We start from the raw sequence: 144,179 nt of genomic DNA, 5'->3' as shown, positions 1-144,179 counted from the left end.
TGATTTCATTGCTGCACCATGAAAAAAAAAAATCCTGGGAACATTAATAATATCTAGATCAGAAAACTGAATACAGAACTGTGGGCTCCATTCCCACCCCTGCCTGGATTCCCGGGGTCACCTGGAGCAGTAAATTAATTCCTCTGTGCCTTAATTCTCCTTGAAGGAGAAAGATAACAATCCTTGCCTGACAAGGACCAGAGAATAAATAGGAAGTGTTCAGATGCTTACAGCAGAAGGACTAACTAATGGCTTGGAAAAAAAAAAGAAGTGTTCACAGAACCTTAAAGAAGCAAGCTCAGCTGTAGCCCTCGGAAAGGCCATCTGCAGAGAATCCCATTATGATTCAAATACCTGCTTAAATACCACAGAAAGCTTCAATCTCTGGTTCACTCCCCTTCTTGTCTTGGAAGGAAAAGACAGGATTCTTATCTTTGATGACTCTGCCATGCATCTAGGTTATTGTCTAGATCTTTTCAACATATGTGCCTGTGATGCTATTTTCATCCACAGGCATTTTTTTTACCTGAAAGAAAAAATACTTTATAGTTGTACAAAAGCAAGCCACCTATGGCTGGAAGATACATGACAGGAATCACTTTATTAATATGAGAACCAGATATTTCACTAGGATTCTAATATTTCAGTCCCCAACAAGATATGTGCTGTCTTTAAGAGAGATTCTACAGAAAATTTGTTTTTCAGTCCTCACCCAGCATTGTGTCTAACCAGCTGCACATATGAAAATTCTTCAAAGGGCAACATATATTTTCTTTTGGTACCTGGGAAACATTTAGCTTCTTAGCATTAGAGGCATGGAGAAAAGATCACACAGCAATTAGCTTATTGCTGAAAACTCAACACCTCAATGTTTGATACAATTTCTTGCCCATCGCTGCGAAATTTTGGAAGTAGAAAAAAATAATTCCAGAATCACTACCTACTGTAAATGGGCACATAAAAAGTATTTCAGAAGCTTCTTATGTGTGTGGTGCTATATTTCCTGGATGAAGACTAAATGTACAGCACTGAAGATGATCTATAAGAAGAAACAGAGCCTGAAGAGATCTGAAGATACAACGCAGAAAGCTTTGGATGAACAGAAATGTATGTATCAAAGCAACTGGCTTGGAACAGAGTCCCATGCTGAACAACTCTTTTATCTGCTTGACTGGCCCTGGGGATGTAATCATGCCGTAGTTGTACTGACACTGGCAGCGAACAGAGAAAGGTTTTACATTCTTTTTCCTTTACTGGGAAGGGTTACCATGTAAAAATATGGTAAAGGATGAGACTGGAGGCAGAAAAGAACAAGACAAATCTTGAAATATTCAAAACATTTTCCTATTAAAATTAAGAAATGTGTCAGAATTTGAAAAAGAAAGAAGCGACCCTCAACTAGTCCAGTGACTGATTGAAAGGGGCAAAGAACTGCAAGGATACCTATGTCTTTCCTTCAATATTTTCAAAATACAACATAAAACTTCACCCATATCTTCAATATTTGTTAATGTAAGAGAACATACATACTGCTGAGAGCAATCTTGCTACTTTTATTCATATAGTTGAAGTTGGAAGGGAACTCTGGAGATCCTCCTGTCCTAATCCCTGTTCAAGCAGAGCTGTCCAGGATCACATCCAGTGGATCACGTCCACTTCAATTCCCATGTAAATAGCTACTCTGGGGATCAGCACTGGGAGACGGGTTTGCATCCTGTTTCTCACTTGTTCTCTGTGGTCCATTTGTATATGAACTTCACTGAGATAACCAGATGTTCTAGATCAGAAGGAACAATTATGACAGCACAAATGAATGAAGTTCTTGGGCAGGAAAGATAACACAAACCAGCGTGTAAAGCCATTACCTTTGAATTTTCAGCATGTAAAGCAGAGTACGCTAACCCTCAGATAATTTGTTAATTTGTTCTTATAAAAGCACACAGTACGTTTTATACTGCGTCAGCAAGCCCAGCATGCTCCATTTACAGCATCAAAGGGACGTGAACTTGAACCTCAGCTGAAAGAGAGACCATTTGAGATAGTGCCCCAAGATTAAGCTATGTTTTGAAATAGAGTTCAACGTAAGCCTTCTGTCCTCTGTGGAGTAAGTTATCACCAGTTCTGCAAACAGCAAAGAATATCATACATTTCTCAGAGTAAAAGGGATCCTGCATACTGAGAGTCCAGCCAAAATCAGAACAATCTCAGTGTATATCTTGTTTATTTTAGTTGCATATCTTGAGCTAATGAAGTAATCACTTTTGCAGTGGGCAAAAGGACAATGTTTATAAAGGTTCAGGCAACCAAGCATTTATGAGTTTAGTGTAGAGGCATACATATTTCTGAGACAATGAATATACAAGAGATTGAGTATTTTTTTTTTTTTTAATTTCAAACAGGAGAAAATCTGAAGGGGCTGAAGAGCAATTTCAGTTACTGTGAAAAGGATGGGTGTCTTTCATACCTGTTGCACGTGAAGGCACAAAATTTAGGATGTTGTATCTTCCACAGACCAGAAAAGGCAGATAACAACAATGTCTGTGTTCTACATGGGTGCAGATGAGGTGCTTCCTTAGATGTCTAAATTAATTGATGTTGAATATAAAGTCATACTGGCTGCACTGGCAGGTGTGGCCACTTGTTTTGCACCTGTGAAGTGGGCTACAAAAGATTGGACATACCTCCTGGCATTGTTGTCAAAACAAAGGAGCCAGTCTGACTAACAGCCTGAAGTAAAATATTTTACTAAATTTAAACACACACGTTATTCAGTATTCTGTCTCCTCTGCCTTTGTCCGTGTGCAGAGGTATGACCAATATGCCTGGTGACTCACACCAAGAGACAAGAATAGCATCAATGAATTACTTGAGTGTTTACAGCAGGACTTGCCAGAAAGGTGCCTTGCTCACAGCTTTAGATAAAGCTCTAACTGCAGTTTGTCATAGAAAGTTCAATTGCTCTGAAATATGAAAAACTGTGGCTTTGTTAAGCTCTTCTCAGCTAAAAGTTGCTATTGCTGTGTCTTATGTTAGCTGAACTTCCACACAGGTCTTATATTATTGTGAGGCTGTCAGAAATCTCTCAGCAGGAGCAATAAATGCCAGTGAACTGTAAAAGTGAACCATCCATCTCTAATAGCATTCTGAAGGAGGGCGATAACATGTTGAGTAGATAATCAGGAAACTTTCTTACATGATAAAACTCTTCAGCCATTCAAAAAAAAAAAAAAAAAATGGGGAGACTGAAAAAGATCTAGAGAAAACAACCTATGTAATGCATGTTCAGGTCTTCCCAGAACCATCAGATGTTTCCGTTTGTGTTTTTGTCATTGTTGCTGTTGCTTTTTCTGAATTTTAGTTCTTATTGCCTGCGAAGAGCACTGTGCATGCCAGATCTATGGATAGTGTAAATGTGAAACAAGGATACCAATTTAGATGTTTACTATTGCTCCAGGTACTGGAACAGCAAGGTTTCTGCAAAGAGTATTCTATTAAGGTGCAAAGGCACATTAGTATTAAAATTATTAAATTGTAATATATTTTAAAAGTATATGATTGTTTGGTGGTAATAATCTTCTAAAAAGACAAACATTTCATGCTTTTTCTTTGGGCTGTTTCTGAAGGAAGCAGCACCTGGCTCCCTCTTAGATGGGGAACTACATCCGTAGATGAAAAATAACTCCTGAGTTTCTCCAGAAATTTCCAGGAAAATAATAAAACATCTACCTGACATTTTCTAGTGGTTTTAAAATATATGATGTACCCTTCTCCTTCTTCTTCCTGTGGGCTATTATGAAAAATAATTCACTTTGAATCAACATTTATGTGACAGAAAATTCCAAGAACTGTGAAAAGGCTGCTTTGTGACTTGGGCTCCACAGACGTCTCCATTCAAGGATCTCCAAAGTCTCCATGCTCCCATGATCCGAATTGCTCTGCACAAATACACCTACAGATGGAAATTCTGTTAACTGTGCTGCCTTGTCTATGTCAGCAGTGCGTAGCTGTACCTTTCATTTTCCTTCACATTTTCTGGAAAGGCCATCGTGGAGTTGCTGTTCCTCATGACCATTACATGGCTCTTTTGAGGCCATAGCAAAGCCTACACATCTGCGTGTCTGCTATGGAACTTGTGGTTTCATAACTTAGCAACTTCAAACAAAAGCAGGAATGAGATTGCTCTTCTACCTCTAGCAAAGTAAATAGCAAGTGACTGAATGTGCTGTGACCTGGGTGACACAACCAGGTGTTGTGGAAAAAATGGTCTCGTCTTTGCAACCTCTCCCTTCATTCTTTTATTTCCCAGCCCTATCTTGTATGTTTGTCCAACAGCTGATCAGTTTGTTAAACAACATATTTTAGTTCTTGTGGGTAAACATCTTGGAGAACATGTTTTTTTTTGGTGCTGCTCAGAATAAGAGCATGGAGCAACGGGCTTGCTTTTCCTGATCGTCATGTAGTCCTTTGACGTTCTCATGTTCCTGGCTGAATTCTGTCTTTTCTGGTTGCTTTAACAAAGCTAAAACTGTGTATTTTTCCCTGTGTATTTTCTTGTACTTCACCATTCTTAAATGCACAATCTTTTTTCTCTTACCTTTCCTCCTTTACATCTCAGATGCACCCTGACCAGTTTGGTCATTACTAGATGGAGTCAAGATCAGAATCCACTGTAAGTGTGGGTACCACGCTTACTTCTAAACTAGCTCTTACATCTTGGGGTTCTTAGCATTTACATGTGCCAAACAGAAGGAAAAGAAGTGGACAAACAGGGGGCTCTGTAGTGATAATAGGTTCAGATATAAATCCAAGTCACTATTAGATCCTGTGTCTTCCTCTAAAATCTCTCTTTCTCTCTTTTTTCCTTTCATGAACAATGTATCTGGAAAGCCATTATTTAGCTCTGAAGTTTTCAGGTGACAGTAGCTCACTTTGAGTGTCTTTGTGGTAAAATCAGCTCAGTTGAGCAAGTGAAAAGACTTAGGTCGAGCTGAGAGAAAACTGTCACTAATGTCTGTGAATCACACAAATTTAATTTGCATTTCAAGCCAACCTCGTGCATCTAGCTGTTTCTTAATGAGAAATATACTGAAACTGTACTGTGTGTGTCCACACAGCCCCCATAGCAAGGCACTGATTGCACTGGGGATCAGCATGAGCAATTTTCTCTGCATTTTGAGGTACTTGCTAGTTAAAAATAGAAAAATACAATACCTTGGGTTTTTTAACTCAACTATTGTTCATCAGAGGAAAGGAGCAGCATTGCAGATCCTCAGAGAACATTTTGCCATGGTACTGCCCTGTTCCCCTCCTGTAAGCACTCTCCATGGCAGGCAGTTACAACAGATGAGTGAAGCCTGAGCTGACCATTGTGCCTAGCTCAGTCTGATAGCAAGGGGTTTGTGTCTCCATGATGCCTAATGCAACACTCTTCCACTAATTGGTGCCAACCAATTTCCTTCCTCACCCTACAGCCCGCTGGGGGTGTGAGACGCCGAATTTGCACTTCTGAGCCCTGGTAGCAAAGAGACATGCTAGGCAATGGCAGGTCCTTGCTCTGGGTCTGCATGTGCACTGCTTACAAAGGCTTATGAGAGGAGAAAGGAAAAGAAACAACATGCACATTGTGCTACAGACTGCCTTTGCTTTTGGCTTAAATTTGGGAAAAGTATCAAACAAGATAGATGGAAAATTTGAAGAGAAGGTGATTGAGGAATCAGGTAGTTGGCAACTATTTCTGGATGAGATGACTTTTAGGGGACTGTGAAGCTGAGCTCAATTCAGTTGTACCTTATGGCTAAAAAAAGCCGATCAGGGATTTTTTTCTAAATGTTAACAGATTTTCCTTTGACAGCTTCTTAAAGGGAATATTTCTTCTTGGAAACAGTCAAAAATTTCTTTTTTTTTTTTAATGTTTTCTAAATGAAATTTCACATTTTAGAAAGGCATTTCTTTTTCTAAAATTGCATTTAAAACTAAACTTCTAAAGAAGAACATTAAATGAACTAAATTCTTCAAAAAAAGTAGAGATTAAATGTGAATGAAGCACTGAGGCTTGACCCTAGAATGAAATGTTTGCTTTTTCCCCTGAAACATTCCTGCTTTATTTTGTCCAGAATTAAGTCACCTTCCTCTGACTATTTTTTTAAAGCTGGGGTAGGCTGAGTGACAAACCTCTGCTTTTTCCAACAGAGTAAAGGACGTCAGAAATACGTGCAGAACATGGGTGAAGGTTAAGCTATACAAAGGTTGAGCAGAGACAGACGGCAGCAATAAGCCTTTTCACCGACTACTTTAAAAATATGCCCTTGCCACTCTTAGATCTTTCTGTTTGAGGAAACCAAGGTAAAAAGGCTTGGAAAGATGATGCTCAGCAGGTCACTGGCAGCCGGAGCACACAGAGGAGATCCGCAGTGGGAAGTGTTCCCTCTAAAAATGCTGTGTATACCAGGGCTCTTTTCTCCCCACAAGCTAAGTATTGATCAACAACATCTCCTAAGCTAGACCAGCTCTTATGACTCTTAGAAGGCTGTCCCAGTCTCACGGAGCTTTTCTGCCCTGTCAGCTTAGGTACTGACACCACCCCTGGTTGTGCCATGTTGTGGAGTATGACTGTCCTGAGGCCTTTATGCAGAAAGTGATCAACTCAGTAATTTTTACTTACCTTTTCTGGGGATTTGGAAAATATATTTACTGATTTTAAATGGAATTTCAAATATCCTTTTCATTCATTGTGGGTTTGATATCATTTTTGAAAAGTGAACTATTGCTTTGGTTTTATTGTATAACAGTGGTTTCTCAATCTCATTCCAATTACCCAATAGCTAAAAGACCACAACATGACACTATCTATGAAAACAATATCTTTCTACCCATCATGAAGCAGAAAAGGTGCACAGCTCTGTCAGTCCTTCCTTTGCAGACTGGATATCTATAGTTTGCCTGGGTAACTTCTCATGCAGATGACAAACACAACACAGATGAGTAGTCACAACAGCTTACTTGGCAAATCGGTGTATTTGTATTTAATATAAATATAGGGGAAATCAACTCATGTGTAGAATACATGACATTTCAATTTTATTCAACAATGTAAAAACAATTCTAAAACAACATGAAAGTACCTCTGGAGAGTGTCAGGAGAATGGTGGTTTTAATATCAGCTTCATATAGCATTTTATAGGTTTTTAATTGAGGGCACCACAAATATTGTGTGTCTGTGTGTGGGAACATTTGCCTACTTCCCCAAACACCTAATAGACAATACTGCAGTAGGGTTTAGGAAACCAGCAGCTTTATTTTTTAGCGTTACCATTGAAGATAATGGCAAACTGATTTTGGCTTGACAGGTTGTTTTTTGCCAAATCAGTTTGCTTCCAGTCCACATCCATCAAGCACTTCGATTAGGTTTCTGCCTGATTAGGATTCAGATTACTGACAGCGTTGTTCAGTCAGTAAGAATGCCCGATCTGGCCAGCTTAGCATAAAAGCTGGAGGATGCTTATTTCTATGTTCTGGGTTCTGTGGCCAGCCCCATAATTTGACCCTAGATCAACACCCAGTCTCAGGTGTGGTCTACAGCAGAGCTTGGAGCTAGATCCCAAAACAGTTCAAGGCAGTGGAGAGGAGCAGGGCATGGGGCAATCCTCCAGAGCCAACCAGCCTGGCTGTGCCATAAAAGCTGGCTGGTTATGCATGCCATATTTTAATGAGAGCACTAAGTTCAGACCAGGAAATCTGGGATGGGTCTATAATTAGTAGCTCACATTTAAAATGAAAAATTAAGTATGGCCAATGTCCATCATTGTAGGAAAGTAGCTGGTTCTAAAATGTTTTTCTGAGTAAAGAAATAAGATCACAGTGAGTTGAACGGTTTGCGGTTTCTTGAGCGTGTGCCTTTCTCCAGCAGAAACCAAAGGAGTTTAATTTAATTGATGTCTTCTTTCCTGAGAGGAATGTGCTCGTTTTCACTGTTTGGATCACAGACAGGTCTGAACGAGACCACCAAGCGGCACGAACTTTGGCTGGTGGCTAAGGTAAAAGCAGACTCAAAGCCATGAGTGGGTCCCACTTCTGTCATTTGTCAAACTCAAGCAATTTGGGAGTACATGAGTGCCAAGGCTTGTGAAGTCCCACAATTTTCTCTAGAAGCCTTAACAAGAACCTGGAATTTAAACTCAGCTCAATGTATGCAAACTAACGCAGAAGCAATCTTAGATTTTAAGATCGTATCTCAAGTGGATCTTGATTTCTGAATACTTGTATTGATTTATTTTGCAACCTGCTTTCTGTAATGAAGGAGAAAATAAGACAAAACCTGCCTCTTCTGATCTGAGAAGCTCTTTGAAACATAAATGAGGATATAAATGGGGAAATGGTCATGGGTTCATTCTGACTTGGTTTCTGACATTAGTTTGTTCTGCCATGCTGTCTTCTGGAATACAGTGTCTTCTTTGTGCCCTAAATTTCTGTTTAGCAGTAGAAATGCAAGGTTTTGTATTAAATCAACAATGGTATCTTGTGGCCCCTGAGAAGTGCAATGGGTGGTATAGACAGTCATTTCCAGCTCCCTTTGAATACGTGGTAAAGACCAAGCAGGTTGAGTGCAGCTGCTGTCCCTGCTGTTTCATGAAATACTCTACCAAAAGGCTGTGAAAAGGAGACCTCTGTCTCTAGTTTCTAAGTTCCTGCTAGGACCCTGGAGACAAACTGTTCCCAGTCTTACTTTACATCCTGTCTCCAGCTTGAATATGGAAAAAAAAAATAAAACAACAACATAGTTTTTCACATACCTATTCCTAGGTTATTCCCTGGTTTAGATCAACATTGCATTACGTTAGAGGTTTAATATTAGCACGGCATTAAATCACAGATACAAGGCTGAACCCACAGAAAGCGTTTCCAGCTGAGGCAGTCAGGCCAGAGACTTTGCTGAGCCTCGAGTTTGCTGGAAGGCTCCTGGCAGTGTCCCCACACAGAGGGAGCCCGTGGGAGGCAGGTCAGGCTGGTGAGTAGCACCACAAATTCTAGAAGAAAAGAGCAAAGAGTGGGAGATAGGCAGCAGTAGAGGCAGTGAAGAAACTACCTTTCAAAATTCAGGCTGATTTCTTACATGAGGTTGAGCTTGAGCATCACTTTCATACACCCTTGTGCTGTAGAAATGTTCTTGCTGGTTATACAAAAGGTGTCAGACAAAACAGTAAAGAAAACACAGGTGGTAATCAGATTTTGTCCTATGCAGTGAATCAAAACCCAGACATTTCAGGTAATGGCAGTATGAGTGAGCAGAACGGGACCACAGAGTCCCTTTTGTGGACATGTACCTGTGAGGGACCAGGAGCCTGAGCTCTTCAGCTTTGATAATGCAGGTCTCCACCCTAAAGAGACCGCATGGGAGCAGGAGGTCCCACAAGTTGATGGCCAGCAACACAAGTGTGCAAAGATGAGTTTTATTCAGGCTTTTTAATCAATGCCCAACTGAGACGGCGCAGGACAGTTCATGCTTCTCAAACTTCGTTTCTTCCTGGCAGAACTTGAGAAATGCTATATCAGGTGCTCACTCTGGTGTTTCTGCTTAGCTAAGAGCTTGGGGAGAAAGAAGCCCCTCCACTAGCGCTCAGGTTTTCTTTACAACACAAAAGGATGTGAACAATTACTTAAATTAAACTCTTTGGAAACTGATTGAGTCACCAGAAGAAGGTTGGTAGGGAAGCATCACTTCAATCCGACAGGCACACACTGTGAATACAAATTGCCAAACAGAAGTTTAAACTCCATTTTAAGGGAAAGCACAGAGGGAACATGATAGGCGTCAACTTCCACAGCCACTGGAACAAACCGTCAGGTCGAATTGCACTGTCATGTGCCAGCGCTCCTGCTAATGCTCGTCATCGCCCACAGAGCAGACAGCGGGTGTGCTTCCTCTTCCACGCACCCCCTCACCTCCACTCTTCCCTGAATCCCTTGATGAAAGACAACAGATATTTTGAGATCTCGCTTCTTTACCACGATTTTCTTTGCTCGGGTTTTGGGGCTGCTGTAATTGGCTGCGGTGTTATTCCTGGGGAAGGAGGTGTGAAGAGGTTGGCCTCCTGGGACACCCTGTGTGTCTGCACTGCCTTCCTCAAAACAAAATCAGAACAGGAGATCGCAGATCTCTGGGCTAACTAACAAAGTATGTATGGCTTGTCAGGGGGCTTAGATGTAAGGAAGAGTAAAGGGGAATGAGACACGGCTTTTCAAAAGGGTTTAGCTCAGCTTGTAACAGTTTACAGACATATCCAGCAAATCTCCTGATAATTAGGCCCGTTTCTGGCATACCAAAGCAAATTGTTTAGATCTTTTTTCTCTTTAAAATCACATTATCTGGAATGCCCTTATTGATAGCAGATGGATGAGGCTCAGAAACATGAAAGCCTTTGTGCAAGAAGACGAGGGAGCTGTATTGGTCTTTTCTACTAATTTCCATGAACTTCAATCTCTTTCTTGGGGAGGCTGTCACAAGACATTCCAGGGCATCTATATTTCCTACCTCTGCTGAGCACGAAACCTGGAGCAAGAAGGGGCAGCAACATCTCAGATGGACTCCTGGAGAGCAGCTCAAATGCAAAAGAACTCCCAGACCTGCACTCTTTGCCTCTGCTTTCTCAAAGTCCTCTAATGTATCGTCATTTCCATTACTACTGAAACGGCCTCCCTGCCTATTGAAAATGAATGTACTCTCATCTAGTGCAGGCATGTGAAGCCAAGCCAAAATTAGTAAGAACTTGACTTTAATACCATGCTGGGAAGGTTTTATTCACTGAGTTTGCTTGCCTCAAGACACACTGCTGCCTTAGAGCAGAACTCCCACACATACTGGTTTATTACCAAAGCTCACATTTTATAGGCAATTCCTAATCCTCATGTTATTTTGTTACTCAGACAAATTTATCTAAATCTGAATTTTTGCAAGTATGGACTGTGCTGTCTGAGGATGAAGGAGTCTGGGACTAACTGCATAATGCAATACAAACACCACAGTTTTCCTTTGCTAAGAAGTTTCATGTTAGAAAGCTCCTCAAGCCCACTTGTAAACTCACAGAGGCAAAAGTCTAGCAAAACTGGGCTTACAAGCCCAACCTCAACAGTCCAACTCTTACAACAGAAAGTACTGTGAGCTTATAAAAAGAGACTCCTGGTCTCTGTTTCTGACTGTCACTTTTTAATTCTGTGGGGAAAACCTACAAATTCTTTATAGCTTAGTTTTAATGTTTCTAAAATGATGGTATCAACATGCACCTTCATCCTGTATATCAGGCTCCTCAAATCTGACAGTAGAGTGTAAGACTTAGATTTCCCTTTGATGTGAGTACTGACTTCTGATCAGTTTTCTCAGTTTACCTCAGCTTAGGATCCATCCAAATAAGCGTCAACATTTGTGTTTTATTTATTTACTTTTTTTTCAGAGTAGCTCTTGCTTCACCAGTAATGCATAATTTAAACGTGTCCTTCTGTTATCCCTTAAAAAAGTCAAAAACCCTATGCTACATTGATTCAGAAGGATGCAGCAAAAGAGGTTTCAAGAACAGATTTGATTTGTGAGCATACATTTAAAAATGTTCTGGAGTTTCCTTGGGGTCAATCAAGAATGTTGAAAACTATGTCAAAGCTTATACAAATATTTTCAGTGGAAGGCTTTCCAATGTAAAGCTAAATAAAATGAAATCAAATATGTAGTGCAGAAAAGAAAAAAAATATCATTATTTCACATCTTTTTTTTTTTCTTTTTTTTTTTTTTTTCTATTTATCTATTTGTAAAGTGTTTTCCAATGGATGCACAGATCTGTTTATGGCAAATTGAAGCTGGCCAACATTAGGCTTAATACTTTCAAAGAGCCTCACATGATATTCTACCAAGCCTTAGGGACTCACGGATCATTAGGAAGAAACAATTGAACTAGTTTTCCAAATATTTCCTTCTGTTGCTCACAGATACATCCATTGGTTCCCCAGACATCCCTCTACAACATAACAAAATGGACCTGTAATATCCCATGTTTTATATAGTATGTATGTTATAATTCAACGTGGCAGAGAAGAGGGTGATTGGTAGGACAGCTCAGGGCATGGGGTACTTACTTACTGCCGGCACCATCATTAAGCTAGTTTGCTTTAGATAGTTCTGTTCACCTGAAAGTTTCTGTAACCATGGAAAGAATAGAAAAGAAGAAAAAAAAAAAAAAAAGGAAAAGGATGGAGTCTTTGGAATATCAGGCACTTAACTTTACCCATCTTCTAATTATAATGTTGAACATAAACATCAGCTTTTCATTTTAGGTTTGTTCAATACTAAAGTTGTAGAACAGTGGTAGGTAGCAGTTATGACATATATAAAGCAGTAGAGACATATATAAAGGACATGCACTGTCTTACAAAAAAGGTAAAAATCAGTAAGACATGGGTTTTTGTATAAAATGTTAAAAACTGCCTAGAGGATTCTCAACACAAAGAAGATGACAGTGCTCTGGGCTCCCAAATGCTCTAAGAAGCATTGGCCAGCTTACGTGAAAATAAACATCCTTATCATTAGTTTTCAGATGTGAGACACTAAGATGTAGCTCAAAATGTTCCCCTTTTAAACCTCTGTACATTACCTGTGATTTGACATCTCATCTTTTACACTCTGCCAGCTGGGAACGCTGAGGTATAATGGGAAGTTGATTTCTTGTTTTCAAACTTTAGAATAACCAGACAAGGAAAATATACAACAAAGAAGCTGTGAACAGAGAAATAAATTAACTTGGTGCTGCATGAGGTTTCCAACTGAAAACTCTATGGAAATATAGCCAGAATAGAAATAGCATGTAATAGCTATCCCAGGCTTTTAATGGAAAGAAGGGAGAAAGACCATATGAGTATTTGTGCTTCTAATGCTTAGGCTGATCTGTAATAAAATAAAAACTATTTAACCAATTTTAGTTGGTCTGAAGAGGAGAGAGGGTGCTCCCCTTCCTCCTTTCAAGCTCTGCTTGTTGCTAGTGCATCTGTTTTGCTGTTGTAATTAGAGATGCATCTTACTCATCAAAATTGATCTTGAATAATCACCGTCTACAAACGCCATGAAGGTAGCTCTTTCCTCGTGGGGATTCATACTTCCTGTTAGGAAGACTGATAGAGCAAAAAGATGGAGTCAGGTCATTCCATCCTTAACTCTTTGATTTATGTAGAAAATGTCTCATGGCAAAAACAAAAAATTAAGCTTCTGTGTCTATGTGTTGTTCAAGGACAGCAAGAGAAGGCCTCCTCCTTTTGATGAGCCTGCCATCCACCTGCACACAGACGAAGGGGCGAGGAGCCCTGGAGTGGGCAGGTGCTGGATGCTCTTCCAGGGAAACATGAGCTAACTCTGGAAAGTTACAGACGGCTTTCAGATTGAAAACGGGAGGAGTGAGTCCGTCCCACTTCCAAAACAGAAGTTGATATTAGTCCTAATAAATGTTGATATTCTCAAAAGCCACTTTAACAGCCCACCTACACGGACCATCTGCCTGTTCTTGCTGCAGCCTTGGTGAGTGCTGGGCCACCACCAGGAGCTGGGTACAACCTCGCAGCCAGCCCCTGGCATGTACCAGCTCCAGGCAGTGAAGAGCAAGGGGGAGAAAGCATTCTTCTTAAGATAAAAGAATAAACATAGAGAAGGAATTCTGCATAAACAAGCAGGCTTCTAGATGCAGCTCCGTAAATGAGCAGATCAGAAGAGCAAACAACCCTTGACACTGCCAATGAGTCACTCCCACTGCACAAAGGACAGGGATTTTGTGGAGCTGCTATTTCATAGCTCCTCTACAGAAGATAAAATCTGCAATAGGTTATATTTCTTCTGTTCCATGCTTCAAGAAAAAAGAAGCTGTTACAATAATAGCATGGGCTGAGAATTCAGAATAAAACTCTGAATTCTGTTAGATTCTTTCTCTTTGAAAGCAAATTATTTTCTCTCTCTGTACATCAGTACCTGAGGCACGTCGTTCTGAGACAGCCATACCCATGCACATATCAAGTTTGATACATCGATGTTTGAAGGGCTATTTAAATAGGTACGAAAGATAGACCTGTATTTAAACTAAGATATATGCACATCATCATTACGGTGATTCCTATTCTTTGTGCACAAACTTCTAATAATCCCATGGTGTTTAGTGGATCTACTCTGGATTCTCACTGTCATAAGACTGAGATTCCACTTTAACTAAGAAATGACTGTAAGTATGAAAGGATTGGACAGTGTTCTGATTCACTTTGTAAAGGAGTATAGATAAAACTATGTCTATAAATTAATATCATTTGCAGGAAAGTTTTCAAATGCATGATGCTGGGAGATTCGAACTTCCTTTGTAACCATTTGAAAGAGTTTGATGGCATTCTCTACGGGGTTTATTAGGAACACAAGGAAGTCAGCAACAGGACACATACATAAAACATCTATGGAAATCTTGCTGGTATTCATATGACCTGTAGAACTTAAGGTCAAGCCTTAAAGCAAAATTTAATAAAGCCATCTTTTTTCAGCTCAGTTTCTCCTTATTTAGAAAGCTACCTGAGCTTATTTTAACTCCCAGTAAGCTTCTCAGTTTAGGTGGTTTTGTTTGTTTCTGCTTCTTTTACTCATATTGAAAGAAGTTTGGGAAGAAATCATGGTAAATTCAAGAAAAGAGGATAAATATCATTCTCAGTGCTGGAGAACTGTGGCTTCCTTAGAATTGCTAGCAACAAGACAGCAACTCTAGGATCCAGAAAAAGGGCAATAATTTTAAAATTTCTAAGCACCTCTGACAATTCCTGGCAATCTGCATTGCTCTCAATCAACTGGGGATGGAGAATAGGTTGACAATTCAAGCTGTCTTCTCCAGGGCAGCTTAGGCCCCTCTCAAGATGGTAATGACCTGCAAGTAAAGTAAGGATATAATATTTCAAAGGTTACAAGCAGGCAGAGAATAGCTTTTTTAAAGGGCTGATATCATCACAACAAGGTCCAGATGAGAAAGGAAAGGGAACAAACTGACTATATAAAAATTTCCTTGGTAATTCTAAACAATGCACTATTAACTTTCATGTGAAGTAACCCTTAAAGTGTGCAGTGATTAAAAATTAAATTTTCAAAATACACTGTTATTCAGTGTTTAAACTAAGATCTACCTGGAAAAACTAATTTCACAGGTCCTAGAATTACAGAACTGAGCAATGGAAATGAACTATGTGTCCCTGCATTGCTCAGGCTCATATGCTTTTGTACCTTTATTAATGCTTTGTTTAGCCTCGTTTGAGCAAAGTGAATTTCCACATTAAATTCATTTCTGTGCACCTCAGAAACAAAACAATCTATGTTTAAAAGCATGTTCCAATGACAGCAAGCAAGAAAGAAATCTGTAGTTTTAATAAAAAATGGCTCTAGTGTGTAGAATATTTAAGTAAAATGGTTACATTAGAGATGTAAGTAAGGTGGTGTTTTGCTGTACTCAACTATTGTAATGGAAAGTACATTTTAAATCAGAAAAGAAGAGGGAGGAATTAAAAAAAAGGCAGAGAGAGAAATAATAAGCCAAATAGTCATCAAAAAAAAATCTATAACTGAGCTGGCAAAGCTACATGCCAAGTTTCAGCTAAGGACATTGAATTTCAGCTGACAGGTTCATCTAATTTACTGCTTTGTTTTGGACATCAGGTTAAAACACTTTAAAGAAAAGCTGGACCAATGCTGCTATGTCCTGAGTTTTCCAAGCATGATGAGCTCAGCTTGGAGAAGGAATTGAGTATTTGACCTTACTGTGCAGAACTTGGGCTCTTAATTTTCTTGTTTTCTTTCTTATTATTTTTTAAAAGGCTATTAAATCATGTATGTTATCAAAAGAAAATATTCTAAAGGCAAGGATTTAAAAGCTCAAAATGGTCTTTGGACAACAGTGAAATGAGAGCACACAGTTAAGAGTGAAATTCAGTCTGCTTACTCAGGTGGTGTCTAGGTCTGGTCTTGGAGAGCAATTCGGATTGCTTGCACCCCAGCAACACCCAACCCCAGAAAAACTTTAACACCATCTCCACCTTTGCTGAAATTTCTACAGGCACACATATGTGTTGGAAGGGCTGAGGCACAGAGGTGCTAGTTCCTCCCTTCCTTCTAGGACAGCAGGGAAAGCCCAACAGCCCATCTTAGTGATAAGACAAAAGGAAATGGCCTTAAGTTGTACCAAGGGATGTTTAGGTTGAATATTAGGGAAAAAAAAAAATATTCACTGAAAGGGCTGTGAAGTATTGGAACAGGCTGCCCAGGGAAGTGGTTGAGTTACCATCCCCGGAGCACTTCAAAAAGCGTGTAGATGTGGTGCTTAGGGACATGGTATAATAGTGGACTGGGCAGTGCTAAGCTAAAGGTTGGACCAGATGATCTTAGAGGTCTTTTCCAACCTAAATGATTTTACAGTTGAATGATCTTGAGCACTCTTGTTCCACCACAGGGCTTATGGGTGGAAGTCCTGGCTGGATAAAGATGAGCCTTTGCTCAGTTACATGCCTGTCCTCTCAGCAAAACACATTCATGCTCTATAAACTCAAGTAGACAAATGAATGGTGAGAAGTCTTCACTGCTGCTCATGGCCAAGTGAAGAAAGGGAATTTACTTTCCCCACACAAGGCCTTTGTAAGCATTTAACTTTCCTGTACAGTCAACAAGGAGAGAAGAGTGTCCCCTTCTTTGTCTTTCATTGGTGTTTTCTACAATTGTATAGAGAAGTCTTAGAGAAGTTTTTTCTCTCTCTTTCCCCTTTAGATATTCTCAATAATTTACAGGGGTAGGTATCTGCTGTTACGGGGTTTGACATTCCTGCAGTTCAGGGATTATAGGTCCCCAAGGTGAGGTGCAGGACTTGGAAGAAATCATCTAAGTAGTTCTTAGAGTTTGATTTTAAGCACATGCCTAGCATTTAACCTAACACTGTTACACTAATTGTTTGTTGAAAACCTACTTCCACAGATCCTTCTCTCATTCAGCTCTGTTGACACTTTAGCTTGAATGCTTCACTCCTAATTGCCAGTATTAGTGTCATTCCTCCCTTTCCATACCCCGAGAGTTGGAGAGACACTTAGCATATGGACAAAAAATTCCTGTTCTACTCTGCAGTAGATTGGAAAAATATCATTCATTGTGTAATGTGTCTCAAAAAAAAATTAGAATCCCAGGTTGTTACCCACTCATTCCAAGTAGTGGAAGTCAACTTTTTCAGCTACAAATGGCACGCCTGAGTTATCATGAGCTGCAGAACCGTGCAGGTCTTGAGGAATTCTCTTTGTAATCGATAATGCAGATAGCACTGGCTTGTCATTGCCTCCTAGGTCCAACTTCAAGAATAGACCACAAAGGCAAGTATAGGTGGTCATCCAATCATGTTCTCCATGGGCAAATACCTAATACTTTTTTTTTTTTTTTTTTTTTAAATGGCAAATGCAAAACCAACTGAAACATTTTAGAATCCTGCAGCATGACCGAAGTGCTCAACCCCAGGAACATCTAGTAACCACACAGAAAGCGATGCTGCAGTTGACAACTTCAATGAGCTGGCAGAACAGCCTAAGGTCCGTACGCTGTGTTGCCTAGCCACATTGTTAAATCATTTTAATTACCGAAATAGTCTAGAAAGTCTGCTCTGTCTCTCACCTTCCCAACATAAATAAAGTCCTGAACATGTTGGCTGGATTATTTTGTGTATCTTTGCTTTCTGCACATTCTTTCTGGTTTGGGATAGAGAAGTATAGTCCTCGTATCCACAGAACAGGCCCAGTCCTGGCAGCAGCTATTCAAGATTAACCACACCTGCAAATGGAAAGCACTGCATAAAAATGGCTGATACTGTCTCTTCAGAATGGTGCTTCAAGTTAGTTCTGGAAGGACTCACTCAAAGACACTTCAGTTTCACGCTTTTCTCAGTATTTTACCTTTCTACAAAGTCAGTCTAAATATGTTAGCGATGATGGCATTTTCTTGGAGGGTGGCCACATGGCTGCTGAGAATAGATTGAGGCCACTAATAATAGATCTTAAATAGGTGTAAGGTATGCAATGCTTGTTTGCTTCCTATCTGGAAGTCTTCCAGCCAACAAAAGTTCTGGTTTCTCAGATGAATGAACTTAGTTTTGGTAGACGTAACCCAGCTGAAAATGTAGTCTATATGAATGAAACCTGCAATGTACTAAGAGTGCTTCAGTCCTCAACACCACAAGAAATTTCTCATTTCCTATGAGAAATCTTGTCTTTCCTTTTCATGCCCATTGTTGCATATCTGCTATATGCTCTTCTGCAAATTTAGTTTGTGTTTTTCCTCTCAAAATTTTGAATCAACTTTATGGTGAGGTAAGGTCTAAAGATCTGCAAATGTGGTGATTTAATCAATTCCAGAACCACATGCCCAAATATATATTTTTCTACAGTTTCAAAATAAGTTTTTCACTGCCGGATGATTCATTTTGCTTCTTACCCATTGCATAATTTTAGCAGTGTTACTTATTAAGGAAAGAAAAATACACACAAAAGGTCGAGCTTTAGATAGAAAGCGATATGCAGTTTTGAGGCACTCATCGTTGTCAGAGGAAGTAATGTCAAAATAGACAGGGAAATGAAAACCAGTTTTAGATTCCAAGGCTGTGGAAGTATTTAAGTATCTACATTGTGCAAGGGTCTTAGAAGTGATATTCTTCTAGCACTTTTTGTTCTCTGTTTTTGTAAAAAAGATAAGTCAATTTGCTTAAAATTTCTCAGTGAGTCTGTGGCCAGAGTTTTCCATAGCATACAGGTAACTTTGCTGCCACCTTGAAGCTGTGTGGAGTTCTAGTCCACAGCAATTGCAAAATAATTTAAGTTACTGTAGCTTTCAGTGAAGATAGGCTCTTCATATAACCTTGCTCGTGACAGGCCACAAATGTCCAAATGACCATCTTAAGTTGCTCTAACTTGGCTCAAGATACAGGAAAGTTTAAACTTTTTTCCAAATACCTTAGTTATTCTGCCTGTAGTCCCATTTCCAAAGATCTGAAGGGCTAGGAATTTGAACATAAAACAAAAAGACTTTGGGTCTGATGATGAAAATACTCTCAGACATCTACATTACAGCATGTTGAGGTGAATGTAGCCCATGAAAAGTTAATGCAACTGTAAAGCTAATGTAATGGAATATAAATATAATGGGAGTTTGTAATGTGTTAACAGCCACAAATCTAAAGTTGGGCATTTTACTATATCCACACTTAAACAGTTGACCTGATGTGGCAAAGGCTCAAAGTTAAAGCTCCCTTTTGAGAGCCAGGAGTGAGACCTGGATCCCTGTGATGCTGATGCTGTCAACACGCACAGAAGGTCCCACTGTCACCTCCACTGCCTCAGGAGTGACACCAAGGCTCTCCTTTGGGATGTGAGCTCCAACAGCCCCTGGCAGTTTGGAGCTCTCTGGAAGTGGTTTCGTTACTGTCACTTCTCATTAATCTGAGCTCTCCAGGGATCCGCTACAAATTGCTGATCTATGGAAGTGAAAACCTGCAGCCATATCTATCCTGGAAAATGTTGGCAGTGCTACGTTCAAGCAGATTTAAGAAAATCACTGATAATAAATCTTCCACTATTTCCTTTGTATATAAGTTTGTATCTCCGTTTCCCATTTTTCCTGATACATTTTATTCTGTGATTTATATCCCACGCAGAAGCAAAGCCTTTAAAGCATAGGAGAAAGCCTAATGTTTCACAGATGTTATAAGGAGTTTGCAGTTAAATTGAATATATTAAAAATGTGTTCTACACTTAAAAAATGATGAGTGATCTTTGTTGCTTCTGCTTATAGATACCAGAAGAAAAACAGCCCACTATTCAGGAAACATTAAACAGCCATTTTATGAAAATTTGATCCATTTGAGGGAACATTAAGTTGGGTGTCCCAAAACTGAGGTATCATTTAAGCCACTTAAAAATATTTAGAACAGAGAGGCCACCTGAAAACTAGAAAACTAGAGTGCTCCAGGACTTGGAAAGATAAAAGACTTTATGGTAGACTAGCACTGCATTGCCAGATTCCTGCCTGATACTTAATTTAATTCTCAACTTAATGCTGTTTAGGTTATTTGATTTTTTTTATTATGTTTATTGAAGGATGTGCTCTGTGGAAGTGCTTATAAATTTCAAAATTAAAGGAAAAGAAGGATTCCAGGAGATTAAAGATGAGAGTGAGCGTTAGCCCCTCAGATTTAGGATGACAGAACATTGTACAGTGAACAGTATCTTGCTTACAGGATGGAGAATGTTAACTACTGAACTGGCACGCACAAACAATTTGACAATAGATATTAACCACCTGGCCACACCATTGAAAGAATCTGTTTTAAGAAGTTGTGTAAACAAACTTTGATAGTTTGCATAATAACATGCTCTTATCAGCTCTGAGGCTGATGAGTTCAAACAGCAGGACACCGGAGATCAGCAACGTGAGCCTTCCTTTGGAAGTGGGATTCTAATTCATCCAGACTTTGAACTGGCTGGGGCATTTTTTGCCACCATGAGAAACTCCCATAGACATATATTATATATGTATATATATATATTACATTTTTACATATTTATTTTGTATGGTAAATGGTGACTACAGGCTTAATTCAGTGCTCTTAACTCCCTTTTCACACAGCAGATAGTTTTCTTTAAGAACATACAAAATGCAATGCAACCTTTCAAACACCAGGCAAAGAAAAAGAACAACCTAGGAAATGCTTTTTATGGCAGGGCTATTTAAATATAATCACATATCTGTCATCAGACAGACCTGCTTGTAACACTTTGTCAGTCCTCCTGGAGAGGAGGTGGTCTGCAGTCAGGGTTTTTGAATAAGTCAGAGTGTAGGATTTTTTTTAAAGGCATAATGAGCAGCTAAGAAATAATCTGCAATTTTCATCATTTCTTTCTATTAAAGCAGCACTCAGCTGTCCCAAGTTAGAGCTAAAGCCCCACTGTGCTAAGCACATGAAAAAATTAGTGTGTGCCTCTGCAGCTGAGTATTTATGTATGAGCAGACCTCTACTAGGGTGAACAAGCAGCAGTGCTCCTGGACAATGAAGCATGTACGTGTTTGCTGAAAAAAAAATTGAAAACAAGTAGACCCTACGAGGATCAAAGCCTTCCAAAACAAACAAATCTCCCAGTGCAGGTGCAGACTATGGTCATGTTGGGAATGAATTCAGATTCATCTACAGTGTCTGTGGCAGGGAGCGGGTGACAGGCCAGTGAGGTAGGCTGGGCTCTTGCTTCCCGTGCTCATCTGAAACATCTCGCTCAAACACTTTACTTATGTTCTCCTTACTGAGAAATTAAAATGCCATTAGAATTGTCAGTTTGGCACAGATTTTTTTAATTTAAGGATAAAATAAGCAGAAGAGTTTGCCTCAAACATTAGTAAGCCAATACCAGCAAAACCGGTACTTAATTTTGGTGTAGGGGATTAGGAAACCGATCTATAATCACAGAGAAGCAAGTACTCTCAGCTCCCATTGCCATAACAGAGAAGACCTCTCTCATGCTGTTTTTGTCTGACAATTTTGGTTATTCATCCTTACATTCTTGAGAAAATATTAGTTGCATTAACTATAGTGTTTTGTTTGTTTGTTTGTCATGTTTTTGTTTTGTTTTGTTTTGTTTTTTAATCTTAGAAGATTTCGTAGAATCATAAAATTTGGAAAAGACCCCCAAGAGACTGTAAAATAAATAAACCAAAGTTAGGGAATCTGAGGGGAAAAAATTCATAAAGTAACATCTTAAAACTTTCGATGAATGTATGGGTCTGAGATGCCTGTTTCCTAACACTAATGCTACATACTAGCTGCTTTACATTTCAAGTATCTTTATGGCTAAGAAAAACAGCATATTTTTCTTCCCAGTATTTTCCTCAGATACTGTAATGTCTTAAAAAAAGAAGCAATTTGGGGAAGGTGCGAAAGAGTTAAAAAGGCAGCTTTTAGGGAAAAGCTAAGCTCAGGATCCCACGCATACTGGAATGAGGCTCTGTAAATTGGTTCTAACAAAACATGAGACAACAGGGTTAGAACATCAGACAGGAATTCTTCAGGATTAAAGGTAAAAATAAACCAGGCCAGGCTAACAGATTTATGCATGATTGCAGAAGTTCCTCCAGAAAAAAGGCTTCCTGACTGTCTGTCTGGGTTTACCTTGCACCTGGAGCCCTCCTGGATTCCTTACTGACACCGAGGTCTCACACAACACCATCCCAGGGCCGTGCCTCCTGCCTTCTCCTTTTGATTCAGAGATTTCGGTGCTGGCTGCCTGCTGGTGTGTTAGAAATGCCTTTCATTATCTCTTGCCTGGACTGTAGCCGTGCAATATTGAAGATGAACTCATCACTGTTTGAAGAACTACAGCAAAGTCACAGGACAGGTCCCAATGAGTAAATGAGAGCTCATTACACGTCTCCCTCTTCTACCGAGACAGGCTTCCCACAGAAGAGTGCCATCCAACTGGCATCAACAGCACTTGGACTGCTGTCTTCCCTCAGAAGAAAAGACTGACAGTGCAAACAGCCAAAAGCCTCCCCCTGGCAGAGGGAGCTGAGTCTACTCCATCCCCTGTCTCTCTGCAGGACAGCAGTAGGATGTGAGCCCCGCAGGAAACAGGAGCGATGGGAAGTGGCTTCTGATGCTGAGTGGAGAACTGTGGATACAACAATTTATACAGAAGAATTGTGACAGAGGAAATTGAATCCTTCTGCTCAAAGTATCAAGTAAAATCTATGAAATTGTTCACAACCTTCTAGATGGTCAGTGCCAAACAAAAAAAAAAAAAGTCAGATGATGAGAAAGAACCACTGCCCAGTCACTCAGATTTCTATTATAAGGGTAACAGCCAGCAGTTCAGGAGACATCTCTGTGTCTTGTTCAAAGTAATAAAGTGAACTTCTGTGGGAACTACTTATCACCTCACCTCCCACAGGCACGCCAAACATGGCCTTGCCAAACCATTTCTTCCCCAGATGAGAGAAGAAGACAAAGAAAGAACCACAAATGGTGATTCCCACTTGTATGTCAATTAACAGACAAATGAAGATGCTCAGCCATTATGAGAAAATAAATAAATAAAAGGAAAAAAGCTGAAGAATGCAAGTGTCCTCTCTGAACATTGTACAAATTACATCTAACGCCATCCATAAATTGTCAGCTCACAGTCTCAGATCATCACCTGTAAACCTATGTCATGCAACATGGTTTGTGGAAGTGACACATGCTTCCACAGTGGCTTCTTCTAGTCCTCACCCTAATTATACACAGAGAGCCACAACAAGTAGTTTGATGGGTACTGTCTGGCAGTAACTCCAGCAGCAATCTTGTCTCACGCCGTATACACTACTGCATTTATCTGTCATGAACTCAATATGCAGGAGCTGGTTGGTGTGACGGGGCTGTTCCCTGCTGAGCAGTCTGAACCAAAATCTAGGGACCGCTGGTAAGAACTGAGCAGCTTTGCAATGACCTGCAATGGAAAGGCCTTCACTCACCTGTGTAGGATCTGTTGTATTTTGGAGAACAGATGTACCACAGCGTAAGGTCAAACCCTACGTTCAGTGCTGTTTTGTTTTTCATTCGTTCCAATCAATCATCTCTTTAGTAACCAGAACAAATGAAAAAACAAAACAAAACAAAAAAAACAATAAATATTGTGAGGACTGCTGCATCTCTGGCCAACTCCAACATTTTTTCAGCATGTGATCAAACGTCCACATAAAAAGCCTGATAAAACCTTGGACCCTTTAGGGCTTGAACCTGGAGAGACAATCAGCTGAAATGTTCAGTAGTTCAGCTGAACTCCACAGGCCCTTCTGGAATTCCTGGACTAAGGACTTAATCCTCCCAGGTCAGGAAGGTTTATGAATTTGTTTGCTTCTCCATTACTGAGGCTTCAGGAGGAAAAGCAACGGGAGATCTGTATGTGAACAAACAGGCATGAGCAAGCCACTGGCATGATGGAAGCAGAGCTGCAAATTTCATAGAAGTCATTTATTATTCTGGCTCCTGCATCTATTTTTAAAGCTGTTTTCCTAAGAATAAACACTGCTAGGGAAATGAACCTGCCCTACCAAGTTTTATCATCATTTATATTACCAGAGCGTCTAGGAGTCCTTCTCAGAAAAATGCTCCACTGCATTAGGCATTACGCAAACACGTGGGAAGAATAAAGGGGGCTTCCCACCGAGAGCTGGAGGCTGGGACGATGAGCAGTGTTCGGCCAAGGACATGATGAAGGAGCAGTTTCCACAGCAGGCAGAGAGCCTGAATAAAGTGACATACAGAAGCAAATAGAAATGGAGATTTCAGAAATAAAACACAGGTTGTGTATGTTGAAGGCAATATGTTGGCAGGTCAAGAAGACAGAAGAGATTTGGCTAGCAATAAATCATTAGAAACTGTGCTGAGAGCAATTTCAGTGGTCAGCATGGGGACACAGCCAAATTAGTGGGGATCTAATACAGAAGCGAAGCACAGGAAGCAGGAGATCTTGTTAATAGCACATTTTACGAGTGTAAAAAGAAAAGGGAAAGGGATGTACAGGTTAGGAACATTTTCTTCCAGTATAAGAGAAAATAAATTACTTTTCTTTTGTGAGTGAAAAGAGCTACAAGTGGGTAGTCACTGGGACTTTAGAGAAATGAAGGTAAAGTGAAAAGGATCAAGTGATGGTCATTAAGAAACTCAGCAGAGATTAGAGATGAGTGGAACAATATGGTAAAAAAATGCATCTATTTGCTGTCTGGGAGAAATACATGTATATAAGATCTACTGCCCAGCCAGAGACAGTCCAGTTTCTGACCCACATGAAACGCCTGCCTCCTCCTGAGTGGGACAGCTGAAGTGACATTGCAGGCTGACAGCAGACATGAGGGGAAAGAAAGGTTTAGCTGACAGGTCAGAGGCACTGGTGTGGTGCACATCCACCAAGACCTCTTGCTTTAGTGTGCTGCTGTCCTCCTGCCCCTCACTGCTGGTTTAGGCCAGAGCTGCAGTGACCCCTCTGAAGCAAGGAAGGTGTTTGGGACCCACCCTGATGTGACAAATGTGCTCCTAAAGGGAACAAGGGATTTATTCCAAAGGAGTTGGCCTTCACATTTTATATTGCTGAGTTAAACTTGCTACTGAATCTCTTCCTATTTTGAGGCAATATTAGTAGATATCAATGCTGAAATGTACCGTCAGAGTGCCATCCAGGAACATTAGCCTAGTGAATTACCCTCACTAATTTTCTTGGTTGACAAAAAAAATATGGATAGGACATTGGATGGCTTATGGTAGTTCCCAAAACACATTGTTAAGTGGAAAGGTCAGAATTGCCTCAGAATAACATTGACAATTTTTTCTTGAAAATTTATTCAGTTCACTGTAAACACTTTTCAGCTTAAAATATAAAAGTTGCCTAGGCTAGCAACATATATATATATATATATATTTTATCATATATACAAATTTCTTGCAAGATTGTGTGAAGCTTCAACACTGATTAAATCTAAAAGAACCATTTATTTATTTATTTATTTATTTATTTATTTTCTTGTTGCTGTAACAAGATGCTCCACAGGCTTTCTGCATATTAGAAGCTGGAAAAAAATTGCTGTGACCAGTTCATCTGAGCTAGACCATTCTCTGCAAACAAATGCATACCTGTTGTCAGGTGTCTATAATAATGTAGTCCATCCTACTGTCAGGGCCAAAACTGTGACATGCAGAGTCGCAGATGGCACAACAGCAATCAGACTACCATAGTGTATGAAAGGAGGAGAGACCCTATCCTGAGCATCTATGAAAACTATCCTCATGAGAGGGAACATACTTACACAGACCAGAAGTGGGTCACAAAGGTGCTGAGACTCCAGCCACTGATGTTTCAGAATCTTTATTTTTTAAAGCAATGGGTTTTATTCGTATTAGAAAAAGATGATTATACATCTCTCTAGAAAAACAAAAACAAAAACAAAACAAAAAAAAAAAAACACACAATCAGCATTCATCTTTCTTCTTGACTTCTCAGTGATTTTACCTGTATTTTATGCACCCTTTGTAATTTAAACCTACTGTAAAGAGAATTGCTTTGTTCAGCAGCCTCAAGTAAATAAAAAATGTTAACCCCCTGCTAAGTTTAATTTCATGACTACTCCTGTTATGATTCAGTAGGTGTTTCATTTTGCAATTCCAAGAGGCAAATTTTGTCACTCTTTACTAGGGATTCCATCTCTGAATGTCCCAGCATATCCTCTGCACCTTCCACGTAGTCTACCAAGTTCTGCCTCATATGCTTCCTTTGATTCAAGTCTGCAATAACAACAGCATTTTATAGCACTTACACTGCTAAGAGCACAGCAAAAATGCTAATTAAATCCATCTTCCTCACTCAACTGCATAAAGGAGAGAAAAATTTAAATGATGGGTTTCTCAGTAGCCCCCAGCAAATTTCCCTTGGATTTAGCTGCCATTTAGAAATCGATGCTCCTACACACTGTTTGGCACATTTCAATTTTGTACTCTCTTGTGTGATTCCATTTGCTTAATGGATCAAGGTTCGGGAAAACAGCTCCATCTCTCATTCTTAACAATCTCTGTATTTTAGTGTTAAACCCAGATAACCTGTAAAACATTATAACTTTAGTCATTAGCTTGTTAGCGTGCATAAGGAGAGGGAGGGAAAGTGCAGAGGCCTTGACTTAACTGCTACTTCCACTTGATTTAACTACTACTTCCACTGTTAGACTGGACTGTACTTTGCATGAAACACAGCAGGCTTATCTGCTGTCATCTCAGACGAAGGGCTCAGACCTGTGCTAGGGAAGCGATGTGCTTTCCAAACCCGGCTGCATAAAGAAGACATTAAAACTGATGTACTGCGTTCTCATTAGTATTTAGAGATGATGTTAGAACAACTTCTCAGTTCTCACTGACAATGATTGCAAACTTTAGCTTCAAAGCTCAAAAAAAAAAAACAACACAGTTCTGCAGTAGGAATTTGCACACAAATAAAAAACACAGAGGTAATTTTGACTAAATATTTGGTTTTACTAAAGCAACCTCTTCATTAATATCTAACTACTCCTTAATGTTGCAGTTTTGTTCAGCTTTTGGAAAGCATATCCATTATTTACAGCCTGTTGGTAGGCTCTCTGAGCATTGATAAGCCCACACGTTCTGCTTAAGGGAATGCCTGGCATTGGACAAATATAGAGATTTAACTGAGGGTTGCATGCTAATGCTTTTCCAGAAAAGAAAGCAACAATATGCATTGCTGTAGCAGTATGTTAGAAAGCTACTCTTTTACACTTCAAGTCTAAAATCCTTGCCTCTGCTTTCACATCTGTGCTTATGGAAGAGGGCAAAGGCAACCAAACCAGCTCTAGAAAGCCCAATTTCAGCTAAGGTAAAATTTTGCTACATACAGCAGCATGCAAAATCGCCGTCAAATACTGGTTTCAATTTCTTTTGGGGCCGCATGCACAAAATACCAAGGTGACAGGTGGAAAGGAAAAAAATCAGATGAGGAAGCAGGGTTGTGATTTTGAACACCCACAGGAAACCAGACTCCGTAGATTGGAAGGACAGGGAAGGGAGAGAAGCCTTTTAAAGCCTCATCTATCCCATCTCTGGGTAAGTTCTTCTTGGCAGGAGACTGCAGAATCCCTTGCAATAACAAGAAAATATTTTGGCCCCATCGTTAAATTTCATATGAAAGGCTCCCTTCCCCTGCCTTTAGGAAGAATGTAAGTAATTGCTTCTTAGAGCAGCCACTCTGAGGCCACGGAAAGGGGCAGTGCCTTCCTCAGTTCTGGCAAAATGCACAAATCCAGCTCAGTCAAGTATGTTGTTGGACACAATGGCACTTACTACCACGCAAGAAACTATAGGTTTATACATATAGGTTTTTAATTATTATTATTATTAAAATTAATACTTGGATTAAAAATTGGGGGTGAAGGTATCATTTCAGATGAGATGACGGAAAATAAGTGAACTTTCAGCTTTATCATCCAAAGTGAATGCTCACTAAGATGCTGAGATATCACACACCGCCTAAGCCGAGTTAGGTTTGGCAGGAGTTTTATATGCACTTTATATGAAAACATAGAAATGCAAATAAATTTGCTTGAATGTTTGTCAAATTCAGACTTCATGCATCAGGCTACAGTGAATATATTTCATCTGGATGGAAAATCAAAGAAAATTAGTTGAGTTTTATAGGTAATAATAGAAATTAACAATATTATTTAACAAGGGGAGAAAAACCAACTTAGCTCCACTACTAGGGCTCAGCTATTGCAGTAAACAAGCCAGATTTTTTTGCATACAATACTTTCATTAACAATTAATTACTGTATTGTTAAGAACATGATGCAAAGCATAAGAGATCATATTTGTAGGTATGCTGGTATTGCTCCTCAGTTGTATCACTGCACAAGAAGCCTGTATTAGTAGTCTGTATCCATATGTTCTTAGTCAAAGCTGTAAAACTGTTATCCAAGTGAAATAATTATAATAAAACAATTATATTCGGCACAAGCTGTTGGTAGAGTATGCTTCAACCATAATTATTACAATTAAACATTTTTACTATGATAGTTATTGTCAACAGAACAAAACGTTCACCTCTCTAGGCAAGTGAGGAAGAAATGGGGGAAGGTTGTACTCCCTCATTCCTCACATTAACGTCTGGGTGAAGTCAAACCAAGCATTTGCTTACAGCAACTCCCATCTTTCCAGGGGCCATGCAATGTCAAGCAGGAGAAGAATAGCTGTCTATAAGCACCCACACAGTGCAAACTGTGGCAGTTTACAGGCTACTATGGCTAACAGTGCTCCACAGCAGACCTCAATGCAGCAAGACCTGTTCCAGTAGCTAAGCTAGTTCTTAGCATCTCTGAAAAAAAAAACAAAAACAACTACAAGTCTGCAAACAGTCTGTGACTCATCCAGCACAACATTTTTCATCTCTTTTATGTGCACCAATGGAATAAAAACAGGTCTCTTGTGTCCAGATCACTGGGTAAACCTGAAGCTGGAAAGTCTTCATGACTGCACTCTGTTTTACCAAACCTCAGGTCCGTGAATGGTCAGTTGACACCCATGGCTGCAGAGCCCTGAAGGAAAGGGAGCGTGAAACAAATTGTACTTGTTGTGTACAAGATTTTAATCAAGTTGTAATGCCTTATGGCACACACGTTTTATTACTTCCACATCTATGTTCATGTAAAGATTGACAGACAAGCCAAGCTCTGAAAGAAAAGATAAAATTTTTAATGTTTATTTTTCCATGAAAAAGCTTTACAAGGAGAAATAGGCTTCATAGGGGAGAAAATACATTCTTCAATCACTGTTTGTTTGCTGAATTGAAATCTGAAGCTAGCAGTTCTTCCACAGCGTATTTATTTGTTCTCATAATATTACAGGACATTTACCTTTTACTTAAAAAGGATCATAACCCATGAATATTGTTAAGAACTCTATTAGGTGATGCTGTGTATGAAGAATCTCCACAATCTACATCAGCTGCAGATGATGTGCTTTCAGTTCTAATTCTTCCCATACTTTGTAGTAACAAATATAAAACATGTCTTTTAAACGTTCAGATATTTGAAAGGCTTTGCATCACATGCAATGGAAAAAAAAAAGAGGTTTAGTATCTCAAAGAGCAGACAAAAACATTCCCATGTCCTTAAAGCAACACTGTAGTACTCAAAGAAGAAAAAAAATCCCCATCTTTCCATCTAAACAATACAAGCCATGTACTAAGGTGTTAAGTGCTCAACTGTGACTTTCTTCACTAGTGCTATACTGCAGGGATTTTAAAGCATCCCAACAGCAGAACCTAAATGAAGCTATATGGTTTCATCACAGTGAGAACCAGACCCTTCAGAGCTCCCTCTCCACACAGCTCTCTGCCATTTAAATAATATTTGCTCATAGAATAGAAGAAACAAATGAAAACAACAACAACAAAAGCAGACCAACTCCCTGTCCTCAAATGTCAAGAAGAATCATCCTCGCCCTTCTAAATTAAAGTTTTAACCTCTGTCTCACTTGCATCCCAGCTTCTGCAAGACATTTGAAATCATCCTGCTAGGTTTGTTTTTAAGTGTACATAAGAGGTATGTTTGCAAGACAGAGAAAAAGCCTCTTGAAAGTAAAAGTACTTCACAGGAAGAGTAGCTTGAATAAAAAGCACTTTAATTTCAACTTAATTCTACAATGTAACAGTGAAAAAAACTTTACAGCTTCTGAATTAGTACAGAATTTTAAAAAACACAAAACTCACAAATCATGAAGGTCAAATAAATACCTTATTTCAATCAACACTCCAGCTTTTCTACAAAGACACACTTTCAAGTATTTTTATTCAAGGCACTGATTTCTTCCTTCAGTCATCATGATGTAATGAAAATGCAGAATTTCTGTCGCATTGGACTGAACTACTAAAGATACTTGCTGGTAACCTTGGAGAGCCTGAATGTCACCTAGTTGCAGTTTTTCAATTACCTTATTTTTCCTTATTAATATCTATATACAATCACACAAATCCATCATAATTTAACAGTACAATGATTTACATAAGAGAAAGCTTTAAGTGCACTAATTTTCTTTTAAAAGCAAGACTGGATATTTTTGAAGTTAAATACTGAAGATATAAACCATTTAGCATTTCTGTTACGGAATCACAGAACATCCCAGGTTGGAAGGGACCCACAAGGATCATCGAGTCCAACTCCTGGCTCCACACAGGACTACCACAAAATCAAACCCAATGTCTGAGAGGTTGCCCAAATGCTTCTTGAACTCCGGCAGGCTGTCCCAGAGAACAGAGCTCAGCGCCTGCCCCTCCGCTCCCTGTGAGGGAGCTGCAGGCTGCCATGAGGCCTCCCCTCAGCCTGCTCTGCTCGGGGCTGAGCAAACCCAGGGACCTCAGCTGCTCCTCACACGTCTTGCTCTCTAGGCCCTTCACTGTCTCTGTAACCCTCCTTTGGGCACTCTCTAACAGTTCTATGTCCTTTTTACACTGCTGTGCCCCAAAATGCACATAGTTCTTGAGGTGAGGCTACACCAGTGCAGAGCAGCCGGGGACCATCCCTGCCCTTGACCAGCTAGCAGCGTGGTGCTTGATGCCCAGCTGGCTCTTTGGGCTGCCAGGGCACACTCCTATTGACTCATATTCAGCTTGCCATCAACCAGAACCCCCAGATTCCTTTCTGCAGGGCTGCTCTCCAGCCTCTCATTCCCCAGTCTGTTCGTATACCCAGGATTGCCCCTTCCCAGCTGCAGAATCCAGCACTTGCTCCTGTTGAACTTAACTCGGTGATTGCCCAGACCTTTAATTTGTTGTGAGCTCTCTCCTTGCAGGCCTCTCTTCCCTTGAGGGAATCAACAACTCCTCCTAACCTGCAAACTTAGTATGCATTTGAGTCCTGCATCCAGATCATTTAAAAAATCAAGAGAACCTGTCCTAAAATTGAGCCCTAGGAAGCCCAACTAGTGACAGGCCACCAGCCATTTACTGTAGTTCAACTTACTAAAACCGTTTGGGCCCGATCTGTCAGCTAATTGTTCACACATTGTGTTGTGTACTTGCCAAGCTGTATGCTGGACACTGGAGAGAAACAATACTGTAAACTTTGCTAAAATCTCCCCAAAATCACACCTACTGGCTTCCATTGGTCAACTAGATGAGTAACTTTGTTATGAAAGGAAATTAGTTAAGCAGGACTTTCCCCTCATGAACCCGTGTTGGCTATGTTCCACCACTTAACTCTCAATTCCAAAAATTTAAAGCCTGGAAGTCATCTGAAATAGCCAACTCTCAGCACACATTTCTTGAATGGATGGTTTAAAACCAGGTATTTCAGCTTCATCAAAAGCTTGAAGAACTAGCTCTTATTTACTTATTTATTTTAAACACAAAACCAAATTGGGAATAGTTATCTCACTTACTATGAAGTCTGACAATGTCCAGATGGGTTGAGTTTCTAAATACACCATCAAGAGGGGAAAAATATATTGTGGAATATTGCTCTTCTGAGGCATGTTGAGTACAGAGCATTAAGTTAAGGTAGACTTATAAATAGATTTCTACAAGTGCGATTTCTTTAACTCAAAATTATCAACGTTACAAAGGAACTAAGCAAGGCTTGAAAAACACTTGTAATTCTTTTTCTTACCCCTAGAGCCTGCAGTTGGACAAAAAGTCCTCTTGTATACTTTGAAAGCACTGGACCAACAAGGCAGTACACTAAACAACAAGTAACTATAGCTGCACAAACACTCAACGTAAATCCAAGGTTTTAGTCTTTCAGCTGTATCAAAAGTACATTATCCTGTGATAATAATAAAGCACAATCTTCAACAACATAGCAAGCTGGGGTATCTTTCAAATCACCTAATATTCTTAAGTATTTAATCTGCAGTTTCCTGAAGCCAAGAGCCAAGAAAGTCCATGCATAGGCTACTCAAGTTTGAGATGCTTTAGGAGATCTAGAAACAACTTCAGAACTTAATTGAATAGGGCCAGAGATAAAGGTAAAAAAAAAAAAAATGATAGTAGCTGCATCGTTGTAGAGTTTGATGAAGTTGACTTGAGGACATAATCTTACTTTAATGTTACCTAGAACTGTATGGAAGGGTTTAGACAGGTCCTGGATTTCAGTAACTATTAGCAGGTTATCTTAAAATAAAGAGCACTAAATAATCGATTAAATATTTTTTTCAGTGAGAGTAAGGGCAAAATTCTCACCCTCCGTATGGAGTAAAATTTTACAGGCCATAAAGAGGAGTAGACCTAGGAAGCAGGTAACTCCAGAATGCCAGTACACACTAGGCCTATGCATTCTGAGGATCAGTGCTGTGCAACTCATCTTGAAACCCTCACCTCATTTGCACCCATTTGGAGTGAGCTGCCAGGTAACATTGTCCTTGAATGGAAGAGCCCTATTGCACTTTCTTTTTACACCCCAGCCCTAAAGCAGGGGAGAGGCGAGGGGCTGGTGGAGGAAATTATCCTACTTGGATCCCTCTATGGTAATAAGATACTGGCCATATTTCAGTCCTGGGGAAGCTACAAGAGGAAAAGGTAGACACAGAAACCTGACCAACTCCTCTCCTCACCCTAAACCCCCTCCAATATTATGACAAAAATCAAAATAAACCCAGAAATTCAAGTCATAGTTGTGTTGAATCCTTAATAAGAATGAAAGCTAATCTTTAACAAGAGAAAGTGATTTTACATACAACAGTTCAACATCTACAAAACTATCAGAACAGCCGGGTCTGATGGAAGACAGTAATCAAGCTTGGTTATATGAACACAATAGAATGTAAAATATTATTAGAAATATTTCTGAATTAATGATCTGCTGCAGAATGCAAAGCCAGAAGTGATGGTTCAATTAAAAAACAAAACAAAAAGGTCTCACTTTTGCAGTGACTGTCTGCAACTAACTCTCACTATTCTTATATCTTCCTGACGAGGGACAGAGAAGCTCATGCAACCCCTGACAAACTTTTTTTCAGTGAAAATGATTATAATTAATTTTAAATACTACCTCTTTGCTAACATAAATAGGTTATCTTAGCTGATTATACAAACAACTGAGCTGGCAGATTTGAGTGTGCAGTTACCATCAGGAAGGGTAGGTAATAAACTGCTACCTATGGTAAATTCTTCTGTTAGAAGAAGTACAGCTTGGAGTACACACACACAACCTGTTACAGCACCTCTCACACATCATACAGTGAAGAAAACTTACTTTTGACTTGCAACACAGTTTATGAACACACACTTCTGTGGAAATTTAGCTGCAATATGTCTTTGAGGTAAGTGTTAAGGAGGAACAGTAATTTTCAAAAAATACGTAAATCTTTGCTATTGTCTGCTAAATTGTAAGCCATTTTAAACTAGATATATCATTGATAAACTCTACAAAGTCAAACATTTAAGGCTGTCATGTACATAGCAAACCTTGTTAGGAATCAAAAACTCAAGAGAACTTGAAACTGTGGTCAGTAATGCAACTCTCTTTGCTAGAGTAATTAGTCAATAATTAAAGGAGGAAAAGGACATGCCCCTGTACAAGAAGGGAAGTCACTTCGTTCTGATCATCTCCCTCCTCTAAGCAAGAGATAAGGACCAAGTTTTTCTTGATGCTCTCACAAAAGATACTTTTACTTTGAACTACAAGACTTGCCCATTGGAATAAAAAAGTGCATAAAGAATATATATAATATACTGAAAGCCATATGCATTTTTACTCTGGCTAAATAATTTCAAAAAAAAAAAGTGCTGTTCCAGGAAAGGAAATACTAGAACTAAAAACTGCAAATGCCTCTGAATTTGTTTCCATTACACAAAGCAAGCATGACCAATATTCTTTAGAGATTTGCTATAGTAATTTATGACTTTATAGGTCTGATGCAAAACCTATTAAAGTCAGTGGGAAAGCATGATTTGAAAAGGCCTTGAATTACATACTGTTACTGTAAGATACAAATCTGGGAATGCTGAGCCATACCAATATGCTGGTAGTGGACTTTTTAGTTGATTTTTTTTTTTTTCATATCAGGAAACACTATAAACTACATTACCATACAAATAGATATCAGCCGTCTAATTTATCAGTATTTAGAGACAGTAGTAAAATTTCCCATTTTTCTGAATTGTATTTTGAAGATGGTTTCTGGTAACTTAACTAAAACTTCTGTAGCTTGTAGAAGCCATTGTTTTTGCCTGTCTGGTTACACTTACGGCACTTCTTGCTTTAGTGTAACAAAATCTTCTAAACCCTGGAGAAAGCAATGGAAACAGCATCCCTTTTGTAGAGTAAAAGTAAACATCATAAGCTTTTGAAAAGCATGTTATTCTAATTATAGAACATTCAAATGTCTGTATGCCACAACTGAAACATAAGGAGGGACTCAGTGATGTGTGTGCTACTCCTTGGACAAAAAAAAAACCACAGTTAGGCTATGTGATAAACACCAGTCATAGTGAACGCACAGACTGAGGATCAGAAGAACCCCAGTAACATCATCAGGAAGAACCAGAGCACACTGAGAATCAGCTACATCTAAAAAGATGGAGAATGATTACAGCAGTGTCCTTGCATGAAACCCGCTAGGACAAGTCAGGGAAAGAAGCTCTCCCTTGTAAACTGAAGGGGTTATTGCATAGAATGGTTTAGAACTTATGGGATGCAGGGGGAAAAGCATTCCAGGACATTCACCTTTTTCAGGTCAAGTTTTTGAGATAGTCTCACACTTTCTGTCTCTTTTTTAGGGTAAAGCTAAAGTTCAGATTCTAGAAATAGAATCATAGAATCATTTAGGTTGGAAAAGAACTCTAAGATCACCTGCTCCAAATTTTAACTTAGCTCTGCCAAGTTCACCATTAAACCCCCTGGTTAGTATACACCCCTCAGTTTATATAGGATTCAGTCAACTGCTGCAAGACATGGACTTAAGAGAAAGAAAAAAAAAGGTTCAAACACATTTTCCTACTCTCTGCTAGTAAAGCAGAAATTGTTTTCACTACTTAAAATACGGCTACAACTAAATCTTTAAAGGTCCTTTACAGTCTGATCCCAGACTTCAGCTTGATGCTTACGCAACAGTTTTCCTACTATCTACTATCACACCTTCCCAATAAGCTGCAGTAGTTCTGAATGCATTTACACACAGTAACTAGAAGTTGAATCTTGAAAACATAAAGGATATGACCCTTAAACATTTGTTTATATTTTCGATATAAACGTATGTATATGTCTACAACACTGTATTTAAACACTATACACTGTAGTTAAACAAAGTTAGGAATACATGGCCTTTCCCTACATTAATTAAAGCAATACTTCAATTAAAAAGTGTCATTAAGATAACAGATTTGTTGAGGCTTTTTTCTGTATGCCAAAATACAAGGTAGAATTTGATGGTCTTGTCCAATCAAAACAGACAAATATAATTTTAGTTGGAAATGAGAGGGGGAAAAAAAGACAACAACAACAAACCTATCTGCTCAGTTGTATACTAAAGATAACTGTAAGAATTTAATTTGTTATTCTGAACTTCTGAAACTAATGCTTGCTTTTTACAGTAAGCAACAGAAAAATTGCGAGTTAGCTGGAAGCTTATCTAAGGTTTCCTGGCTACCACCCAAAGTTAAATAAACAACAACAAAAACTCTTAAAGATTTGTAATAAAGTGTGAGAAGTGATTAATGCCCTATAATCGGTTTCTTTACCTTCATCCTTTCAACAGCATTTGCAATCTGTGAACAAAGTAGCAAAGCTTTATCCTTCTTCAAAATGGTATGTGAGATTGAGAGATTTACTCAAAGGAACTGAAACACTGAATTAGAAAAGTTGCTTAAAAAATAAACACAAGAAAATAATAGTTCAGTCCCTGCCTTGCTGACAGGTGAGATAACTACAATTTCTGGTACTGTAGAGAACTCACAGATATGCTGGCATTTCAATAGAAGGAAAAACCACACCAATCCACATGGTTCCCTTAAAACAAAAGCCTCTGGAGTTCATGACCAACATTTCAATCAGTTTTCAATTAGGAATGAGCAACAACAAATCATACCAGGGATTTACTGACAGGTGTCAGGAACAATGGTGACTGCTTTAGAAAACACAACATAACAATTCTTTCACTACTATACATCATACTATATGTAAAAATACCATCTTCAAATTTGAAACAAATTCATCTTCTCAGAACTGATCCTCATAATCAGAGCACCGGACCTAATCCAATTATACTTAAACACTGTGGAAATCCTTCCAATTCAATAAGAAAATTGCACACCCTCCCGTATTCCTGCTACTTCCTATGGCAAATTCATCAACTTTTACTCACAAAACATTTAACCACCAAAGGCAGAGTTTTGGGAATACAGCTTCAAATCAAAGCACTTTACTCAAAGACTGAATCACCAGTTTTCTAGCAAAAGCTCAGAACCTCTAGACACGAATGCAACCATCCATTATTAAACGTACGGTTCTGATTCAGAGGCCACCATAACAAATGGGTGGACAAACAGCAACTTCAAAAGACTTTGAATCACACATTAGGAGTGTAGCATCATTCTTAATATTGTATGCTTCCAAGACAGAAGTCTTCAGACTGGGTTTTACAAAGAAATCATAAAAGTGGAAAAGGAAAGTGATTCACCTGCTTGAAATGGTTGACATTTAATTTTTGCAGTTTAGATAATCAACCATTTTCTACCACTTACATAAAATGTAAATCAGTATATATCAGAAAGATTCCAGCATTTTCTTTTTCTTTACAAATATACACACACACTAGAGAGGCACATTCTTTGTTAGAAATCAGCATGATTTTTTTTTTTTGTAGGAACTCAAACATTTCCTTTCACAGAAATTTTTCCATGAAACCGTGCTCTTCATATAAGGCAGTCGTATCTAGTTAAACAAAACAATCAGTTTGCATAACATTAGAGCTGCACCTAGTTTAAGATGTATTTTCAAAATACATGTGTCATAAGTGCCACTACAGAGAAATAAGCAAGATGCTCCTTTTACAGCCTGGAGAAAAAAACTATTAGGTTTGACATTCTATTAAAATTTAAGGGCACAAAAGGAATCTCTAACTGTTAGTCTGAAATGATCTGATTATTCTAACAGCACATATAGTGCAAAGAATTTCTTACAGTGTAGTCACAAGGCAATACTAACTCTTTCAAAAGGATGTTAAAAATTTTTGCTCATTGCTTAGAATGGCGTATGTCCAACGTATTCACAACTGGCAATGGAGTCTGAAGTATTACAGTATCATTGTTTCTACTGTAATGAAAAGAAATCAGGTTGTGATTATAAATGTTCATGTTAAACTGTAAGGAATTCTATTGCATTTTACCAAGAATATTATTTCTTAGGTTTGTCATAAGCTCCAGGAAGATGGCCAATGGAGAAAAGTTATCTATCCATATTTTCTCCTACAGTGGAAAGCGAAATAAAGCACCACATTAGCTGGCTTTGGGTTAGTTAGTTAAAAATGTGTATGTTAGTTCAACTTGAGTCAAGCTGGCTTGGTTTTCACTTGCTATCTGTAAAGGCTGACTGAATGAGATTCCTTTCATCAAACAGGCACTGCTATCTTTGCTGCAATAGTAGAGGCACGCTTTGATAGCCAGGACAGCTTCAGCTGATAGACAGCTCCTTGGTAACTGAAAGGGAATGACAGTTTGACAGGAAACATCCTTAATTTCTCCAGACAGACTCTGTCCTTGAAGCAACCATGTATTATCTGCAAAAGAACAACAAATTTTATCATTAGGATATTTAATACCATGTCTGAAACCTATAGAAAACACTAATTTTGCTCATATGACAACATGACCTTTTTTCCATATAGAACATTAAGGGAAATTTCCCTTCTGATTTTTTCATCATGGGAAAAAAAAAATTAAAAATAAAAATAGTTTACAAGTGCTTCTTCAGTAGTCATTTAAAGGTAATCCACAGCTTTGCTTCAGAAGTGTGGGTGTATCTCCACAGTATACCTTAGCTAAATGCAATGAATCTGTAATTTGTCCTATACACTTTTAAGAGGATATTAAAATTTCTTCTGATACTTAAAACTCCTGAAATTAATTGGTTGTTATATGTTTGTATTAGAGGCCTAATACTCTAGGCAAGACATCTGCCATAAATGCACAGAAATGCAGGTACTTTATCATGTTTCCAAACAGAAATGTTGGCTTTATAAACAGGTTGCTGTAATTTAGCTATGTTCAGTCTGACTATTATAACAAAATTTGAGTTTTACATTTATTTAAATATTTAAGAGTATGTGAACTGCAAAATAAACTGCACAATGTATGTACCTACTTCATTGCATTGCACTCTGTATTTTATTCTAAAATGAGATGGATGATGTGCTCTTTCTGGCATTTTTAAGAAAATACCTTAAATTTGGCTCTAGAAGTTATGAGCTTGAAATGTCTTGTTGAGTTTAAATTACTTATCTTCTCCAGTTTTGCTAACCCTTGAAGATCTGACATGTATCTTCACCTCAACAATATTTGGAGATTTTTATAGGTCAAAAAGAGTGCTGGAAATAGTCTATTTGTACTCCGAAAGCATAAACTACAATAAGAAACTGCCTTAAATCATGAAGTGTATAACCAGATTGCAGGCCCTGTACAGTATTTGTTGATTGCTTTTAAAAACAACCCATTTAATTAAGCTACCACATGGATATATAGACACTTTGAAAGCTAGCCAACAAAGTATGAGTCAGAAGATGAGATGTTTAGCTTCAGATCATTTTAACTGCATCTACAAGCAGTAATGACTATTAACATGTATTTATTATTGTAAAAGACAATATGGCATGTAAATTCAGGCTGAGAACAATTACTCAGAATTTTAGAATCCTGCAGCATTTCAAAAAAAATGAATGTTTTCCAATGCAGTATAGTAAATGAGCAGAAGTAATTGAAATAAAAATGTTTCGTCCATTGCTTCTAAAAATCTATTGAATGTCCAAGCGGTGAAATCTCAACATCAAACACATGAAAACAAAACTAAATAAAACTATATTCTAGGTTTTTTTGCTTGTTTGTGGTTTTTTTTTTTTTTGGTGTGTTTGGCAAAGCTTTCCTCTGCTCTATAATTGCTTATTTTATTATTTTATTTGGTTCCTCTAAGAAGTAATAGATAGTTCTCTGTGCATCACCTACTTTTAGGGTGCATAAAGTCTGACAGCAAATGTGTTTACGATGTTCAGAAATTTCTCAGAGTCTGAATGAAAGGCATCCTCCCTTCACCCACAAAAGTCAAGTTCACAGTGACAGTCTTACTTAGGCACACAAGGTGAGGAATAGGATACTTTTTAGAAGCCTTGATTCCAGAGATGAGTAAATTATTCCTATAGCATGAGCATACTAGACTTAAAGCAAATGAGTCATACCTGAGTAACTCAATAACCAGACAAAACTGTTTTGACACAATGTGAAAAAAATAGGGGTTATTATGTATATCAGCTTCCATAGGGTACATCCATACCTAAGCCTCTTCTTTCAAATGGTACTTCCAAGGGCACTGACAGATACTCCCTTCTGAGCACAGCTGGAACACTGGAAAGCACTGTCTCCAAACACTTGCTAATGGTCACCCTGAGCAAGAAGGGGTTTCAGATAACCTTACTATTTTTGTACTGAAAAGAATTTTAAGGAACGCATTCACAGAGTTTATTCTACTGGTCATGCTTCGTGCATAGCAATATCTAGTGTAAGGATGGCAACGATGGCTAGAATTAAAGCACTCCAGTCACATGCTACGTGAACATGTTCCATGTGTTCTTTTAAAATACTTAAGAGTTGAAAGAGATTAATTAAGCCTTATGACGCTGCTCAAACATTAAATATTATTCCCATTTCATAGTAACCAAGGCATGCAGTGACTGTAAGTGTTGCCCAAGGCCAGAAAGGCAGAGCAAAAGTGGCCTGCAATAAATGTCAATTATTTCTGCTGCCTTGACATACCAAAATTTTCCTCCTATATTTGAACGCGTGCCTTGTTATAGAAATATTCAAGTGCAAATATATATATATATATGAATTACGACAAAGTAGGTTCAAAGTGGTTAGCTAGAAATTTACTTCAAATAATTTTTTGAAGAGACAGAAGGAAAAATGGGAATCTTTCTGGAATATGCTTCAGCTTCACAGTGACCTTTCTCCCAGAAGCAGACAGTAGGGCTGGGCTAAGCCCTTCATGGAGACAGTGTGGTGAGAGCAAAAATCTAAGGAGGAAAAAGCTCAACTGCTCTGGGAACAGTTTCTCTGCAAGCCCTCACCGGCAACTTGTTTAAAGGAAGTTTTAAAAAAAAAATTAATGCAGCATGCATTAATTCAAGCAAGAAGCTACAACGATCAAGTTCCTTTTTTTTTTTTTTTTTTTTTTTTTTAATTCTTCCCACTCCAGCTGTTCAATGTATTAACACTAAATAACATTTACCACATCACAGTGTTGTACAGGAACAGACTGGGAGGGACGTTTTGGTTCATCAGATTGAGATCCCTTGCACGGAAAACACATCCTGATATTATCTACTTTGTTTCTTATCTACTCCTGTTCAACTGATAAAACAACACAAGCACTTTACCTTCTGCTGTGATAAACCAGGTGTTGGGTGCTTCTTCATTCAGTGCTGAATCCGGAGGGAGGGTCAACTTCAATAAAAACTGAATTGTCTGGCCAGGAGCTACAGTCAGTGGATGAAGTTGAATGTTTGGTGCAGATTTAGGCAGTTTTGGAAGGTTTGCTCTTTTGTCCTTTTGCACAGGCAGATGATCTGGAACATCGCACATTTCTGGATTCAGGATAGGCAACTATCAGTAGAAAGCAAAGTATTAATTTTCATTTGTCCTGGTATAGCAAATAGACTTTCACAATACAATCACACTTTGATGGCTGACATGGACAAGGAAAACTAACACGTGACAATATGGTTGCTGTACTGAAACTTTCTGATGGAGCACAATAATACTGCAATGACACGAACACAAAGGAGATAACAAAATAACTTTTAAATGTAAGAGATAAAACTGATTGATACGGATAAAAATATTTACTATTAAAATCATAAAAATCTAGAGCTACTTTACAAAATCTACTACTTCAAGTATCCTATAACTTCATTATTTAACATTTGCATTACATTTTTATTTTAAATAAAGTTTATAAGCATTTTCTCCCAATGGGGTGGTAATTGTATCCTTTGGCAATAAAATCCAAGATTCTAACCATGCAGATTATGCAGCAAAGTAAAGGACAATTTCCCAGAAAAGGCTCCAAGATATTACATGGCATGGAAATTTAAATATACATTAAGATTGCATACTATTAAATGCAAGAAGCTTAAAAGAATACAGTAAGATTATTATCTCATATACATACACATGAAAACACCAAGACATGGTATCATTATAAGATAGACAGTACAAATTTGTTTTGCTTTCATGTTTACCAGCAAATTGAGCACTGCTGTATTTGAAAGTGGTTCCAATTTGACAACTTGAATGCCCCAAATAAAGAATATATAAAATTCTGCATGGCACTCATTAAAAGTTAAACACCATTTAAATGTAAATTTTAAAGTTCAGCAAAGAGTTCAGCACCATAACAGTAAAACAAAGACATTGCTGTATCAACATTTTTGTCAAATTTAGAAGAATTTGGATTTAGAAACTTGGGTTTGGAACTATAAAAGAGTGATGACAGCGCTTCTGCTTTCCCCACAGAAGTCATATTAAATAAACTGTTGTTGACTTTTCTCTCTAGATCACTGTTACAAGCTAACTTCGTTGTATTTTATATTCTCAGTATTCTGCATGGTTTTGGATATTTTTATGTGAGAAGTTTTACGTGCAAAAGTTGCTTTTCTGTGAATAAGGCTATCAACAAGCATGCTAGCAGGCAATGCTTGTTTGCTAGATCATCATAAAACATTAGGCGAATATAACTACTGCCCCCAGAAAGTTTATTAGCTATATGATTTTTCTACCACTTACTGCAATAGTAATTTACAAAGAAACACCACTATCAGCCTGTTTAATAAATATTACTTGCCATGGAAAGAATTTTTGTTTCCAAATCCAGCACTTTAATTTGATGATTATTTGTGTCTGCAACATACATCAGGCGTCCATTCTCTTCAACACACAAACCTCCCGGTTCATTAAAAGTTGACTGTGTAAAGCTGGAACCAATAACATTGCTTGCTTCTCCTGTGCCTGCCAGGGTAGCGCAGTTCTTCGTTTTGGGATCTACAACCTTAATCTAAAATAAAAACAAACAAACAAACAACCTCTCTGAAAAAACTACCAGAATGTGGAAGTTCTGCATTATCTTACATCCTGCATTTTCAGAAGCCAACATTAACTTTGATTATCTTAGGTAACAAGCATGTGTCCTGGAAGCTATGTTATCATACTTTATCAAAAGACATCTCCCAGCTTGCTTCCTGGTCTTCATTCAGTGTTGTCCTCCTAAGGCACCTACCTCTTTGGTATAAAAGTATGCTTGCTGATCAGCTTGGCTTTTTTTTTTTTTCCCCCTAATATTTGTTGCCTTCCTGAAAACATTTTCAAAATAGTAAGAGCATAATAAAACTGTCACGGTAACTTTTTTTTTTTTCCTAAAAATAGATTAATTTTTTCTTAACTTTTTTCTTAAACTAATAGCAAAAATGTTGATAATGTTTTATACTTTAAACAAAATTTCATATGGACCACAGATTTTAACAAATATTTAATGATATATATACCTTATTCTGTAAAACAAGACAAACTACTTATTTTTTCATATATTTAATCAACATACAGTTAGGAACCTTATAGACATTAAAGCTTGAGAACAGTAATACAGAACAACCTGTCTCATCTTTGAATTCCATGGGGGTAACCCACAACACTTCTTCTCGAAACATGAGTGGTTTTTTTTGAGGAAAGAACAAGTCCTCTTGCTCTCCTGGTTTTATCAAACCTGCAGTATTCCTCACTAACCATTCCTAGCTGTTTTGCCCCAGATCAGTTTCTTTGGAAAGATATAATAAAAGGGTCTTTAGTTGGATCTGTAAGTTGGTACAAATTCACCTTCCCCAAGGGGCTGTCATATCAACACAGCAGCATACAACACCAAAACAATGGGTAAAGAGAAGGACCCATAAGGGAAGGAAGGAAGGAAAAAGAACTCACAAAAGAATTCTTATCCTTTCTTTCTTCAGCTCAACCAAGTACAATCTTTGTATGCTCTGAAAATAAACTCTCATAGTAGTAAAAATTGTAAAGCCTGCATATGTCAAGCTACTATATATGCTTACCTTATGATTATAGGAATCTGCCACATACAGCAGTTTTCTTTTCTTGTCCCATGTTATTCCTAGGGGATGCTGCAGCTTCGCATTTATGCCTGCTCCATCCACATCACCAAAGGCAAACAAGTTCTGGAAAATAATATTATTAAATTAAAATATTTGATTAGTCAATGTTGACATGAATTTAAATGATTGTTATTAAATGGAAATTCACTGAGAAAAAAAAAAAACAAGACAACTTTATAACAAGGATACTGAGAACTAGGAAATACGGATGCTAGTGATGGAAATGGAAATTATCAGTATGAATGCAGCTGGCTTTAATAACACCACAGTATTGTTTCAGTTTGGCTATTTTATAAGTAGGTGAAGTAATTTTTTGTATCTGAGGAGCAACGCTCTGCACTACAACTTGAGCACCACGACTGGTACACATTTGCATTCCAAGCAGTGAAGTTAAGAAACTGATGGCCACGGAAACTAATTTACCCTCTCACCCCAACAGTGGTTCCTCCAGGTCAGGCTTGAGGAATATTAGTAGGGCAGTGTGGGGAAGTTTGAAGTGATTACCAATGGATCTCTCTCTCCTCCTACAAGGTGCTTCACTGCTCCGTCTTTCAGAGAGATTGTTCGCACGGTGCTGCTCTCACTGTCCGCTACAAAAAGGCAGTTCCACGGTTCCTCAGAAGCCAGAGAGAGACCTGAAGGTTGTGCAAAGCCTGCCTTATGAGGGTAGGTGTTGTTTCTGTTCTCTTCATTTCCACTCCCGGCAAATCGAAGACAGGTTCCTTTCTTTAAATCACTAAATGAAAATAATACTCATATTCAAGGACAAGTCTGAAATACTTGTGACATTATGCATGAACAGAAATCACGGGAAAAGCACTCGTGAATTATAAAACCAACTGTATTGCAGCACAAGAAATTATTCCATGCCTTTATGCTAACTTTTTTTCACCTTAGTTTATCATTTATCACTAGGTAATTCAGCAAGTGCAATGAAAAGTACCATTGAATTATATGATTGTACGTTACCAAGTCATAGCTTTATAGCTAAAGCAGAATATTTCATTTCATCTAACAGACGTGGGTAAAAGCAGGCAGGCTTTAAAGGACACAAGCCTTTTAAGTCTGAAGAGAAACAGCAAGCTTCAAGCTAAGTACAGGTTGAGAAAAATTACTTTTAGATTAATTGGATTATCTCTCACTGTGGGGTTTGAAGGCTGTTTATCCAGACAAACAGCAGTTTCACGTGTCTTGTATTAAAACCGCTTACCTTCCCTTTGGCAGTTTTCCACCTTCCAACATCAGTGCCCATATCTGATGCGTGCCTGCCATCGCTATCCATAAAACATCTTCCTGGGTCTCTGAAACTTTTAAAGAAATGGATATATAAGAACAGATGAAAAAACCTCTTTGGGAATGCTTCATAAAACAAGTCAAGAAATCAACCCTGCCATCCCCCTAACTCCGGCTCACCATTTGCCACAGGGAAAAACAAACAAACAAACCACTGAGCGAGAGAATGTCTTTCATTTCTGAAGAAACCCATTACCGCTCTTTCTCTTCCTAAGGATATTAAAAACACAATTTTTATATCTTTGCCTGGTAAAGACAATACTTCAAACAGAAATTGCTCTTTGCAAGATTTTGCTATTGGCTCCACATTTCACCTGTTATTTTGGCATCATACTGGTCAACAAATATGTACATGTTTTTCCTAAGCTATGTTTTTGGGGTGTTCTTTTAAAAACAAACAAAAAACCACCACACACTATGCTGGTGATAAAATTAGATGTTCCAAAACGCTAATAAGAACTGTTAACACATTTTAAGACAAATAACAATGGCAGTACCTTCCAGACCATACGCTCATGCTAGTTCCTGGTCATTTATCCTGCATATTCTGATGTTCTTACCATACCACACGTAACAGTCCCACTGAAATCAGAGGTACTACTAATGACAGTAAAGAGAACGTATGTGATGTTTTTAAGATAACAGAATTGATGCTTGGGCATCATGGAGATTTACGCTCTGTAGAGCAACAACCACTGTTCAATCAGAGACCTGTGATGTGTGCAGTTACTGATTTTCTTCTGCACTACCTGTCTGGTTTCCAAGTAGTACTCCTTATTCACATGTGCTATCACAAATGAAAGATGCAGGTCCACGGAACAGCGACTTTCTCAAGAAGGTTTCAAGTGTGTATCAAGCATCTAATTTTTTCAACTCGAAGTATAACATCAATATTCACCAATCCAAATCTATAGAATTAAACAAAGCTTTTCTAGGTAACACTTCACAAATACAAATGAAAAGAGAAGAACATAAGTGCTCTACAGCTTAAAATGTAGCATATTACAGCATAAGAATGCATGGAGACAAATTGTGAAAGGATGTTAAAAAAAAAAATTATCCGTTTCTGAAAAAGCTAAGGAACAAGAAAGTTAACATCTAAAAACTTCATTAAAATGTAGCCAGTGTTACCTAACATTTTAGTAGTTCATAAACATTGGATAGCTCTCTCTAATCTGGTTAAAAACAATATTAAAATCTTTTCCTAAATGAATGTATTGGAATAGCTATTAGCTAGTCAACAGAAAAACACTTAAATTGCTCACGCAAGCTTTTTATTCACACAAACTTATAAAAATATGCATCTCACGCTTGTTCCTGCAAACAACCTCACGGTCCAGCCCCTGCCACTCTCCCCATTCCTGATCGGGGGGTTCAGAATAAAAGCAGTTATATGTAAAATGCTCGCAAACATTTTAAATCTGTGAAGTTAGTGCAAATCAATCTTTCTAAAATGAAATTGCCACTATCCCCCCAACTGAGATCCTGCCGCTTTTCTTTCAATCCTAAATCTTTCTCACATTACAACTGCAAGCAGAAAAAAATAGTTTCCTATCTCCAGAATCAATTTCCTCATCCTGTGAGCCCTCCTCAGAGTACCATTGGTATGGTTTTAATGCAGTTTATCTTCTGCCTTTTCTGTTTCTTGGATCAAGATACAAGTTTCCAAGGCTGCGATCAAAGGAACTCGCTGACTCTCTCCTGCACTTCCACATGGCTCCATGTCTTTACACAAACTGGAGTTCCAAGAATAAAAGTCAGACTTCCAAAGCATGGAAAAGCTTTTTGTTGAGAGGGAAGGTTTTCAAAATGAGTTGGAAATCAATTGTTTTAAGTCTCCAGACACGTTTCCAAAGTATTGGCAATACCAAGACACACACCCCAGTCACCCTAACAAAACCCCAAAAGACAGAATCCCCTTTGGTTAGAGCTTGTTTCTATGAGATTTAAACCAAGAAAATTGCTTAGGAAAACATTTCACTACTTTCCATACAGCACACAATCCATTTCCAGGATTTTGCTTCCATACTGCAGAGCTTGCATTTTTCAGATGCTGCTGCTCTGAGTACCCCAAAAGATCTACGGTAGAATCCCTGGTAAGCTCAGAAAGGGAGCTCTTCATCGTGCTACGTGGTGCATTCTGACATCCCATTCTGAGGGATGTCAGAAAGAGCTTTGTTGATTATTTAATATTCACTTCATCCAACAATGAAACGAAGGAGTAAGACTAGAGCCGAGCACTTCAGAAAAACCTATTCCATAAAATCCAATTTCTGTAATTCCGCCTACTCGCACTCCCCTGTGACAGCTCCATGGCAAAAACATGAAAAGGTGTCTCACTCTAATCCCGCACACCAAATGCCTCTTCGAATAGGAGGAAAATCTATCAATATTCATTCAAATTTTACAGAATATGCAAGATCAATAGTGACAAGGTCCTTTCTTCAACTAGAGCACACGACGGGAAAAGTAAGTAGGAACTCTGCAATTGCAAATTTTAACACAAATATTTTCTTCTGGCTAGAAATTAGAACAAAGGGAATGGGTAGAGGCATGGGAACAGTATGAGCAGACTGAATTGCAGAAAATATGTCAAGAGCTTTCATCAAAAAAATTATACAAAACCAGAAAAGTAAAAACAATTCATATGGCTGCAGAGATAAGGTATTTTATCACACAATGGTCCTGACACTACAGAATTTAATGTTTTATCTTCTGAAACAAAAGATAGAAAACTTCTTTGAGGATAAAACAATCCGGAGACATGCCACCATTGTCATCCTTGTACTGTGCTTGCAGGAGAAGGGGGACAGGGAGAACCAACATGTTAAAGTTAAGATAATGCCATCATTACCATAACTCCTTATCGTCCCTGAATGGAAAGAAATTATTTTTAAAGAATTTATTTTAAAGCAACATAAAAGAACAAAGCATTTCTTTTACATTGATTCAATTAAGCGCCACATTCCAAACTATCTCGAGCTGTTTTAAAAATCCAGTTGAGTTTCTCCTTATTAGGGTATGGACTTTCTTATCTTTAGTGCTGCCTGTATCAAAGCAAAGTATGGCTTACAAATATGATATACTTATGTTATAAAGATTCGCTAATAATGAACTAGAGCTCTGAACGCTCTTGTGTGATGTAGGATGGTATTTCAGTGCTTTTCAAGTTCCTGAGCCCACCTCTGCTCTATATCCATGTTTTAAAAATTAACAATCCTGTTTGTACACACGCACAATTTTAAACTGTTCAATAACGACCTTTTTAAAGACTATTTCTGAGTAAATCTGAGCACACACAAAAGACTTTAACAGCAGGCAACAACACCTGTTTGGAGAGACCCCATTCCCAGGACTACTGCACACATCCAGCTCCCCAGTCTGGGGACTGCAGGCTAACTTCCAGACTGAGAATGCAAAGTCTGGGAATTAAAGTCACATTTGGTGGCTGGCACTACTGTTATTTTCTAAATAAACTGAAGTTTGAAAATATTATTCCTGTCTACTGCTTTTATCTTTTAAAGAAAGCAGTAACAAGGAAGAAGCCTGTTGCTACACTCATCCGCTGCAAAAACACAAGCAAAAAGGGCTGCTCAGCAGCCCCTCCTGCTCACAGACACATATGCTGCATACTTACGCATATGAATGCGAGTCTCGTCTTCACTTAAGTCAGTGGAAGTTTAGCAAATTAAATCCAAATCCAACTGACAAAACAACTAAAGAATCACTGGTCTTCAGTGAGACAGACGGCAAATCCCAAAAAGGAATGCTTTAGCACCAAGTCTGGACTGTTAAACGTACACGTCATCCTTTTTGAAGGAGTAAAAATTCATTTTCTCCTTCTTCCTTTTTCCCTGTGCTACCCAGCACACTCTTTCACTTACTCTCGTATCATGCAAAAAGCACAACCCTTTATGAAACCAAACGCTTTTAGAATTTTCCTCCTTAGTCCTACAGTCTCACCAAGGGAAATCTCTTGGACGTGGATATCGAGGGGATGTCATACAATGGGAGATAAAAGGGAGCTAAAAATATCTTTCTATCCCAAGTTTTCTCATTCAGGTCTTCCAACTGCAATGGCAATATATGCTTAAATAAATAAATAGAAATCCAAACTGCAAGCAATGGCATTTTTTAACGTGAAAGTGCTACTTTAGATTATGTAGTGTTGGGATACATTACTGTAACCAGTCTTCACTTTCCTGTAGTTAGGTGTGTTATTCATTCCTGTTTCAGAGCAAGCACATACACCTGAGGGTACCTCAGCACTGCACTCCCCCCATCCCCAACAGACCTTACACACTGGGAGCACTTTCAGCATCGGATTAGACCAGTTCAGAAGCGTGTCTCATTCTGACCCTAGCACGCCCAACAAAGCCTCTTTAAGACTTGTCAAAGATGTTTATTTTCAGCAGCTCTTTATCTAGAACTTTACATTGAAAACAGTATCTAGTACCTAAAACAACGTTTAGGAATCTGATCAGTAGTTTTAACTCCTGTATCACAAACATATATCTAATTCATGAAACAAAACATTCAGATTGTGGAAAAAAACAAGTAAGAAACCATCATTCCAGGTACAAATCTCATCGTTCTATACAGAGGGCACATAAAAGGCACAGACTTCCAAATGTTACTGACTTTGACATCTGTTAAGATGCTAACTTTGCTAATCCAAATGTTTCTTTTCCTGCAGAAAGCAATCATCATCATCATCTACTTTGTCAAGCTTTAGAGAAGCCCAATTTACTAGAAAATGAGCCTGTCAAACTAAATTGTGTGGGATTGCTGCTGGAAATTCAGTCAGAGCTCCCATCGCGTTCTTATGCTATGTATATGTCGAAGGCATGCTTATACTAAAATATTAATGCAAATATCTGATTTCTTGACCTACTTCTACAGGGAACATGTAAAAAATTAATAAAGCCTGTTGCTTTACAGCCTACTGCTGTAAATTCAGCAAATACCATCAACCCTTAATCTCTTTAGTTTGGTCTGGAATACAGGAATGGAGCATTCAGGCAACAGTTTAACCGGGTTACTGTACAGAAAGTTTGTTGGGGCGATCATATCAGCAGTTACTAGTTCTCTAAGTTTCTCTCGCCTCAATTTTCCTTCAAATACTTAAAGGTAAAAAAGGAAGAAAAAGGAAAAAGCCACACAAATGCCAGTTTAGGAGCAGGAATGAAAGCTGCTTAGGGATGACAGAAGCTGTGCATAGACTTAGGTGAAGTTTTCACATGTCCTAACTTAATGTATTTGTCCCTCTTTGGGATTCTGCCAGCAGTATGAAGCTGACTGACCCACTCAGACAAGGCATGTAAGAACACAGCGCGCTTCAAAAATCCTCCCCAAACATTCCTCTATAACCTTCTTCTTCTCTGCAGTCCTTTATTGCAACTACTTAATGTCACATTTCTCAAAAGATTTATTCTCCTCAAACAGTCATTACACGGGAATGAAACCCTATAACATCTTCCATTTTACTTTAGCCTTAACATTAATAGGTTTCTTTTTCTTTGAAATTTGTCATATTTTATAGAAAAAATAATGACCTTTTGCAAGTAGATTTAGAATCTAGTTCAAGAAGAGAAGACAAACAATGCTTTCTAATGTCAGTGATGTCTCTAACGTGGTTTTCTGTGCCATTAACTTTTATAAGGACAGATTCAGCCCAAAACTGGGCATGGGATCTCTGAGCTTCTACTTTTGCACTGGAAACTGCTGAGGAGATGAGAAAGCCTTTTGCATTTCTAGTTAGTCTACGCTGACACATCATGCAGTCATAGCACATATGCAACATACATTTAGAGCAATTCAAATTTTGAGTTGTCAAGAAAAATGGTTCCTAATTAAACCCTGATGATCTCAAAAGGAGCTCTTTTATTTTCAGCTCTAATCAAGGAAGATTCCTTTCATAAGGCAGTGAAGGCTAGAGCCTCAGAATGAGACCAGCCTAGAAGGGGAAAAAAAGTGACATGTAGAAAGCATGCTTTCAAGATATATAAAAAAAAAAAAAAAAAAAAGATTTCCAAAAAAAAAAAGAAAAAAAGAAGTATTTCCTCCGGAATGCAGTTGTACTAAACAATCCTCTAGCAGAAACACAAGAAAAAAATTGTACGTGCTTTTGCCTTTTAAGGGCTATAAAGATTGCACCAGTGTGATAAGGTACAGTACTTTCATTTCAATAATATCTACGTAAAACCTGTATTGACGTAAACATTTCCAACTAATTTGCTGAACACATGGGCAATACTGTGCTTGGGAGTTTCTATAAATAAAATACAACCATGCAATTTCAGGCTGGATTTTGGAATGTGAACCACAGAGTTATGTCACCAAGCACAGGTCATCGTCCTGTTCCTTCCAGCAAGAATGCAGCTATCAAGAACATTTCACACTCAGATCAACTTTGCATTTAAGTATCACTTGCTTTCAACACCCACTGAGTAAAAATAGAAAAGGACAACATAGAAAGCTAAAAAAGCACACAGTAAGTTAATAATGTATTTTTAAGCTGCTGGCCTCCCCCCTGCATTGTGTATTTCCTACACAATCTATGTCAATGCAAATTTCAGCACCACCTTCAACAGCAGAACTTAATCCATCGAGTTCACTCAAGACTGTTAAAGGGGGAGGGTAAAACACAAGTTCAGTAGCCACAATTAAAGAAATTAAAAAGATGATAAAGGAGAATACTGTCTGCATGAATGCCAGCAGTTTTTTGTCTTAACTCCCCTATCTTAGAGAGACATTTATCAGCTTTCTATTAAATTGTATTTCAGTCATTTAACCTCATGGAAGGTGGCTGGGAGGGGGGCTGGAATTAGATGGTCTTTAAGGTCCCTTCCAACCCAAACCATTCTACGGTTTTATGACCCACTTTGCCTCAAACTTCAGCAAAAATGGGGAAACAGAAGCTTATCATCTTGCAGAAATCCTGTGAGGACGGTTAGAAGTATGACAGCAGTATCTGTTCTAAAGATTAACTTGTCTACGCCTAACTTTTCTCCTCAGTATTTTCATATTTGAAATATACAGAAAGCAAATTCCTATCACGCAGAAGCCTCTATCAATGGGGATACAACTGTTCTTGTCAAAGATGGTATCATATCCTTTCAGGTCTTGGTTTTGCTTATCAGATTAAATTAAAACTTTATCTTTACAAATGCTGATTTCCAAAAATGTTTTCCAACGTGATCACAGTAAAAACAGATACCACAGTGCTGAACTGCACTGAAGTTAAGTCTGACTCTTAGCATACTGGAGGCAAACTAACACACACAAAAAAGTCATTCACTATTTCCTGCATTGTCAAGACAGATGTCAGCAACAGATTTGATGACTTCAGTGGGCTTTGAATCAGGCTTGATGTCATCTGGAATCCATGAAATACCAAAATGTTACAACTTAGCTTTGTATTTACTTCACACCTTTGACACCTTCTGCCTCAAAGTGATAATGACTTGTGAATACAGTGCTGGAGGATTACTGAGGGCTTTTCTTGGTTCTGTGAATGGCATCTTTCAGACGACGATTTGAATTAGTTTAACTTCACAATAAACAATACATTAAAAAATACAAGGAAACAATGAAGCCTTTTAACGTATATTCCTGGCTCCCTGGGCACAATCTGTTTGGTTTTGTGCTTCATCTCGAGACAGTGTCTCAGTGAGCACCATTCGTTCATCTGCTCAAACCTCCTCTGATTCTTCCAGTTTCCTTGCAAACAGAGACTTAATTGCATCCTGCAGTTTTGGCCCCGTAAAAACACCCTTATTAGATTAGTGTTACTGGGCTCTGGGACATTCTCTTGTTAACATTCTACTCAATATAACCTTCTGTTTTGACATCTCTCTCTGGTCATATTTTTCTAATGAGATCTATGTAGATATTACACTCATTTACATATGGCAGACAACCACCTTACCATACTCACACAAAAACATATCAAAACTCTAAAAAAAAAAACAAACAACAAAAAAAAAAAAAAAAAAAAAAAAACAACCTGAAAGCAGCCCCCCATTTTATCTATCTGACCTTTTACCCTCCCAAATAAGAAAATTAAATTGATTTGATCTCCTCTTAAGTGATGGGTTATATTATATTTTGTACAGATCTGAACAGCCAACTGACTGGTAGGATCTGACTGAGTATGAAAAAAAATCATACTGGTCTGAAAACAGTACATCTAGAAAGTTTGATTTTCATATAAACACTGATATAAATTCAGCAATGTTAAATAGCTCAGATGACTAATCCTTCACAGGTGACTAATTCAGTGATTACTATATTCATGTTGATAACAATCATATAATTTAACATTTCATTTAACAATCAGAGCTCTCAAAAATAAAAGTATCAGTGGATACTGGCAGAAGTAGAAGAAAGCATCATGAAAATGGTAAGCAAAATTAAAGGATATTTTGAATAGTTCTATTAGCCAGCTTAAATTTCTGATGCACTCGGACAATACTTTCTGAGTTAGTGCTCCCTTCTGTTACTGATCTGCAAAACAGCTCTGTGACAACATCCCACAGCGATCAGCTTGCTGGTTCAAGATGCAATGAAAACTACACCATCAAGTCCCACAGAAGTCTACTGGATCACAGAAGTGAAAACAGATTGGATAAAATTTATTAACAGCAACCTAGATTTGGTGAGATTCTTTTTCAAGTACTCCTATTAAGTAGAATTCCCTATTCCTTGACACCCTTAATTAGTAAGAATCATTGACAACCCTTTCAGTTTAGAGCGTTGTGTGTGTGTGTGTGTGTTGTCATGTTACTGAAAGTGTGAAATGTGAAATTGATGCCTGTGGCTTACTTTAGTAGCCAAGGCTTTTGGTAGTACACTGTCTAAACTGGCAATGTATTTCTGCCAGAAGACTTCCATACAATCAGCATTCATGAACTGGCTACATGTTTCCTTAAAGTAACTCTTGAGTGTTTTTCCTTCCCTGATATAAGGGTTTAAAGCTACACTAAATCATTTTACTGTCGTTAAGAAACTTGCATTTGCAACCTTTAAATCATATTGAGATGGAAACCTAAGAAACATGGCAGTTACGTGATATAAGTCTCAGGAGTGTGTTAAGTTGATCAGAAAAGAAAACCATTTAAATCCTCAGAAGCTGATTCTTACATCCTATTATGCAAAGATTTTATTTTTATGCCCTGATGCTCGAAAGGTGTTTTCTGAGGTGTTCTTCTTCTGTTTGCCCTCTATGATGGTCTTGAGTCTAATGATTTCACATTGTCTAAACAGGAATAAACAGAAGTGACCAGATAAAATTATTTTTATTTCCTGAACTCAAATATTTACAAGTGGTAAGACATATCTGTATAGTCAAGGAAAAGAACTTTAGACAATGTTCCCTTCCTGTAAAATGCATCTGCTGCTTAAGCAATCCTGACATAAAGCACTGGCACACCAAAGGTAATCACAATTCCCTTCTGCATTTGGATCTAATAACTACATATCTTGCTACAAAATAGTTATTCTTCAGGTCAGGTACCAGTTCACATTTTTTCAAGGACTTCAGAAACTTAGATGCAGCTGATAACTGCAGTGCAGTACTTGTACACAAGAAACCACTGTTTTTTAGACCCACTTGTAAAGTAAATATTTACTGAACTTCAAATTGTTACCAGAGCAGGAAAACATTTAACAAACACTTATGATGCATAAATGTGAGATGTTAAAAGTTCAACTGATACTATACCTGAATTACCAAAAACCACATCCCATGGAGAGCTGATAGGCTGCTCTTCTCCTTTTGCTCCACCTTCCTTGTCAACACCTTGTATCCCAATGCCTGCTACAGTAGTCACGATCTCTAAATCCAGGTCAATCTGCAAGAAGCAAAATGATGTACGCTAAATATACAACAGCACCTTGAGTTAATACAGAGGTAATACAGATAATCTGACCTAGCAATGTTTAAAATGGAGGATCTTTGCTTGCAACTAAAAACCAAATCCTAATACTCGTTTATGAAGGAGAATAATTATTTTTACCATAATGTTTGCTGCTGGTGGGGGACAGCAGGAAAAACAAGTGACTGAAATTTTCTTCCAGATGCACCAACAATGAACTGTCAAAATTTGGTCAGCAACTCTGGAAGAAAGTATCAACATTTTCTACAGAAGTATTCAGATGGACATTGGATGTGGATGTTTCACTTTAGACTTCTTCTAAAGGAATATGCTATAAAAAAAACAGATATTGTAGAAATACTTCCTATGTCTACATAAAGTAATCTATACAAAACATTTTTGCAATTAATTTCATGCATTGGAAGAAAATAAATGTTTAATTTCTGCAGCCTAAATCCATTTATCTTTCCTTCCCCCTTTGTTTATAATCTAAGAGTTCCAATACTTCTCATGAATTTATTGTAATGATTATATAAAAAAAGGAGTCTTTCACACGTGTAGCATGAAAACTAACTTTTGGAGCAGTTTGCAAGGCCTGTGTCCTGCACAAACATTTGAAAGGATGTCCTATAGCTGACAGATTATTTTAATTCTTGGATACCATGATGGCAAACTTAAATAAAAGGGAACAGCTACTTATCATGAGAGATGCTGAAGCAATATGACCCAGAACTTCAGCTGTTTCTGCACTCTGCTAACCGTAACACCTAATTATCTCTGGTCAACAGGCTAATGTAGTGAGTATTATGAAGATGAAGGCCTTGGACCAACAGGGCCACTTGGTCCTTTCCAGATTAAAAGCGGTAGCCAACGACAACGAATACAGCACAGAGGGCTTCTAGGGTAGTGCTCTGATTGAAACACTGAATGAATGTGAACATACTGAACAGTAAAAAAAGCTTTTCGAATTGAGTAAGCGTGTGCCTCTTCTGATCATGACTCAGACATCCTACTGGCTAGTAAATATGAGTAAATATCTTCTGAGATGCATAAAAACTTTTATTAATAAGGTAATATGATATTGCTTCAGCAAACTTCAGATTATTCCAAATTTTGCCTAACTGGGTTTAAGATTCAACTCCTGTTTATACTGAGCAACATTCATATGCACTAAAAACTTCAAGTATTTAGTTAAAAAAAAAATCAATACACAAATAATTCTGAAATTAAAGCAGGTATGCTTACAGGACCAAACAACTAGTTAACAAAAATTCAGATATCCACCAAACCATAAGAGTACAATAACCTTAGATAAGGATCTGAACTGTAAGTGAAATAGAAACAGCTTCTACTTCCAATACTAAGAATAGATGTTTCTCATAACAGGAAAGCAAGAGTCACAAGTTAAAAAAAAAAAAAAAAAGAAAAAAAGCTATCAGTTATGCTAGAACAAGAGGCACATTCTTCATTTCTAGATGATCTTAGAGGTCCTTTCCAACCTGAATGATTCTATGAACGGAAGTACAAAAGCATATGTAGCCCTTTAAAAATGGAAATGCACAACAATATTTATATTAGTCCAAATTTCCTTCCTGATGTTGAAGATATTTGTAGAATAATTAATTTGGTATAAATTTTCACCTGTTTAAGTAGGGGAAGTACAAGAGGTTGTTTCCTTATGGAAAATTTACCTTTCTAATTAGATGATTTTCTGTATCAGCTACATAAATAACATTATTTTTTATAGCAATTCCTTGTGGTGAGTTAAAAGATGCTTCTGAAAATCTTCCATCTTTTCTTCCACTGTTTGGACCTATAAATGAAACAAAGCAAAACTCAAAACTCATTTCAGAAAAATAAAACTTAAAAAAAAGTGTATGTTTTTAAACCTGTAAGATAATTACATATTCTAAAAGATGCTTTCATTGCACCTTGTATAGCCTTTTTTTTTTTTATTCCTAATTAACAGCCAAACCACTACCAAAAGCAGCCAGCAAAGATTTAAAATTCCAAAACTCAATTACATTTCAATGATTTAGATTTTGCTGTAATTACACTGAAACTAATATTTGATTAGCAGCACTTTCTTATTAATAATACAAGCTGACAAAAAGATGACACGCAACTAATTACACGGAAGAACAGTGAGAATGATGGAGTGACAGCCTTCTGTACAGCACAAAGAGGAAAGAGAGGGAGGAACATGACCTGAATAAAACAGTGTGAAGGTAAGCATCGCATTTATAGGGAGTAACATTTAAAGTGCATTAGCACTGTGTGTCAGCAAAAGACATTTAGATACATGAGTTATTATGTGTGCATCATGATTTGTGATGCAAATATAGTAATTTCAACCTTTGTGCATGCCCACATTTATTACAGTATTATCAACTTCGTTACACTATTTTCTGCCCACAGAATCACTTAACTGAGTCACTGAAACACGCAAACTTTTACAACTTACTCTCAGAAGACAATTTAGACGTTAACAGACATGAAACATTGAGGTGCTGCTGTTTCAGTTTCCGATAATTCCTCTTGGAACTACATCAGGATGCCCATTCATAGGGAACAGCACAGAGTGCCAAAGGAAGCAGGGGTACCCATTCAGAGATAACAAGACTTCCCTCCAAGTTGCTATTTAATGAATATCCCAGAATACTAAAGGGTGTTTTGTTGGCAGAGACTTCATCGCACATACCAAACAGAAAACAAATTGTCTGACTCTTGTCATAAGAAACCTTGTTTGTACTTCCCATAGAAGGGTATTAAGGTCTTTATCAGGTTAGCTTGGATAATTAGCCTGTCTATTCAATGCACTGTTCCATCAAATAATGAAATATTTCCTTCCTTTCTTAAAACAGTAGTGCCACTGGTATTTTTCTGAAGTTTGTGAATCCTATTGAGGGATGTTCTTCATTTAAAACAAACAAAGAAAAGCTCCCCCAAAACACACCATCAAAACCAAAATTCCATGTTTGTTTTTTCCTCTTGGAAAGGGAAGTATTTTTATCTCTTTTCCCTATCTTGATGCTGGATGTGAATGTATGTCACTGAAATCTAAACACATTTGAAACTCTTTCAGAAGATGGTTGGACCAGATGATCTTGGAGGTCTTTTTCAACCTTAATGATCCTATGACTCTATTCTTTTGTAATTCATATTGGCTATCACATGAAAATACAAAACTTAGTCAATGAAATAACGACAACAAATAAGGGACACCTCAACCAGTTGCATTAACAGAGCCTCCCACTGATGGTACTACGCTATATTCCCTCACCTCCTGCAAAAGTGATTTTATAAGAAAAAAATTTTATCAATGCTTATGAACTGCTAGGTCCTAGCAGCACCACCGAATATAGTCTACTCCTAAATAAAACTTATATAATCTTACCTCCAATAGTGTGCAGAATCTGCCCATTTTTCCGAGTAACCAAAATCCTGTGATGTCCAGTGTCTGCAATTACCAGCCTTTCTCCTGAATTATCTACTGTCACTTTGCCAGGAAACAGCAGGGGAGAAGGTGGGAGGGAGTCCCTGTATAGCTTTATTCCAATACTGTTGTCCTTGATTTGTCCTCTCTCCTTGTAGAATTTCAGTGCTACAGAAGTAAACAAAAACAGCTTCTCCTTGTGGCCTTCTCCAACAAGCGAAAAGAGCATGTTTCCACGAGGGCCAAGAATGACCAGAGTTGGCCAGCAGGACACTTCTAGCTCGTGCCACAACGTTGCATCTGCATCATTTACTACAGGGTGGACAATGTTGTATCTCAGAACTGCACTCTTGATGTTATCCAGGACTTTCTCATTCGGGAATTTCGCTGAGTGGACACCAATAATAACAAGGCCATCTGAAAGGAAAAATGAAGTATTGCACTGAAACATACCTGTAGTTCAATTAAAAAAGCATGTAAGAAGGAAGCACAGTTATCCCACAACATTGCTAACTGCTTCCCAGAAAAGAGGAAAGAGGATTTGAACAAATAAAGAGCATAATATGTTATATATTGTTCTTAAGCCCTGAATCTCTAAGGTAGAAAATTCTTTCAAAATGAACTGCTACAGCTTAGCCACGTTTAACTGATGCTTTGTTCTTTCAAGTGTTTAGGATACCTCTTTGACTTTTGCTTCCTTTACATAGCTATGTTATTTACAGAAAACTAATTATTTTCCACTGTAAAGTAGTGATCACGAGTCCAGAGTTATCCTGGCATATCTCACTCTAGATCAAGTTAAAAAAACAAACAAAAAGAGGCACCTAAAATCAAAATAGTATCCTATATTTAAAATTAAAAAAAGAGAATTAATTATCATTTTTTCCCCTCCCCTTACAGTTTTTAACCTAATTTCTATATTTAGTTAATAAAGACAATGAAAAGTTCAGGTTTTCTCACAACAGAGGTAACTGCACTTGAAATCCTAGCGTGAAGGTGCTGCACAAGGACCAAGTAATATAATTCAGCTTACATACACAGAATACATCGTATCGAGCCTAAAAATGATGAAAAAAGCACACAATTACCAGAGTCCTTGAATTGCTTTTTTTCCTCAGTTTCATGAAATTCAAACAGAAACACAAATGTATGGCTCAGACTTCATTTGCTTTTCTCTGCGCGACAAAAAAGAAATATACATCCACCCCCTGCAGACACTTACGTAAGCAGCCCCAAAATTTCCATTCCCCCTACCTACTCAACAGAAAAAGAATGACGAGCCTTCCTTTTAGTTGAGTCACTTTTCGGTACGTCCTAGGAGCAAAAAAAGGACCCCTAACAAACACACACACACCACTACAGCCTTTTTCAGAGCCTTAAATTACATTTTATCAGCAGAACCTCTACCAAACGCAATGAGCTACGCACATGACATCAACACCGTATTTCGTCTCACTTTGTACCAGAGAATACTTAGCAAAGAGCATGATCTTGTTAGTCAGAATAACTTGTCAGATCTGTGATGATTTGGGTTTGGGAGTATTTTTATTAAACTTCAGAGATCTGAGCAAAACAAACGAGACTGTCTGAACCATGACATTTGATTAAATTTCAGAACATTCCATTTCCAGAGTCTGTTGCTCACTGCCATCACGAGACATTTAGGATTTTTCCTCACTAAACCAAGGAAGATAACAACAACCATGCAGTTGTAGGAAGATGCGATACAACAATTTTAAACCAGAACTGTTGATCTAATGGAAACCCCTACATACTGACCTTCCTGTGTATCCACAAATCTTTTTCTTTCTGGATAGCGTGAGCTTTTTGTACCCACAGATAACAACAAGGACCCTTATACTATTTTGTCCAATTTAAAGTTTTGAACTGTTATCTGATCATTTGTGTTACTTTGAGAAGGGTGAAATTAAGTGGGGAAAGAAGAATATCCATAAAGCTGACACCCAGCTTGGTTCAATTCACTCCAGTATTAGAAAATATTTAGACAGCACCAACAAAAAAGTGCTTTCATCCTCCCCTCCAGTCAGGTCTAACCGAATAACAAGTATTTATAACACTTTTATTATTAACATTCAAGTATCTGCAGCATTTCCTTCCCTCCCCTAGTCATCCAATGTCTATAGGTGGATCCCTTGTAGCACCACAATTTTTTCAGTCATGCAAGTAATATGAAAAAGAAAAAAAAAAAAAGACGATTTGGAGGCCCTACAGGGTGGCACGGAAAAAGAAGAGACATTATCCAATCTAATCCAATTCTCACGATGCTTATACTTTGAAATAAAATCAGTGCAGACCCCCGAAGAGCTTCATGAGGTTCTTAAATTACATTCACTTTGAATTACTGTGTTGTATCTTAAATTCATTTGTGCTCCTTCAAATATTCACTGCAATCAAAAATGTCGTATTGTACCACTACAGACAAAATAGATTTGGTTGAATAGCTATTAAGTTTATAAAAGCAGGATATAATTTGCAGTTTGAAAGGATAAAGGCTGACGTGCAAAGTCACTCAACTTCCGTCATTTGGAGTTGACTTGAATAATACGGTTATGTTTTGTCCTAAACAAAATCCAATGGAAATAGCCATCCCCAAAGGTCTCTAATTTGGAAAAGACTAATTTTACATAAATGTTTTCTCAGCAAAATTGTAAGATTTCAGAGCACGAACTGTTTTAGTTACTTGAAGCAGCAGTTACTTAGTTTTCAGAAGACGATTTTTGCCCTTATTCAAAAACAACCATTTGTTACAAGGGAATGAAGACTTCATCAGTTTAACACAAATCTAACAGGAACAAAACCTAAATATTTTCAGTAACATTGCTGAAAAAATTATTTCTCATCTTCTAGATTCTCATAGGTTTCAGAACAATGCCTCTTTTCCCTCTCCTGTTTCTCTTTCCCTCTTCCATTTACAACTGCAAATATCAAGATCCAGAATTAGTTCTTTAAGATGGGAAAAATTACAAAAGCAATAATTTTTGGAGCTTGCACGATAATGCATCTTTCTCCTTAACAAAGACATTCATTTTATTTAACAGCATTCTATCATTTTATTTTTTTAATTCACAGGAAATGTGTATTTTTCCACAATAACTCACACATCACATATTTTATTTACTTTAGGATCAACTAATATGCCACAAGTCATTCTGAATTGGAAATGTGCATGTCAGATCATTCCTGTTATTTGGCATTTTCTACCTTATCCATTAAAACACCTCCCTAATAAAACCCTGGGCACGTACACAAAAGCAGAATGCTTTTGTACAGCCGTTCTCTGAAAGCAGTGCAGTTACAGCCAGGGGAGTTCAGCACTGCAAGAAGGGTAACACCAGCCCTCTGAGCAGAAAAGGGCCCAGAAGACACCTGTAAGCAACCACATGCAAGGAGAGAGGTTTGAACGGAAAGCAGTATTTGGTTTTAGGTTTTCCTCCTAGCTTTATGGTAGGGGTGGGGTCTGGCTAGCTGACGTATCTTTCTTCTGCCCCTACTCTTCCCAGGCAGGAGCCAGAGAGCTCTACCACCATGCCTACACCGGCTGCTCTCAGTTACTTGACCATTTCTTTAAACCACTGTTCAGTTCTGTCATTTAACCAAATTTTGACCAGACTGGGCCTTAGATTTAAGCAAAATTTCAAATCCTGCTTTCAGCACTTAAAATCAGCCAACAGTCCCACATTATGCCAACACTGAATGTGACTAAGACTAAAAGTGAGGTTTTTCTTCTCAAATTCACAGTCCTTGACTTCACTGGCACATGAAGAATGCTTATTTGACACAAACCCATTTGAGTTCAGAAATCTTTGCTTTGCTTCCAGGTAGGGATTATATTCAGGCATTCGCTACGTTTCGCCATTGTTTTTTCCAACAGCATTCCAAATTCCACAGGGCCTGACTGCCAGCACAGTAATCCATGCTGAATTGGTCTGAATTTAGGATTGCAGCCTCTTTCTTTAGGTTGCTCTTCTTCAGCCTACCTAAACATACAGCTGCAAATCTCTTCTTTCCCTGTTGCTCAGTGGATCTTTTTTTAAATTCAGTTTTTGTAAAAAACAAAAACAAACAAACAACATGAATAATAATGCCAAACCTTCTTCTCACACTCTTGAAGATTTCTACAATTTGGGTGATATTAAACCATGACATTCCCCTAAAGTTTTGCCATATGATCCTATCTAAACTCTCATCCCAATGGTTTTATTTCTAACACCATGTTTTCTACCCAGCCATTATAAACATTTGATGTGATAGGAAGATACGTCCAGCTTGTTCTGTTCTGCAATGCAAAAATCCAGATGCTGGCTTTGGAAAGCATTCCTGTCATGAAGAACTCTACGCCAATTTGTTTCTAGTGCCTGCACTGTTTGCTGTTTTTTGTGTTGTTTTTCATTTTGAAGCTTAAACCAATATATAACAAGGATTATTGAATAACTCTATATTACCACAAATGACTGGGGGAAAAAAAAAGGTTGTCCTTATTTATAATGTATTATAAAGTATATATAAGGTATTATATAAGTATATATATAATATACTTATACTTAATATATAAGTATATATAAGGTAAATATAAGGTATTATAATGTACAAAGCCAAAGCAGAAATAATCCCTTTCTCAAAAAAGAGAATAAGTGTTTCAGGATGCATTATGGTTGTCTGACACCTGCTGAAGGAAAGAAGTTTTCTACAGTAATGCACACTGCATTGCTAGCATTTGATGAATTAGCTCTGTAAAAATGGAAGGCTGCCAGAGCAGCTATTGTTTTGGCAGCACAATCCGTATTTAATTTTTATTTCAAGTCAATTATTTTAATGGTTTTGTGGTAGAAACGCAGGAAAGGCAATTAGTTCGTATCTTAAGCAGTTGTATTATTGAGCTCAGAGGAGTTTAACTAATTTAATGTCAGATTGGCTTTTTATTTGGAAATTGAGAACTATTTTTCTATTTTGGCCCTTGTCCCCAACTGTAAAACAGTATTAATGGAGAAGAATAGCATCTGCAGGAATGGTAATATTTCAATATGAGAACATTGAACACAGTAAAATTCCGCACATTAATTGAATAAAAACAAGTACACAGATAAATTAAAAAAAAAAATAAAAAATCATTGATACTGTCTTTGCCAATCCTGCCTGCACAGTACACTGCTGTAAAACAGCTCAAACTGTAGTATTGTAAACTGTTGAGCTCTGAACAGCAAGTCAAACATTTTAACTACAATAGGATCAGCAGCAGTACATATAATTTGTCCATCAAAAGTATCGCTAGAGCTAGAAGGACAATGCTATACTGGACACCTGTATAGCACATATATGTTATAATATCCTCTCATGAAGAAAACTCGTGTGGAAACTGACAGATGCTACACTGTGATATAAAAACATGCACACCATTTAAAACACTTTATTTGAAGGATTATAGCAGAGCACAACACTGGACTTATGCCAAGCTATTTCTGAATATTAAAAAGTACTCCCTCTTATAGAAGTCATTTCTGGACTGCTGATAACATGAACTGATTATGCACTGGAGTTTAAAATAACTTTCTGAACGCCACTTGAAAAACAGAAATAGCTCCACTGAAGATAGCAATGAGAACGTATCAGATAAAGATGCTAGGCGACATTTAATCCTATGGAAAGCAGTCTTTATTTTGAGACAAATCTCCTTGAGTTCCAGACAATAGAACTGTGTGCGTATATACTAAGTCATTTAATGGCTTAGAAACATCTTAAAACTACAGATTCTCAGGTTCGGACATCTCATGTCTGATGATCACAGTGAAACTTCAGCAATGTATTCCACATATGCCAGTATTTGAACCATGTGAACAAGAAAAGAATAATCAGAATATCAAAAAACATCTTCAGAAGGTACAATCAAAAACAGATACTGCTATTAATTATATCAGTATTAAGGTTTGTTCTCAGTTATGCAGAAAGATGGAGGCAACACTCCTTCAGCTGTTCAAACAACAGATTAAGATCCAAATGCACAGTGACATAGATGTTTTGTCAGAGTAAGATGTTTGTTTTCACTCTTACACTGTCTGCTAGATCAGGACCTTCTGTCACTACCACAGCACTGTAAATATGTAGATGAAACGTGTATATAAATGCTATGTTTACAAAGCTGAAGTTTAATAAAGTTACAATTTCACTATATATTTAATCTTTTTTTTTTTTTCCCCCAGTTATGAGGAAACAGATTGGGGAACCAGCTGAGTGAAAGTGAATCTGCCCCCCATCCCCTGAAGAAAGAAGGAACTTCCATTAACTAAACATAACAGCAAATTAAAATGTAATGAAACTCCAGAATCAGGATGAATATCAAGATACCTGCATTAATATATCTTGATATTCTTACAGTATTTCTGGTACACCTGACATCCTTTCAACTTCAGTCTTATTCTTCCAAGTTTTCTCAAATTTATCAAGCCAAACAACTTAACTTTCCAGAGCAGGATAACCATTTAAACCTACAATATATGAGTGAACAACTTAAAGTTGTAATTTCAAAGATGGTAATTTTTCTAGTGGGAGTAGGTAATGCATGAAAATAAATGCCGGCAAAATGAAAATCAAATCAGAAGAGCAAACAGAGAACCAGAAATGTAAACATTATAAGGCAAGGTTATTTTTATTATAGTATTTAATACAGGATTTTAAGGACCAAAAGTTAACACTGTTCATCTCATCATTTAGCCTACCAAAACAGCCAAGTTAGCAGCTGATACATTCCTGGGTAAGACCACATCTTCTCTCTGACAAGTCATCAGGATGACAAGAGACTAAATTCTAAATAGCAGTTACCCTGCATTTTCATTCATTCAGAGAGAGATTGAGATTTTATCTCAAAGTGAAATTAAAGGGATTAATTCCCTCTACAGAACAGAGGATTACTAACCGAAAATAAGGCAATGCAAATACCAAAAAGTAAACATTAAAAAATCCTAAACCATGTTTATGTATTTTGCTATTTCAGTTAGAAAGGGCGGAAAAAGGTCATTAAACTATATCCGTTCTACCATCTGTGTAACATTTTGCTCAGAGCTGGTTACTAAGTAAAAGTGTACATCTATCAACTTTGAGCCCGCATCTTACGTCCTCGCATTTTGCAAACTGCCCTATTCATGAGGATATAGGATTTGGGCTTCAAGCACATATCCCATTTCTTTAATTATAGAGACACAACAGATGCCATATTTAACCCCATCTAGAAATGTGATGAAAGCATAGCCGGTAACCTTTTTTTTTTTTTTTTTTTTTTTCAATACTTAAAATATTAGAAGACATTTTTAGGCACCCCTGAAATGTTGCCAGCTGTTTAGTAACCAACAAAGTGACTCAGCTACTCCACCTGCAACACTGCCAGGAAATTTTGTTCCAAGCAAGCCAAGGCTCTTTTACCTTTATCAGAGTACTGCTGCTCTAACTCGTGGAGATCAGGCAGCAGGTGCAAGCAATTGATACAGCAGTAAGTAAAGAAATCCAACACCACCACTTTTCCACAAAGGTCTTTGTGAAGAGAAATAGGACCTTCGGTGTTCAACCATTGTAGATCTGCAATTCAGAGAGCAGAGATACCCAGTTAGGGGAAGAGTAGGGAAAGACACACCTAATTTGCATGACAACACACATTCCTAGTGTATTTCATTAAAGAAAAGTTACAACATAACTTTCTAGCAAGTACAAAAGCAAAACAGAAGTCTCATATTTATCAAACCCACCCTTGTATTATACAATTCTTCAAAATTAGTAAATGAGAATATTAACTAAATGTAATGTAACAATGAATGAGCTGTTTATATAGTTAAATTGTCACTTTTTAATCAAAAGAACATGCAAACCTCAGAACAATTCCCATACATTTTGAAAAATTATCTACATTATTCACCACCTAACAAAGTCATAGGTGTAATACCTATTTACTTAAACTTCAAATAAAAGCAAGTAAGTTGATAACCCATTAAACCCTTCATGATTTTGTAAGATTTTGTAAAGAGCTAGTTTCAGAAATGACAGCAACATTTTTGTACTTAGAGCTTTGATCTTGATTTTCAACAGTTTCAAATGACAGGTATGAAATAACACTGCCACCTGGGAATATAACCCCCTCACATATAGCCAGTAGTACTCCTGGACATTTATTTCAATTACTTGATGAGACATTAAGGCAACGTTTCCTCACTGGTAACTTCTTATGGGACCAATTCCTTTGGTCCCATAAGAAACTGGTATCAAGACATAAATGTCCTAGATTACAGTCTGCCATTATTTCCATCCAACTCTTCTGAAAATAACGGGATCAAAACCAGATAGCTAAGTCCCATTGTAAAGTTGAACTAAATTTTTGAAGAATTATTATTTTTTTAATACATAGATTTACTCTGATTAATCTAAAAATACTCAAAACTTCCACCCTGTCAGTTTCAGCAAACCAAGTTCTTACAGCCCCAGGAGAAGTTACAGCTACTCAAGTCAGCAGGTTTGTTTCCTTCTTCAGTAATAAGAAATTTGTTTCCTACCTATATATTATATACATATATATTTAAAAGGATAAATGAATGCACAAATGTTCAGATTTGGTGACAGTAATTACAATAATTTATGCATTATTTCCACTGTGTATGGACAAGACTTTCCACTTGGCTTTTTCAAAAGAAAAGAGCAGGTTATTTGTTTTATGACGTATCTTCCCTCTTCAGTAGAATTGGGATATCTTTCCTAAAAATAAACTGGAAATAAATAACTTTGGCTACTATTTGAGCTGATTTCTGGAGAATATAGGCTTTGACAGAAGGCAGAAACAGAAATATTACTGATGACAAAAGTGAAAATTCAATTCAGGAGTCCAAATCCAGACAGAAAAAGCATTCACTTTGCTTCACTGGTTAAAAGTCAGAATTCACTCCTATGCTACACGTGTGGTTTTAATCCCACAGTTTATCTGCTTAGGCCTCCGTCTTGCAACCTCCTTAATCTCTCAGAGTCCCAGAGAGCCTTCACTTAGGTTACAAGGACCCCGAGCAGGACTTGCAAGACCTTTATGTAACCCTCGATTCACACTTTTCACAAGAAGAGGTGGAGAAATGTGCGAAACACGAAGGGGGAACAGGCAGAGCCCTGAAGGAGGAGGATGTCTCCAGCACAGCAAGCCTTAGGGTGCAGGGATAGAAACTGACGAGCACAGGGAAGCCATGGCAAGAGAGCTGAGAGCGGGAGGAAGCTTCCTGCCAACACACTGGAGAAAAACGAAACGCTTTATTGGAGGGAAAACAAAAAAAGAAGTTAGTGAAGCTAACAGAAGAAAGAGGATTTAAAGAACATGATTTTTGCAACCGGTACCAAGCGAGCATCCATAAGGGGCTTCCCTTATGTTGCCCTTTACCCCCCCGGGGGGCTTTTGAAGACTCAGAGCCCCATAACCAGATAAAAACACCTTTAAAGAGAGCAGCTCCGGGCCTCATCGCCCAAGGCACCCCCTCAGGGTGAGCCCCTCAGGGCGAGCCCGGGGGGGCACCGGGGCCCATCGCGGGCCCCTCCACCCACCTCCACCGAGCTCGGGCACCGTCAGGTCCCGCTCCCGGCTGTCGGCTTTCTGCAGGTAGCCGTAGACCAAGGCCTCCTTGTCGCGGGGGCTGTCGGCGTCCAGCAGGCCGTACTCCAGCTGCGTCTGGGCGGGCCGCAGCCCGGGCAGCGCCCCCGCCGCCATGGCGCCTCCCGCCCGCCGCTGCCGCCCTGCCGTTTGGCCGCCGCAGATTCGACCCGCGGGCGGCACGGTTGTAATTAAACAGCAATAATTAAAAATAATCGCCAAGCGCCGCGCGCGAGCACGCCGCAACTCGGTTGTGTTAAAGGGGGGAGCTGATAATTCCTCCCCGATTTTTTTACAGGGCTTTTGTTTTCCGGAGGAGCATATTCGTCAGGAGTAGCCCCCAGCGCGCCAACGCCGGCTCGGCAGATTCCACACATCCTTTTATTTTCCCGCCTTTCTCCTTTTTTAAATAATAAAATAAAATACATTAACAGATGTGAAAAGCGGCGCAAATCATATACTTAGGGCGGTGGGATATATATATATATATATTTTTTTTTTTTTGGGGGGGGGGGAATGCTGCGGGAACGGTGACGAAACTGCCGTGGAAAGCCTCGGCGGCCGGAGCCGCTGAGGGGCAATGGCGGCGGCCGGGGCTGAGGGGAGAGAGGGAAGCGGTGGCTGAATCCTGAGGGGCTGAGGGGCCGCCGTGCTGATGTCCCCTCACGGGCTGCTGCTGGCTTTGGGGCCCGGGTTGGGGTCGTTAAGATGGAATCGCGGCGCTTGGCTGCCGGGCGGAGGGGAGAGAGGGCGCCTTAGGGGAAGGCGGGCTGGGTTTGTGAGGGGTCCCCTCAGGAGGGCAGGGAGGGGGGGTTGTGCGGGGCCATGTCTGAGGAGGCTCTGCTGGAGGAGGACATTTGGGAGTACAGGTCCGTCAGGAAGCGCAAGCGACAGAGCGCTTCGGAGAGGCCCTCGGCTCCTCTGCGGAAAGTAACCGAGGGCAGAGGCAGGCTGAAGAGGAGAAATGGAAATAAAAGAAAATCGGTGCGGAAAAATGGTGCTGTTCAGGAAAGCGAGCCAACATCACAGCCAAACGAGGATCCAGAGGCGAGTAAAGATGACAGCAGCCTGCTCTCCCAGGAGAGCGCGGGCAGCCAGGCAGAGCGCGGCACACAGAGCGCGAGGCCGGTGCACGACGGGCACTGTCCCAGCTGCCAGATGCCCTTCGCCTTGCTGCGAGTCCAGACGCCTCGGTGGCACGTTGCCGAGTGTTTGGACACCCCAGGAGCCACTGAAAAAGGTAGGAGTAGGGTAAGAGAAAAGCTCTTCAGGAAGCAGTGTGAAAGCTTCAGTTTTCATAATTGGTTCACAACACGAGATGGTAGCTGGTATGATTTTCAGAAAGTTGTTGGTGATCATCTATTGACATTTTCTTACCAAATTTTCAGCTCTTTGTGAAGAACGTGGAAATCTGATACGAAAATTTCAGAATCTAATCTCAAAACTTTGTGATAGAGATTCATGATGGTTTAGCAAATCCCACTTTTCACTGGCTTGAAGAAATCGAAGGTGAATATTTACCAGCTTAAAATATTGGAATTCCTTTCAATCATTCAGTCAGTGTTCACCAAAAACCTCCTTCAGCTGAGACTTCTCTACTTGTAACACTGAATTTCCTGAAGTATAAATGTTATCCTATATCCACGTTGGTATGGGTATCAACAATAAATGTGTGATTTGTGCGGTTCTCTGAGGACAGCTGTAATCAGAAATCAGTCTATTAGGTTAATTTGCTTGAAACATTAGCCCCAGGTCAAGTATGCTTTAGAAAATTTATCTAGAATTATACATGAATATTCCTGTATTACAAGGTAACACCGTTTGGTTCACAGTTCTGTTCAAGAGGAATAGAGATGGAACCATTCCCATGACTAGTTCCATGTGAGGAAATACAATGTTTATAAATAACTGCAACTTACCTTTTCATATCTTTTTTACTTTCCTTGAAGTTTCTTCAGAACAGTGAAATCTAAGCCCTTATTCCTGATGTTGGCAGCGGTTTTAACTTGAGGCAGATGTGTTAACACCTGATTTCCACCTCTTCCTCCCATAATTAATGGATGAAAAATACTGATTGATTTGCATCTGTCTTTAAATTCTTAAAAGTTAGGCTACCAAACTCAACAAAAATTGCTTTGGGAACAGCCATGTTGGGTTTTTTGCTGGCAAATGGATCCTGAATACTTTTAGGACATAAGTAAATACATGACAATTTTCAAATTTAACATGTAACCTAGCAGACAATTTTAAATGCAGTTTCAGTTTGATTCAGAACCTAGGCTTGGTTTGTTTTGAAACATGTATTGGCCTTTTCTGGTGCTGTTACTCTGAGATCATTGCCTGCGCATGACACAATTCAAAACCAGAAGCCATGTAACTACGTTAGCACAGTACTGAAACAGGATGCTGTGCTCTTCTTGTTAGAAGGGTGAATGAATTCAGGCTTAATGCTGTGTTAGTGTCAGCCTTTCAGTTTTAGGTTGGAAACACTCTCATTCTGGCCTCGTCTCTGGAAGATGTGGCAGCTTGAAAATTACTTTTTACTTGTGCCTTCTCTCCTCCAATAGCTGCATTTATAAGAAACAACTAAGTTGTATGCCATGTGTTTTTTATTTTAACGATTATGCCAATAATATATGCAAACATATTAACAGAATTTCTCTTTAAACTGTTTTCATAGAGTGTCCTGATGGCTTACTCTGCACTTCTACCATTCCATCCCACTACAAGCGCTATAGTCATTTCCTACTTGCAGCGAGCAGGGCGGGAGAATATCTGGTAAGCTCTTCGGCACACGCTTTGGAGGGGAAGTCCACGTGCTCTACTGCTGCAAAGTCTGGTTGTTTCCCAAGTCATTCAGAAGAAATTTCACAGAATGAGAAACAATCCAATAATGTAAAAAACATCCCAAAATACGAGTGTGCATCAACGGTACAGAGCTCACCACAAAAGAAGACTCTAAATATAACCAGTGAAAGTACTTCCTCTTTTGCACATGCTCAAAACTCTCAACAAACGTTTCAGTTCACACAAACCACAGATAATAGTTGTAAATTTGAATTTTATGACTTTGCGTCCTCTCAAGAAAGTGTTACAGGAGAGGATCTGAGTAGTCAAAAAGATACAAATCAGCCAAGTCTACTACAGTCGAAAGTGGACTTCAGTGACTGTGAAATTTCTTACTCTCCACTGAGTACTTGTGAGGAAAGTGAAGAGGAAACTGATGAAGAGGAGAAAAAAGCAAAAATATCACAAAACGAATTATTCAAAGGCCAGAACTTTGAAGATATAGAATCTGATTCTGTGGAGGTCAAAAAATGCAATGGACTTCTTTTACAGCAGAAGCATCAGTACAAGCATATTGAACAGGGAAATTTTGTATTAAAAAAACAACACTGTGAGGAAGCAAATACATGGAACTGTCAACATTATAGCGGAATAGCTGCTTCTCAGAGTCACGTGAGCAGCAACTTCTGTAATTCAGCATGTGTAGGTAATCAGCATCATCAAGAGGCCCTAGTGACAGACTCCTCTTTTCCTTTTAGTTGTGAATTATTTGAGGAGGAGGTTCAACAGCCAGGATTGATTTCCTCAGCTGCTGATGCAGGTAACGCAGATTTGAAAGGTAGTGGTGCTCGTGCTTTGGATTCTGTGTGCGTGGGTCTTACAGGTACGCCACTGGTGGCAGTCAGGGAAGGTGCTGGCTCTCCTCTGTCACAAAAAAGTAAGGTTAGGAGGGACCCAAGTAACGGTTTAACCGATCCAGGTAAAATGGCTGCTAGTGCAATTGAAAAAGCTGCTCACCAGGAGAGTTCGCAGTCAGTAGTGAAGAAAGAAGAAAAGCTTAATGCAGCTGATGTATGCTTTCCTAGCCCCGTCTCTAAAACAGTGTCATCTCATCCTTTAGCAAGTGTGAATGCCAAATCCAGTTCTGCCAAAGAACTCAAACAAATGGACATTGGTGTTTTCTTTGGGTTAAAACCCAAAGTAAAAGAGGAAAGTAAGAGAGAGGTGTGTTTGAGTGAGGAAAAGCAGACACCAAGTTCAGGAACTCCCAATGGAAAGAGGCCCAGACAGCAAAAAAGGAAAGCTGAGAGAGAGGTGTGTTTGAGCGAGGAAAAGCAGACACCAAATTCAGGAACTCCCAATGGAAAGAGGCCCAGACAGCAAAAAAGGAAAGCTGAGGGATCTGTGGAGGACGTAGAAGGAGCTGAAGAAAGTTCAAATAAAAATGGAGAGCTGGCAGATGTAACTTCTGGTGGCCGCAGAAAGTGGAGAAAAAAATTTAGAGAATTACCTGCTACAGGTGAAGGAGCAAGAAAAAAACAGTGCCCTTTCTACAAGAAAATACCAGGTGAGAGATAATTACTTCTTTCTGTAGTGATTAACCAATTTGGGTTGGTGTATTGTGTTTTTCCCTAATGTAAGCTTTCAGCGTGTTCGCTCCCCATAGTCATTTAGTGTTGCAGTCTGTAACGAATTTTCCTTCTTCCATCCCAGTCAATGAAGTCTTGTTTGGGTGCAGATAACCAGAAGAAAGTGATGGTAGAACCAGAGTCAGCAGTAGCCTCATCAGTAAAGCACACTGACATAGTCATCTCAGGAAAATGATTTCAGGGACAGACTTTTGCATGTGTTTGACAGAATAAGAAACATGAGGAGTATTTAAAGATTGATACACATTCTTATTTTTTTGGATATATCCCTTATTAATATGTACTTATTTTAATTCCCAAATTTAATCTTCTATGTTATTTCATTTGCCAGTGAAAATAGGGCAGTCAATAACAATTATTTCCTTACAGTAAGTTAAAAAAAAAAAAAATTCGTTTTGTATATGAAGCTCACAAATAGTAGAAATACGAAGTGCTACAAGTATGTAAGCAAAGAAATTAAAACCAAGCAAAAAAATTAGCTCAGAAAAACAGACAGGAGTCCCTCGGTCTTTTCAAGCTAAATACAGAATAATGCATCAGGAACTTTAAAAAACAAACAAACAAAACTTCACATACTCTCAGTTCTGTTTACCACCAAAGGATTTAGTCTTAATAAGATATCTGAGGAAGCCAAATAGAAATACATCAGTGATTCCGAGTGCCAAGTTGCTGCTTGAGGATTGATCTACAAGTGCGTGTGAGGTTACACCCGTATCTTGGGTTCTGTGGGCTGAGAGCACTTCCCATATGTAATAAATGTGAGAAGCAGAGTTCTGTGCTTACAGTGAAATTCTAAAGTTGCTTTGCTATTATCTATATTATTTGGTGTTCTCAATTTTATTACTATACTTCAAGTGTATTTGACTGTGTTTTATATGTTGCTAATGATACTTATCTATCCCCATGGCCTAATATAACTCAGCCTCCCTGATGTTTCGAGTGTGGTACCTCTCAAACAGGTTTTTGTTTGTTTGTATTGTATTGTATTGTTTTGGTTTGGTTTCAATTAGCAGACCACTATATTTCTTTGGACTTGCAAACACTTGAGGTTTGATCCTCCAGTGAGTAGAAGTATTTCTAGCCCTACTGGAAGATCTGGGAAATTTGCATAACAGACAGTGAAAAATATTTGAGTGCCACCAAATACAGTTGTTCTGTGCAGTATTTGGTGGTTTTACAAAAGTGTAACCCAATGTGCAAGGACCATCTGTCATACATATACACTTAAAAAATTAGATTTGCAGAGAAGAGAGCTGTCTTTATGCAACACCTTTATGCAAACAATACTGAAAACATGGAATAGCTGCAAGTCGGTCAAGTTTCATCTCAACAAATTTTTTTGAAGACCCCGGATCGCTTATTTGGTAACTAGTAACTTGGTAGCATGTTTTAGGAGGAATATTAACCATAGAGTAATTGAAAAATTACAGTTTGATCACAAAATGCGTTTTTTGTTTTTTTTTTTTAAGCTGTCATTCTCCATTTTATCTTGTGTTAAGATGCTGGTATTAGATTTTAATTCACATGAACTTTCAAAAATAATAGCTGAATGCAGATAGATGTTTTCTGTTTGCTTTGCCATCTGTGTAGGATGGCAGCTGAACAACAGATATATGGAAGGCCTTTGAACATATTTGCACTTGGACGCTTTGCTAAATCTTTGTTTTAATGAGATAAAATCTTTTGTGACTGTTGACTCATACAAAACATGCTCATCCTTAAATCGTCCCTAAAACTTTATATAGAGTGTAACTGTTCTCCCTTTTCAATTTGGAAGAAATAAATAAAAAAGAATAACATTAAAAATCTAACTAGAAACTTGTTCTGAACTATGCATGTTTACTGACGAGGTTCTTCTGCCTTTTTCCTTCTGCTGTAGGAACTGGTTTTACAGTTGATGCTTTCCAGTATGGAGAAATTGAAGGCTGCACAGCCTATTTCCTCACTCATTTTCACTCTGATCACTATTGCGGGTTGACAAAAAACTTCACATTTCCAATCTACTGTAACAAGGTAAGGGCTTTCAAGATTAGTGGATGTTATCCAACTATTTGCAACTATAATCACTTCTACAGTGGTGAAAATAAATAGAGGACCAGAAGTTCCACGGTTGGGGCAATTATGCATGGTGGAAATTTGTAGGGGAACGTGGGATCCCCTTGCAAGAAAGCTTTGGGGAGATCTCATTGCAGCTTTTCAATGCTTAAAGGGGGCTTATAAAAAAAAAAAAAAAAAAAAGATGGAGAGTGACTTCTTGTTCAGTCAGATAATGACAGGACAAGAGGGAATGGTTTTAAACTAAAAGGGGACATCTGAGTTAAAGGTTAGGAGCAAATTCTTTGCTTGGAGAGAGGTGAGGCACAGGCTGCCCAGAGAAGTTGTGGATGCCCCATCCCTGGAGGTGCTCAAGGCCAGGTTGGATGGGGCCTTGACCAACCTGATCTAGTGGGTGGCATCCCTGTCCGTGGCAGGGAGGTTGGAACTAAGTCATCTTTAAGGTCCCTTCCAACCCAAACCATTTTGTGATTCTTGACTAGGCAATCTGTAACAGATGTTTGCTGTGGTGTTCCTCCGTGTTGGCCTCCTCTTGGATTCCAACCCATAAAGTGCTGACAGGCTTTCAAAAGTTTATTTGTTTTTTTTTAAGACAGCTTTTCTTCAGTTTGCTTTTTGAGAGGTGAAATGCTACTGAAAGGCTTGATTACATGCAGGATCTCATAGTTTCTCTCAAAGCCAGTCTGTCTGGCTTTGAGAGCTTTTGTTTCTAAAATAAACAAAGGCTTTGTTTAGATTCTGTTCCTATTCCACATTAAATCCTTTTCTTGTTACAGATAACTGGCAATCTGGTGAAGAGCAAACTTCGAGTCAAAGAGCAGTACGTCCATGTGCTGCCGATGGACACGGAATGTGTTGTGAATGGCATCAAAGTGGTGTTGCTCGATGCCAACCAGTATGTATCACTCCATTGGTTGGATAGAATATTAAAGATAGCTGTACAGAGGCTGTTTTTATTTCTGTAGTTCTTAGGTTTTAGTGCATCTGAAAAAACAAGGGTAGAAATTCTTCAGATACCTGACGTGACTTAGTAATGTGTATTTTCACTTCACAAGAGCATTAGGCATGTAGAAACCTAAATGTATAGCAAGTAGTTAGCTTTTGGAATAGGTGAGTTGTTTTTTAAAATCAAACATAGGCTTTTTTGATAACTCTACCTTATTTTTATTTTTGCTTGCAATGAGTCCCTTAGTGTTAACCACACATAGCTCCTTAATTTTTACACTTCTGAGAGCTTGGGATTTTCCAGTGGTCTGGACACTTCAGTTTTTGTTTTCTAGCTGGGAACATCCTAGAACTGGTTATCAGATCTGTTAGGTTTCAGCTGAAGATAGTGAGATCTTCAGCTAAAGAAAAATGTGTTCCTTTGGATCCTGAGAGAGACAAAACCTAGCCAACATTTTTAAAATTGAATGATAAAGAAAAGCCTGTTGAAATCTGGAGGAGAAAAAAAATATCTACTGGATTTGGTGATAAAGGGTGAGATCTTTGCCCAGCATTGCACTGTCAGTGTGTGGTAATGCTGGATTCAGGGTTCAGTAGCTGCTGGATTCCAGCCTCGTGTTCTTGCCATTCTGTCTCTTGGTACCTTATTTGGCTATGGGCTCGAAGAGAAGTCCTTTTCCTAAACTATATATTGACACACAGCACTGTGTCACAGCTGGTTTGAATATTACTTATCTTAGGCTTTGTTTATAGTTGGAGAGATAAGATTCCATGAAGTCCTTTGAGAACCCTTTCTGGGAATGAAGGAAGCCTTGTTTCTTATGTAATTTGGACACTTTTCATTTTTCCTGTTTGCCTCCTTGATCCCCTGCCTTCAATTTAAAAGGCATGTAAACCTTAGGTACAAAGTTCAACTTCTTGGAGAGTTTACCAATTCTGTCATTTTAGCTCTGATTCATGCCAGTTTTCCTGGTTTCTGAGATTTCATTTACCCTTTACAGATGATTCATGTCCAAAATAGTCCCAGTCTGGTTTTCCAGTCTGCACTTGCCCTTCAGACAGCTTTGGTGAGGAACTGCAGAAGGCGCAGTGGATGCATTGTGGCCAACACAAGAGTTGTATTTGTAACCACTGAATTCTGGATGTTGGATGATGTTTAAAACCTGCAAATAGAGTTTAAAAGGAAATGCTTCAGTAAGTCCTACAGGAATGAAGATACATCTGAAATAATAATGTTTCCCCCAAATAAGAATGCTGCTGCTTTTTGGTGTGCTGTTTCTTCTTTAAATCAAGTCTAATAGAATCTCAGAAGTTGCAACTGAGGCAGCATCTTTGTTGTACCTAGAAGAAAGAACATCCCAAAAAGGAAATAATGCTTGATTACTTTATTGTTGGTAATTTTTCTTCTTTCTGTCTCAGCTGAGAACTCAAGGCTACTTTGAGGCAATAAGGATAGCTTTAGGATTCCTTATAAAACAAGAATTTCTAGCTAACTTAGTCAGCATAGTAGCTGTGATTTTAAAATGCTGTTCTGCATCCTTTCATGCCACTGATATACACTGATAAACAGTGGTTTATCTCTTGTCTTAATGCACTATACCTATATAGAAACTAACATCATTTGCGTGGTGTTTTCTTGTTTTTTGTTTTTCCTTTCCAGTTGTCCAGGTGCAACAATGATCCTTTTTTGTCTGCCCAGTGGAACTGCTATCCTGCACACAGGAGACTTCAGGGCAGATCCTTCTATGCAGCGCTACCCTGCTTTGCTTGGTCAAAAAGTCCACACCCTTTACCTTGATACCACGTAAGCTGCATTTAACATATATTTTTTCCATATAATCCTCTTTTCAGTTTAGTAAAACTTTATGTGAACCACATAAATGTAAGTATAAATGACCTTACTGTTTTAACACTTGTTAGCTAGTGTTATACAGACTTCAGAAAAACATCTGATTTTATATATGTCTGCCTTGTTCATCTCCTATGCTGTTACGTGAGAGATTAAAAGTAGGTGTTGGAAAAGATAGTCAAGTATTTGTTGAGATGACCATCTTATTTATACATGGTATTAAGTTCTGGGTTGCAAAATTTGTACATTAAGTGTTTAACTCTAAAAGTAGAAGATTGTGCAACGTTGCTTTTATGAGTATTCAGCTATATTATGAAAGGGGTCGGGGGAAGAGAGAATTCAGAGAGTGAAAGAATGCCAAATGGTTGTCACTTATCCAGGTTTTCATTAGACCTTTCTGTGACTCATGTATATAAAATTGTTTTTCTGTATATGATGACTAATGCCCAGCTGCAGTCTTTCATTTCTCTTCCATATGTTTCTGCGAATGAATAATGCTTTATGTTATGGTTTGTGTGCATGAGGAAAAATAGACATAAGGATGTAATTAGTACGTGCTGCAAATATCTAGCTTGAAAGAGCACTTGGTATTTATAGAGGAAAAAAAGCTACAGAATTGAGTGGCAGTGTCAGACAAGTGAATGGTTGTAGGGTTGTAGAGAGAAGACTGATATACTGAGTGTAAATTTTATTCCAATAATTTTATCTGAACACTTCAGTGGTTTCTAATAGATTTTAAGTAGACTGAAGTTATATTTCAGAATAACATCTTTGTCATTACTTTGTGTAAGTGTGCATGCAAGTTGGAGGTCCTTCTTGGTAAATTCAGATTTTTTCCATTTAGTGTAATGAACTGGTGTCTTGTTTCCATGCCCCAGGTACTGTAGTCCTGAATACACTTTCCCTTCTCAACAAGAAGTTATCCAGTTTGCTGTCAATACTGCCTTTGAGACAGTGACTTTAAACCCGCGTACTCTAGTTGTCTGTGGCACTTATTCCATTGGAAAAGAAAAAGTTTTTTTAGGTATGTAAAAAACCTGTAACTGATCAAATAACTAAATGTCTAAATCAGTGTTAATGACTTTTTCTTGAAAAACATAAATGGTCCCTTAGTCTTAATAATCAGATGTTGCATTAAGAAATCAAACAGATTTAATAATTCTACTGCTAGTTCTCTGTTTTTCTCATCAGTAAGTTTAAACTTTTTGATAGAAGTATTTTTTTGCCATTTTCACAACCACCACCCCCCACACACATATGAGAATACACATTTGAATACCACATGAATGAACCTGTTCAATTGATTGTGGTGAGAAAAGGGCTAAAGACAACTTAAAAGCATAAATGACATTTTCAGTTTTAATAATTTTATTCTGTCAAGAGAGCATGGGGATGTAGTTATTCTTCAACTTCTATTATTGCTAACAGTTTTTCCTTCCAGGTTTACATTATGCATTTTCATGAATACGTATAGTAATCAGTTTTAATGAAATCTGTTTTAACACAGCATTCCCCAAACCAAAACACATCTTTTCTGTCTTAATGAAAATCTTGTATGCTATGCTTCACTCAGTTACAGTGTTAGAAAACAAAATGATTGCCCAGATGTATACCCTGGAGCAGGCAGCTGTGTACCATTTGTGATTTGAGTATATTTGAAGTCATCAATACAAGAATTTCACACTGAAATTTAGTTTATTTACATTGTTTGTAGCATATTCCAAAAACTAAGTGTTTCTGGCTTATTTGAAATAAATAACAATTCACCCCACTAACATTTTACCAAAGAAATATGACTTAGAACTTATCAAAGTGCTTCTATTCTCCTTCTCTTTCCAGTTGTCATACTAAATTCTGGTACTGAAAAATGTTTTTCGTGTTTTTTTTTTTTAAACAGCCATTACAGATCTTTCTTCTTAATTTTAGGATATGAAATACCATTCATCTTGTTGAATATGGATTTTTTTTCAGTATTAAAAATAATTGTGGTATTGTAGAGTATCCCGAGTTTGAAGGGACCCACAAGGATCATCAGCTCCAACTCCTGGGTCTGCATGAGACCACCCAGAAAATCAGACCCTATGTCTGAGAGCGTTGTCCAAACACTGCTTGACCTCCATGCATCAATCTCAGTGCAATGCCCACTGCCCTGGGGAGCCTGTCCCAGTGCCCGAGCACCCTCTGGGTGCAGAACCTTTCCCTAAACCCCATCCTGACCCTCCCCTGTCCCAGCTCCATGCCGTCCCCTCGGGTCCTGTCGCTGTCCCCAGAGAGCAGAGCTCAGCGCCTGCCCCTCCGCTCCCCTCGTGAGGGAGCTGCCATGAGGCATCCCCTCAGCCTGCTCTGCTCTGGGCTGGGCAAACCAAGGGACCTCAGCTGCTCTTCACACGTCTTGCCCTTTAGGCCCTTCTCCATCTCTGTAACCCTCCTTTGGGCACTCTCTTTATGTCCTTTCTATACTGTGGTGCCTAAACCTGCACACACCACTTGCAGTGATAATCCAGTACAGTAACTAGGAATGTCTCCAAAACAAGTAACAAAATACCTCTTACTTTATATTTTTTTCTGTGTGTTTGGTTGTTTACTTTTTTTTTTTTTTTCCCTATTAATCCTAAAGCAATTGCTGAAGTTCTGGGCTCAAAAGCAAGCGTGTCCTGTGATAAATACAAAACGCTGCAGTGCTTGGAGTCAGCAGCTGTTAATTCCCTCATCAGTGTGGACTGGGCTGGTACTTTGCTTCACATTCTTCCCATGATGCAAATTACTTTTAAGGTAAGTTCTGAAAATATACTCTGTTAGTTAACTTGCTAGCTAATCTTACTGTTGGTTCCTCCCAGCCAGTGTTGTTTGGTGCTTTTTACCCTCTTGTCAGATCATATTCATTTAGTAGAGTTTTGACATACTGCAATACATTGAAAATGAAATGCAATTAAGCATTAATAAATGTCTCCAAACGTGATGCACGGAAAGTGTAACTTCAGTACAGTGCTTGTACAAGATAAGGTAAGGTTTGTTCAAAGGCTGGCTCTTTGCAGGCCTTTTTGAAGTAGGTTTATGTAATGACTGCAGGATCTATCCTATTAGCAATTAATATATTTTGACATTGAGTCCCTGTTTTGAGCCTGTCTTTTACTTTGTGTGGTGTAGGAGAAGACCAGAAGGATTTTCTGGCTGAGACTTCCTCTGTTTTGAGGCAGCCCACGAGAATTTCCGAATTTCAGCCTAGGGTTCTCCATGTTCATCTCTCAGGTCAATTTCCTTGGATTTACAATCGTTCTTTCATCTGTTAAAAGAAAATGCTTTCTGCTCTGGTGCTGAAGAATGTGAATATGGATACTTGGGGATACACGTAGGAATACAGATATTGGAAAATCAGCGAAAAGCCCTCCATAAACAAATGCACTCAGTAAATGAATTGAAGGACACTTCATACATACACGTGCTTTGGTTTTTCCACATGCAGGAATCCTCTTTTATTTGTAGCAAAAGCAAGTAAAGCAGTTTTTGTTTAAGACATTATTTCTTCTTAGATGACTTTAAATACACATTTCAGTCAAGAGATTTGAGACAGTAGGATTTTCTTGTTGAAAGTTTTTGTGGGGATTTCTTAGTTAGGAAAGGTGACAAATCCCTGGGGGGAAAAGGTGTTTCTAAGTAGACCACAAAATACAGAATGACAATAAGGCAAAGCAGCAGGCTCTACTTTAAAGGTAACCTGAAAGACAGAGAAACAGTGGTCACTTAGGCCTTACAAACTTGGATTTATTTTTCTGCTTTAGTGCAGGCCTGCTGTGCCATCCCAAGCAAATTCTTCAGAGCAAGATGGTATTTAGCTGCAGACCCAGTCAAGGTCAGAGTTGACCTAAAAAGGAGAAAAGGAGATGGTGTGATTTGGACAGGAGCTCCAGGAAAAAGAACTCAGTGTTTCAATATTCTAAGTTCTATAATCTTTTCGGTGGTGAGACAGGAAATGAGTGATGGGAATATACATGGATGTTTTTTTAATGTGTTGTCTTAATAAATAGTGCTATATGTTAGTTTCTTCTGCAGCTTTTTGGCTTGTTACACAATTCTGCTGCTGCATCCCAGTGTGTGCGGCGTACTCACATAGTTGGACTTTTTTGGGCAGAGGGCGTGATTATACCACAAGGATGTCTTACGCAGCGTTACTTCTCAGGGTGAGGCAGTTGTATCGTTTGCAGGGGCTTATCTCTGAGTGGGGATTCTGGACAAATTGACAGCGTGCCAGAAGCGATGCCTGGACCCTGCAAAGGGCCGGGAAGGGCTAAAGGCACAGAGGTTCAGAGGACAGAGATGGGGGGCCTGGGGTACCAGCTACGGTCCTCTGCACTGGGACTTTCGCTTCATTTGTGAAGTTGTTTGAATTTGGTCTCACCCTCTTGTTAATAAGTTTGTGTTCATGTGAAGAAGGCAGCCGAGTGGTCTTCCAGAGGCTAAGCTGATGAGGCCAGTAACTAGGTGTGAATGCCCTGGTGAAATGTAGTATCAATAAAATGTGAGAATGATAAGTGCTTAAAGATGAGTTCCCATCGCCTTTCATCTTATTTCTGTTCCAGTAGCATCAGTAAATATGAACTCAATATTTTAAGGATAAATTAGCTGATCAAGTACTGCTGATTTCAGCAACACTAGATAACAGCCTGTCATGGCGATTGAAGGAGGCTGATTTAGCAGTAAAATGTATTTTCCATTTTAAAAGGATGAAGGTTTAGGATAGTGTTGGCCAAAGAAATAAAAGAAGAGATTGGAATGTGTATTTAAAGTGAATGTGTTATGAGCAAACACTGTAGTCATTTGTTTTGTGGAAAGAGGCCGTCTTTTCTACAGTGCTTTTGTGTTTCTCTTGAAACAAAAACAACATTTTATAAGTCAGAAGTTGGGACTTCTGCCACTTGAATATGCAGTGGGAGATTTCCAGAGGACTGGGGTCTTCAGGTCCATGCACCTCCTTCACGTTGCTTGGCTCCGTAATGTCATTCACTGAAAAGTGAGGGGAGATGTTGGGAAGTATCTGTGATTGAAATGCACAAATTGTTTTTGATGGGATTGAAATTGCATCTTTAGTGTGAATGTAGCACACCTGATTTATAACAAAAATTGAGAACAAGTTAGCACTGATTACTATCATAATTGTGTTTGAAGTACTGGATCTCAGTCAGGCAAGGGGAGGCAATACAGTTTTTGTGAATTGTTGCCTTAAGCCCTGTCAGTCTTCTTAAATGAAGTGTGAAGAAGCAGGCTGCTGTAGTTGTATTTGTAATCTAGTGAAGATTGGACTTCTGCAGTGCATTAAGAGCCGTGGAGGCTGGCCATGATTCCTGCTGCAAGTGTGTTGTGGTAGGGTTTTTTGTAAGTCTTTCACGTGCCCAGATTGATGGGTTCTGTGTGTTGCTACTGGGCATGGTACTGAAGGTGCTGCTAAATGCAGCAGTGTCGCAGGCAGCTTTCCACTTCCCTCTGTAATGATTTTCAAGTGTCTGGCAGGGTGGTTAGTGGTTAGTGTTCTGTCACAGCCTCCCCATCTCCACCCCCCTCCCCTTTTTTATTCAGCAGTGTTTCTTTTTTGTATTCCTCTTCCTGCTGCTGCTGTGAAGTTTATGATTTTGAGTTCTAAAATCTCATAAGTCTTTCAAATGAAGAATATGCCTTTAAGGTTTTATACAGGACACATGAAATTGATTTTCTGCTTTTGGTTTGAAATAATACTGACTTCACTTTATCCAGGAATAGGATTGTACATTCCTTATACTTCTCTCTCATCTTGTTCCTGATCCTAGCTTAAACAACATCGAAGGCTAACTTAGCCAACTTGGAAACTATTTAAATTTCAATTTATTTTATTTTATTTTTTTCTTAAGAGTGAAGAGATGAGAGCTAGTTTCCTTCCTACCATGACTGTAGACATGATAAAGCACAGTTAGTTGTCAGAGCAATACTCTACTTGTGCACTGGCTTGCTGTAATTTTTTGGGTAGTTTACTTAATCTTTGAGTGCTTCTGGAAACAAACAGATAGCAAGATGTCAGTGGTACTTTAAATTAACCAGATGATTTTGCACTGAAGCTGGCTTTTACTTTCTTTTATCAGAACTCAGCTGCAAGAGTGCTGACCTCCAGCTGAGCGAAGGAAATGAATAGCTTGGGGGCAAGATATACAAGATGTAATTATGCCTCATGTGTTCTGATTTGTAATGCGTAGCTATTAATATGCGCTTATTCAGATGAAGCAGTTGAGATCCTAACGTACAAGGTGTTCTGCAAATTTAAATATTTATCATTATTAATTTGAAGGCAGGTGGTATTTAAAAGAAAAAAGTTCTTATTCATGAAAAAATAAAATTTAGTCTGAGGTGTCTCCGTCATAAAATCTCCAATATTTAGACTAAAGAGGCGTTTAATGGGACTCGGTATGTGCTATATTCTTTTAACAGGGCTTGCAAGACCACTTAAATAAGTTTTCTGAGAATTTTGATCAAGTTCTGGCTTTCAAACCTACTGGATGGACCTACTCTGATTCATGCCTTTCTCTGCTGGATATCAAGCCTCAGACAAGAGGAAGGGTCACCATTTATGGTATAAGTGGTAACGATTCAGTGCATCTGGTTGTGTGAATGATTTTCTTATTTTTTGTTCTGGAAACTCCAACTGTTCTTTGTAACTAATGTTTTTTTCTGATAAATTGTTGAGAAACTGAACAGATGGATCTCTCCAGGAGAAGAGTAATCGAGGACACTGTAAATGTAGATTTTTATGTACATTTTGCTCATGTCCTCCTCTTGCAAACAAAGGCTTTTATATGGTATTGCAGAAACTTCAAGGATGAAATCTTGGCCCTAGTGATGCTGGTGGCAGTGCAGTTCCAGAGCCAAGATTATTTCATCCCATACCATACCTCACTCCTACAGTGGGGAGACTGGGGATCTTCTTCTCCTTCTCATTTCTTATCAGTGGATGGAGTTGAATCTCTTAAAAACTTTAAGGTTCATTTAATTGAATGTTAGATACAGCTCATTTTGCACAGGTGATTGATTTGGTAACATAATGCAAGGGAACTTTACCAGAAATGAAATCTGGATTTTCCTTTTACCTTAGCTATAAGATTTAGATCTCCAGTTTGATATTTTATTTTATTTTTTTATTAATTCAATTTTTTCTGAGCTGAAAGTTTGCAAAAGTATTTTGGCAAGAAGCTAAGCGGACTGACAGATCTCTCTGATTTGCATTATTTCAGGTATTCCTTATAGTGAACACAGCAGTTACCTGGAAATGAAGCGTTTTGTTCAATGGTTGAAGCCACAGAAAATCATCCCCACTGTAAATGTTGGTGACTGGAGAGCCAGAAGCTTGATGGAAAAGCATTTTAGAGACTGGATGACTGAGGGCAGTGGACATAAATAACTATAAATAACATATATGTATGTCTCAAAAGAGGTAGGCTGAATGGGAAACAGAGTTCTGTGAAATTGTGTTTAATTTCTCCTTTTTCCTTGGATCTCTGTTTGGGAAGGACTATGCTGCTATTCTTCTGAGAGAGATGGATTTGGAGCGGGGGGGAAAGAGCACCTTGTTTTCTGATGAAATATTAAGTTATGGGAAAATGAATTAGTAACTTGTTTGCAAATGCATGTTTCAGGTTATTCAAATTAACTTCTTTTTCCCATTCTTTTCCTCAGATTATGGAGATGCCTACATGTACGATGCTGGGAGTGAAACCACCTCCAGGTTCATCATTTTGGAAAATAATTTATTGTAATAAATAGAAGAATGAATTTTATAAAAGATATTGCTACCTACATTCTACTCAAGACTTTCTATGTTTTTGCTTTTTTAAATAAAGAACCTCCATGAAGCCTGTGTGTTCTTTCTAAGAGCAAAGTACATTTCTTTTCAGTACTGTAGTTGCTAATCTGAGAAAACCCTTTAATGCTTTCCATAAATGTTCCATATATGTTGCTTGTGTTGCCCTTGTAGTGCAAACTCTCAACACATGGTCAAAGCACAGAAGTGCTTCCTCTTCCTGTAGTACAGAGCTTCTGGGTTTGCAGGGTTGTATGTACAGGTTTGTCACTTGAATTCTGGAAAAACAAGAAAGGCAAATAGCAGTGCTGCCAACAGAAAACTGAGTTTCACTTTGCGTTTTCCTCCTGATTCCTGACAGGTTCTTAGTGCTGCTTTTTCTGTATCTACTTAGTATTTTTTTATACTGAAGTTGCATGCAGGCACACTAGTATAATTTTAAGCACTAATATAAAAATAATGCCAAAGTTTCAGGACTTAAGAATTTGGATGATGCATAAAGAACTATCCTTCAACTCCCTGGAATGGCTAATCTGGAATTTTCAATGCCTTTTTTTTGTCAGGAAAATGTTTATTTAATGATCAGTGTAAGTATAAACAGATCCGTGTCTTTGAATGATGAGCTCTGTACTGTGATATCACTTTTTATCTTCTCAGAGAAATAACCATGCAAGACTGACAGAAAAACATTCTTACACTGATTCACAATTCTGGCAGTACATTCACTGAAATACGACATTGTTAAATGGTTCTGCTTAAATAAGGCAATTAAAGGCATCTGAAGTTTTTATCCTACATAACGCATTATGCTTGCTCCCCTTATCACAAGAACCGTTCACTGTCTTGGATTTGGCATACCCATTTCTACAATTCCACTCGCTCTTGGAGTAGGTGTGTTAAAAAATTATCTGTTAAAAATCTTGCAGCTACTGAGCCTGAATTACTGTCTTGTGTACAAGTAGGAGCAAATTTGAAGGTACAGCTTGGCAGGTGAATGCTTATAACAGTTCAATCATTTAGGAATTGTTCATGGCTTGGGGTTCCTGTGTCTTCTTCTTGACTTGTTTTGCACAAAGTATGAGGTGCTGGAGTAATCACACAGGTCAAAATGGTAATTGCGTCTCTGACATCTTCTTGCTTCCATAATTGCATTTTCAGGAATGAATATCCCTACAGAGAATGAGTGCGTGCGTGGGCTCTGACCATGCTGGTGCGGTTGCAGGTTTGCAGCTCAATTAGTAAGCCTTTATGCAAATAGTAGCAGGGAACCAAAATAAACTGGCTTTCACTGCAGATGGTAGGTGCGAGACACCTGTTGCCTCACGGTGGCTCTACCTTGTGCTATCAGACTCTATGCTGTTATCTAGAGTAAAGGGTTGTGTGGGTGTGTTATTTTTTTTTGGGGGGGGGGGGGAGGGAGAGGCAGGGGGATGAAAGCAAACTTATTTCTGGAACTAACCACAAAAATGTGTCTTGGAAGACGCTGACATCGACATCTACGAGATTGACTCAGTTAATATTGTTCTGATTTGGAACAGATGCTGATAGGCTCACAAAGCAAAAGCAGAAGAGGAATGGCTTTTGTACCAGATTCCTTTTTAGTCTGTATGTACTGGAGTCTGTTTTCAGTTGTCTGCTCTGCTGTAGGTATTGGTGCATCAGCCCTCTGATTGCTTTCATTCCTCCTTCTTTCTGGTTTGTATTTGTACTTCTACCAGCTGTTTTTCGAGGGTAGCCTTGAATTCTGCAGCATTTCATCCTCCTTCATGTTAGGCGTGCTCCATGTTACCATTTACTTGGCCTCCTTCATATGGAAAAAAAAAAGTCTTCTCAGAATCCAAAATCAGGAAAGAAAGTGTGGTTTTTATTCTCTATATTGTAAAGGAAGAATATTAATAACAGGATTAGATTTCTTAGATTGCCAAGAAGAGCAGAACAACAGATGTGGAAAACCATTTAATTAAACAAGATTTTTGTGGGAAGATTTTTTGCAGGGCCTTTTCTCTTTTCTTTCCTAGATTGTTCCTTGGGCATGCTCTCTGATCGCAGCTGATGAAGTCCTGTAGGGGGCATATATAAGGCTATGATAAACCTTATTTCAGAGTTGTTGCTCAAGTGTAATTAAGTAGGACATGGGAAGTAGCTCCACTTTTCCTAATGATGGAGAAAGTGTTTCCTGTCTTTTGGTAATGTTGACATTAGGGATATATGATTGGAGTGAAAAAAATATATATTATTTTGGTTACAAGTATTCACTCTAACTGAGGATACCACTTTTTCAAAGTCAATAGGCTGGAGGTTATTTGGGCTTTGTTACAGCAAGACTTGACCCGAGTCCCCCGTGCAGGGGGTAGATGAGGCAGGCTCTGTACTTACCTCCACATCAAATGAGTATCACATGTCAAATAACAGATTTTTCTAAAGTAAGATGGGCTTGTGAACACCCTGGATCTTCTTCTAATTTATTAAGTGCTGACAGACTTGGGGCAGAAGGCAAAGCAGGCAAAAGGGCAGCTGTAACCTCCTCAATCAGTGCCCACTCTAAAGAATCACTTTGTATTTCCCATCAGGACTCCCTGCTCTGATTACATATCACCCCAATAGGCAGATAAATGAGCTAAAAGCAACGCTGTTTGAAAAGGGCAGCAGGAGGGGAAAGGGGAGAGGAGGAGAGCAACGTGCTCAATGAGCTGAGTCAGGCAGTGGGGCTCAGATGGGCTGTGAGAAGCAAATATCACGGAGGAGGGCTGGGTGCTTTCCACGCACACCTTGCTGCCCATGGGCACGCTGCCTGCAGACTTCCACACTTCAAAGGGGAGCCACCACCACCTACCTGTGTGAAGCCAAGAAGTCCCAAGGGCCCAGAGGAGGATTCCTCCAGCTGGTTTGTCTGCTCCGAGATCACCAGGGAACAGAAGCAGAGAAATGCTGAGGTTTGTATGTGAACAGCAGCTCATTGCATAAGTGAGCTTGGGACCAACTCACTGCATTCAGCACAGAGCGTGAGATGCTGGTAGGTTGAGAATGAGACCCTAAATCCCTGGCCAGCACAGCCACTGCAGGCTCGTGCTTGCTTTCAGGCAGAGGGGTGCTGCACGGGTGGACCATTTCTGCTGCAGAAGCCTGGGAAGCCTTGTGTGGAGCAGCAGCCTGCAAAGGCAGAGCCCGCACTGCCTGGGTGCCTTTCCTGGTTCCACTTTCCCTGAACCCTTACCCACTGTTGTACAGTGGCACCTCGTTATCGAATCTCCAGCAAATACTTTGGCAGGGAAGGGTCTTTTCCACTCGGTCACATTTACATGTGCCATGGTATCTCAGGGCAGATAGCATCCTGTTTGTGCCAGTTTCCAGCAAGTGCTTATATAAAACAGTTTTTAAAAACCCTAAGTTTTCCCATTTTGCATTTGAATTTAACTTTATTCACCTTTCCTTCTGTACGCTGTATTGGTTGCTATGGATAGAAGCGGAGAAGGTGCACCATTTCAGGTGATAGAAGAGAAAAGGATACAAGTAGTGCATGTGAGGACAAGGTGACACGAGGACACAAATGCAAACAGGGTGACATCGGAGCTGAGTTCAGCAAGATCAGGGCTGGCGATGAGGTTCTGCTCACGCTGCCTCCCGCCCCTCCTGGCTGCCCACCAGCATTCGTGCAGGGAGACGCTGCTTTTGGTGAACCGTGTTGCGAGAAGCAAACCTTGTATTTTCTGGTTGGATCTGCTAACCAGGGAGCTGCACCTGAAATCCAGTCCTCTGTGCTGCTTCCCAGGCCGAGGGAGTGAGCTCTGGGGCACAACAAGAACATGGTTTGCCTCTAGCTCCTTCATGGTCACTCATGGAAGAGGTAGCGCCTCCCAGCAGGGCCCATGAGGCAGTGACTGACAGCCTGGGGAGGCTGAAATGAGGCCCTGAGTGGTGGGCAGGGAGGCTGGGGGCTGCCAGGGCCTCTGGAGAAACAAATGTCTCCAGCAGGGTGTAAATGTGCCTGGGTTTCTGCCCTGTAACAGTGAGACCTCTGATTTCGACAGCAGAGACAAGAGGAGAGGGGTGAGGGTGGTATGGCAGTGGGGCACTGCCTGACAGCTCGTTAGGCAACGACTAACTACCAAACTGCCCAAACAGAGGGGCAGGGTGGGGGAGCAGGCCGCGGCCTGATTTATATCCCTTCTGTCAAATGCCACCTGCATGGAGCTGTCGGTGATCCACTCACTCGTGAGTGAAACCAAAAGGTCCATGAAAGAGCCCAGTGAACCATCAGGCACAGCACACTCACAAAACATCTTGCCCACCAAGCAACCAAAATCAAGTCATTTCCTTTCTGTTGACAACCCATTTATTTCTTCCTTTTTTCTCCCTCTCCTTTTTAACCCCTTGAGGAGTACTGGTTGCAATTTGGGATGCTAGCATGCAAGGCAGAGTCCAAGCCAGCAGCAGATACCACATAGAGAAGGAGCTCAGAGCACCACAGAAAGTTCAGGAAAGGCAGCGAAGGGATCTGGGTGTACCTGGAGCAAACAGGGCAGTGGTGAAGCTTGCCAGAGCAGCCATGAAATGTGATGCCTAATCAACTGGGGAAATTTCAGGGATTTCACAGCGACAGAACTGAATGGTCAGTGACTTACTTTCCAGTCAATGCCAACAGACGTGGAGGCTCTCATTTCCTGGTTTGGTGCTTTCCAGTGCCCTCCGGGGATGTTTACTCAACGAAGCAGCCTGATTCCTATGCCCCCTGGGGACAGAAAGTGCTTTACCTTTGGCTGCTATAAACTTGGCTGCAGCCCCAAGCTGCTGTTTAGGAAGCTCGGGAATGAGCACGAGGAGGTAAAGGTGCGCAGGAGCCGGCCAGGCAGGATGGCCACTCACTGAGATGAGGCTCAGATCATGCCCTCAGGTACACCTCCATCTGCTGTTTTTCTTTTCTTATTCTTTACAGATGTTACAATAGCTCCTCAGACCTGGGACAAAGCAGTTCCATGCCAGAAGCCCAGACACCAGGACCTACCAGAGGTGCAGGAGACTCGCTCCAGCAGAAGCACACCATGGGCGGGGGACACTGCTTACTGGCCCAGGGATGAAGAGGAGATGCACTTCAGAGGCCTGGGGTGGTTGGTGTCCCAAACCTGCAAGGGGTCCTGCGAGCAGCCAGACCACTGAAGTGGCACTCAGGAGTTATCCCAGAGGTTCCTGGCCAGCTGGATGCCCAGTAGCCCCTGGACAAGACAATTGCTTATTGACTCTGTTCTGCAGGGGTACGCCGTGTTACATTATCCTCCTGTCTTCTTGCTGCAGTGCCAGAATCTCTCTGCACTCTTCCTAGCCTCTTGATCTCCAGCATCAGCAGGACTTAAACAAGACAAGTACAAATGGATGGAAACTCTCAGGGTGCCAGGAGCTGTTGAATTTAGCAATGCTTCATCAGGCTGCCAAGAGATATAAATACGGACACGTATTTACTGTGAGTTACTTTGATGCTTCAGCTGGCCTTGAAGAGCCGGAACTGCTGCTTGTCTGATGCTAGGGAATAACCTTAAACTGTTTTTGGTGTTTTGTATTTTTTTTTTTTCAAATCACCAAATACAACAAAAATGTATTTACAGCAGAGAACTCCACTTTTACTGCCTTTGACTCAATTTTCTCCTACCCCTGTCCCTCTTTCTGTTTATAGTTACTCCTCATGACTCAGTTTTCCTTCCTCCATCTGCATTCTCCCCCCAGCTACCCTTCCACTGCTGGGAATTTCTTAGAAATGTTACACTACCAGCATTCACCTTTGTTCTCAGAAAAAGGAGCACAAGAACATTGGCTTGGAAGCAGAATGACATCTCTGAGGAATGACACAGGCTTTGGATGTGAAATAAAACTGAAGAGGGGCAAATCTGAGGGGAGAAGGCCCGCAGGGCATCTAATCAGTCCAAGGGCATTTAGCATGTAAATGAGGTTGTTTTGGCAAAATATGCCCTGGTGAGGAATATGCCACTGATTAGTAGGGGCTGCAGAAGAGCAAGTGCTTAAAAATATGGGCTCCTCTTGGGTGCAAAAGCTGTGCCACCTTCACAGCTGGCAGTGGTGGTATCCTTCTAACAGCCCTTGGAGGGAAACAAATCATGATTTTGTGCTGGCTTTTGTAGACACTCACAGGAAGCAGGAACAGATATCATGGGAAAGCTTGCAGAGACAGCAGGAAAAAAAATGGATGTAGCTCTCCTGAAATCCACAGCCACGGCGGTGGTGCTCAGCTGGGCTTCAGGAGGATGTTCTGTGGTGTTTCAATGTTCTCTCAGGCTTGCAAAGCCCACAGCTTCCCTCCTCTGTGCTGCAGCTGGGAGTTTCAGGTCAGGTTCCCCAGCCAGGACTATTTGCACAGTCGCTTTGCTTTGCTGGCCGTCAGGGGTCTGCACAGACCGCCTCAGCAGCACAGGCATGGCGGGACGGGTGCTTCACAGAGCGCTGGAGCTGCACGCCGCACGGATTTGGGAAGCTCAAGTGCCCAGAAATCCTGGGCAAATGTACAAGATCCTTGCAGTCTGCCAGAACAACATTTCCAGGTGGAGAAGGACATGTCTGAGAAATGCGAACATGTGACGGACTCTTCCAAATGGGTTTCATGGCATACCACTCATAATTCAGTGCTTTTCGCAGAAACACAAAGGCAGACAAGGCACATGTCCTAGCTCTTTCAAGCTTTTTTTTTTTTTTTTTTTTTTTTTTTTTTTTTTTTTTTTTCCCTTTCTCATTTTTCTTCGGGGATTACAAGAGGTGGAGGTTTAGATTGATTTGTTTTTCTTTTCTGGAGCAAGTGTTTGGGGATTTCACTTTTCAGAGGAACTTCTGCTATGTGGAGAAAGGTCAGAATTTGTGTGTGTGTGTTGTTTTTCCAGTTCCCAGGGCCGCTGGAGACAGGCCTACACTGAGCTGTGGTGGCTCCAGAAGGATGCTGCCTAGAGCAGAGCTCCAGCAGAGGAGGGCTCCCAGGAAGGACATTTTCCTCCTCCCACTAACTGAACAATGTATACTTACAGCGACACTACTGGAAGAGACGGCAGCATCCCTAGTGCTCATGGCAGTGGCTGCTTCAGATTTTCGGGTAGATTTGATTAGAAAACTGTGTAGTTACCATACAGCACTGCCTAGGATTATGTTTGCTTAAAACTATGTTGTGCATAGTTTCCAACGTGCTGGTTGTTGGCACAGTCTGTGAGGACAGCCTCTGTCGCTGCCAGCCCCAAAGCTGGAGCATGCAGGCAGGTGGCTGTCCTGTGAGCTGGGGGTCACTTGCTGAACTGTGCCCTTTTCTTCCTTAACCTGCTTTGTGGACAGCATTTTGAAATGAAACGGGGTAAGGAACCAAACCAAGAAGGAGACTCTGGGGAACTTTGTGGGTGTAAGCTCTGCTCTGATGCAGATGTTTTGCTTGCTTTGGTTGAAGATTTGGTTGACTGGGCTCTTCAGGGGAGAGACCACTGGGCTGGGAGCCTGGTTGTTGTAAAAATCAGTTTTTACAATGATGATAATAACAGACATGGCATTTTAAAACATGACGTTGCCACTGATAGCCATGGTCTTAGTGCTCCCACTGACTGCTGAACTTCACGCTCCACTGCTGGGTTACAAAAGAAACCAACTCTCAGGCACAGACCTGGACTCAGGTACCCGGTGTGGAAAATCCAACACGGCCAGGCACTTGCTGCTGTACATCCAGTCCTGCTGCCACCACAGTGGCTTTGCACCTGCTGAAGAGCTGGTCCTGATCTAATATCAGGGAGGAGAGGCTGAGACTCTGTCAGGCACATTGCTGCTGGCTGCTGAGCATTCTCCCTGCTGAGCATCCTCAGTGCTGCGGGGCACAGAGACACAATTTCTCTTCAGGTGCTTTTGCTGAATGTAAGATTTGCATCAACCTTGGCTGGCCTCTTGCTTTCTTCAAATGATGCAATAAATTAGAAAGTGATAAGGGACCAAAGGGAACGTTTGAAATTCCAGTGGCATTTCTTGGAACAGCCCGAGACGCTCCAAGTTCCTCATGGCGACCTGCTGGCCAGCCTGCGGGAGGGAAGGGGCTGGCTGCGAAGAGACACTTCTGTGGGAGGGCTGATCGTCCCTGGGAAGCACACCAAGAAAGCCCTCAGTGCATCTCAGATTACGTTGTCAGTTCCCCTGACCTGAAGGTCCTGTGGTTAAAGCTTTCTGCTGAGGATTCGGTGCCCTTGCTCTGACCCAAGGAGCCCCGGCAATGAAGTACCCTTATAAATATTAGTGTACCCCTTAACGGGACATGAAATACGAACCACCCAATGTGTCTGACTGAGAAGATTTCCGTTTGCGTGGTGCAGCTCTCCATAAGCAGCACACAACCAGGGTGAGCTCCCTGTGGGGAAGCAGGAGCATCGCCACATGTTCGCTCATGTCTGTGCTGTCTCATGTTCCTGTAGGGCACCAAGGGCGGCTTCTCCCTCAGCACTGATGGGCACATCAGCACCTCTCCAGAGGTGCTGATACAGGTAAGTACATGTATATAAGAGATTGCATGATACAAATGTGTGTGAAATCACTTTTTGAATTTTACTGTGGGTGAAAGAAATAGTTCTCCCAAGGGCACCCAGAATGCTGGGGGCAAAACACCAACTACAGCCTGGTGTCCCCAGATCACCACCGACCTATTTTCTCTCCAGTGTACAAGGTACCATTGCTCTCCCTTATTGCAACTTCTTCTTCCACTTGCTGAAAGTGCAGCCATGCCAAAGCATGCCTGGCGCGGTACCCCAGGTCACAGGGACTCTAAATCACACCTAGCCCCATGGGCAGGTAGCACAGATCCCCTTCCCTGACTGGATTTGTTCTCCTGCAGGGCTTGGGCTCCCTCTTATCAATATTTGACTCCAACCCTGGTTCTCAGCAGTGTTGACCTGACGTAGAAGCACTGGGACTGTGTGTACTGCTTTGTGCTTGCTGTACATATATTTTTTTAACTTCAGTGACATCACATCAGTCTGGGGACTTCTCTTCCCATTAATTTTAATCTGCTCTGGGACTTGCTTTTCTCCTGGACATTTGCCACTTTCCTGTTGTAGAAGGTACCAGAGAGGTAGAAAGTGCATGACTCATATTTGGGAATTCAGAGAGAAAATCAGCGGCCAATAATAAGTGAATGTAGCCATGAACTAACAGTCAGGGAAACAACCTAAAGGCACAGGAATGAAATACAGTTACTGCCGAGCACATTAATCTTTAGCTAATCATGTAATCTGTGTTGTAGTCTGTTGGTTTCTGTCTTGTAGACCCAGCTTGCAGGTGCAGAGTGATTCAACTGGCATGTGTTGCATCCAACACCAGCCCCTGCTTCCACACAGGTAGCTGTATGTGGTCAGTGGTGCAAGAAGACTTCAGGACTTGCAGCCTTCCTTCCACTGTTTTACACGCAGGTGCTAGTCTGTGGGTTCACTGAATTTCAGCTCATGTCAACTTAAACATCTGTGTCAGGAACCCTCCACAGACCAAAAGTTACCTGGGGACTGGCTAAGAAGATTTTTTGATGCCACAGAGTGTACTGCAACAAGAAGTTACAATAGCACCTGTTACTTTAAGTGTCCATTTACATAACACCTTTAAATGCTAACATGTAATCTAAAAAATTAGCAGCTCCATGCCAGCTGCCATTGGATTAAAGACAGTGTCTTGGGAGGGTGGCTGGGATTTAATGGGAGCTCTGGGTACTGCCGTGCATTTCTAGAGGCAGCACAGAGATTTAGCAGAATTTGCTCATTTGAAGAAAAGTAAAATTTTCATATTGGCAACAAGTGTTACAAAAGCAGGTTGCTCTTGTTTTTTAAGAGTAGGTTAATTTTTATTTTTTTTAAAGGGCTATTTGGTGTCCCATCTACAGGCTACTGGAAAGTTAAAGGTGGTCTTTGGAGGATGAAGAGGGGCTGTATTAGGAGAAAGTGAGGTAGTCAGGAAATACAATATGTGATGTAAATTGATAATCCATTTATTGATCACATGTGCACAGACAACTTCACACATCCTACCAGAATTTACTATACTGATGTCACTTCCATGTTGTATATCTAGCAAGTGTTGTGAATCAGCCAATATATAACATTAATTATCTTCATTTATCATACTGCAAACTGACAGGATTGATTAATGTAACACATCTGTAACTGTTTACAGAAGTAACCCCCCAGTTTTCTGAAATATTCTGGAATTGTCTCATGCTTGATATCTCTACCCAAATCCTGTTTTTTTCCAGAAGTAGCATCCTTCTATGGCTGAGAGGTGCAGCATACGTTGTGCAACGTCAGCTTCAGCAGCAATGCCACGTGCAGGTTCTGTGGCCCTGGCTTTCCTCTCACCACTGCATACAGTCTAGAGCTTCTCTTTGTTCATCTCTTCTTGGAAATGTTTCTATACAAAGTTTCAGGAAATTGCTTTAAGACTGTCTAACCTCTTTGTTCACCCACAACTGGAAAAAGGAGGTATTTGTTTTGCAGGTCAGTGACACAGGAAAGGTTACATGAAATGTTTGGGAAAAATGCTGAAAGAGTGCAGGATATTTGGTCTAAAAAATGGAAGGAAGAACAGGCATAAAAAATATCTTCCAGAATAAAGACTTCTGTGGAAACAATGGAGCAATTCCCCATGCCTGCTGAAAACACGCAAGAAAAATCTCAATTATACAGCCAGATGAGTCTTTGAACAAGACAGGAAGGCTTGGCCTTTTCTAAAGTTCAGAAGAATTTAGGCAAGCCTCAGTCAGGAAAGTCAAGGGACACGTCATCGGTGGGTGCTCTTGACCTAGATGATTCATGGTTTTAGGATCCCGGCCTAGAGGCCTGTTCGAGCAGGCCGACATGGTTACGGAGCTGGCAGTGCCCCGTACAGCGATGCCCTTGGCATCCTCACAGACTCCTTAGGCAGAAGGGGATTTGTTGGGCTCAGAGAGAGAGCCCAGAGCAAAGGAATCCCACAGCAACTTTGGAGGAAGGCTCCTAAGGAATTTCTTTTCTTCCATTTTCAGTCTCTGTTGTTCCGGAACCGGGGTTTCCCTCAGTCTTTATGCAGAATTCAGCACAAGTGGGCCTTTGAACACCACTGTAACAAATATTTGAAAGTGATCCTTTCCCATCCTGAGAAATAAGCATATCACAAACACTCTTATCTCCAAAACAGAAGAGAAAGGCTGTGTGAACAGTGTGAAAATTAATATTTTGAACAGGAGCTGAGTCTGAATTGTTTGTATAAATGTTTTTGTTTGTTTGAGTTACTGATACTGTTTTCATTTCTGGCTGAATACAATTTTATAAAGATTTTTTTTTTCAGTCCAGGTTGGATTTTAAAGCAAGTATAGAAATGACCTTTGTCAAATTTACTACTGCAGTAAGTGGCAGAAACGCTGATTTTAATAAGTGTAGTTTCTTGATTTGGCCTAATTCAACTGGAAGCTGGACAAATGTCTTCTCTGGGTCAAATCCACCTTAAATATGCTAATAACAGTAAATCTATGCCTGCTAAACACAGTTTAATTTATTTTGGCTATTTAGCAAAATAAAATGATCTGTACTCAAAAATGGTTATTTAGTTTGATGTCACAGTGTTGTATATTAACACTATCTAACAGCTATATATATATGTCTGTAAATACATACACCTGTATGTACAAATGTATGCCTATCCATACAGAATAGGTATAAGCTCTGTGTACATTCTATATGCATATTTGTGGCTGTAATGTGAGGGCCACAGCAAAGAGAAGGACCCCCAATCTTCCTTCCATAGCAAAGAGGAGGACCCCCAATCTTCCTTCCAACATTATAGTTCTCAGCTTGCTTTTGCTGTTCTGAAGCTGAGAGGAAGCAAGGAAAAAGGTGTCTTTGTTCCAAATGTAGGTTGTTCCCACATCCCTAAATGGTTCAGGAATTAGGGATAAGCCTATATAACTCAGTGTAAAGAGGCAAGCAGAGGCATGAACCACTACTTTCTACAGAACTGCAAAGTATATACAGTGCAGATGTTTTGTAAATGCCTTGACCTTCCTGCTCATGCAACTGAAATATATGATAACATGCAACAGAATTAAAACACAGCTATTCATGCCACCGAAACGAGTTACTAGGACATAAAATGAAATCTACGTTCTCTGTTCTTTGTACTTAGCAACAAAATCTATCTGGCAGCTCTAGAAGGTACAGATCTCCATACACTATACATCACGTTCTTCTCCTTGATCCTTTCCCTTGAACTTTGGCACTTACTTGGTTATTGTGGTCTTTTTTTCAGGAACATGAGCAGCCTTTAACATGGAAAGTATCTGAATGTGGAATCCTACATACAGTCAGTTTCACCTTAAAAGAAAAAGTGGGAGACACCGCTTTATAGATTGTTAAAACATTTGTGCTACTATCTGACTTGTGTTTTAACTAGCTAAATAAAAAATGCCCTGTTAAGAGAGGTGAATAGTTTTTCCTTATGGAGACTTGCTTTCTTTTCTTTAGAGGGCAACAGCATCTAACGATCTTAACTTTCTCAGCAAAATTAAAATGTGAAGGTGTTCGTGTATGGGTCAGAGAACCTGACTATTGAAATTGGGGCCCATCGGAGAGAAACGTGGGTATAAATGTGTAGCAGATTGTGGTGGCGTTAAGGTACCACTTAGAAATCTTCCACATACTTCATAAAAGTGATAATAGCTGGATAAGGAGGTAGGAGCCTACGGTTCTGCCCTCGATGCCCAAAACCACTATAAGCAAATCCATTGGAGACAATCATTTACTTCCCAAAGTTTTCAATGCACAGACCTCAACCAAAACATACCAAGTAACTTTAAATAAAAGTTTGAGTTGCTCAGACTCTTTGAGATCAATCCTCAAACACAGCAGTGCAGACCTTGCATTCCCCAAACAGCACAGGAATAAGAAATGCTACATCGAGTGATGTTGAGGCACTACTTGGTACCGAGGTTATTCACACCACACTCAAAACAGAGTGAACTGGTTTGAATGAAGCCATCTGAAAGGCAAAAGCAAAGCGCTTTCTCATTTGGCTTCATTTACTTGACTATCATTTTCAGGTCAGTTGAACATACCTCCTTTCTAATGGACCTGCTGATGAACAAGGAGGCCTCCTCCAAGTTCTGAGGGTGCAGATCATTCACAGCCACTATACGGTCTCCGTGGTTAAATAAACATCCCAGGTGGCAAGGACCAGTCCACTGTGAGACACTAGGGTATTTGGAGGAGAAACAACAAAGGAATTGTGTCAAATATTGAATTACTGTTAACAGAATGGGAAAGAGTGAACAGAATTGCATTTACCACACTGCCCTCTGGAAATGACACGGGCTGAATGACTGCAGCCTCTTGATCTGGTTCTAGCTGAAACCCAGGTGCTTCACCCACACCTTGTAAAGTGTGTGTGATGCTGACATCCCAAGCCATTAATAAGTGAGATTGCTGCTAGAAACATCACCAGTGAAATCTGGGGATTCCAGTCTGAAAACTGTGGGCCAGATTTGGTGCAGGTACGTACATGTGTATTCATGTTGGAGTGAGATAATTTTCCCAAGACATCCCAAGAGGATGAAACTAAAATTTATTATAATGTGTTTTATCTTTGATATAATTGCAAGGATCAGAGATCTCTTCCTGTCTTGACTGGACCCTTATGGAAATTCCATTATTTCTTTCCTGCTGGTCTCCGATAGACTCTCTGTGATGACAAACTGTCTAGGATTAGCTAAGCTGGCAGTCAGACCTAGTGTTCTGTTCCTGCCCAGAACCAGCCCCAAATCCTTTCAATGTGAATTTCCACTGGGAAAGCTCTGTAAATTTAGGCACAGATCAAAAAAAAAAAATTGGGGGGGTCCCATTTCTTGTCCCTTTTGCAGTGCTAATTTCTCTTGCTGATTGTGGCTGAAAAAAAGTGACCTGGTTAGTGTGAACAGAGAGCAGTGGCAAAAGGCAGTCTCAGTGTTGTGTGGCAGTGAAAGATCAACAGAAGCATGCAAAAAATATATTTTTTTCTGTGTTGTCTTCCTTTTTCCAGTAATTGATATTAAAGTTCTAGGGAGAGCAGTAATTTCCAGTGGGACTACTAAGAGGATATATGTGCTAAAGCCTTAACACCTACGTTGAAAATCTCTGCCTAGCAGTGATTCCTAGCACTGAACAAGTGCTGGGATTAGTTTGGAGATTACTTTATGATGACATCAAATTGAAGTCATCTTAATTTATGTAACGTCTTTTAAATTTTCACTTACAGCTCACATATCTGTAGACAGTACTTTGCAGGTGTTATTACTTAAATTATAAGATGATGTGATGTAGGTCAGTAATATTTGGGCTAGTAGGTTAAAGGGAAAAAGATAAGAAAGGATTTGATGAAAGAGATCACTGAACATACTAGGTTTGGAAATGGCTTCTCCTGTGCTGGTGGGTTCCATGTTGTCATTCTTTCCACTGACAGGTTTATGGCTTTTCAAAAAATTGTCATCTTTTTCCACACATCCCCTTTTTCTTCATAGGACATAAACGGGACTTGAAGTCTATCCCTTGTATGTTCTTCCTAATTTTCATCTTTTTTTTTTTTTTTTTTCTTTTTTTTTTTTGTCAATAACAAAGGGTTACAAATTATTAGCCACCAAACTCTGTAAGATTTTTGGCTGAAAGGCCCTATTTACACTGCCACAAGATAATGTCCCCTCACTGAGACATGCTTTCATTACGATTCACCAAATCAAAGACTAACCTGAGTAGCAGTAATTAGTTGATTTCACACCTATTAACATTAGAAGATTAGCTTTTGGGGTGGGACTCCATCTTGAACTATTATACAGCAAGCTAAGGGATCTCAGTGCTACACAGCCCTTTTCAACAGCAGTTGAAATAGTACATGAAATACATGAAAAGTCAGAAAGCAGAAAGGAATTTCTGCAGCTTGAGCACACACTGACCCTGTGCTGTTCTGCACTGCTAAAACTGTGCACGGATCCCAACATCGGTTGTGTCACTCATTCACACCTGATCTGCACCATCACAAAGTATCCAGGACTTACCATATTTGTCCTACTGCTTCCGTAAGTTGTAGGTAACTGTTAATGTCAGCCAGGGGGATGAAAATATCCAACATCTGCAGCTGCGTCTCATCTGTAACTTGACTGTGAGAGAAAGCATCAGGGACCTGTGCCTTAACTGAAACCTGTGAACATATCTGTCTTCTCTGCAACGAAAAATGGAGAAGACGCTTACCTGAGCAGGATAGACAACTGAACCACTGAAAGTGGTGATGAACTGTGCCTTCCTTGGAGGGTGAACTGCTGTGTGGTGATGCTTTCTGGGAGTTTTGGGTCTCTGTTTGCCTCCAAGTCTCTTGGAAATGTACTGCTTGCCCAGCGTTTGGGAGGAGTAGGGGGCCTATCACATCCACACGTGAGCTGGCAACTCTTATCCAGGAGCCTACTGAAGAAGAATGATGATAAAAACTGAACTGGTTTGGCCATTCCAGACACTCCTGCCAGATCAAATGGCTGTCAGTGACGCAAAGAATAACAAGTTCTTGTAGAACAGTCAGTGGACAAAATTACAGCTAAGTAAAATAAACAGTCCTTCTAAAAATGGACCATAAATCCTAAAATAAACCTTTTCAGCGTTTAAAGACTATTTATTAAGCCTGAAAAAATTCCAGCTTACAACGTGCTTTTACAAAGAAATGAGTACAGATTGTTGTCCTTGGCTTTACTGGATTTTGTCAGGATGTAATGCTGTCCCCTGGGGGATACAGTAACTCAGAAATGCTTTAATACTTTTCAGGTTATTTGACAAGCCATATAATGCCTGGAGTCAACTCCCTTCTGTGCCTCAAACAACATTTGGGTTAGTAGCAAAAACTGCTCTTGCTGCATATATGAACTCAGATTGCATAGGCTTGTGAGATTTTTATAGTGAATCACTCCATAAAGACTTCCAAAGACATGGATGGACTCGAATAACTCTATTGTAATAAACTGGTTTGTGGGTCTGCATTTCTGATTGCCTCCCACGATGTGAAATAAGACCTGACTGTCTGTAGGTGGCAGGCCATAGCCAGCAGCTATCTACCACTCTGTGCCTCAGGACTGGTGTTACCATGTAGGCAGACGTCCCTTCAGCTATATTGTGCTGGTTGTGAAGTTTCCTGGTGGCACTGCAACTGTGAAACAAAGTTCAGGTCCTTCTCTGTGGCATACCAGACACTGTACCCCCAACGTACACAGCATCAGACCCCTATTTCCAATGGGAAAATGGAAGGAAGGAGACGACCTACTGGGAACCATATTAACTCCTTACTGGAAAAGCTGGGAGCTGTTGCTGCAATTCTTCATTCCTCTTTTACCCACTAGGTAACCGCTCTGGGGTGGACGTGTCTGAATCGCTGCTGAAACTTGGCTGTGGTGTCTGAGGACAGTGGTGGGCTGGTATGTTGTGAGAACCTGGCTAAACTATCAGTCACCAAAACCTTCTGTGTCCTGTAATCAGAGCCTGTCTAAATGCATGAGTTGCAATGTGAGCTTAAATTCCACTTTGATGAGTCTGAATTTCACTCTGGGTGAAACTCACTCCATGAGTTTTGAACTTTCTGAACCAAGACTGAAGAATTCATTCAAACAAGATGCAGCCTTTAGATACCGCAAAGCAAATCTTGCAAACGACAGCTCTAGCTATATCACTACGTCACTGGTTATTTGCAGAACTTTAGTGGAGGTGTTACTTACAGTGATTCCATTGACACATAGACATTCTCCTTTACTGGCTTCCTCTCCCATGTTTTCTTTGACATAGGGACATGGGATTCAGCTGTAGGCTCAGGTTTAGATACTTCAGTATTGCACTGTTAGAAACAGTTAACAACATAAAACATAGATATTCTTGCTCTTCCAACAGAAAAAAATCTTAATTCTCCTGTTCGGTACTCGTGCTGTTTAAGAACATTGGTTAATACAGCTTGGTTTTCCTCAAATAACTCACTTCCCAGAACTGTGAGCTAGAAATGTGGTTGAAAATCAGAGGTTCGTGTTATCTGGTATTACTGACACTACCATTTGCTTTCCTTTTAGGTTGGAATATAACCTATTCCAATATTTGTAAGTACCACCACATAAAATTTGTTACATTTTAATTCAGAAAACCAGATTGAAAAGAGTCTCATCTTTTGTACGTGCTTAACTTAAAGTACTTACATTCTATGATAAAAGATATGTTAATGATGTTCAGTTAGCTGTACAGTCTTTGGAGAAAGGCTGTGACTTCTGCAGAAGTCTGGCTTAACTAGCTTTTCATGGCCACTGACTACATGGGAAGCCTAGAGAAATCAGCCTCCCAAATTAGGCACCCAAATTTGTTTAAAATTACCAGTGTGATTCTTCCTGCTTCCTTATTTCACACTGAAATGCACACACCCTAATGTGTCACAGCATTTTTAAGTTACAGCATGGTTTTATGCCACTTACTAATACTTCAACAGAATTACATTTTAAAATCTATAATGTACAGCTATATTTTCTAAATGAAATTTTCATTTTTGATAAAAATAAATGGATACAATTGGCAAAAGCCATTTACAATGAAACTGTCATGTTGGGGAATTTCAACAAAAATGGCAATGTTTTTTGTCAAAATACTTCTTTTTAGCAGAAAGATCCTTTGAATCAAGCATTTCTCCTTGTATGCATTTAAACTATTACCTACTGCTCTATCTACATATTTCTTTGGCAAGGTAGTATTGGTTCCTCATACCAATTCCTCTTTGGTTCATTAAATATCTCCATCTCCTTGGAGCTGTTAACAAAACAAACCACAACAGATAAATTACCTTTGCTAAAAGATTGCTGGGTGTTTCGTAATAAGCTTCCTCTTCCTTTTTGATGTCTTCATCTGAATCCGATGACAGCGAATTTTCGTCACCCTTTCTTAGAGTTTTACCCTGTTAAAAGTATGTTTTTATATTTAATAGGTTCAGTTATATGGATCGTTTAACATGTATTTGCCAATTACTAATAGTAACAGAATCAGCAACTATCCACAGGAAAGATGGGAAGATGCGTTTCTCCTTGAAGAGTCTGTTCAGGTTGTTTTAGGAACAGGCTTCTGTAGTTCTGCTCCTACTTGAATTTTTGAAATCATGCACATGCAATTGGCTGCTAGTATTAATATTTCTCATAGATGGATCTTTGGTAACCAGGCAGCTGCAATTGACTGCTTGTTCAAAAACTGTTATTTTGTTTAAAAATTAGGTGGGCTAAACACTTCACGTAGGGTTCTGCATGCATTTCCATGCTTGTATGCAAAAGATTCTTTATTTGCATTCAGTCTTAAAGTTCTTACACTAGGAAAAAAAAAATGTAGGAAATCTAGAAGTGGATTGGGAGGTATTTATCATTTTTAAGTATCTTTTAACTGCTCTAAAGTAAAGAATGTATTTGGGACTTCCCTTACTGATGAGAAGTCTATAAACTCATACTTCTCCATGAGCTAGAACATAGGCCAAGGGGCTGGAAATCCTATATTGAGTCCATTGTGTCCTGAATTATATCCTCCCAGGTTCATAAATACCTGAAATATTAAATTTGTGGCCATTTGGTAAATCAAGTAGAAAATAATCACTTCGCCGAGTTTACCTTTCTAAGTCACAAAGGCAAATTATTTATTTTTGTTTCCTTTCTGACTTCACTGCAGTGAAGAATATAGTAATTAGTATTTTGCTGTCTCCCAATGCAATTCTCCATGCCATGTTTGTGATACAACCATTTTTTATCTCTCCACTTACATCCTTGGTTTCTATGGTGATCATTTTAGTAACTGCTAAATATGTCACAGAATATATTACTGTTTTCCAGGTAAAGTAAATTCAACTAATTACTCTCATACATGTAAAGAGAAGATACTGGCATTGAATTGAAATTAGAGATGATGAATGTATTTTTGTTCCTTGTTGCTATAAATGACATAAAAAGGAGCCCATGCTGCAGTAGCGAGAACAAGCCTACAAATGGTCCTTCAAGAAGTGCATAACAAAACTCTTTCAGGAACAAGACTGACTCTGTGGTTGTGATCTAAAGTCAAGAACAAATTTCCTACTGATATTCTAGGGGCTTTGGATTGATCAAAGAAGTTAACATCTGGGGAAAAGGGGAAAAGGAGGTGATTTTATTAAGTCTTGCGATGCTCCAACTCCTCCAAAATCTCAAGAGAGTACACAGCACTCATCAGCTTCCCAAACTGAGCCTGCAGTCAGACAGTGGCCACCTTTTGCCAAATGCACATGCTGGTTCTCCTTGGCACCATCACAGATTATGGGGACAATAGGAAGGAGAAGGTTAAACAGCAGCACCATGGTGTTTTCCTCAAGGAGTTTGCTGACATCTCTGTTCCTCCGAGTGCTTTACAACCAGAGAATTGCAGTTAACTTCAGAGTAAAATTATTCTCAGCTGTACAGCTAAACGAGTTCTTTAAGGCTGTGGGGAACCATGGCTGGATTTACATTAGAGAGAAAAACCGGGTTATGGAGGAAATTTGCTGTAGCAGAAAATGAAAATGAAACTTGGAAAGCAATTGAGTAATTGTTAGTTTTAAGCTCTTTAGGGAAAGGGTTAAAATTTACGTGCTACCCTTGGACAGAGGAATTTCTCTTTCAAAAAAATCACGTGTGTCTAACGTGTTGAAGCCAGACTCTTGACTAGTATGACTAGGTACCTGCAGTACAGTAATGAGCACCATGATACAAGCCTGTGCTCTTTATTTTGATGCATTTTACATATTGAGTGCTGCGTGTGGCAATAGCTGATACTCAGCTGCTGAGTCAGGTGTGGTTTGGTAGCGCCAAAATGTGGGTTGAAGTGCAGCCAGGTTCTCAAAGCCCTTGAAGGTGGCTGGGTCCTGGCCTGTTTGCATGAGCAATGGCTACTGAGCAAACAGTTTTCAAGATCAGGGCCTGGATGAGGGAACGGCCAATAAATAAGTAAAGCTAATCAGATACTAGAAATGTGGAGTCATACTGCTAACAGGAAGTAAATACAAGGGCTTAATATGGGAGTCAGCTGTCCAGACATCACTGAGCAAAGAATAGATCTGGAGATGTTAGCAGATGCTAATCTTATGAGGCAAATGAAGTATTTTTATCAAATGAAGGCACATTTTTGCTCCTTGTTAGCTGCATGGCAAGGTTATTCATTTTCACACAGGGTGAAACAGATTTATGAGCTTCCTGCCACTCCCTTTGCTTCAGGCTAAGGAGAACAGGTAAAATCCAAATTCCTTATCTAGGAATTTTAGTGCTGCTTGTCAGTCTGTCCTACTCTGACAAGCTGCATAAATACATACCCTCTGAGTCACTGTAAGTATGAGAAGGATTAATGTATGAGACAGAAGCGGCAAGTGTAGGAAAGGGGCAGAAAGACAGCCTTGGTAGCAGCACCAGCTAAAGTCAAACTAAGGGCTGACCCAGTGCATTTCAGAGCTAAGACTCATAACTGAATGACTGCACCTCCATAAATTACAGTGCATCGGCTGAACTGTGGCAATAACCCATGGCATTGCAATGTAATTTCAGCTCTTTTCACTTCAGTCCACTAAATCAAACTGTATTATATCATACCCACCGCCAGCCTGTGCACACGGATGGTGACTGCAACATGTGATTCACTACCCTGTGATAGCAGCAGAGATTCTTCCCCTACATCTCAGCTACTCCAGATCATAGTTCAACGCTTAAACTGCAATTAAACATAGGTTTATCCTCAGCTGCCAAACTGCATGCTGCGTGGTGGAGCCTTGGTTGTGCCTTCTGCTCTTTTGATTGCTGCAAAGGCAGTCAGAGGGTGGGTGACAAACATCTGAAAGTGCTGCATGTCTCCTTGTTCGGGGAACATAGGTCAGAACACTCAGCTGATAAAAGATGATAACACTAATTATTGTATCCTTTTAATCAACTCCTGCAAGATAGGGAAGCTAAATTACTTGAAGTTACAGTTAGGCTAATAGAAGGTCAGACTTGAGGTGTGCCTCAATTTAAAGGCTACTTGCAAAGGCTGCAGAAAGAAGCCATTTACAAAGAGTGTGGCACAGCTGGGAAATATGACAGGAGGGACAAATCCTCAGGCAGTGCAACTTCAGAGTTTTCTTCACCAAGCTTGCAAGAGCTGCCACAAGTTGCAATCACTGCACAGAAATTCTGAGGATCTGCCCCCAAGAAACAAAGTAAATAAAGGGTATTTCAAGCATTTCAAGCAAGTTCTTGGAAGGTTATTTTCAATGCTTTACACGACAACTGACTAGCTATATTTAGGAAATCCTCATAATGAAATCCAGCTCAGTGTGCTGGGGAAGTAGGTGAATAATCTATAGTTACAGACAGCCAGGTGAGATAAGAGCCCATAGTCACTTCTGCATACCGAACAAGTCAAAAGCAGTTTTATTTGTTCTGCTCACCAGGTTTGGAAAATCTCTCAGTGAGTCATTCTGGGGCTGATGAGGGCCAGGATCTGAACTGGGCCTGTTCTTGTCTTCTGAGGGACCATCACTCTGCATTCAAAAGAAGAAAATGTTGACTCCTCCTGGAGATGCACTCTAAGTGCTTTTCCTGCATTCAGCTTCCTCCATCAGGGCCATTTGCAGCCCTGATGTCACCTTGTGACTGCAGAAAGCCAACACTTTGGCAGCTATTCAGTCTGTCACCAAAGGACAGGCTGTAGTTGCTCTAGGAATTCAGTGATGCTTCCCTTTCTATTTAAATACTGATGGGAGAGATCTGAAAGGCACAGAGAGCAAGGATTGCAGGCTCCAGTGGACAGCACTGGACCAAATTCCCCTAGGCTTGAGAGTCTGAACAGAGAGAGACAAAGACAAGCATAATCATAGAACAGGAAGAATGGCAAGCAGCCGTTGAAACAATCATCCCATGGCTTTTCCGAGGCATGTCTAAGCTAATCTGCAGCTATTTTCTTCCCACCAACCTTTGCTGGTCATTTGAGGTGGCCTATGAATATCAGTGCTCATTGTCATCATCACCTGTCTTTACTGACATGCAGACTCCTAAACTAACACGCCAGTACCAGCCCTTTGTGGGGACTCTGCAATGATGCAATCATCCTGCTCTTACTCAGGAACCCCAGTACAGACCAGAACAGACCACCTGGGCACCCATTGCATGAGCTCTAAAGAACTTTCTATTGAAACAATCCATGATACAAATCAAATTTCACAGACATCCCTGGCAACAAACCCATTGTTAAAGATGGCTGATCCACTTACCTCCAGGTAGCTTTGCCTTTCCAGGGAACTGGTCACATCTACAGAATCCAAGAATAATGGCAAAGACAAGGGCCGGCTTTTGACTTCTGGATTTGCAAGATTTTGGTTCTACAAATAAGATAACAGCTGTGTAAGACAGGCACCCGAATGGCATGAGCTACAATGTACCAGCACATCACACAACAGTGTGATTTTACTCCTAATGGCTCAGGGAGGTTGTCTAGGTGGCATTTTGCAGGCAGATGCAAATTTGTGCTTCTAGCACTTTGAGCAGACTGGAAGCTGATGGGGTGTAAGAGGCTTAACACTGGCTCTGAACTAGGTGGCGTAGCTGGCTGATATGGTGCAGAAATTTGGGCTGGAGCTGGAAATAACAGGGCTTCCAGTTTGCTCATAGCATTGACAGAATAGATGTGGATCGCTTTGTAAAACAGCGTGTAGATATATCCAAAAAGCATACGGTAAGAATTACACATGCATTTTCATTCTGACACATCAAAGGTGCAATTCGTTGTAACACAGTGTCAATCACCTCCTCATTTCCATGTGTTTTACTCTTCAAAGAGATTCTTTCAATGTGAAAACAATCCCTGCACAAACAGCCTGTGCAGTGGCTGCTTAGTGCATAAGCCCAGGGTACAGCATTTGTATGGAAAATTAATTTCTGATTAACCAAATCAAGAGCCAACTTGTGAAACCAGGACAAGACAATTCCTTGCCTTTGCACAGGTTTCTAATGAGATTACAAGTTTATTTCTTTCTAAAATCAAGTATAGAAACGTCACCTGAGGGCAGTGTCCATCTATTTTGGCCTTCATGACTGAAGATATTGCAGTGACCCAGTCCTCTATTTCCAGGCTGTAGGTTGGAACAACAGAAATGAACACCTACTAACAGGTAAAACACAAGGAAAACCCACTTGCTCACCCACTTCCTCCCATGGACCCAAAATAATGCTTCTTGCAATCAACAGGGAAAATCTGCACCTTCCTTTCAAGAGCCAGATAGGAGCCAGATGGCAAAGTCTGGCCTTAGAGAGGTGCAGCGTGGGGCCAGGAGCTACAAGGCCCAAAGAGACTTTTGTAGGAAAGGTGCCACGGTGCTTTCTGCTTCATTCTCGGTGTGTAATGCTGCTCTAGTGGGGCTTTGGAGCTTGGGAATGCAGGGTGAGAAACTTTTCCTGAAAGCACCCCTGAAGCCCTGTTTTTTGTGAGTGGATTTCGTTGGATTAATTCTGCAGCTCTTCCCAGGGAGGGCTGGCTGTGAGACCAGTGCCCAGGGGGAAGGCGTGGGGTGGCACGCTCAAGTAGCACACAGGTATGTGTTTTCCTTCTGTGCTTATCAGCATTTCACACATCAGCTGCTCTTCTGCAGCAAGGCAGAACCCCCCTGACATGCCTGGGACTGGGAAGGCAAAGAAGAGAGGCAGGGAAGCAGCAGCAGAGGAGCACTGTGCCAAACCCCGGCCTCAACAAGCTTTGAGGCTCACATGTGTGGCAGTGATTTCTGCCCTTGCTGCAGTCCAGCCCTGAGTCACTCCCCTCGGGACCTGCTCTCTCTCTTGGGAATCCTCCCCTTCAATCTGCTTCCCTTGATTACTGATCTACTTTCCAGAGCATGACTATTAACTGCAAAAGCTGTCTTGGCTCCCAGGAGCTGCTGGGTGAGGAGGCAAAGCCCTCTGCTCCTCCTCGACCCTAGTGGGTACTGGCTGACGTGGCACTGCCACACTGCCACTGCCTTTGTGCTCCTCCTTTCACGTGTTGGACTTGTACCAGTGTGGCTGCAGGGGAGCTTAGTCCAGTGGCCCAAAACAGCAAGGAATTAGCCTGGCTGCGGGGGATAAAACAGCACACAAGAGAGCAGTTTTCCCTGGGATCAGCCAGCTGAAACCTTGTGTTGCACACTCAGTTGCACAGACACGGGCAGGGGCTGGCCAGAGCTGCAGGGAAGGAGCAGAACCATTCCTTGGTCTTGGTCTTACATGAGCTTAACTGCAATGTTACATTGCATTTACACATCTTCTTCTGCCTACCTGCTCTTCCCAATGAGGTAATAACATCTGTTTCCAGTAGTGATGGACATCACCTCTTCAAGAAAGCATCTGAACATCTTCTTCACCGTTGCCATGATTTCGGAACTACTTATTCCAATTTCAACTTTTACAATCCTGTGTAGATAATGATACGAAACATCCTATATAACTGTACATGCTTACAAACATACATACAGACACACATATGTTTATACCTCTCTGTAGGGGTGCATTTTAATTTAAGCACAGCGTGACATGAGGAGATCTACATGGAAAAAGGTAAACATTTTTCAACAGAAAAAATTCTCAGGAGAATAAGTGCCCACATTAAAAACATCTGGACTTTCACAGTGAAGAACATTTCCAAACAAAAAAATAAAATCAACTTTTACAAAGATTCATGTCTAGATTTTGGAACACCATTTCTGAAAATGGGGCTGTTGTTCTAATACAGAAATGATAGTAAGAAAAATTCATGGCAGATGTTTTTGATCCATGATAGAACAGTATATTTGGTTTGAAACTAATTGTATATTAACAGTATTTTAATGGAGTAGCTCTGGAATAGAAAAGATGTACTCTTAATGCATTCGGAAATGGAAGCACTACTTTCAGTAACTTACAAGAAGTTAAATCAGTACAAATAATAACAACAATAATGATAATGATGGTAATAATGCCACCACATATTGCTGAGCAAGCTGGAAATTTTTCAGAACTTCATAATAAAAATTCTTTTAATGGGAGAAGCACAACACCAATGAGTCCAGTGAACTCCTAGCAGCTCCACAAGCTTTTGGCTCAAGCTCCACGTCTGGCTGGTAAAATCTTTACATTTCTTTGCCAGAACTGTTTTCCTTCGATGTGTCTTACACCATAGCTGACATGGTAAGGCTGCTAGCACAAAGCCAATGACACCCAGACTTGCTGAAGCCTGTGGTGGATGCTGTGCCATGAGGATGAAATGACCAACCCAAATGAGCCAAGCAGAGCAATTTCTTGGCAGGGTAAGAGGCAGGGGCAGCCAGCATCAGCCCAAAGGGCTATGTGAAAGTTGGGAGACCTCTGCACAACTTACAAAGCACTTTGTAAAGCTGTAAGGTGGGAAAGGTTGTGTGCCTACACAGTTACGAGTGCCGTAGCCCATCCTTACTCTTGTGTGAGTGAATGCATAGCACTGTCTTCACAGAACACAAAATGTCTTCTACTGCAGTAATACTGCCTTTGGGATCATGGAGCCACCCTGTCTGCTTTGCAGGTTCCACATCACCACAATTGCTCACGTAAATGTATCAAATTCCATCAAAATCATTTAGAATTTTTACTCCTACAAAGAATATACACTCTAAGTTGCACCCAGACCTTACAAGAGCCCAAAGAACTCTTTTTCTGTCTTCAGTAGGATTTGGATGAAGAACCTCAATCAGGAACAAGTATCTGTACAATCAGTGGCCAATTAGGAGGGTTGATACATGATTTAAAATAAAAAAGTGATGCATCTGGGTTACATACTCATCAACAGGTATGGAGCCTTTCACGCTCTGGCCTTTTAGATACTTCAGGACATAATTGCCCTTGCTGGATTTGGACAGGATGAAAAAACGCCTTTTCCAGGATTTCTGCCGAAGAGAAAGTAATTTGTCTCTCATTAAAACTCAGGATAGCAGAAAGAGCAGATATTTGTTGAAGGATTGCTGGAACATGACTAATCTGTGTTTGTATACCTGTGAGTTGAAAAGTTGAAGAGGTGGTGACTTGATGAGGAATCCATGCTGGCAGATTCCACCTTCAGAGCAAAACGTCTTTTGAGCTCCCACTAATCAAAGAGAAACAAATGGCACCATTACTCGTTGCCAATTAATCTCCTCCAGGGACCTCCTTGAATTGGAAAATGAAGCTGAGCGCTGGGTTTCTGTGCTTAAATGGCCATAAAGCACATTCAATTAGAGAAGACAGACAGAAATCAAAGCTATAAAACATAGAGCCAGGCCATGCTTCCTTGATGTCCCCGTTACTGCTGACAACTGGCCAAAACTGTAAACAAGTGACAGTGGCAATGTCCTGCATTGAGCGAGGTGGCTCGGAAGATATCAGAAAGCTCTGTCTTATTTAACTGATCTGACTTAAGTTCTGGGGTCTGGTCTTACTTAACTTCTTCATTAGCGATCTGAAAGACAGTAAACAGCACTCTAATGAAATTTGTAAATGGCATTCAGTATGGACAGGCTGCAAACACCACGAAGGAGAAATCGTCTTACTGTGCAGATCATGATGGAGCAACAGGAAGAAGTCTTACAAGAAAAATATAAGCTAAAAGACTAGGGGTAAAAATACCTGAATGCATTTCTTCATGACCCTGCGTACTCCGTGCTCAACTACAGTTTAAGATTCATGTTTTTTTTCTAACCACTGATGGATTTCTGATCAAAATCTTAGAGCACTTGAACACCCAGTGAAAGGAGTGACAATCTTATTCTATTTTTAAGCTGTAAGCAGTGTATGGGAAATTAAGACTTTTAAAGAACCCAATGAATGACTGAAGAACGCAGTCAACCTCCAGCAGCCTGGGACATGTCTAAGTTCTGGGAAAGGTGGCAATAAAAAAACACCCAGCTTTGTGGTGACTTCATCATCAGCTACTGACAGTTCCCAGTTGATTTTTAAGGATTTTAATGTTTTCAGAAATCAGTCCAGCCTCTGTCAGGGGCAAGAAGGATTCTGCTCTAGAGGGAAACGCTGCGTTTAAGACAGATTCTTTAATGAAGGAAGCAAAGGAGCAAAATTAACACACAATGTAAGTCCAGCTGAGCTCTCTGAAACTTTCAACATACTGTTTTTCCCCTGTTTTTCACCCATTGTTTATGACAAACCCCTTGGCAGTTGGAGGTGAAAGAGACAAGTATGAAATATTGAAAACAATAGTTTGAAACCTGATTCTACCTTACTACTGGTAAATCTTAGTAAATGACATTTTGTACCTGCAGAGTATTTCTTGCTTCCTGAAGCCATCCTGATTGTGTTGTTTCGTTTTGTTTTGTTTTCTTCTGAGAACAAAAGAAAGAGAACAGCAAACTTGAAGCTAATTCCTTTCACTCTGTTTCTTGCCGAGCAACGTTTCACTGCATGGATGGTTGCTTGAGAAAGTATCAGAGGTGTTTATTTTTGTTGTGGTGGTTAAACTATATGAAATTAAACATAGAAAAAATCCATAAGAAACTACAGAAACAATCATAAAATTATTAAATATATTGCTATACTTAATAAGATTATATATTATAAGTTACATATATCCTACAGGACTGTATTTATTCTTATATTGTAAATTTGAAATGATGCTTAATAAAATGTCTAAATTTCTATAGGTCAAAGGAATGATTTGCTTTGGATGTGAGGAGAGCTGCCAACAGAAGCATGTTTTGCCCCTTCCTTTGCAGGAGATACAAAACTGTAACTGAGGAATGCTGCATCCCACCTGTTCCTGGCACTGCCTTGGCAGTGTGGTCAGTCCCGCATTCAGGAGGCATCACATGCCCTGCAGAGTTTAACATCTGAAGGTATTTTGAAAACCTGTTCAGAGTGCTATGGATAATAATCTAGTCTGTACTAATTTTAATACAGTGCTCTCCCAACAATTTATAAACAGCGATGGATGTGGATTAGTATCATGGTTTTTCACAGTATCTGTTTTTGTTTATGTCAACCAGTTTTCACAGTGTCTCCTCCAATATTAACCAGGAAACAGTAATCTTCCTGTGAGCCTGAGAAGTTGCATTACCTGCTCATGGCACAGCCAGGCTGAGGCAGAGATGGAAGCAGGGGCTAGGAGGGAGGCAGAAGGCACTGATGCATTGCCATGGGTTTCGCCAGCATTTTGTTAAATTACCCCACAACGAAACATACGAGCAACAATCTGTGAGACTTGGACCAGTTAGATGGTAAAAGGTGGCTTTGGTTACTGACTTCCACAGGCATTTTCAGCTCATTTGCCTTTCAGTAATTTCCCTGTCAGCTACAAGGTGACAAAGCCCTCAATGTGCATGCCACATGAACCTGCAGAGCCTCGTTGGGAAAATCTGGGGACTGCAAGTGCTGTCCTCAAGTTTTTTGCTGCACTCCCTGGCTGCACTGAGAGATTTAAGGTGGTTCCTTTATGTTTATTTCTTCACTGATTTATATCCTGGTGCTAGAAGTAAACATGGAACAGCCAGGAGTGGTGAGCACTGGCCGTCACCTGACACAGAGGAGGTTACATACACAGTTTTACCTCCACAGTTTTACAAATCAAGCTGTGAGCTTCCATACCCAGTTCCAGGCAAAGCTGTAGATGAGAACAAACCACTGCAAACTCAGGTTTGCTGGACAACTCTGTAGAGCATTTCTGCTTGTACTTTTTTTTTTTTTTTTTTTTTTTTTTTTTTTTTTAGGGAAACCATTACAATTTTGCCTTTTGGGGAGAAAGATTGGTTGTATGAATGCTGTGACAGACTATTATAAAATTTACTGCCTAGTCTTTTCATCTATTGCCTACCAAAAAAAGGACAAAAAAGCTATTTCCAAAACTAAAAGTGACTGCACACAGTCAAACTCTTAATGTCAGCAGTGGGGGAACAAGTCTGGGGTTGCAATGAAGTGCAGTGTAATATTCCTCTCAGTGTGACTGACAAAGGCACCACGACGGGCAAGCGATGCATCTCAAAGCAGCATTCCAAGAACCTATAACATGATAGAAGCCTCCTCCAAGTTTCAATAAAAGTCAAGGTTTGCAGGTAGAAAGATGAAAACCCATGAGATTACAGTAGGCTTTTCACCATTTGTGCTATCTCACTCTGCATTTTGAAAAAAAAAAAAGTTTTTAAGTGTTGTACTTATTTTTTTTCACTTCAATGGAAAGCAAGCTTTTAAATGCATTATGTCTAATTCAGAATAAACAGTGCCGACTCCAGGATTATACCCTTCAGATTTTTTTATACCTGACATTAAGAGATTTGATTGATTTCAACCTGTGGAAATGCAACAAGGCACTTCAGTCAAAATGTAAATAAAATGCTGCAAATGATCTAGATGTTGGCTATTACAAACCTTCACAAATATAATACCAAGATAAGGAAAACAAATGGTGTCAGTACTTACAGGCAGATGTCTTTATAGCGTAGAAAGTCTTCAAGAAATACACCTTGAAGTATTTCAAGATTCCTTGTATTGCTTTCTGCAGCCAAGCATGGTGTCCTCACCCTGCCTTGTCACTGCCTTCTTATAGCCAGGGTATAAATGCAGGTGAAATATGACCCACGAGGAAATTCCCGTTTCTGCCCGGGGAAGTAAATTAAAGACTTTTCTGAAAGGGGAAACCCAGATTAATATTCACATACAAACAAATAAAAAATACACACATTTGAGGCAGCCATAAATGTCTCCCATGCAGGAAAACACACAAACAAACAACAAAACCCACAACTCTTTTTTAGCTTCAGCTTATTAACCAGTCCCTTTTTTTCCCCCAGAACTGTGTCTGAGAGATCGTATCCACCCACTACTGGAAGATAAAGCAACATTAACAACCATAAAAGACCATAAAGTGCCATAAAATGTAACCGAGTTTTGATTTAAAGAGCTGTACTGACTAACACACGAGGTGGAGCAGGCTCTCTTACGCTACCTACGTAATGAGAGTGCACTTTCATTCTTGGGTCAATGTCCATCTTGGTTATAGGCTACTATCTGGGTTCTCTCCAGAGACATCCAGCGTAATTAATGACACTGATTTTATGCAGTAAACCATTTGGCTAATCCTGCAAAAGGCAATGGAAGTGCTTTTAGACAGAAAACAGTTTTAAATTTGAATGGGAAATAGGCTAAAATGTCCTACAGCTTATAAGTCACTGCTCAGCTATCTGGCCTTGCTTGAGCCAAAGGGTCAGGCTTCCTTACTCTGAACGGATTCCTGCAGACTGCATAATATTAATGCTTTTTGGATGTGATCTAAAGCAATGCTCCATCTAGCAGAGACACTGGCCCCTGCACAATGAACTATATTTTTATCTCTTTCTTTCAGTGTTGTCTTTCCAAGTTGCTTTCCTCTCTGGCAGCGTCTTCAGATATTTGATGCTTGATCTTTGTATACTTCACATACCGGACAAGCCTGAAGGTTGTTTAAGATTCAGCCTTAATTTCTTCCTTTCATTGTAAGTCAGCACATAGAATTGCTGTGCTCCTTTGTGCGTTTTCCAGGAAAACTTTGGTCTACCAGGAGAGATCTCTTGCAAATTAGAGAACTGAAGAGCTTCAAATAACACTACTGTTTTGCCTTTTTTCTTAGACAGACAGCAACCTTTTCAGCTATTAGTTGGAAATTCCCAAGCGGTCCTTATTTAGTATCCATTAAAATAAAAGTACCACGAAGTCTAGTAAAGACCCCCTCTGTCCACTTGTTTGTTCTTTAGGACATCATGTCAAATAAGGTAAGAAGCTTTTCCTACTCTTGGAATAAACTCATAAATATTAACTCCTCTGTTTCCTTACCAGTCACAGGGAACCTCACCAGTCACTGACTGAACCATCTGCATTCGTGGCTGAGATAACTTTTGGGAAGTATTTTGGTGGGTTTTCACTTTGCCAGATTAAATGACAAATAGGCAGATATTCATAAGAAATTAAAAAACAAAACAGGTCTTTATTGATGTCACACTCAAGACTTCCACAAAACAGTAATTCATTTTATTCAAACAATTGTAAATTTGACTTATGAAAAAATATGCCTCATTATGCCACAATTCTTGTAAGAAAATTAACTTAATAATTTGGTAATTTGGCCCTAGTAACATGTAACTATTTTCTTAGAAGATTTATAAAATAAAATAAAATAAAAAAGTATAGAATGCATTTGCTGGGAAAAGGGTGAATAACTTATCATTTAGCAGTCTAACTAAATCATAAAACTTACTTTTCTGAACTAGCTACCAAATTTAAACAGAATATAAAAAGTAGGAATATGATCATCATTGACATATCTCCAAAATACAAGATCAAGAGAATACAGTAACTAAAAAGGCACTTCTGGTTTCTGATTCAAGTAAGTATTTCCAGTCTTGGCAAAATTCCTCACAGACACAAGTAAAATCTAAACATCCACTTGTAAACATTCACATAATTCTATCATTTCAACATTAAACCTTTTTTTATTTTTTATAACAAAGCCTAGACATTAACTTTCTGTGGATTCAAAACTTCTGAATCAACAATCAGATATTTTTATTTCTGCAGGCAAACAAATTGCAATACCACTGTTTCAGGCCGTTCTAACAGTTAATTGTCATTTGCAAAGCAAAAGTCTCCAAAGTGGCAATTTAATAAGGCATCATCCAATTACAATTTGCCCAATTTTAGAATAAAATAAAATTAAAATGTTTGTCACATTTCCATACTATTCAACTGAATCACCTACAAATAAAACCACCTTTTGCTAGAACGATAACTAAGTAAATTGACTTCCATATTAAGCACAGAGCAACCATTAATCATCATTAATAATGCTCATAAAAAAGGAAATGAATAAATTAGACTATGAACCACCCTTTTAAAGAGCTACAAGATTAGTTTTATCTCTGGACATTCCCACAGTATGACAGTCTTCAGAAATTTCCAAGGAATTTACAGTTCTTTGAGCTAGTAGTGAGAGAAAAGATGGAGTCTCATTGATGCTTTTTAAAATAAATTTTACAATCTGTTTTCTGGAATAAACCTTTATGGATCAGGTAGGTAACTCTCAGAACATCTTCAATATCCATAAATCAAGACAGCCCCACTAAGGAAAATCAAAATAATTTGTATTAGCTGTAGGGTTGGTCCAGAGCATTTATTTTTTTAAAAATCTTGTATATTGTCCATCCATCAGATACTCCAGCTTATGCGATTTATAAATCTAGTGTAATTGAATTATATAAAATAGTGTTATTTCAATTTATAACCCAATCTCCACCCAAAAACATATCCTGATCTCACATCATTGGTTGCATTAAAATCTGCTTTCAGAAGTAAAGTTCCTTAGTGAGCATAGACACTACGCAAGGAATCTGCTTCTTCTCACTGAAGCGTGGATCATCAGATTGTGATTCAAAATTTGTGGCAACCACATAGTTGACCCGTGTGAGGATCTGCATGATCTCAAGTTGTTTTCCATGTTCATTTAGCACAGAGCACAGAGACTGCACAAACCAGGAGCCTCTTCCAGGATTCCTCCATGAATAATAACCTTGCAGGAAAGACAAATAAAAAAAATACATTATTTTTCCTTTTGTCTTACTGTCTTGCAGTGAAGAACGGAATATCAGAGATTTACTAGTTTCTGTGAAAGATTCTGTATTTACAGTAACTGCACACACAAAGTTAAATTCTTACTAGTTGTATCACCTATCCTGCTTTATTAATGTGGAGAATTAACATCAGCTCCCCAATCCGTACGATACCATTCTATATTTACAGTACCATTCTATATTTTCCCATAGAACCTTATTTTTGTATTAGCTTCATGCCATAAACTATCCTCTTTCTGCATTCAACTCAAATTCAACATAGTCACTAAAACAGGCAGTATCCCCTTCCTTTGCCATCTGTAATGTCTGTGCCTTCTTACCTGCCAAATCTGGGCTTTCTTCTGTCTTAGCGGTAGCTAGCATAAAAGGTGCAGATACAATAAATGGGCCCAACATACGCTGGGTCTTAGCTTTTTGCCCATCAGTGTACACCAGCTTATCAATGAGGATCTACAATGCTAGGGCTAGTACTGCAGCAGCTGTGATGGATGCATTAGGGGCACAGACACAAGTTCTGTAGAAATACATGTTTTATCAGAGTAACTACTACACTATGGAGAACTGAAGATAGGACTTCCAACTTCTTCTGGCTATATTAGCAATTCGAATCAAAGATTAATTCTCTGCCTACAAACTTTGTCTGTGCTGTAATAAAGGAGTTCAGATCACGTGTCTTTATCAAGCAATTTTAAAAACATATTTAATATAACTTATTTCTGTTCCGCATGATTATAGCCTCATAATCAGATTCACACTCTCTATTTTGATTATGTACCTCCTACAAAGTCAGTGCTACTGTGACATGCATGCTATACTTTTAGCTCCACAGCACTACAGTAGGAGTATGTCCTTTAAAATCTAGCTTCTTGTTAAAAAAAAAGGTTGTTAACCATAGTAAATTAAAATTCTGAATGTTAGTGAAAGTCAACATACACAGCACATCTATTTGCACTTCTGAAAATAAAAATGTTACAGTTGCTGAAGACAAAAAACAAAATTAAACTTCTGAAGACAGAAAACAGAATTAAAAAAAAAATCTAACGGAATATAACTGTTTCTTTTTTATTCACTTACACATACCCAGTTACTGAAATTTAAATGTAAAAATGCATATCTAATTTACAAATAGTGCGTAATTAATTCATATGAGCGATAAGTTGTCAGGCTTCTTTCCTCCCACACTTTTTTTTTTTTTTTTTTTTTTACCTGGCACTGTGGAATATGCAAACAGAAAATCTGCTTCGACTGGAATTTTGTATCTAGGATTGGCATCTGTTTCCAGAGTGTCATTTGCAGGTCCAGAGTCAGTTTGTATACCTTCATCAAATTCAGAGCCTCGGCACGCCTGAAATAGCAGTGAAGATGACAAGACCAGACACATGACAAAACACGTCTTCTCTGCTGCTGCAGTAGGGTATTATGTTTACCTTAGGGCTATTACCTGAATGAAAAATAATTTGGGTTTCCCTATAAGGCTTTTACATTTGTCTCCTCTGAAGAGTGCAGTCAGATGTTTGATAGCCATAGGTCCATCGGTGCCATAGATGAGGCCTTCCTCCCCGTGGCTTAGAAGGATACAGGCAAAGCACGCAGCATCACTGTGATTCTCTTCAGCAGCTACAAGTCAAATACTTTTTAACCAAAAGGAAGTAAAACTTTAAATGAAAACTTCCTGAGACTAAATGTACAGTGGGCCTCTGTTGGAAGGCATAAGAAGTGGATAAAGATGACACAACCCACTTTTTAACAATGTACCTTGAATAAATGAATGCAGGGTCTAGTCCACTGGAGTAAGCAGGCCAAACTCTTCACTAAATGACAACAGTCTTCATTTACTATGACAATAAAACTGTATTTCTGAATTGACTTTGGAAGAGGTGGGGAATTAAAGCTAATCTGTTCAGAAACTCAGTCCTCCTACACAGAAAACTTCATTTAGAGGGGCCTAAGCAATCTGTTCTAATCTGACCTGCTCTGTGCTGTGCATAACTTGGGTGACCTCCAGAGGTCCTTTCCACAATAATTCTATGATTGTAAATTTTTACCTTGCTTCAGTAGTTTTTTCATATCATCACAGCTTCGGTCATTGTATATGTGAACTTCAAAACCTAAGTTTCTAAAACTCTTAGTTAGATCTCCAGCATCTTTATCAGTGCCGTTGCGTGTACCCATTCCTGTCAGAAAAGAAACAATACAGTTGATTGCACGTTAGACAATTCAGAATAATTTACATATTGAAAGGTGACAATTTTAAAACAATCCTCTAACATTTTCAGCATTTAGAACAGTTGTGAGGTTCTTTTTAATGTAAAATAATGCAAAATTCAATGTTAACATGTATCTTATCCTAAAAAATGTTGGCATACCTCCAGAATCTTGGAACATGGAACCTCTGTGGAGCATTCTATCTCCTTTTGGTTATGCAGACTAACACATGCATAAAGCACCCCAAGGAATTATTGTTGAAAAAGAGTCCCTATGATACCCACGTAAAAGACACTGAGGTAAATTCTTTGGAATAAGCTCTTCATTTAATGTGTTTGCCCAGTGTGTAGGGAAAAAAAAAAAACACAACAATTATAAAGTTGACTATAACACAAATATCATCTGCTTCAAAACTGTACACAGTCTGGAAAGTTAAATGCATCTACCACAGGAGAGTGAGCAGAGCATAGCTATAGATACCAGCTTTTGTAGCATGGCTACAGCTATTAGTTGTAGTTCAGGGATGGGAAAGTTATAATACAGGCTGCAGATGCCAAAGTTCAAATTTTAACAACACACCCTTAAAGTCTGGGACAAAGGTTTAGTTTGAAGTTGGCAGAGCAAGGGGATGTGCTTTTTGAAATATCTACCGCAAAGAAACTGCAAAGAGGTGCTCCAATGTAAGTATTAGATAGAAAAGAACCAGAAAAGAACTGTAGAAACAACTATTCCTCAAATAAGGTAAGTATAGTAATTAAATTCAATACTCTGAAAATAATAGGTTTATTGATAAATGAAAGAGTAAAAAATCTGAAATCTGTAATGAATGTCATCAAAGGAATCACAGAACAGCTTAGGTTGGAAAGGACCTCTGGAGGTCATGTGGTCCAACCTCCCCTCTCAAGCACGCAAAGAACATTACCTGTTTTATCTTCAAAATTTTTGTTGTTTATAATAATGCATTTGCCAACTTTCTTGTAGTCCATATTATACTGGAATGTGGGCGTAACAATTCGGTACTGATTACTGAGAGAGGACTTTGGCTGCTCTTCTTCTCCATTCTTCTTTTTTCTACGTGAACCAAACGAAAATACTGTTAGTGGCCAGTCACATGCAACGTACCTATTTATCTTGACTCAGACTATTGCAGCAGCCTGAACTCGTGTTTTTATTTCTCTTGTATCTGTTTTCTTCCTTCGTATTTCAGACAGAGATGTAGAGATATTAACTCATTGCTTAACTCTTGTCATTTCCATGCAACGATTACTGTACACTATTGGATTTTGATGATGGTAAAGTCACACTTGACTGAGCTGTGGTACAAGCAGACCCTGACCCAAATACCACAGATAAAACAAAACAAGTTAGGCTTTTGCAAACTATGGTTCAGGACATAAGTACTGTTTTACTTTTACTATAATTAATTAATGGAACTACATTAATTAATGGATCTTCCTTGCTAACTATTCCACACATGACAAGCAGATACACAGCACACCCCATGGCATGATAGGATTCATTTATTGAATCATCACCATCCCCAGATTTTATGAAGATTGATAGTTTCCATCACTATCCCCAGATTTTATGAAGATTGATAGTTTCTACCAAGAAAGGTTATAGATATGAACAGGTCATGTGTTAACTTGGGCTGTCAATCAATGGTTTGAACCTAAGTAAAATCTAAGTAAATTTTAAGTGTAATCTCATCAGAATCTGAACCTCACATTAAAAAAAAAAAAAATCCCCTATATTCTCCATTCATACAGCTGTTCACTGACCTTTCTGCTTTGTGAGAGAGCCATAGACTGAATGACAAAGAGCTGTTGAGAGATAGCACGGACCTTACCCACCAATTTACTCTAAATGAAGAATTATAGAACAAACTGGAGTACAGTCACGAGGGATTCAGCAGTATTTGATTTTAGATGTGGACTTTTTGGTCCAGCCAGGTGCCTTTTTTTGAGATCTCCACAAGCAGAACTGAAGCCAGTGAGAACCTTTAAAGTGTCTGATGATGCCTCAGAAACAAAACCAAGCTCTGAAGCGGCACAGTTAGAAACAACGCTCAAAAACGGGCAGAAGAACGTATCAACAAATCTCTTACTGATTTAGTCCGGCATCCTGCTTCCAATAGTACTTACTGCTGAAGTACGGAGGAAAACATAACCTGTTTTCTTAGCACAATTAACTGCACTTTACAGTTTGTTTTAACCACATGAGATTTTTCCAATAATTTAAGCTCCTCATTCTGACATCTTTCTAGAGAATTACCAAGCTATTTGCTTCAATAACAGCCTGTAGACATGAGATTGCTGCAAACTGATGAAATGTTGTTTAGGAAACGTGCTTTCTTACCTACCTGATCTAACAATTGTTTTGGCTCCAAGTGTCCTCTTTTTTATGACTAAAGGACGGGCCTAACTGGAAACCGTAACAAACCATCTCTGGATGATTCATCATGTTTATATACTACTGCAATTCGATTTTAAAACTGTTTCTTCTTATCTTTGAGTGTTGTTATAAAGGACCAAATCAAATAGCTGCACCTAGCCAGTGTTATGTCTGTATTGTTTTTACACATAACCTTCGTAATGTCATCTCCTCTCTTAGAGTTCTTTTAGAGACTACGAAACAAGGTTTTGAATTGTGCCTACTTGAGGACTGTATTTGATACTCTGAAAGTACAGTGTTTTTTTTCTGGCAAATCACAAGTATTGGTATTCTCACTACATACTACTTCTTGAGGGCCCTGGGAGCAATAATTAAATATGCTTTGCCTCAAAGAAAAAAAAAAGATTTTAACCATTTTAAAGAATTATTCACAGTTGTATGGTGTTAGTATCACATTTGAGATTCAAAGAGATCTTGCATTCTTATTTTAGCCTAGAATTCCCCCCTATCCCATATCACTAGACTACTCTCTAGGAAAAAAAAAAAAAAAGAGAGAGAGAGAAAAAAGTTTCAAAACAAATAAGCACCCAGATCAATGAAGAGGCTAATTTCCTCAGTCCACGCTGGATTCAAGTAGTACAGATTTCCCTGGCTTCACCAGCTTCCTGACAATGCTGTATGACTAGCAGTGGCTGTTACAAATAATAGGATGTTTACAAGGGTGTTGTACACAAATTCCTTTTTTATGTAGCCCATGAACACTTATGACAGATCTACAGAAGTGGTGCAGCGTTGTGCTTGCACTGACTGCTCTCCTAAAATGCTGGAAGTGATCTAACTGTAGACCAGAAGTCAGGCAGTCACGTAACCCCACAGAGAAGCTCTCTGAGAACAGCAGCTGGGTGAATTGGCCCCGGAATGTAGCCCCACAACTTCTGCTCTGAACAACAACTTCTTCACTTCCGAGTTCAGGAGTTTGCACGCATTCATGCAGAAAGCATCGGGTCTGTATGGGATGCAGCTACTGCTGGCATTCCCAAAAGCAAGCCAGAAGCTCTGGGCTGTTCAATGTCAGAATGTCACAGACGAGCCTTGCCAGCATGGCAGTCCACATGAACCCTTTATTTAATTTCCCCATTCCTTTACAAAAGATAGTATGGCTTTGTTCTAACCATTCTTTCCATCCTGAACAGGATAATCAGATAATAAGCAACCACGGCGTATCTTGCAGGGTTCCGCCTATCATTTCTTTACTGGCAGAACAACAAAACAGTTCCAGAAATCTTTTGGTATCTGTCCAAGCTGAATGAATAAGGTTGTGCTATATACTTATCCCTGCTCTGCAGTCCAGTGAGAACTCTTTTTTTTTATTTTTATTTTTGGCCGTGCCAAAACAGTGCAATATGGGAATTGCCTGAGTGACCTAAGCTGATAGTATAAAATCCCACTCTTCAGTTTAAACAAGGTAAATAATTGCAATAATGATTAATAATGTAATAAATATGTACTTATTAGCCCTTAAGGGAAATTCCTTGTTAGTGAGAAGCTGGCTTATGACTAAAAGGATAAAGCTTTCCAGAGAATTTTTTTATTTTATAAGCGTTGAACTGGATACATGTTAATAAAAATGTTGACTTGTTCTCTAGGCATCCTAATCACAGCAGATTCTGAAAGGATTTCCACGGGTTAATTATGTGCTGTTATAAACTATTTTCATCTATCTGCCATCAGCTTTATTTCCTTCTGCTTCTCTGACATCCAGTGTCATCCCTTTTTTTGAATTCAAACTTGCCCAGACTAAATAGAAGCTTGAATTTTATGACTCTTTCCTCTTTCTTTAGCCTTTAATTACAGCCATGCCTTAATTCCTCACTCCACTAGTGGTCAATGTGATCTTTCCCTTGGACAGAAATAGTCCTTCAATCAGTGCTCTCACATATTTCATGTTCTCTCCTTTTGGTCAAGAGTTCAGGAAGATCGAAACTCCACTATAGCACCCTCATATAGCTTGCATGTTTTCATCCTTACCGTGTCTCTAAATCGAGGGCTTAGGCTTGACAATGGTCTGTCTGGGAATGGGACTTCATCAAGTCTATACTCAATTGGTGTCAACAGTGGAAAAATCATTATTGTCAACTTCTTACATTTCAAATATAAAATTAAAGTTTCCCATACCACTTATCATTCTCTTTCTTGAGTTTTAAATAGCAAAGGCCAAACTTCCCATCCCTATTAGTGGCCAGAATTCTGTCAAAGTCAATGGAGATAAATTCATTTGCACCAGTAGTAACTTTGATCTTGACCGTACAAAGGAATGCTAATTATCACAACAAACTTTCCTTTCTGTTACACTTTGGGTAAACTATGGTGTCACTATGTAAAGATATCAGGATTTAAGGATAAAAATACCACTGTTAATGTTTAAATATACTTAAAGATTATTTTCAATAAAAAAATAAAATCTTGTCAGTTATACTGAAAGCAGTGTCTCTTAGCAGTCACAATTGCCTTTACTTTGGCTTTTTTTCTACTAGCGTCACTCCTGCACTATCTTTGCTACCAGTATGCTGGTATGACAAAGCAGAATCTAAAATTATTTAGAAGAATAAAAACAAATTGCAGGTCCTGCACCTAGGTCAGGGCAATCCCAAGCATGAATGCAGTGGGCAATGGATTGAGAACAGCCCTGAGGAGAAAAACCTGGGGGTGGTGGTTGACGAGAAGCTCAACATGAGCCAGCGATGCGCACTTGCAGCCCAAAAAGCCAACCATACCCTGGGCTGCACCAAAAACAATGTGGCCAGCAGAAAAGCTGGGGAGGGGGCATAGTGATAGGACAAGGTGTGTTGGGTACTCTTCAGTTGGTACCCTCTACTGAAAGGGGGTAGATTTAGATTAGATATTTGGGAGAAATTCCTAAGAAATTAGGAAAAAATGTCCCATCCCTGGAAGTGCTCAAGGCCAGGCTGGTTGGAGCTTTGGGTAACCTGGTCTGGTGGGAGGGGGGTGGGAGCTGGGTCATCTTTACGGCCCCTTCCAACCCAAACCATGCTGTGATTCTGTGATCATCACTTCCTACTCAGAGGATGGGAGGGGATCCCTGTTTCATAGAACGTGAATCACATTTGTTTGTTTTTACATTTTTTCTTTTCTAAGAGGAAATTATGGTGTTAATTAAAAATTAATTCCAACAATAATATTACAGGGCATACCTGGGCTTTGAAAACAGCTGTATTCCTTTTTACTCTACAGCAAGTCAGGGACTTTTGGTGCTATACTAAAAGATGTAAATAGATTAAAAAAAAAAAAAAAAAAAACAACAGACAAAACAACAATTAAGATATTATTCAATTTAAGGAAGTTTCCATTCATAGGAGAGTGGAAAAGGTTAAATTGATTCCATGTATTTCTATCCAAAGTACACATACACACAAAAGAGAGAACTCTGTCTTTTGTTCTATGAAATTCAGTAAATTTAAGTTTTATTTGATTAGGACTGTCTCAGAATATTGTGATAGCTTTTTTTTTTTTTTTTTTAGTCTGGCATGTTTCTTTAATCTGATGTGCAGCCATATATCAATTTTGAATGACTGGTAACAGGTTTCTATTAAAAAGAAAAATTGTTTGTCTAAAAAAAGCATGCTTATTTTACACAATACTTCATCTCAGGGTTGCTTCTGGAGTCCCCATACCTTTTGCCATTGGAGAATACATTTACTGTTGTTTCAGGTTGCCAGCCTTTCTGTTGAGTCCAGACAAAAAGATGACAGTAGTGGTACAGTGACAAAGTCCACAGTACAAATCTCTGTTAATCCGTCAACATCCAACAGAACCTTGATGCACTTAATGTTGTGTGATGGAAGGCATCTTAAAACTGCAGTGCTCTTTATTTGTTCTATTACTAACCACTAGGGTGTCTCTCGCATTACTTCTATATTTGTTGATATCTTAAAATACTGCATTTCAATAAATTCCCCACTGAATGGAGTGGGTAAGCATGAAGGACAATATTTTACTTTTAAGACTTCTACAGAAACTTTTGTAACCTATACTGCTGATTTTCCTTATATGCACTTTGTGTGGTTCCATGCTGCTTTATCTCTTAAACCCCCCACTTCTTCCACTATTGCATGCATGGTGTTTGCACAAAAAACAGGGTGTTTGCAACTACTTATCACAAGTGCTATGTTTGCGCTCCTGGGGAAAACCTCCCGCAGTGGATTTTCATTTTTCTTTTTAGTAAGCAGTTAAAGGACAGACGGGAAATGATGAAAATGCAAGGACGATTTTGTCTGAATTCACAAGACATCATCAAATTCTGTGTAGTAAAGCTGAGTGCGGTGGAGACCAATTCAGTTATTCTTCTGAAGAAGTGACCAGGAAACAAAATTCATAAATTAGACAAATCAAGCTTCAAAATTTGGTTTCCCGATTCTACTCCAGTCTCTTCTCTCAGTTAGTGGTCTCTTCATGTCTGTTGCTTTCTGATCATGCATGGATATGTCTTATTCCTATACAACCAAACTGCCAGCTTTAATACTTTTAGCCTGTTTCAATATTTTTATCCAGTCTAATTTCACCATATTTAGTACACCTTTAAATGCTGTACACTTTTCCCTCTTTGATTTTTTTTTCTCTTGGAACCTATTGGTAATAACAAGCACAAGACACTTGTTAAACCTGACTAGAGCTTTTTAGATCTTAAGTACTTTAAGGCAGACTCTTTGTTCTTTGTCAGATCCATTTTGGTAAAATGTCATGCAGATTTAAAGCTGCATGCAAATAATAGATTATCCTGTTGCCTTTTCCCATTAATATTGCATCAGGTTGGCAAAGCAGCAACATTTCTGGACAAGATGAATGTGTCACTATTTGAAACTTCCTTTATAAAATGAATATTCTTTTACTGTTAATAACCAGCAAGCATAAATTATATGGGATTAACTAAGCATAACCCAGAAAAGCTAGTCCAAATACTACATCAGTCTTACACTGCATTTGATTATATGATTCTGGGTCACACACTAGCAAGGCTGCATGCTGGAATATGAAATACAATCTACTTTAAATACTAATTGGAGCCACTGCATAAGAGATTGGCTTTTGGGAGATCTCCATTCTGTTTGCAATCTGTCTGTGACACACAATTGGCTCTCAAACCTTTTCTCCTGAATATACCCCAGCAGCAGATGAGATTTCCACTTTTCTCTTTTTCATACAGGTAATGCCTTGCCAACGACTCTCCTGAGAGAGCTTAAATATAATTGTAAACCAAGAAAGAAAAAAAATAATATGCTTTACAATCTATTACTTTAAAGGTTTCCCAAGCTTCCAAATTATGTGCCAGTTGGTAAACTGAAAAACGGCTTAATAGTTGAACTATCTCCTGAGGAAAAAGGAGGAATATTTAATAACATAGGAAGAAGTTCAAGTAAATATTGCTTACTTTCCTTACAGAAAGCTATTAACAAATGACTGCTGACTTTGATGAACCAGCACCAACAAAACAAGCAATCCTTAGAAAGCCATTTTTAAATATGCTCCAGAGAAATATTAAAAGAGTTAAAGAGATTTCTAATATTGAAGTCAGAATCTTTTAAACAAAATAGAAACTCTTCATTTAGAAGAGAAATGGGTCCTACAAAACTGAACATAGAAGTTCCCCTAAAATCATCTACACGTAATTGCATCTATATTTCTGTGGCAAGGAGATTGGACAAAAGGCATGAAAACTGACAGTGTCAATTTAGAAAACAATAGCAAACATAAAAAGCACAATACAAAGAAGCATTTAAACAGAAAACAAACAAACAAACAGTCCTATACTTCTGTTCCCTCTAACACAATAGCCTTGTTTTCTATGCTAAAGAAATTTTAAATGGTGGTGAAGCAGATCAATTTGATAACTCTGGAGTGTAAGGTTCGTATTTATCAATGACATAAAAAGTTTGGCCAGTGCTTTCTTCTTCATATACCACTCTGCTGAAGTGCCTAAACCACAAGTCATTTTTAGGAAGTGGTAGAATGCCAGGAAGTGGCAAGTGTGTTTACTCAAACACCACACCCCCTAATGAGCACATCCCACAGACCTACTAAAAGTAAGAGGACCAGACAGGCCATAAAATAAAGTCTGCTTCTAACTGTTCACAAGATCAGGGCCATAGTAAATATTTAGTCCTCAGCCGCCTTTTAAAATGACGTTCATGACTTCTTTGGAACAGGATTGTCAGCTGACCGAACAAAGATCATTTAAAATCACCAGAGGAAAAGGCTTTTCCTTGAACGGACCTGATACGAGGAAGCTGATGAAGAGCGTCCCTTGTTTCTTGGGAAAAAACATGTCCTGAGTCCTTCTTCTAACTATAAACACACTAATCTCAGGATTCATTTTGAAAGGGAAATATTCTTGTATCAGTCCTGAAAGAAAGGAGTTAAGTGAACAGTGCAATTACTTCCTTGAACTTGTGAAGATATCAGTAGGGCTGGGAAAGACCTGAGCTTTCATTAACAATTTCTTTGCCCAAGGCAAGACCGGTTTCCAGGCCAGTAAAACAGTTTCATATTAAAATCTGACTTTTGGTATTGCTATGAAACATGTAGCAGTATTGTTACAGGTATTGCAGAAAATCTGCAAAATAAAATGCTTCAATTTTTTAAAGAAATCTTGGCATTTGCCTAAGTTTCTTGTAGCATTCTGTACCACCTCCAACAGTAAAACACAAGCCATAAAAGTATTTATTAAGATAACATGCTAGCTATGCTTTGCTGAGTTAACTTGATGAAAAGTATTAAACAAACCCAAAATGCTTGACCAGTTCCAGGGGGAAGATACATGCCATTACCTACACTGAGAGCCATATAGCTGTGCTCAGGATGAAGAACTAAGTTCAAATTTTGCTTCTGCTGTTGAATAACTGTGAGGAACTAATTCCACATCATTGGGCCTTCATTTTTTTTCATTACGAATGTAGCCTGAACAAACCTATTTCAAGCAATTACAATCTCATGAAGCAATTACAGATCTCGTGGCTTCTGTACAGGATGGTATCAATGTGCAGTAACCCAGAGAACGAATTTAAAATCCCCTGTTTTGCCCTTAGCAAACACACATTTGCACAATCTTTAGGTCCAGAGTAGGTGAGGTAGCTTACTGGCACGTGCCTGGTGGAAAAAACTGCTGCACTGTGGAGGTCTACAGGGGATTTTAGTCCAGAAACCACTCCCTAGCTTTGGTTACTGCTCATTAGCTTCCCTGAATAGTAAATAATCATGTGTAGGCATTAACAGTTTTACGTTAACTGCAAAATACACAAATGGTTGCAGTGCACAGAATATGGCATTCCCCTAAAGGCCCCCGGCACCTTAATGGCCAATCTGCCATGGTTTATTGGGTTGCAGCTACTCAGCACAACTGCAGCAGTGGTTGTGTGCATGTTCAACATCCTTTGAAGCCACAATCTGAAGTGTATTAGCTTCAGCCCCGGTACAGCCTTACCTACCACAAAACTTCGCAAGTGCAACAGTCGCAGAGGCGAGCAAAATCCACCGGTGACCTGCAGCATGCTCACTGCAGTAGCTGACTCTCTTGTGTGTGAGCATGAGCATGCTTTTTCTTTGATCTCTTGCAAAACAAACCACACAACCTCATTCAGTAGTTTCTACAAACCTGCAGCTTGTTTTATCTGAAGCATGTTTTTCAGATTCATACCCAAACTTTTTCAAAGATTTGCTGTGCCTAAATAAAAATCCAGTGTTTAAATGCCCTCACTATTAAATATCTGCTTGGCTGAATTTATCTTGTGTACGTTTTCCCTCTGTTGGATCTACTTCTGAATTGCTTTTTTGCAAAAAGTGCCTCCTATCTCCTAATACTATATCCCACATATACGTATAAAGTATAAACAAATTATCTTTCAACTTTAGAGAAACTAAACAGAATACATTTTAAATCCCTCATTGTATGACATTTTTTTCAAAACCTGAACTACCCTTGTAGCTTTTGTAGTGCCATTTTAGCTTCAGACCCCTCTCCAATCAGGAGGGAAAGTTTTCTAAGAAACTAAGTTTTCTAAGTTTTCTAATAAACTTGGAAAACATAGAAACCTAGTTAAGGACAACTGGAACTCACTGTGTAATGAAAGGAGTTATTTCAAAGAACAAACCTCAGACTACAACATTTAACATACTTTGTACAATCCAGCTATTTCTGGAGTGCTAGTTGTTGTACCTAAATCTATCATAAAATCACAGAATCACCTGGGTTGGCAAAGACCAACCAAGGTGGATCCTAAAGAATCCCATCAAGCTGACCTACCAAGTCCCATCACTAAAACATGACCCTCAGGCAAGTATCTCACTGTCCTAATTTCGTGTTAGTGATGGCTTTAACATAACTCAAAATCAAAACCATGGCTACATTTTTATTTGTTAAATACAAATGAAGCAGATGGAGTACACTGGTTCTAAGCAAGTCCCACGTAGTAAAAAAAAAAAAAAGTTTCAACAGTCTTTTATGTCTTATATTGCCCACATTTCACGACAGTTAAAAAAAGACAGGATAAAATAAGATAAAATAAAAACAAACAGCAGGTAGCAGTATCCAAGTCTTTGGGCGCCTAATATTGTATGGACATTTTACAGCCTACACGAAAATTTGGAGGTGTAACACCCACGGTTGACCAAAACAGAGCAAATTCTAAACTCTCAACCATCAATTTGTAATTCACCTTCAGCTTCCTAAATAACTTCCTACATGGTACCTGCTGTGCAGGTCTCACAATATTATATGCAACATAATATTCAAAAGGTAAAATTTTACCAAATTGCTTTACCATATTGCTTGCTGAAAGGCTTTCTACTCATTTCTGGAAAACCAGAGCGTATTCACCTTCCATGGGGGTTCTGAAAATTGAAATCTTGCACATAATATCCCAAGTAGTATAAAGTATATAGGCAACTCCTAATTATGCAATAAAAAGATACAGTCTCTTTTATCTGTCATAGGATCTAGGACTACTAAGAAGTTTATAGAGGCTGCTTGGAAAATGACTCAAAATAAAGCAAAGCCCCCAAATACTACTTCTAAAAAAACACATTCTAGCTAGGATTACCTATTGGAAAACACCAGTAAAATTGTTATTAGCTTGATATAAGCACCACAACTAAACTCTTTCAGGGTGCACATCCATGAGATTTCCAAACAGGTGGCGGAGAAAGAAGGAGATAAATAACTTTCTACAGTACCTTGGCTCATCATCAAATGGCACTCCACACTGCATCTGAAAATAGCTTCAGCTTGTGCTCAAGAGCAAGTCTAATCTTCTTTGCTAATGCTAGGAGCCCACCATGCTCAGGGCTACATTGGAGAGTGAAACAGGTTGTGTTCTGTGCTCAGGCCCAAAGATTCGCCTGTGTCAGCAGTGGGTCACGCTGGACTTTTCTATGGGGCTATTCAAACCCTCAGAACTATCGCCCTGCGAGCTGAGGTCATGCAGGCCTGACCTACCTTTGCTGACAAGCGGAAAACACGCTCCCATCACTCTGATTCTATCACTGCTCCTATGCAAGAGTGTAGGAAAACAGAGCAGATCTTGAGATGCAGGTGGGACAGCAAGCTTTGCTTTTTAACACATCTTCCTTCCTTCTCTAAGAAGCTGATTCACCATCACTACAATATTTACACAGTGAACGCTCCTAAGAAAATAATGCAAAACAACACACACAGTTTACAAAACCTCTTTTGTATTCTAATTCACTGAACTATTTCCCACGTTTACTCTTACACAGTTTTTATTTTAAATTTGGATCGTCGTTGGTTGCTTAACAAGGTTAAAAATGAAAATATACAACAGCTTTCCTCCAAATTTTAACTGCTGACAAGCAGAGTTTATTGTAAGGAAGGAAATAAATTACTACAATAAAAAGGAATTAGGCTACTTAGCTCACTGTTGTGATTGCTACAGATATAGTTCAAGAATAACCCCACATTTGCTGTGCTGCACATGAGAAAGTCTCCAAGGAGACTGGAAGCAAATACTGACTATGAATTAATGACTTCTTATACTTTAGGATAGATGCTATTTCAAGACACTTGGGTATTTCCTATATGGCACGTTTATTAAGTGTCCAAGGGAAAGCACTGTCCACAATTGTAACTCGTTGTTAGATGTTCCTGCCATGTACTCTAGAAGTTGAATTCTAGATCTAACAAAAAGTGCAGTAACAAAAAATAACAAACAACTCCAGCTTAAGGGAGAGCAATGAAAAAGGAACATCTCTGTTGCACTATGTTAGAATCTCTTATTGTCTATGTAGGAATTAATATTAGCAGGCTAGAGATGCCAAAAGCTATTACTTCTGAAATTATATGTTCAGTGCTTTGGGGGACATACTCTGGTATTTAGCCTGTGAAAGCAGAACCCACAAACATCAAACAAATTAAAATGACAGCCTTTACAGGATGCTGAAAGGAAAGATCATCACCCGTTTACAGGAAAAACTAAGGCACACAGTGATTTGCTTGGAGACATAGAGGAAACCTGAGGCTGAACCAAGTGTTCAGTTCAGATCTCTTCATTCCAGCCCAGAGCATAAATTCAAATAATGATTCATTGGCTCTTATTTCTTTTAAGGTAACTTGCTATTTTTATTACACCTAATTTAAGGATAAAAGAGGCACTTAGCAATATTTGGGTTTGAAAGGTCTGTAATATTCTGTGGCTGGAAAACTTGTAACAGAACTTAATTTTTTACCTTAAAACTGTGAAAGTTATGGTAAAAAAAGACGAGGTATCATTAAAGCATCATTTGGATTTGAACACATTAATTTCAACACAGAAACAGCTGATCTGGAGGCCAATACAGTTGCTTCACAACCATACAATGATACCAGCAGCAGTTTTTCAGTAAATAAAATAATTAATGAATTAGATCAAGCACAGTGTTCCCCAGTGTCTCCCCAGTTCTGGCCCCCCAAAAACCAAAATGGGCAACTCCGGAAAACATGCAGATGTGAGAAGGAATAAAGAAATACACAATGTGAAACTATTCTTCACCAAGTGCTACCTGCAAAACATCTTATAAACCAAACAAAAAGAAACTGTTGGTAACCAAAAGTGAATGGAAAATATCTCCTGAAAAGGTAGAAGAGCAATAAAAGAGCAAGGCCAAAACAAAGACAATTTTCTATTCTCATTGCAGCTCCAAGGCTGTGGCTGAATCTCAAAAATGAGTATTCTTCAAAAGATAGGATTATTTATTTTGAGAAATGTGACTATGCTAATATATGGGGCGTGAAGTTAAAACAGCTTTAGTAACATCCATGGTTCCTCACTTTGATGCCATGTAGCCCAAATAAACACCATACAGATGAAATGAAAAACACCCCTATATATCTGTGAACCTTGGATATTTAATTGGTGGATATCATAACTCTTGAACTACAGAAGTAAGATATGCACTGATGTTTCTTGCAAACTTTCAAATTAATTAAAATAAAGAGTCTCAAACTTTACAGTAGCCTGACTTGGTAGAAATAAATAACATACAAATATTTTGTTGTTTTACACTGTTAAACAGCTGAAGTACTCTTGGTGAGTCTATGTCAATGTACCCTACAAGACTCTCAATCTCCTTATGGGTATTTTGTTAAAATACATTTGAGGTATTTAGCCTTCCAATACCTAAAAGGAGCTACAGAAAAATTGGGGAGGGACTCTTTAACAGGGAATGTAGTGATAGGACAAAGAGTGATGGCTTTAAGCTAAAAGAGGGTAAGTTTAGATTAGATGTTAGGAAGAAATTCTTCACTCAGAGGGTGGTGAGGCACTGGCACAGGCTGCCCAGAGAAGCTGTGGATGCCCCATCCCTGGAGGTGTTCAAGGCCAGGTTGGATGGGGCTTTGGGTAACCTGGTCTGGTGGGAGGTGTCCCTGCCATGGCAGGGAAGTTGGAATTGGATGGTCTTTAAGGTCGCTTCCAACCCTAAACCATTCTATGATTCAAAGTTTTTTGCATTAATGATACTACAGTATCATAGAGTTTCAATGGTAACTCAGTATTTGTAATTTTTACATATATATTCAAATGATGTCTTCTGTTTCCAGACAGCAGAGCTGCAGTGGATAAAAGTAACTAGCAGACAAAGGTTTCTATGTAATTAAATTAGTATAAACCTGGTATCTAGATACTACTAACAACTACCCTCTTCTGCATGATGCTTCTTCACTGAAGCCAACTGTCATGATTATTAACAGAGCTAGTGCTAGTCTATTAAATATTGGGCATTTTAAGATGTAACTTTAAAAAATACAATAATATATTAGGAGTACGAGAAATCCTAGCTCCATATAATACCATGGAACACAAATTCTACTCTATTTCTTGAAAAAATTGTTACCTGGATGCTAATCTAGGTTTTACTACTCTGTTTCTCAATCTCCCTAACAGAGTTCCCTAATAAAAGACTCCAAATGAAGATATTAAATCATCCTTTGGAGAAGTAGAGACTATTTTTAAAGTCTCAAAAAGCATAACATGAACACATGCAAGAAAGAAGACAAAAAAAAATACAGGAAAAGTTATATTAGTTTTTAATTATAACAAATAATTTAAAAATGTGTTTCAAATCCTCAGCTCAATATTTGTTTATCAATGTCTTCTAACATTTTGTTTGGCTCAGGCTTGCCAGAGTGCACCCTGATGTCTCTGCTTTCTGAAACACAACTTTTTTGTTCAACTGCAAGTCTGTAATTTTTGTCTACCTTGTGTTTTGTAGTAAACAAAAGTGAAACCCGTCTGCCATCTAGTGGCTAAAAAGACTCAACACTCCTAAAACAAACCCAAACAGTTTCTTCACCCAAATTATCTAAGTAATAGCATTTTTTCCCAGAAAAGGAAATATGTAGTAGAGAATTCCCCTAAATTGTGGCACACACAAGCCACTCTGTGCCTTGTTCTGAGCTTTGTTACCTCCTTGGTAAACCAGGGTCACAGACTTCGTGGAGAGAAATGTGCCGTATTGAAGATTTTCACCTATTTTACTGCTCTTGCTACATGAATCTCCAGTCACAGCCAAAGGAAGGTGAATTGAAGCTGTGAAGCTACTGGAATAAGTTGGTCTTTCTGCATGGCTTTGAATACAATTTCTCACTGTTCTGTTCTGTTCCACATTAGAATTAACATGCAGATCTACCAAGTTAGTTGTTTTCCTACTGAGATTATGTATATTTAGCAATAATAATTGAAACAGAATGCTGAATTTCCTTGAAAGTACTGCACAGTTGGTAAAAATTTGGTTGCTAAAACAATACAACAGACCATATAATTGCAGTCAATCTAAAGCTTTCTAGACACCTTTTTTTTTCAGGTATTAACTTTCTGTTGCCAAAGTGGAGTCTTGGCAATCAAGAACCAATTTGGTTCTACCTAACAGTACATATAACTAGTATCTGGTACTGACAAGTAATGAGAGTTAAGAGAACAAATAAAAAAATGTAGTACGGAATATTCTCAGAGAAAACTCATTTAGGGACATCTTGTACCAAATATTTTAACATCAATATTCCCACCAGCCTTTTCTTCCATGTATTCATCTATTTTCTTCTGAATTCAAGTAAAGTATTTACATCTGCATATCCTGTGACATTTTACAACTTCATTGTACAACTGCACTATGAGCTATGTTGAAAATACATCTGATTCTTTTAAACTGACTGTATAAACTTTTCATCGGATGCCCCCTAGTTGTTTTGTGAGGCACCATGACCAGTCACTCTCTATTCACTTTCTCCTACATCACAGTCACTATTTTAGATCATACCCCATCTTTCTTTATGCTCTCACATTCTTTTCCTATCTTCCTATCTTCCTCCAGGCCAAAGAGTTGTAGTTTCTGTAAGACAAAGACTTTATCAGTGTACTTGGATTTTTAAGACCTTCTTGGTAGAAGAGCAGCTCATCACTCTTTAAACTATCATCAGCTTCTTCAAGGAGCTTTGACAGATTTCTTGGGCTTTATTTTTTTTTCTACAAAATCTACGTTGAATCTTCTCAAGTACCTCTTATTTATTTATTTTTTCTGTATTTATTTTATCTGAGTGATTTTTTATTTCTAAAGAAAAACGTTTCAAATTGTATCTTCAAGGAGTTGCCAAAAGATGAATGCCTCAAACTGATGAATAGCCAAATTACTTGAAAAATTTCTTATAAAAAAAGAAAAGTGATAGAAATGCTGATTCTTGCCTTTCCTTCAGGAATGATTAACTTTGAGTTGCGTAATTTAATAACAATATTAGCATATCACCTCTTATAAAGAAGACCAATCGTGTATTAAAAGACACATTTAATAAATTTTAAAAGAAACCTTTGAAAAGTATTTGCAAGATTTAGAAATAAACGTTACATTGTCTATTTTGTATTATGTGAGTTTGTGAAAATTAATAATATGCATATACATCATATAAAACACTTGAGGAATGAGAAAATGAGAGACAGCAAAAGTAGAGTGATTTGCTTAACAGCACATCAAAAGTCTTCTAAGACTAAGGCAGCTTCAGTTCTCTCACAGATTTGCTATACCCGTTAGCCTCTCATAATAAGCTGCAAAAATAAAATTAACTGGTACATATACTTTCTCTGAATTATACTCTTCACTTGAATGTGCATGTCCAATAAAAAAAAAAAATCAAAACCTCTCTGTAAATGCAATAGTCTCAGTAATAAACACCTGTAATAAAATACAAGAAGTTCACAATGTGAAGTAGTCTTTTTCTGACACTTAACAGTATTTGTAGATTTTACATGTTCATTTTTGTCTTTTTCATTTGCAATCACATTTATATAGTGTTTTCAGGAGTACAGACAGCAGTACATAGTTCTTGCAGCCTGTACATTTAATGAAAGTGAGATTATGCTTCAGTGAGACTACTAGGCTTTAAAATGAAATGCTTTTAATTTCCTCTGTAATGGGTTACATCTCTAGACTCAGTGAGGCTTCTTTGTGCTACAGCCTAGATGGCACATCCAGGCTTCAAACTAACTTAAATAGTCAGCAGGGGATTCCAGTGATGTAGGAGATTAGCTGAGCTGAATGCAGTAAAATAGATAATTAATGGCATATTTAATTCCCAGCTCTACGAAAGGGCAATGTTTAAGACGAGGGGCTACAATTGATGCTAAACGAACTTAGTGGTCTCTTGACTACCAAATAAGCTGATGAGAGATACTATAGGTCTGTGTAAATCAGAGCAGCTTGAGGGCTGTTCAGATTTAGGGTACTGATTAGATACGTTAGACCTTACACAACATACAGCTTCTCTCTATCAGACCCTCTTTGACACTGTGGGCACAGCAAACTGAATACTAGAATCCCATTAGAAGAGTAGTATCATAGCTGATAGAAAAGTAATAGAAATAAAAGTAGCAACTTACTTTGAAAAAATTGAGAGTCTACTACTTCTGTCTGGCTTTGCGTCAACTACATCATCTTGACCTTCCTCACTTCTCTCTTCAGTAGAAGTATCAACGTGGTGAGCTCCTGACATCTACAAATAGAAGTACAAGAACGTAAGTGTCCCTCAATGAACACTATTATTTCAGAAATTCTTATACAAACCGAAACATTAAACCAGATACATGTGGGATTGCTGGTCTCATATGATACTTAATCAAGGAAGAGTGGCTATAGATTTTTGACACCGCATTCACGTGACCCTGCACATGCTCAGCCACCTCTGTACTTACTGTCTTGTGGTTGTTACCAGCAAGTGAGTTGTCTAACAGCACTCAGAACTGCAGATAAGGACAGAAATAGAAATCATTCTATGATCTAAGATCATTCTATGATCTAAGATCTTACGACTAATTCCCTGAAAATGTTCATGATTTGGGAAGAGGTGTGTTTAGAACAAAGCAAAGACAATTAACTAAAACTGCAGTCCCACCTGGTACAAAAACACCCAGAAATCTCCTGTGTTTTCATTTACATAAGCAAATGAGCATAAGAGAAAACTCAGTGTTATCTTCCATGGATGGAATCTTAATTTTTAATTTCTCTGTATCAACTGTTAATACCAATTTTATATTCTTTTAATGATTAATTAATACATGTGTACAGTTGTTAGGAAAAAACATGAGTGTTTCTTGGAAATTAAAAGACTTTTCATGACATAAACAAGCCTCTTATGCAAATTGCTGTATTTCAGCCAATTTTTTGGTACTCTGCTGTAAGCTTGGAACATCTTTAGCCATCTCAAAAGGGACAGTAGGTACCACATGGCTGAGTTGGTCTAGTGGCTTTTCTTTCTTCTTCTTTTTTTTTTTAATGAAAAAAAAAATTTAATGAAAATAATAATAATAATAAAAAAATTAATGAAAAAAAAAGAAGAAAGAAAAGTACACAGAACTCAGTACACAGAAGAAAGACTTTTTTTTTTTTTCCATTTAAAAAATGAGTTGACCACTCGCTAAGTTTACTTAGATTGTTGAACTAGCAGAAAACTGTAAGGAGTCATTTTTTGATAGTGCTGCACCCTGCATCAGTGCAGCGCGGGACGAGAAGAGCAGTGAAGCAAAAGCGGGACCCCACACCTTTGCTACCAGTGGGATTTGCTGAGCCGTTTGTCCAGCTCTGGCCTCAGATTTTCAGGAGGAAAATCCAGCAGCTTTTCCTGCCCCATCCCCATGTTTAGGCAGATTAAAGTTGCTTTTGCAACGCATTTACTCAGAAGCATACAGCTCTGTATCTAGCTCGGGCAGCCCGCAGCAGGACCAGGCTGGCTGCGTGACCCCCCAACACCATCCAGCAGGCTTTTAAGCTCCCCGAGAGCAACAGCAGACCCCATTCGACAAATAAGCTATTTTTTAGCCACGCTTATAACAGGCAAGAAAGGAAAAAGCGAGCAGTCGGAGGAGGCCGAGGAGAAGCCGCCCCAGGGCAGCTGCCCCACACAGGTGGGGCAAGCACCAGCGGCCATGCCCGGAATCGCCAGCTCGCCTCCAGGAAATGGCCGTGCGGCCACCCGGCGGGACGGCCCCTCCACAGGGGGAAAGGCCGGCGAGAAGGAAAGGACCGGCAGGGAGGGGACCGGGGGGGCCGGGGGAGGAGAAGCGGAGCCGGGGGAGGAGAAGCGGGGCCGGGGGGGAGCGGGCAGCGGACAGCGGCGGGGCTGGGGAAAGGGGGGGGGGGGGCGCGGAGCGTCAGCCTTGGGAGGAGCGGGGAGGGCGGCCGGGGGGCAGCGAAGCGGATCCGGGGCTTGCCTTGGCGCTGGGCTCCGGCGAGGCAGAAGCGAAAGCGAAAACGAAACCGCGAAAGGGACGGCCCCGGCCCGGCCCAGCTCCGCCCGGTGCCCCAAGGGTGCCCCCGGCTCGTCCCCTCCCCCCCCTCCCCCGGGGCAGGGGGCTCGGTGCTGCCCCGTGGTCGTCCCCGGCTGCCCGTAGCCACAGGCTGGTCGCAGCCAAGAGAAAATTAGGAAATTGCCGGGTTTAATAGCGGCGCTCCCTCACACCCCCTCAAAAGGAGAGCCTTAAGTTTCATGGTGATACGAGGTTGTCTAGATCTAAGGAAATTTTTTTCCCGTTTATAAACTTCTGTGGCATTTCTGTATCTTTCCAATTATTCACAGTGTTGCATCTCTGCTAATTACGATGTCCCACTGTGTAGCCTCTGCATCAGGCCCAGCAGTCCAGTACACGGGCTGGAGATTGGCACAGTCTTACTAATTACTCCTGGATGCGGGCTCCAATCCTGCAAAATCATACACCTACCCAGCGGTGCGCGGTGTTTAACATTCACTACCTGAAGAGATTTACATCAAAGCGACATCTTTCACTGTAACTGCTTCGTAATTGGCACAAAACACAGGCGCCGTAACAAACAGCCTTTTGCTTCCCGACAGGTCACCCCTTCGATGTGAGCGAGCAGCCTCTGAACTGCACCGTGGTTCTCGCCGTGCCTCCGTGTGCCGCTGCTGGGCCCGGCCTTGGCTTTGTGGGATGACGCCTGTAGCTCCTGGTTGGACGTGTAGCCAAAGTTTGCACCTGAGAATCAGACTCTGACATAATCCCATGGCTCCCTGCTTGCCATCTGTTAGCTGCTGCTTTTCAAGAAGCCAACGCCATTTCTAAATCTGTGGTAGAGCATTACGGGCAACAGAGAAACTGGGAATGTGTAGGTCTTTGAGTAAACGTGTGCAGAGGAGAGGTGGTGGTGGACTATGCCATAACCAGCTGTGAGTGACACTGGCTCCTGAGCTTTAGAACATCCACATATGCTTTCCTGACGATGTGTGGAGGTTATCCAGTAAATCCAGAAGCTGTATGCTGACTGTCTTTCTATGTCTTGACAGCTAAGTTTGTCCATTGCCACCCAGCCCTCACAGCCAAATCAGTAGATCTAGAAATGTCTCTGTTCCCAAAGTCATTGTAATGCTATTGCAAAAGTAGTATGGTATTTGATAACACTTCTCAGTTTTGAAGAGATCACTAATAGATTTCTATGTGGGAAATTTACGACTGAAACTGTTGATGAAACCTCTCTTTGTCATTTTCATGTTAGTTGCTGACATTCACAAAGTGAAGGGTTGATTCCTCAGTGTGCTGCAATGCCTTTCTTAACTACCTGTTAGATTAACTGATTTTAATGCAGAGTAAAATGCTAGATTTTTCAGAAATTCTTGCTGGTTTCCAGTGCTGAGTAAGGGAGAAATTAGAAAATACAGAAGTAGAAGGAAATACCTTGCTTCAGGGCATAGAGTGATTGCTACCTGGGGAAGGGTCAGGAAGGAAAATTTTTCTCACATATAATATTGCACAGCTGGCCATGTGTGTTATTGGGCAGAGGGAAGAGCCAGCAATGGGATGCATCAGCATTCCTTTTCTTATCCTCAGAGACTCACTGCAGTCTCTAAAAACATTAATAATGAAGCCTTTGAGTGGATATTTGCATTGTAGAAAAGAAGTGTTTAACTACCATGTAAGCAGTTGTAGGATGACAAAGGAGCATACCTTTGGGAAATAGAAAGGTAGATGACGGGTACGTACTAGAAGACTTGAGGCAACTAAGTAGTACCTGTCAGGAATAATAACTTTGTGCTGTGTTCTGCACAACAGCTGTGAAAACAAGGGTGAGTCATTGCTGTGACCTGGGAGGCAGAGGTGGGGATACTTCTAGGACGGAGAGCTTGAATGACTCTCAAGATATTCCCTCCTAAATTATGGTTGTTAGGATTTTATATATTTTGCAAGAAAAGGTGGATGGTTTGATACACTGTTGGGAATATTGGAGGTGTATGATATGATACACCCCCAATGATGTATGATACATAAAAGCTTTATGAAACTCAGTAGAGTAATGCATTTCAGTCAGCTTGGCATATGTGTTTGGGTGGGATTTATCTGGAATTAGGCAGGGGTGATCTGTTGCACTTACCATGTTTTACTGGTTTTAAATGTGTGGCATTTTTAGGTTATGATACATGATAAATGGGAACATTTGGACAATGGAGGTGTTTGCAAAATCCCCTCACTCTCAAGTTTTCCAGACACTGTCAACAAAGGGAACGTGTAAGCACAAGTCGTGAAATGTAAACAGTTGCTGGTTGGTTTCCAAAACAGCAAAAATGTAAGAAGCTACTGTACAGATTTGGAAGGCTGCCCCATAGTAGTTTTTCTTCAAGTCTTGGGAGGTCCTGGCGCTGATAAATATTTGCCAACTTTCTTATGATGTTTTTGCAAGCTGGGTTTGCTACTATGCTAAATTTGATTAGCATGAACAGACTGTATGAGCCCACGTACCTAATTAGCTGCATGGTTCAGAGAAGGTTACGATGAGGTTGGGCTGGTGTTTGAACTTCTTCAGGCAGCTTTTTAACGGGATAACACCACCCCCAGTTTGTGTGGTAAAACACATCCTTTTTTTTTTTTTTTTAAATTAAAATATATGTTTATGGTTGCCATGAATTCATGAATTGTGGTGCCTGGCTTCCTGCTATTCATGTGGCTGGAAGGGCACAGCTGCTGTTCAGGAATGACAGAGAAGGCGGCCCTGACTTGAATGTCTGTTAAGAGGTTACTTTTTGTAACTGGAGTGTGCTTTTAGATTCAGATTCATGATTCAGACATGCTCTAAGTTTTCTATGCAGTTAATTCAATGAGTGTAAGGTGGTTGGAGGGGTAACAATGTTTCTTCCTACTAATTTGCACTTTCAAGGTACTGTCTCCTTGTACTTTATACATAACTGCAGTACTTTTAAACTGCATTGATTAAGGTTCTACTGTTAAGTAAAGCCTTTTAAGATTTTCATTGATATCAAAAAGCCTTTATGGGGCCTTACTAAAGGAGGAAAAAAGCCACAATGAGCTTTTAACTGAAGAGAAAATGTCTTGCTAAGATTTGTCAAGATAACAAACTTGCACTGGTTTTGTGATTTAATTCCTTGCATGATCAAAATGGAGTGTATGCTTTGTAATGACACCAGACAATGCTTGTTTTTTCAATAAACTCTTTTATTCTGTTAGCAACTCTGATTTTATTCCAGAGTGGTGAAGAACAGACCATGCAACAAGACAGTTTTGAGGTGCTCAGAAATGGGAAAAACCTTCAATAGACTCCAGCAGAACCGGTGCACAATGGATGCGAGGGAAATAGCAAGGCTCGGAAAGAAAGTAACTGTATGGGATGTTGTTGCTTACTGTGCTTGTTTTTTGGAACATGCTGTAACCTCGGAGAAGCAGGAGAACTTGGAAAATCTTTGCTGACTTTCAGCCAAGATGGTAATCTGTGTTTCTGCGAAAAGAAACAAACATGCTCTGTGTATCTTGAATAGGTTCTCTCTGTGCAATAAAGAACTTTTAGTTGTCTGACAAGGCTCTTGGGAGGAACACATGGTGCACCGTGCATCCTGGAGTCCTGTCCAGATCTTCAGCCTTCAAGGGGCTCCTGGATCAATGATTTGTTTCATGGTTATCAAATCTGCCTGTTGAGGGATCTATTATTTTCAGTACCTCCCAGTACTTGTTTCAGGAGTGCCTTAAGCAATGTATTTTCCGTGCTGGGACAAAAGCCTTTTTTCTTGCCACAGTGTTAGAAGAGGGCTGTAACATGGATGCAGAAAGGATCAAGACAACTTAGACTACTTAGAAAATAAATGATATGTTGACACTTGCAGTAGATGAACACAAAGAGGCTGCAGCTGATAGTATGCCCGACGCTAAGTAAGGAGAGGACAGCCTGGCAACCCTGACCATGGGTCACTTGTATAAACATAATGGCTGTTTGGGACAACATGAAAAGCTATGTGAGAAGGGAACTGGAAGAACACCAAATTATTTTGGTTCACAGGTGTAAGCACGATAAATATCATTGTGATGTAACTTAGTCAACATAAACTTGCTCCAGATCCCAAAAGGAACAGCATGAGGTAACTCCACAGTAATTTTAATACAAGAATTTGTGTTCTGTGACTGTATTTTTTAAAGAAAATACAACTGTTTGTATATTCCTATTAATCACCTATTTTAAATTGCTGTAAACATTTGCAGGATTTTGTGCTGAACCCAATGCTCTTCAGATTAGAGACGCTATTTTCAGCACACCAGTTGCTGATGGTGCGTTGTGCCAGTACATTGTCAGCATTCAGTAAAAGGAG

The 144,179-nt window shown here is 39.3% G+C and overlaps 4 protein-coding genes across 5 annotated transcripts; 1 reads left to right on the top strand and 3 right to left on the bottom strand.

The window, feature by feature from the left end:
• Positions 1-36,597: 36,597 nt before the first annotated feature.
• NHLRC2 (NHL repeat containing 2) lies at positions 36,598-68,331 on the bottom strand (the record flags this gene model as incomplete). The annotated part of the gene is made up of 11 exons (XM_084290364.1): positions 36,598-38,345; positions 41,211-41,436; positions 42,677-42,886; positions 43,929-44,051; positions 44,493-44,724; positions 45,199-45,295; positions 55,006-55,135; positions 56,851-56,972; positions 58,557-59,012; positions 66,027-66,179; positions 68,169-68,331. The coding sequence occupies 11 exons, from the start codon at positions 68,329-68,331 to the stop codon at positions 38,080-38,082; spliced, it is 2,178 nt and encodes a 725-aa protein (XP_084146490.1). The 3' UTR covers positions 36,598-38,079.
• A 708-nt stretch (positions 68,332-69,039) lies between these two features.
• On the top strand, positions 69,040-85,367 carry DCLRE1A (DNA cross-link repair 1A; the record flags this gene model as incomplete). 2 transcript variants are annotated; one of them, XM_084290655.1, is made up of 10 exons in its annotated part: positions 69,040-69,454; positions 70,895-72,568; positions 74,530-74,663; positions 75,482-75,600; positions 77,311-77,454; positions 78,378-78,523; positions 80,117-80,271; positions 83,950-84,091; positions 84,750-84,949; positions 85,192-85,367. In XM_084290655.1, 9 exons carry the CDS (start codon positions 69,040-69,042, stop codon positions 84,914-84,916), a joined length of 3,096 nt encoding a protein of 1,031 aa, XP_084146781.1. In that variant the 3' UTR covers positions 84,917-84,949; positions 85,192-85,367. The 2 variants fall into 2 exon arrangements, with proteins under 2 accessions (XP_084146781.1, XP_084146780.1); XM_084290654.1 differs by having other exon boundaries at positions 83,950-84,100.
• Positions 85,368-97,587: 12,220 nt separating this feature from the next.
• Positions 97,588-115,327, bottom strand: PLEKHS1 (pleckstrin homology domain containing S1; the record flags this gene model as incomplete). The annotated part of the gene is made up of 13 exons (XM_084290218.1): positions 97,588-97,656; positions 98,397-98,532; positions 100,365-100,466; positions 100,558-100,764; positions 102,060-102,175; positions 103,157-103,267; positions 106,772-106,864; positions 107,594-107,701; positions 108,379-108,451; positions 109,629-109,763; positions 111,141-111,247; positions 111,353-111,444; positions 115,285-115,327. 13 exons carry the CDS (start codon positions 115,325-115,327, stop codon positions 97,588-97,590), a joined length of 1,392 nt encoding a protein of 463 aa, XP_084146344.1.
• A 951-nt stretch (positions 115,328-116,278) lies between these two features.
• Positions 116,279-138,085, bottom strand: CASP7 (caspase 7). Its single transcript, XM_084289878.1, has 6 exons — positions 137,965-138,085; positions 121,065-121,213; positions 119,983-120,111; positions 119,379-119,554; positions 119,144-119,282; positions 116,279-117,876 (listed from the first exon to the last, which is right to left on the bottom strand). Exons 1-6 carry the CDS (start codon positions 138,075-138,077, stop codon positions 117,653-117,655), a joined length of 930 nt encoding a protein of 309 aa, XP_084146004.1. The 5' UTR covers positions 138,078-138,085; the 3' UTR covers positions 116,279-117,652.
• Between the last annotated feature and the right edge of the window lie 6,094 nt (positions 138,086-144,179).

Source organism: Netta rufina (genome assembly GCF_964035555.1).
Source record: "Netta rufina genome assembly, chromosome: 7".
Classification (NCBI taxonomy): Eukaryota; Metazoa; Chordata; class Aves; order Anseriformes; family Anatidae; genus Netta; species Netta rufina.
This window is presented reverse-complemented; position numbering and strand designations above follow the sequence as displayed.

Coding starts and splice junctions, on each gene's coding strand:
- CASP7 (XM_084289878.1), bottom strand. CDS start 138,077: ATGTCAGGAGCTCACCACGTTGATACTTCTACTGAAGAGAGAAGTGAG. Junction 120,112..121,064: donor AAATTTTGAAGATAAAACAG/GTAATGTTCTTT, acceptor CTTTTCTGACAG/GAATGGGTACACGCAACGGC. Junction 119,555..119,982: donor GAAAAAACTACTGAAGCAAG/GTAAAAATTTAC, acceptor TTTGACTTGTAG/CTGCTGAAGAGAATCACAGT.